This window comes from Liolophura sinensis, chromosome 1 (assembly GCF_032854445.1).
Source record: "Liolophura sinensis isolate JHLJ2023 chromosome 1, CUHK_Ljap_v2, whole genome shotgun sequence".
NCBI classification, from domain to species: domain Eukaryota; kingdom Metazoa; phylum Mollusca; class Polyplacophora; order Chitonida; family Chitonidae; genus Liolophura; species Liolophura sinensis.
In genome coordinates, this window is record NC_088295.1 from 62,876,211 (window position 1) to 63,020,389 (window position 144,179).

Here is a 144,179-nt window from a genome sequence, read left to right on the forward strand (position 1 = left end):
CTCGGGTTGAAATTGTTAACACGCGGCGTTTTCAATTTCAGTTTGCGTGATTTTGCTTGATATGAGCTGCAATATATCGGTTATAAGAGATCACAAATGTATATAATGGTATGTTTTTTTTAGACTTTATGCAGGATACTTTATCGATGCACATACATTTCATAATGTTTTTCTATTAATAAATAAAACTATATAATGATGGAAATAAACAATAAACGTGTAATTTTTAGTTACTAAATATATACTGATATATAACATTGCTTAATAATTACTTGTAAATTTATTTATTCATGCATTCATTTGTTTATGTTATTGCCAGTTTTAACGTCTTACTCATACAAGGCTATTTTTACCTAATCTCACATTTTATTGGTTTATGCATGGATGGAGAAAACAGGTGGAGACCACAGATAGCCTGCTGGCTGAGAAACTATAATAATATTGAAAACTCCCGATAGAAAGCTAACAGTTTTTCGAACTTGCGACCTTTTATTGTTAAACCAAATGGTCTCGAGCGCAGAGCCTTTCAGTCCAGGGCCATCAAGAAATGTGTTTATTTATATGATGTACAAAAAACCTGCTGATGTTTGGAGAAAAAGGGGGATCTACGGTAGGCGGTAGACACGACTACTGTTTGTTGCTACCGTACACCAGTTGAACAGAATTCATCTCATGGTATAGAAAAGCGATGCTGTATAGTGAGGAACCGGGCAAGGAGCAACAGCGCAAAGGGTAATTTCTAAATTTATCTCCGAACAAGTACAAATAGTTTCCAGATGTGGAGAGGCTGAAGTGAGATGAGAGCGTGAGTTAGGGCACTGTTTATCAGCACACATATGTACCAAAATGCGGCCTAGTTTTACTGCCAAGTCTGAACTTGTTCACGTAGGCCTCTGCATCAGGGAAAGAGTTGTTTAACCTGGATCTTAGTAAAAACAAAGCGCTGAAGTTCCAAAGCATACAGTTGTACCTACACCTTCAAAAACTATGTACTGCTTAACTCTCTTAAAGCCTAACGTCGTATACACAGTATACACGAGTATCATAATAGGGATTTTGTTTTTTCGGCACAGGAATCTGTAGAATAGGTGTACTTACATGTAATATCACACAGACATATTTCGCAAAAATATATTTTTGGATCAAAAAAATGCTTTCATCACTTCTGAAAGTCTGGCACATAAAATTTATCTTTCAATCTTAATATTTAACTACAATTACTTGTTGAAAGTAAAATTGGCGGATGTATTTGTATACTAAATTTTTCATGCACGTTTTGACCACTCTTACTTCATTCTTTTGTTTTCTTCTCCCTGAAACATAATCATATACATTACCCAAAGTTTTAGCTAAGACCAAGCAGCCTAATTCTATACGTCAACATCCATTGATGCCTTGAAGGCAAATCGTCTGAAAGTTTATAAACGCCCCGTACATGTGAAAATGTACAAGCATCTCACCGATTAGATATGAGATGCTTGTATATTTAAATGTCTATATAAAATCGTATAATTATCCATCTGCAGACCGTACGTAACGGATAAACCTATGCTCTATCCATTTCGAATCTTGGCAGAGCGGATGTGTCGCACAGCATGATGAATTGACCGATTGCGAACTGATATAAAACCAAATATACGTGTGGAAGGATGAAGGCTTACGTGGGAACTTTCTGTTCGGGCGGCGCCTGGTTCAGGGGAGGGCATGCCCAAGGGTGTAATCGCCACCCTATAAAGGCGATTTTCTTTGGGATAAAATCAGACTTCCGGTTTATAACAGCTTAAAGTTTCTAATTATATTTAGGCCATATATACGGGGAGGTGATGTATTTATGGAAATAAAAATTTTGAAGGCTGGATTTATATGTTTTACATCACATGCAGCTGGCTATAGAATGGAACTTTAAATGCTTCTAATATATCTTCATTAATGTTAAGATGTATATTATACATATCATGTTGCACTTCTCATTTCTGGGCGTGTGTCAAGCAGGAAGTATAAACTTGACCCTCTCCCCTCCCCGTTCAAAATTTTATTAGGAACTGTCAAATCGCAAAAATGAAAACTTTAAAATTTGATTAGTGCAGGTTTTTACATACAAAATTGTACATAGTTTATATATATTTTGACCAGATATCGACGTTTAAGTCCTGTTGCAAATTAGTTTTCTTTAATTCCATCTCAGTGCAGACAAAAGAAAATCTTCAAAAGATTATGGCCTATGTCCTTCAAAAAGGAAAAAAAAAAAAAAAAATGATAGCAAGGGAATTCAAAAATCTCTTGCCCAAGGCCTGGTTTGAACCTGCTCAGCCTGTGCCACTGCGCTATCAGACTGAACTGTACACAGCACACTTATGTCACATTCATGACAGAAAACGGTCAAGCTATACTATCAGTAGAATATTGCAAAATAAAGTTTGAACTATACCTTTGTACTGAACATTGTTCTTACAAAAATTAAGTAAGAAGGTTTATACATACGTAAAAGTTGCGTATCATGTGAGCTATCTTTGACATCTAAATTGATGAGATACGTTTCTGGTATTCTATCTTCACTTTGCAATAGTCTGTATTTATTGTATGATATGCAGCCCGTTTACCGACTTTCATAAGCCTTTAATCTGTATAAAAAAATACAGCCCCCCCCCCACCCACCCTCTCCAAAAAAAGAAAAATCCTTGCATTCGTAGTCCAGAAACTGCGAGGGCAAAAAATATATTGGCTCAGTATACCATATGGGCCTACCATAGTTTTGTATTCTATCTAGTACAGTATACATAATTTGATAAATTTTTCATGTTTATAGCATAAACAAAACGTTTGCACTGCAGTTCACTGTTGCACTGAGTAATACGTAAGACCTAAATTCATATACAATAGCCACTTCAGCTGAACGCCGTTTACATTTTGCCCGAATGCATGGTTTGAATAAATTCCACCATGCTTGACATTGTCTGACCTCGAAGACGGTATCGTTTTGCTGTTGCCTGACTGGCGAAATGTCGGGAGCCTTTGAATCTTGAGGATCTCAGCCCTACAGCCACTGACCCCTGTCTGTGAATTGGGGGACATTCGAGAAAGCAGTGACCTCAGACGTTACGCAAATATACAGCCTTGGTTTCACCGTGCGAGTGAATTGGCTGCGCGTGATTATAACGCTCGCGGATACCATTAACTAACATTATCTTAGGTATCCAGTTTATCTGATTTTAATGTCTATACATTCGAAAGGTCTGTAATTGGACTGTTTAACGCTTAATTTAGCTTTGTGACAGTCTTGTTCGCGTGAGACGCATCTAAACTGCGGCTTGTACGGGCCACCCAAGATTTATGTATGCGGGGGACGAGAGAAAAAGAGTATAGGCTATATAGAGGACTTAACATCAAATGTTTAAAGGTGCAGAAGATAAGCACGACTACAACAATATATGTGCCAAATCCATACAAATTTCCGGGCCTCCAACTTTACTGCTGTGTATAAATCGCACACAAGTCTTCTTCATCAACTTTTCCCTTCCTTGATTATATATAAGCGCATGTGTTTTTGATTCACTGCAATTTATACTGCAGCTTGCATAATTTGTTTTCCTGGATTATATCATCGTATACATGTATACTAGTTCTTTTTCATTGTTACAGCGTTGTCTCTTGTGATATCAAGAGAAGCCTCACAAGAATGCCATGGTTACGACACCATACAGACATAACAATCCACCAAACCAGTTACGTGTATTCTATTGAGGTAATTGACGACAAACGGTTTCCCAGTACTGGGCCTGTCTCCTTGAGCTGTATGTTTGAAAATGTCAAAATAAAGTCAGTTTTAAAGGCTTATGTATATGGTCAGACATTGCATATGGACCCTCAATTTCTCAACAGGAAAGGGCTGATATCATTCGGTAATCGCGGACGCGTTGTCAATATGTTCGTCATCACGTCACGGAAGGTGGTGATTAAATCGTGTTGTATATCGCGAGATATGAAATATATGTATAAAAGCTGCGGTATTTAATTAACTATTGATTGGCTTTATACAATTGCGGCCATTTCCACGAGTCGCAGTGTTCCTCCATGATAAATTTAGATCCCTTCACCTAGAGGTTTTCGTCCCACCATGCCAATATACATGCTCTGTGTAGACGTAATACTGTCTTCCCTTTCCCTGTTTTTTATGTCGTAAGATTGCGGTAATGATGTGCATAACCTTGAATCTGTTTTTCTTTTTGTTACTGACACAGTAAAGAAGAGGCTCATTTGCAAGATCTCATTGAGTCATTGCTAAAAGAATATGATCTCTTTTTTTGTCCACTAATCATCTAAGACCTTGCGTGTGTGTGGACTGTTTGTTGTAATGAAGACCTATATTTGCTGCGCGTGCAATATTCACCGATATTCAAATCATAAGTATACGTTAAAGGCATTAGAGATTTGTATCGCAAACATATTGAACATTTCCTTTTATTTGATTGGGCTTTAACGCTGTATCCAACATGTTTCAGTGTTTCACATCAATTTTTGAGGAAGCGGAGGAGTACCAAATGACAGAGATATATACCCTTGTGGTGGCTGGGGTTAAAAACAACACTTCTTGTGTGAAGCAAACCAGAGTGCTCGGGGCAAAGCTTCAGCATTTGGCAGTTTACTGATGAAACAGTTTTTCCACGTGTGACATGCAAATTTTTCATGCACATCACACTGGCGAAAGACAGGTAGTTTCCACGACTGCGCAAACGGCAATACTAACGTAGAGGACGGCTTATATTGTCGCAAATTAAGACTCCGCAAACAATAACAGCTGGAACGGAGGAATCAGTACACGAATTCCCTGCCCAAGGCCGGGTTTGAACCCGGACCTGGTGTGCCATATATCGATTGAAAGGCAAGCCATGTTAACCGTTTGTCAATACCCCCACACGTTAGTCTACTGTATCCCAGTATGCACTAACTTGAACACATGTATACACGTGGACACACGGGACAATATTATTTCACAAAATTGTCTGATGGAATCATAACGGGTTCTCTGCAGGGACATGCAAAAGAAACATTATTAGTTCCAGCCAAATCCTATGGAGAAAGATCAGTTTGTTGATCACATCTGAACATTTTAATCCTATGGAGAAGGATCTTTTTGTTGATCACATCTGAACATTATACATAAGATACATGCCTGAAAATGTTATGGTAGTCCAAATTATCGAAGGAAATTCTTTACGGAAGTTAAGGAAAAGACCGTTAAAATTCGAGACAGGCATCACTAAATAGACCACTTAAAACTATACATAAATATGTTTTCATTTATTTTTTTTTTACAATTTTGTGCATAAAATTAAAGGCGTTCAAACATTTGAATTCTAAGATGGGCTTTATTGACCAATTTGATTTATTACAATCACAGTTTAGGAACTCTGACGTCACAGGAAGTTTGATTCAACTCTAATCACGACACTGTATGTTGGAATAACTCTTTTACCCATGAGTAAAAGATTACTGAAATAATGTTTCCAAACATCCCTTCTTTCTGTTGATCATCAGGAAAAAAAGGTGATGTGACGTCAGAGTTCTTAGATACAGTCAGTATGGCTCTTAAACCCCACCATAGTATTCAAATATCTGAATGCCTTTCAACACCCTTCAAAAAAATCTGAACAAATAAATGAAAGTACTTTTACGCATAGTTTTCCGTTGTTTGAATGATGAACCTTACTTTATATTCTAGCTTTCTTCTACTTTAAGGTAACTCAATAAAAAAAGACTCGCTTTCATATACTAAATGCAGTATCTACATTTTTAACCGATCTATCCGTTACAGTTAATGGTCATGTATAGAAGAGGGTATAATGTGCTTATATCAGAACATTTCAAATGGAAAAATTTAATTCATAAAGTGCTGATATGCAATGAAGTTGATCGGCTAGGGTGCACTATATGATCCTCGCGACAAATTAACTCCGGTCACACTCGAAAAGGCTTCTGAATCTAAAGACAAAGTGAGATAACAAAGTACATCCATCCATATAGCTCTGTTCAGTGTGATTTTGGTCATTTTGTTTTGGTCATATTATGAAAAGGGTTTCCATTTGTACCAGGTTCCACCCAACCTCCCACCCAACCACCCATTCATCCACCCACAATTCACACGAGAGTGGCTCGAGTTCCACTTTTGCTCACAGAGTCTCGACACTCTCCAAGTATTTGTATAAGGTTCCGTTCATGTCTGTTTATTTGGAGGCTACTTTTGTTTGGTTAAAAAGCATTTAGAACTCGTCTCCGGAAGTCTAGAATCTGAGCGTTTGGATCCGGGGTCAAGGTGTCCCACGCACCATCCCCTGTAAATGGCTGCTGGGATAGTCGTTCCTTTTGCCTTTGTAAAACCAGAGAATCGTCAAAAGTTCTATACCATTCACATTCAGATTTATTATTGCCCATTCATACCATTCATACCATTCATGCGATGACGATTTGTAGCCAAACTGATAAAGTAAAACTTATTACAAGAGAACAATGGTTTTAATACAAGAGAACAATGGGTGACTACAAGAGAACGGTGGTTTATTATAAGAGAACAATGGGTTACTACAAGGGATCAATGGTTTATTACAAGAGAACAATGGGTTACTACAAGGGAACAATGGTTTATTACAAGAGAACAATGGGTTATTACAGAGAACAGTGGTTTATTACAAGAGAACAGTGGTTTATAAGAAAAGAATAACGGTTTATTACAAAAGAGCTACGGATTATAACAAAAGAACAACGGTTTATTACAAAGGGAACAATGGTTCATTACAAGAGAACAATGGTTTATTTCAAGAGAACAATGGTATATTACAAGAGAATAATGATTTATTGCAAGAGAACATTGGTTTATTATAAGGCAACAACGGTTTATAACAAGAGAACAAAGATATATTGTAAGGGAGCTGCTATTTATTTTAAGAAAACAGTGATTTATTATTAGAGAGCAGCGTTTTATTACAAGAAAACAATGGTTTATTACAAGAGAACAATGGTTCATTACAAGAGAACAACGACTATTACAAGGGTACAACGGTTTATTACAAGGGAATAGTGGAGAAAAGTATCCCATTAACTTACACATTTTTTGAACATCCTAGCTAGTTTTGTTGGTGTTCTTGAAACGGTTCTGCCATGTCCGATTCCATCAGGCGCCAGGTAACACGAGACAGACGGGCTTTGCGAGATTAATTCCTCTGTTATATTTTTTATCTCTTGTAAAGTGGAACAATGTATAATGTTGGAGGCCATTTGTCTTCGAATAATATGACACATTGTCAGTCCTAAACATAGAGCAAGCTCTGCTCGAGTAAATATGCGTGTGTCACGTGCACAAGTGGGAAAGTTTGTCAGTTACATGATAAAGGCAGGTGGTTTACTCCCATGCTGGGACTGCAGATTCCTGTGTTCATAAAACTTACAGCTGTCGTGTCAGTGAAATATTCTTGAGTAGAATTTTAATCCCTCACGCGATAAGCAGTATATATATATATATATATATATATATATATATATATATATATATATATATATATATATATATATATATATATATATATATATATAACCAACAGCACATAAAGTATTTCAGTCTCAGTTAAATGTTTTTGTTTTATGTAGGGTCTTTATGGTCTATGTATGGTCTTTATACAAGATAAAACAATAGGCTTGGTATGCCTAATGCGTACAGTGCTGTAGCTCTTATACATAGTTTTATTTTATACCGTAGGCCATACACTGAAAAGATGAAGATTAAGACTGCACATGTATACGTTAAATTATGTACAAGGTCATTTAGAGCACTGGAGTAAATACAGCCTGGAGATATAATCTAAGGCCAACTGGTACACATGATAAAACCCGATTTTCTTAACAACATCCCAAGGGGCAATTAAAGATGGCCAGAGATACAGCTGGTTTTTAAAAAAAAAACAGGTCTACTCCTATACATATTAAAAAGCAAAGAGACAGCAACTGTACAGTGTCGCATGTTATGTGTGTGTGGTGCAATTTCAGACGAATTCTGTCACAGCTTCAAAGAAAAACGTGACGTTTTTTGTTTTGGCACAGTTAATTAAGAGTTGTATGGACGTATAAATATGTAGATATAAAACATGTGAAGAGACGTATATAGACATGAGGTGTTAGTATTCCCCATTGCACTTTTGGAGAAATAAACATGGTTATATATCAGCTTTATGCTACTAGTATTTATTTATCTGACAGGTGTTTTACGTTCTACTGAAGAATATTTCACTTATACGAAGGCGCCAGCATTATGGTGGGAGGAAATCGGGCGAAGCCAAAGGGAATAATGTTACTAGTATTTATTTATCTATTTACTTACTTATTTATTCGATGGTTGTTCAATGTCATACACAAGAATTTTTTTTTTGGCGCCTAGTTTCAGGAGTGGAGGAAGCCAGAGTCCCCTCTGTAAACCACCAACATTTGGCAAGCTACTGATGAACTTTGCCACATATGACGTACAGATATGCACACCATACTGAACGCAAGGTTGCGCGAAAGGTCTGGGGAGCGTGATCGACAGCTTATTGGCACCAAGCACTCTCAGGCATTAAGAGTGGGGGGTGTCTACAAACTCCGTCTAGTGTGCTTGTACCCACGAGCCTTAATTACATTCCCCTGTAATGATTTTATTGATTTTTGAGCACATGTGCAACAAATGAATGCTACAATTACGTATCACCTGGCAGATAACCGACAGTGACCTTGACTACATCACACCGACGCTGAAGTATACATTTCGGTCAAGGTACGCGTCTGTCGCTCTCACGCTTAATCACGCATATGTTGTCTGAGATGACAAAAGGTGTGAACGCTCTCCTTTTTGAACCTTTACATATGACCCTAAATGATGGATCGCATTTTTCTTCCTTGATATTTACGGATAATAAACTTTGTAATATTACAAAACATAGCTTAAAAGTTCCCATTCCTGACAACCTGGGTGGCGTCATTTAGAAGCTGAATACCGTGCAGATAAATGTTTTATACTGTAGCGTTTGTTGTATCGGTTACCATGCATTTTGTTGGAAGCATTTTAAACATGATATTTCATTAATAATGGCATTAACACCCAAACCAAATTGTAAATTCTTCATCAGCTTTGTTTCCGCTTATCCACGTGAAAGACATACTGTATGTGGATGTACAAACATAGCTACGTTTTTGCGATTTACAAAAACTAAAAGGTTGTATATTCTCAACCGAACGCACATATTTTTATTCTCTTTGTGCATAAATATAGGTTAAATATACACTGAGATAAAAGCAACTGCATGTCTACGAGTGCAGCATCCTAGCCTTGTTGGAGAACTGCATCCGGTGGTTGATACACGTAACGGTATAGACGCCGTTTTCAGTTTCGCTCATGCACGTTTGGAGTTTTGGAAATATATATATTTTTTTAATGAGTCTTCACTTTATCGTAACTGACATGCTCATAATGACTAACTGTTAACATATACATGTTAGATGCGTTTGTATAGACACAGCTTCATTTATTTGGCGTTAAGCTGAGTAGTGCAATTGGCTCCACGGCGTCTCTCTCGAATCATTTTCGATGGTAAAATGAGGTTCTATTTCTGCCCTAGTGCGAACCATAATTAAATGATAAATAGGAATGACACCTGCCACTCTGCTGATGTACATGCAATTTCTAATTAGAGTTCGTATGTTGTATAAGTGTCACTTTTATAAGGATAAACCCTATACAGTCATGTCCTTACGCAGTAACCATGTGTGAGAAATAAAACATTGGGTCATCACGTTTCTTTTGAAGCTCAAGTATATCATGTGACCTTGACGAGATTGATATAGTTAAAAAAAGGTATGCAATCTATCCACATGAATTTGAGAATAAAAAAAGCTCTGAGTATATGTACGAAGCTTGCATATCCAAGGCGTCAAATTGTTCAACCATTTTATGCCAGTGGTAAATGATACAGGGTTTAAGGCCACATTGGCATTATTTCAGCTCTATCGTGGCAATCCGTTTTGATTAATATTTATTCGTTTCCTCTCGCGTCAGCCAGAAGCGGCTGTGGCGTGTATATTTTTTATTGGATTATATGAACACAATATCTTCTTAAACCTGTTGAGTTAATTACGCAAGTTGAAGCTAATCACGCTATTAAAACCTCCCGTGAAAACCAGTCATAATTCGTGGACGTTTATAACTGAGTGTGACCTGCTGTAATGAAGTTAAAACCGCCTTCTAATTCTTCAGGGATCATATACGGATTTGATATACCCCCTTGTGTGAAGCAGCCCCATGAACTCCCCCATGGGGGCATCCTTAGGTACCACTAATCTGTGCTTTCCTTCCGGCCTCGCAGGGGATCTGCTCTACATGCCACTTTTCTCCAGCAATTATAGTGCAGATGGGCTTCAAGCAGGTGCTTTTTACTTCAGACAATTTCACTTTGTATGTTTAGTAAATACTTTAAACTATCGATATCTATTCAACTTGATGAAAACATCTACCATGTCGATGGGCTAGCTATAAATAAAAAGCTGATATATAATATAATATATAAGCTGATATGCGGATATGTAATGATAAGACTATTTATATACCTTTACAGCCTGTAGAAAAGAAGACTAAGGAAAAGTATAATTACTTTCAGTCATTTTGTTAATGATTTAAATCACTGAAATGGAATTAAATCGACGTATATAGATATGATTGCGATAATTTAAAAAAGTCTACATGCAACAAATATAATGTAATTTTCTCATGCGTGCCGTCATTTATATAACTGTAAAGGTATGGAAAGTTATTCTCTGAACAAACCTATAAGTAAGTAAGTGCTTGGGGTTTAACGTCGTACTTAACAATTTTTCAGTCATATGACGAGAGCAAACCTATAACTACATGTACTTTAACACGGATAAGTTTATGATATTTATTACGGTTCATGTGCGTATGAGTAGGAAATGCATCCGCAAATACCTTCACTTTCTATTTCCAAACTTTCTTGAACATAATCAAACGTATGTAAATATATTTCATTGCAACCATATTATATTATTGATGTCATATCAATTTCTTTATGTTCAATATACCATCTATTTAGTAGTACACTCAAAAATTCAGAGTAGCTCTGAATTACATAATGTGCTTCACAAGAATCTTGTTGATATTGCATAAGAAAAGACAAAATTAAAAAAAGTCTCTAGCTGCCTAATACAGCGTTACAGATGTACAAAGTTGGTACATATGAAGACAATCATAAGATTTAAAATACCTAGCTTCTTCTTCTATTCAAACCAGTTTTGGGAAAAAAAACAGATAGCATGTGAATACCATATCCTATATATTACGTTAAATTTTAACATTTACTACAATGAAATGTTTCTATGAGAAGTTTTTATTCTGTATTTTATTCTCTTTATTTCATATTTCCTTTTTGGGTAGAGGACTGGTGAGGGGTATTTGTTTTTATGTTAAACATTTGTATATTCATACGTTTTGTTCTTTTTTTTTCGACCTAAATTACCTTGTGTCCAGAGATAGTAAATATGTTACATTATATGGTGTAGGAATATGTCTGAGTGAAGAGCGTACGTCAGTCATCATTCCTTTAGCATAATGATGAGTGAAAATAATAACTGCAGCACGCATTTAAGTTAAACTTATTATACCTACACCTAATTCCACTTCCAGAAAGTCCATTTACTGAAAAAGAAAACTGACAAAACATGATTCAAAGATTAGGATATTTTTCTGCACTCAGTGAAACAAGGTATTTATGGTATAATACAACGCCAAACGCCATAATGAAATTGAACATTTTACATGCCTGTACACTTTCTCTAAGACACACAAATCTATAACAGAAAACTGCTCAGGTGAAAACAGCGCATCATCATAAGTAAACTTCGTAGCACACATATAATTGTTTAATGCATCCGTAATGAAAAACATTTATTTACCCATCTATCCTAACTTTGTTCTGCTGATGCATTGTGGGCGAGTGAGTCATTGTTTGCATAACAAAGGAGAACGGCATTGTCAGTCATTGTTTTTCGCGGCGTATATACAGCAAACCTTTGAAGTGAGCGAACGTGGACCTGGTGGGGATAATGACATTTTAGTCATCGCCGATTGGTTGACGTGTGTTCTGCGGGAGAAATAACGGCGCGTGTATACTGCTAAATGTCAGACAGGGTTTTCTTTTCTCTTTTGTTTGGTTGTTTTTTTGGGAGGGGGGTGGGGGATTGGCAATTTTCCTGTTCCTCTTTTCCGCCCAATGATATAGGACTCCTAATAATATGAACTACTTGTTGAAAAGTAACTGAGGTTCATGTGCAGATGTATGTCGTTTTAAATACAGGATAGATTCATGGTAAGATATATTCTGAGTGAGTGAGAGAGTGCTTGGGGTTTAACGTCGTACTTTACATTTTTTCAGTCATATGACGACGAAGGAATCCTTAGAGTCCATGTGAAGTGCCACCTTGTTGCAAAATGAATTTCCATCGCTCTTTTATCTAGTGCCGCTTCACTGAGACGCCTTACCAAAGGCAAGTAATCCGCACCCCTCGAGCCATTATACTGATACGGGTCAACCAGTCGTTGCACTATCCCCTTCATGCTGAATGCCAATCGAGGAAGTTACAACTTCCTCTTTTAAGGTTTGACTCGACCCAGAATTGACCCTGGATCTACCACTCTCGAAGCGGACAAGATATATTCTGGGTCTTGTTGCATATAGCTGCAGTCCATATTGAAGACGTCATGCATAAATACAAACTTGCTCCTTGCTTTCTCTACATGTATATACCTTTGGTTAATGCTCTTTTAGTCTAGTCTCTGCTAAGTTCCTGTTATATACTTAGCCTACGTTATACGTTTGTATAAGCCTTCAGGTTTCATATACACAGTGTCGAAACACACTGCGTTCCAAATATTTTGACAACTTAGTTTTAAGATGTCAAGAAAGCTAGGTGAGTATCGTTTCTGAAAGACTCAAGAAATTTTTTCGTCGACAGCTCCTCCACCCCCTTGTCATGTCGAGTGTTCAGGAAGAACAAAAAAAGAAAGTGTCTTTTGTAATCTATAGTCTTCATGGTCTTCTGAAAAACAAAAGTCACAAGGAAGTAAAATTCCTTTCCGATTTGCAACGGTGTAACTCTCTACAATTCTACCTCTCTGTGACGTAGCCAACTAACCAAAGGAATTGTTAGTATGTATATGGCCTTTGTACCTTTTGACATATTGGATATATATTTGTGTTAAAATTCCTCTCCTTATATACGATGTCAGACTCATCCGTTAAAAACCATTTCTACAAAATGTCTTTTTTTGTATTGTTAATTACTCCCAGAATGTGTTTAGGGAAAAATTAAAATGAGAGATGGACATTGTTTATTTTTTACCCAAATACATATTCTCGTGAGCAAACCTCATTTTGAAAAGATTGATTCACGGGTTATAAATCATTTCAATCCGGTTTTTACAAGGATATATACATGTACGTTCCAATCCCCATCCAAAAGTGAATAAAATGATATCAGAACATAACATAAAAACAAACAAACAAAAATGATGGTAAAAACTAGAAAAATAGCGGTCCAATAATACACAGCATAATGTGTACTCATAAACTGCAACTTTAATAAGTTTCCCACTTCGTTATGCAAGAATAAGTATTACACAGTGAGATGCATATGAAATAAAACGACGTTTTCAAGTTTTTAAAATGAACAGCACGGCCACATGGAGTAGACCATCTACCCACTGCTGCATGAAGATAGGCCATATTTCTTCTATACAGCAACTACTTCATCAACCCATGTCATGTTTTTGCTGCAGTCGGGAAACTCAAATATCACAGTGTCTCGAAAATCCTCCAGCGCTCTTCTGTGTGTCAACCGGGCTGCAATGCCTGCCATTTTTTTGTGGTCGAAGAATTTTACAACGAAGCACTTGATAGTTTTTGTGGTCTGTGAAACGCCTCACTTCAGTGAGATTACTCGCGGACTAACAGTGTATATAGACTTGGACACTGCAGTCATAGTTCTAGTTATAGCTAAAAGCAAATTGTACCGTCATATCTTTCTAGAGGCCGGGGACTACCATGCAAGCTATGACACCAGCGTATAGTATTGGTCAGATACGGAACTTTTGGTTTTCGTTTTCAGACCTTCTTTATAAACGAAAGCGGTATTTATCGGAACTCCATTTGTACTCGGTTACTTGGCTCCTAAATCTGAGAACCAACGTTGTGTGTTGGGATTTCCTTAAGAAAGACTTTGTCACATGTTCTTGGCTCAAACAGTTCGGAGGCCGACGCGTTGAAGGTCAATATTTGAGCTCGGGGGTAGCGGACGGTTCGCTAGAGAGCGCAAAGCCGGTGGTATCCTGAAGCAAGCACGCGGTGTAAATAAGCTGAGCTTTTGAAGACTTCCTAAGACAAAAGTCTAGTTTACAACTCGGAACTTGTGTCCACTGAGCAGAGCACTGCCGCCAGGGATAAAACGACTTGGTTTGACGTGGGCTCGAGAAAATCGAAAAATAAAATGGTTTGTGTGTTCTTCTTATAACGTGAATTAAACCATGTGTGGATGAAGACGTAACGCGGTCTGACAATTAGTCTGACCTTGACTCGTTCTCCTGTCCGGATCATCTAGACACCTGAGACCAAATGGCCGTCATTATGTATACAAGGCCCTCGACATAGACCATGAAACGCTTATATATTTACAAGAATAAGTGGATCAAGGCGTTTGTACACCCAATTTAATTAATCCTGCATACATATTCCCTCCAAAAATAATCTGTTAAATTTAACAGAAAGTCTGCTGTCTGAGTGATGCTAAAATATGTTCTGTTATTACAGCAGATTATTCTGTTATAACACATATTCTGTTAATTCAACAAAAATATTTTAACAGGATATGAAGTTGAATATGATACGATATTGTGTTATAACAGAATACACCCTAACATCACTCGGACAACAGACTTTCTGTTAAAGATCTTTTTTTTTTTTTTGAGTGTACAATAACTAAACTCCTGTTAATGTGTACATAGGTTACTTCCAATGCTGCATTCATGACACGTAGCCTAATACGAATAGCCTGAATGATTATTTCGCTTATACATGTAAATACCGATACATTTGGATGCCCTGAAGCCCGTTTTACCAAACCTCATCATGTACAGCACAGTTAAAGTACATTAAGCGCATTTACCATGGTGGCGCATGTCTTCATTGTATGCTCTTGCCAAGAAATCTGATTTCACACAATAGTACACTCTATTTAGAAACGGTTGGATGTTGTCATTAAGTAGTCAAAGGTCATTGAGTTATATCATAAAATTTAGTATGTACAGTATATAATACTCTCTGTTTAAATATATTTTATGTGGTTTTTGAATTTTAACTGTTCTTTGTTTTCTGTGACAAGTGGTTTTAAAGGCACCGGTCTTTTTTCTTTTTAATTTTGATTGTTCTCATAATCAGCTCGAAAACCGTTTGCTGTTTCTTTGTTCAAACATGTTCTCAGCCCTATATGAGTGTAGTACTGCCAATGTGGCGTTAAGCCATCATCGTTCATTCATCCACCCAATAGGAAGACACGGAAGTACGACACGAGCTAACAATGTTTAAATACGTCTTTTGCGAAAGCGCTAAATACCTTATTTTAACTGTTTGACATGGGTGTTTGCTTGAAATTGGCAGAAGATTGTATTTCCTCAAATAACTAGAACGTGACATACAGCGTGCTTCGTGGCGAACTTGACAAGAGGAGCAATCATTTGGTCGGTAAACTAGGTCGTACAACCTTTGTTTTACGATTCGGCAATGTTCAATTAACAGCACCTTGCCAAGAAGAAGTATTTACCGCCACAGGCACCGTCATCGTCGTCCTCACCATAGGCTAGCGTCATTATTCTTTCTGTTTGAGAACTTGAGGCCATCGCCGTGAAATTTCTTGGAATATGTGAATTCTGGGAGTGTTTACGGAAGGAAATCTGCACAAAAATTAAGTTTTGAGAAATTGACGTCTGTACGGAATATAAAAATGCAGATCTGAATTGCGGCGGAGATAAGTAACGAACGCAAAAAAAAAAAAAAAAAAATAAATAAATAAAAAAAATAAACAACATTCCTATGTCATGCCGGTGTGTAACAACATCAACATGTTTAGTGCAGTCTTAATTCACGATACACATGAATAAATAAGAAAGACCTTCCCACCATAATGCAGGCCGCCAGCGTATAAGTGAAATATTCTTGAGTACGGCGTAAAACACCAAATAAATAAATAAATAAATTAAGAAAGCCGCACCCACGATTTGCATTGAAACTGATGAGTACCTGGACATGACAAACAGACACTGTCCCATAGATATTAAAGATATAATGTACTGCACTATTATCTTGTAACCAGGTTTAAATATATGAGAACAGCCTGCTTTTGAAATAACTAAAAGCTGTTTTTACCCAGGATTCACAACCCACACAAGATAGAATTAATCGATACTTGGTATGGTTTCCAGGCTTCTCTTCTGCGTTTTCGTATGGGATCAAGCTGAACGAGGAACTCAGCAAAGACATCTCTCTACACCATATACATCGTACATGTAGCTGCGACTGCTGCAAAAGAAAACCCGAGGTCGCCCACTAAGGCCCCATGCATGTTTGTAAGTGAATGGCTCATGTGATAAGGATGTAAAAAATATGACTCCTTGGCCAATCCAACGCATCAAACTTAGTCCTTGATACAAGTATTTGGAATCTAGTATTGAAATCCTGGTCTTACATGTTTAGGACATGTTAGCCACAGATAAGGTTGTGAGTATTAAAAACATAAAAAACTGGTACTCCAAGCCAAATAATATCCTTGTCCTGCCTCTTAATACAGCTTGTGCCTGTGCGGACACACCTTGCACCTGTAGTATAAAGGTCAATGACCAGGTCAAAGCTCAGCGGCATAAGTCTACGTTATATGTGTGCATCTATTTATTTATTTATTTGATTGGGGTTTTACGCCGTACTGAAGAATATTTCACTTATACGACGATGGCCAGCATTATTGTGGGATGAAACCGGGCAGATTCCGGGAGAAACCCACGACCATCCGCTGGTTGCTGACAGACCTTCCCACGTACGGCCGGAGAGGAATATATGTGTGTATGCTTGGGGTTTAAAGTCGTACTTAACAATTTTCTAATTATATGACAACAATCAGTCATTAGGTGTGTGTACATATGGTTATTCATTTCACTGCTGTTAAACGTCCGACGAAAGAAGTGTTCACTCTATAGCGTGGAGGAAACACCGAGTGTCGGCAGGTGAGAGGTGTAAACCACAAACGTTTGACAAGTGACAGATAAAATTTTCTTGCATATTCGAGGAAGAAAAGTAGTACTAAATAAATGCAAGGTTACACTAACTGGTGTATGGCAGTAATTGCGAGCTACAAATTATACCACTGAGCCATGTCCTGCTCCCAATACAGTACTTAAACTGACCATCAATCAAGAGCGCATGATCTAAAAAGGCCATTTCGTGCCGATTCCTAATATAGCGTTAAAGTGTTTACACTGAGGATCTATGGTGGACTTTCTGGACCATACTGAAAAATCTGAGGTCACAGTGACTGACGTCACTGAATTTTAGTCCTTAAACACGCTCAGATTGGATTGTTTCTACGTTCTGTACGAGTACACATGTAGTACTACATCTATATCAAATGTTGAAAAACAACGGAGCATGATTGAAAGAATAAAAAGAGTATGACCTCGCTGTCATTCATCCTATGCAATACGGCCGAAAATGTTCACCTTGGAACTTGTGTTCTTGCATTTTAGTCATTGTAAAAAAAAAATGCAAAAAGAAAATGATGAAGACTATATTTGCAATCTACATGAAATGACCTTTCATCTACACTTAAAGATGTATACTTTATTTGAAGGTGATCTGCTCCTTTAATGTCACATTAGAGGTTTTAGGAGCTTTGCTTCCAAGGCATGGGTTGTTACTGTCGTTCCCCCTTAGCTGAAAATACCATTCTGACATAAGGAGGTGATACCAGAGAGTTTTGGCAAACAACTGGTTAGCACAAATCCATTCAAATGTTGGCTATTACTATATAATAGCCCAAATGATTACCTTTCACAAAATATCTACCTCCTCTGTACATGTTACCTTTCAAAATCAGTAATAAAGTTCATAAAAATTCATCAAAGCAGGTAACACTATAACTTTTTCAAACTTTTAACACCATAATCAGTGCAGGTATGAGATTGATCTTTACTAAAGGGAAATAATTTGAGCTATTATTGGTAAATACTGAAAATTTAATTTGTTTGGCGAATTTTTGGTGTAAGCCTCTCTGAATTGACTGAGCCCAGTTTAAAACAAAATAACAAAACTTCTTCCTGGAAGTTTTAAATTTCATTGGTTGGAAAACACAAACCAGAAACTAATCATAGTAAATAAATAACAAGTTTAATTGTTATAAATAGTAATCTACAAAATGTTTTCTATTATGACAGTATTAAAATAGCTATCTACCATATACATGTACAAGTATATTATACTCTGCTGGCAAGATCAGTTTCCACAAGTTTCCAGAAAAATACAAAACTTACTTTCAGCCAAAGTATCAGACAGCTTTTAGATGAAATTTTATCAGATTACACAGGCCATTTGCCTTGAAAATATGGTTTTGCTATGCACTACAAATGGCATGAAATAAGTCAATCACTTACGCTGATGAAATATTTCACTTCAAAATTATCTTAATTCAAGGAGGGTAATAATAACTAATAACATTCAGTTGTATTCAGTCAGGAGTCAGGGTAATATCTTAGTTCCTGAAAAAAGTTTTGGGTCCCCTAACTGTTCAGCACCCAAACTAGTCAAGCTACATTAAATGTGACAAGTAATTCAATCAAATATAAAATGGTTACCAATCAAAGTTTTGTTTCCGCACACGCATTTCTTTCATTCAGAGGCTTAAAAGTCTGCAAGCGTCATTTTGGCTTGTTTTAAGGTTGTTCAAGTTTGGGATCAGAGCCAGGCACTAAGGCAGTCCTTCATACACGGGACAGCATCTTTCACTTGCCAGCAGTAAATGCAATATTAAGTCCTTTATCAAACGTAACATAGCACAAGTAAGAAACAGTTTGCTTTATAAGAAGAGCATCATCCAAATCTTGTCAAGCAGCAATAACAAATCACATGCATAAATATTTTGCATAATCAAAGTTGCCTACATATTATTATTATCATCACCACCACTATATCCTTATTTGGTTATCAGTTTCATAAATCATAAATATCAGTGTCCACATGGTCATCAATGTCCAAAGCTGTTCAAATACTGAATGTTTGCTTTTTACAGCAGATAACAGCTGTTCAATCCTTTATTAAAGATGTAAATTATGGAAGTCCAAATTAAGCAATAGATGTTAATGTTGTCGAACAAAATGACACCAATTGATGTTTTCATTAGGTCAAATAAAAATATGCCACAATGGTAAAAAATGACAAATTTTGGGGTAAGCAGCTTTTGATATGAATACAAAGTGACCAATTTATATTCTGACAAGTGGATCCCAGCTCAAATTTCTGAACAGAAAGCTACAATTCTACTTAACGAAAATAAAAATTGCAATTATTATAGAAGCAAACACTGAACACATTTGGGTAAGTTTCAGTTACAAATTAAAAGTCAGTGAAGGCCTAAAAAATAGGTGTCTGGTCAAACAAATGTGATTCTCAGAATTCATCTGACTTTTGTGGAAAAACAGATACAGACAAATGGAAGACGTCAAGGCTGGATCCATCACAACTTGTGAGACAGGTGAGCTGTGTAACTAAAACCCCAATACCTGGAGTTTCAGTTTGAAAGAGGAGATTCACACAGAGATGCTTATAGTGAGGAAACCATGGCAGTAAATTTTTAGCCGTCAAACACGATGACAAGCCATCATGACAAGGCCAGCACACAAGGTCACGAGGTCCAGATCTAGCTGATGCCCTTGTACTTGGTGAAGATATTGTAGAGCACACGTAGGGTTGATTTCAGATCCAAATTGACAACATCTAGAACATAAAGAACAAGGTTAATGCATGCAGCAATAGGCAAGGCCAATGACAAGGCCTAACACAGGACAAAGGTGAGCAACAAGTGTACATGTACTGTAAGAGACAGTACAAAAATGTACAATTTATTTCTTTACTTTCTTTATTGGTGTTTTACGTCATACACAAGAATATTTCATGACAGTGGCAAACATTATGAAACCAGGTCCAGCCCCAGGGAAACCAACGACCATCCGCAGACTGCTGGAGACCTGCCCATGTATGACCGAATAGGGAGCCAGCATGACCAGAGCATACCAAATGAGTACTGTGTACTTGTACTAATTATAAGAACTATTTTTACTATTACTACAACATATGTGCTGTTGATGTGTGCAATGTGAGGAAGCCAAGACATAGGTGTACAAGGTGAGAGATGTGTGCACCACGAGTAAGCCAAGGCATAGGTGTACAATGTGAGTGTAGAGTACAATTGAGGAAGCCAAGACATAGATGTACAAGGTAAGGGGTGTGTGCATCGCGAGAAAACATAGACACAGGTGTACAAGGTGAGAGATGTGTGAGGAAACATAAACATAGGTGTGCAATGTCAGTGTGAGTGATGTGTGGAATGTGAGGAAGCCCAGACATAGATATACAATTTCAGTGATGTGTGCAATGTCAGAGGGCGTACATACAGGGGTACAAGCTGAGTGATGTGTACACTGTGAGAAAGCCAAGACATAAGTGCATAATGTGAGTGATCTGTGCAATGTAAGGAAGCCTACACACAGGTGTACAAGGTGAGTGATGTGTGCACCATGAGAAAGCCACGAGACAGGTAGATAAGGCTTGATATGTGCAATGTCAGAAAGCCCAGACATAGGTGTACAAGATGAGTGATGTGTGCAATGTGAGGAAGACTGGACATACATTGTTGGAGTACAAGGTGAGTGATGTGTGCAATGTGAGGAAGCCTAGATACAGGTGTACAATGTCAGTGATGTGTACAATGTGAGGAAGCCTAGATATGGGTGTATGCGGTACATATAAGTGATGTGTACAATGTGAGGAACCCTAGAAATACATATAGATGTACAGGGTACAATGTGAGTGATGTGAGCAATGTGAGGAAGCCTAGACAAACTTGCACAATGTGAGTGATGTGTGCAATGTGAGGAAAAGAAAAGCCAATAAACATACAATCGATTGATATCTTGTTTCATAGCACTAGTTACTAGTTATTATAAATACACACGATATTTGCATTAATATTTAACGAACTAAATACTGTATCTGCTATACATGGCTTTGATAATCAAACCTGATTTAGTTACTTCATATTGCCTTACAAGAATTCAAATTTTGGTTTCAACCTTAAACGTGGTTGACATCTGTTGGAAATAAAAGAAATACATTATACATATATTAAGTTACCCTCGGGCCTTGCTTTAGGCTGTGGTAGGCCTGCATCCTGCATCAGCTCAAAGGAGAAAGCCACATTGTGAACCTGGAGAAAAAGATGATCAGGTGCAGGTTTTAGTGATTTATGAAGTTTTACTGTGAGGTAAGTGAGGTAAGCCTCACATTTAAAACATTCACATACATGTATTTAATGACTGCTGTTTTAAAACCATACTCCAGGGTGGTGGTAAGCATTATGGATAGTGGATAATGGCGTAATTAAACCACTTTCGTCTAAGTGGCAAATCAATAACAAATTGTCCCACATCTGACATACTTCACCAGGGCCCCACGAACGAGGGGGAAGGGGGGGATTTAAAAATGTTTGTCTGAGGCCAGCACTAAGTCTACACCAAGTGTGCAAGAAGTTTGGAGTCCCAATCTTACCACTGAGTATACATATACATATACATCTCGCATCCCTGTACTGTCTAGATACTTGCTAAAAAGTGCAATAATGCAATATGTTGTCCCATATGTTAAAAAGTTCAACTGGTATAATTTGACTTCATAAACTTATCACTGACAGCATTTATTTATTTAACTCTTGTATTCAAAATTTTTTTTACTTATATGATGGCTGATTAATAACAATATCATCAATCTCTAATTAACAACAAAAAAAAAATATTAACATAAAGTTTGGAGAATACTTGTGACAGGTTACAGCAAAAAATGTAAAGGCTTTTAAAGACAAATGATTTATTTATTTATTTATTTCATGTATGTTTTATGCCATTCTCAAGAATATTTCACTCATACGATGGCAGCCAGCATGATGGTGGGAGGAAACCTGACAGAGAATAAATCCAAGAGCTGTGCTTGTTAACAATGGATACAAATTTGCAAATGAATCATGAGCTTATATTTGTGCAAAGTTTATGTTCTCGCACGAAAACCTGCTGAAAGCACTGGATGTGTTAAAGTGAATGCACATGTAGACTTAGAGCCGAATCAGGACAATGATATGACATAATATACATAAACCTGGGACAGATTTGATCCATGTGTTCTGACAGAAGCTGTACAGCTCCAAACTTTTATCCCAGAGCAAACTCTAGTTTTCTAGGGCATATTTTCATGGCCTACTTCGACTGACAACAATATGTTTTCAACCTGTTTCCAATGAAGCCGCTTTGCTTTAGTAACAGAGAGTCAATCACTTAAACCATTACACAATGTTTTGGTAGGCGGCACTGATATGTTTTCACGACCCATAGAGCACAGGTCAACATGTGGAAACAAGGAAGAGAAGGGTGAAAGAACTAATCATGCTTCTCGACAGTGTACAGTTCCAACTTCTTGTCTTATGTGTCACCTTCTGCTACACGGCACTGATGGAGCGTCTGGCTGAGATTTTCCGGAATCACTGGCATTCATTTTTACATATTTGATCCTCCTGTTTCACATTTTTCTGCCGTGTCGGCAATATTTGGGCTGGCTGAGTAGGAAAGATTTCAGCCAACATGCAGCCACACCCCAGAAGCATTTCATGCTACAACCTGCGGAATCTTAACCCACAAATCTAGGCCAAACACTGCACATTCTGTCTGTGCTTTTTTTTCCATATCAGTGTCATACCTGTATAAGAGTGATCTAATACCAAGTATTATTATCTTAAGCAGATGTCCAGGAGTTGCTATACCCAAACGCTGTACGGCATTATTTTCTTGAAGACAAATCAGATAATTTAAGAAGCAACCAAATCTAGAATGGTGTAATAATTATTATTATACCGCTGCTCCTAAAGTACACCTGTTCTTTACAATCCCCCAATACACTAAACAGATGGTAAGTAAATTATCTGAATAACTTCAAAAGTCATGAAGCCAAAAACAATAAGTAAAACCTCTCCTACCAAGGTGCATGTGTATTGGTTTAAAATTTCAAAAAAGAGCCATGATATCCTCGTACACCAGATTTTGAGCTTATACTCCAGAAAATAAAAACCAAGAAAAAAAAACCTGGATATGAAAATTTTCCTTACAAATTGTCAAATTATACAACATTATGGAAAGTTGAGACATCATTACATGGTAAGATAGACAGCCGGCTTCCCACACGCAGAGAGTCCCGGGACAGTTGGGGACAGCTCAGCTGTTCCATAAGGTAATACACATCAGTTTGAAGGTCAAACACATCAATCAACAGGCTACTGGGAGGCTCTCCAGGTTAATGAACACAGCAGGATTGCTTGGTGGTGGCTTGATGCCCATGCATTAAGCTGTTGGTATTGTTCTTCACTATGGTCGGGTCATTACAAAAAATTTTAAATTGGTGCTTGTTGCTGCCTCACTTGGCGCTCAGCATTAAGAGGTTAGAGCAAGCAATCAGGACTGGTTGGCCCAGTGTCAGTGTAATGTGACTGGGTGGAGTGTCATGCCTTGTCTTCGGCATGATACTTCAGTGGCAGCAGCACTTTGGTGGCATGGACTTGGACAAGAACACACACTATATGCACACACGTAATGAGTCCTCATTGTAATATGACTGAAAAATTGTTAAATAAAATGTACACTAAACCTTAAACATGCATACATATACATGCATATATACATAGAGTATGGCTAACACTCGGGTACAGCAGTAGAACAATTTAATAAACACACTGTAATTCACTTGTCATCAGGATAAAGAGACCTGATTGGCTAGCTGATTGATAAACCAATATTACTGTGAACTAACACCTATTAAAATGTTAAGCATAATTTTTCAGTCAATTCCTCAGAAAACAAAGAACTGATAATAGCTGGCTAAAATGATTTGATTTCGAACACAAAATCATTTTACTATGTTTACGTAAGCGCAAAACACAAATAAACATACTCGTGTCACATGACACAGAATCTGTGTCCAAGGCTGGGAATGGTAGACTCGAGGACAGTCTATACAGAAGGTACAAACAACAGTAGAACGCATCATTTTCTGACGTTGCAGCAAGTGTGTACTTCATATAAGTTTTATGAGAACATGTACAACGATAATTGTAAAAAAAATAAAGGAAAGAACAAAAGAGTTCACAGCTTTGGAAGTTTTGAAATCCTCTCTTTTACAGGATACATGAAAACATACTATTGAATGTAGAGTATCGTTTTAAGGGCACGAAGGAAGCTATGCCTAACTTAGATTTCTGGACTGACCACTGGGGCCTTACGAAAACTGTAGTTTAATGCCATTTTTTATGCCCCAAGCAGATTATTTTCTCGTGGTATAATATGTTAGGCAACATCATATTATAGTATGAATTAAGAAATAAAACAAAGTGTCTCATGTAACCTCTAACATGGGTCAGCACCAGAGCACTGAGTGTAAGATCACAGCAACTTTTTAGCAAGATATTGTGACATTTGCATTTAACTTTACACAAAGCAGAAGATCATTAAAATCTAAAATGTATTCAGCTGGAATAAACAGAAAATGCTGTCAAAAAAAATGTATCAGGGTTACATGAAAAACAGGTTTAATAAGATGACAGTGTAAATGTATTACTACATGTATGCTGATTTATTGTATATGTACTCTTACTGGACAGTGGTCAGGGGACAGTTTGTCGGTCAGGGGACAGCATATGGTGTGGGTGGGATCTTTAACTTCACCTTTGTTCCAGTCATATTGGAATTCCTGAGCGATCTGGTCAGGCTTTACACCACAGGAGTGTGTACATGGGAAATTGCCACTGCTGAGCGCTCAGTAGCGATGGATACAACATCCTGATCGGATATGACCCTTCTGTCTCCCTTAGGCTTCTCCAACACAATGGAGAATTATCCAAGAGCAGCAGGGAGAATAAGGGACGCTGCTAGTAGTGATGTAACAGGCCAGCTACAAACACTCCAGGTATTTGATTAAACCCCTTCCCTGGTGAGCTTATGAAAAATGATGTCCACCAACCAGCTGGAAGTCACCCTAGGGTCTCCCAGACCTCCAGTCATCTCTAAGGGGTTAACTCACTGCTTAATTGCTAATGGAGGCTAGTGACTGAGAATTATTGACATTTTTCTCCCTAACAGCAGAGGTGCTCATTAGACACAAAGCAACTTACGAATACAGATAAAGGCTGGCCGATTGCAATTGCATGTGCTGCGAACTGGCTATAACATCATCCATTTCTATCAATGGTGACACAGGAGTCGTTTTGACATTACGACCAGGGCGGCTGCAGTATGTGCGGAATGCTGGCCCGAGTCTGGAAAACTAGGCACAAGGGTGGTCAGGAATTTTTCTCATTACCTGAAGTGTTTATCAACAGGAGACGAGTTAACAGGTACCTCTTTACCTTCAGCACAAAACAGGCCTTGACATTTGAAACAGTAGCTTACGGGTGAAAGTCTCTTTAGGCTTGAGACCACTGCTCACCAACTCTGGGGTTGGACACTGTTAATCAAAGCTACTCTCCTCAAGGCCACCTGAAAGAGGTGACAGCACATGTGTCCAAACGAACTACTACTTATTACATTCACATCACAGGATATTCACAGCTTATACAAGTTGTTTACCAGCACACACTGCTTACGATGAATGGCAAGGTCAGATTTTAGATCTTCCACATGTGCAAACATGCTCTCAGGCTACTACAAATCTTTCCACGCCAATGGTTGAATCAAAAACTGTGGTTTGCAGCATCACAAGGTTTCTGGCTTCCTACTAGTATAATTGGCATAAGGGATACGATACATTCAGAATATGTATGATACAGATTGTGGAGTACACCATAGCATAGAAATTTCATGTAATACCACATATAATTTGACGAGGAGAATATTTCATTTATACGAGCCCGGCAGAAACCCACGATCATCTGCAGGTTGTTGGCAGACCTTCCCACATACGAAGGGAGAGGAAGCCAGCATGAGCTGGACTTGAAGCGACTGCATCGGCGAGAGACTTCTGGGTCATTAAGCTGCGCTAGTGCACTAACCAACTGAGCAATGGAGGCCCCCTACCATACATAAATATTGATACCCAACACAAGATCATCTCTCTGCAATGTTACAGGCGCTAACACCTCAAGATACACCATATATCTTCATACACATGTCATTTCACAACAATATTGTCTAATTTAACCTCTAATACAAGGACAGACAAGTGATTTTTAGCTTCTTAATCACAGTAGATTAATGAGATTTGAAAGTTTTTGTTCAACAAGGTACAAGGCCAAATAGCTTACAACTACACTGATTAAAGGTGATTATGACCAAATTTATTGGCTTATTGACAAAATTGGTCACAACAGTGTCACTAAAATCAGCAACGGTTATATGCGCAGAGAAAATATCTCAAGAGCGCATATTTTCCCGCATATCAAAAGCCAGGAATGCTTCCTGGGTGAAATACAGGCATATGCTGCAAAAAAGCAGCTATTTTTCGGTTCTTGTATCACACTTAGAAAGTCAGTAATGACACACAATTGTTGCAACAAATGTACGTGCATGGCAATATTGATATTCCACAAAAACATTTCAAGGCCATTTCTAAGCACCATAATCACCAAAAAGGTGAATCGATAATTTTACAGAAACTTGTATGTTTATCAACCAACCAATTATGCGTTGCAAAGAAAATGTTAATATCTCTGAAGAAAACAAAAAAAAAAAAACAGAAAAAAAAACAAACAACAAAAACATTTAAACTCCAAAATGGTTCAAAGAAACCTTGGATAACTTGCTGAGGAGAGTTATCAAAACAGAATAGCATCTTCTAAACAAATGAAGACAATCTAGCCACCCTATGGGTTGATGAACACAAAAATGTGTATGCAAGAAAATATTATCAAGGACAATCACACTGTTATTTATATTATTATATATATTATCTATATTTACCATGCACTGTACCCACTCAACCCAGACTTAACAGTCCAGAAGTACAATGGCATGAATGCCGACACTTTCCAACATGGTTATAATTAATACCTAGCCATACCTTGTAACAGTGAGCTAAAAAATGGTGGAATTTTCTGTGAGTTCTCCAAATCAAAAGTTCAGCACTCCATCATTTAGGCCTCTTCCAAGATACAATTGTTAAAGTCAGGTCAGATTATGATACAAACGGGATAGTACCTACTCTGTGGGGCACTAGAATTTGAACTCTTATCTGTTGTTTTAAAGTTCAGCATTCTTAATATCTTAATATCTTAAAAACATCTTAACAAAAAAAATCTCACTACTTTATGTATTTAAGCATCTGATCCCTTTCCACAAAAACTTTGACTATAACTTATACCCTTAAATTTGCTTTCATAGAAATGTCGGAAATTTATTTATTTATTTGATAAGGGTTTTATGCTATGCTCAAGAATATTTCATTTATACGATGGACGCCAGCATTATGGTGGCCAGAAAGCAGATCGAGCCCGTAGGAAACTCACGACCAATCGCTGGTTGATGGCAGACCTCACTCACTTACGACCTGAGAGGTCTTATATTCCTGTAATATGATATGAGTAATCAATAATACCAGAGAATAAAACTAGTCTTAAAATCAGGATTATAAATAATCAGATTTATAGACTATTTCCCAAACACATTTGTGCATATGAAGTATGTAAGTATGTATGCTTAGGGTTTTATGTTGTACTTCACAATTTTCAGTCATATGATGAAGAGGAGTCATTTGGTGTGTGTACATATACTGTGTCTTCTTCTGGCGGGGCGAGTCCATGCCCTCAAAGTGCTGCTGCCACTGAAGTATAATCATGCCAAAGACACCAGACATGACACCCAGTCATATTATACTGACACTGGGGCCAAACAGTCCTTGCTCTAACTTCTCAGTACTAAGCATCAAGGGTGGGGGGGGGGGGGGGTGGGCACAAACAAGAACAATGCCATTTTTGAATTTTTGGGTATGACCCTACCCGGGTTTGAACCCCCGTGCCCCCGTCTTGGAGGCGGAAGCTCTAAACATTATGCCACCGAAGCACTGCTGCACATGCAATGTCATATAAACAGTAAGCTAATTAACCTTATTCTGAAGTCAGACTTGTATTTATTTTTTTATTTGATTGGTGATATACGCTGTACTCAAGAATATTTCACTTATATGATGGCGGCCAGCATTATGGTGGGAGGAAGCTGGGCAGAGCCCGGGGAAAACCCACAACCATCCACACATTGCTGGCAGACCTTCCCAAGTACAGCCGGAGAGGAAGCCAGCATGAGCTGGACTTGAACTCACAGCGACCGCATTGGTGAGAGGTTCCGGAGTCATTATGCTGCGCTAGTGCGTTAACTAACTGAGCCACAGAAGCCCATGTCAGATTTGTACATTGTATGTTAACCGTAATGCGTTCTTTATCATGGCTTAAAACAATTCATAAATCATAGCTACGATTCAAGTGTTCGACTCCATTTCATTCACTGTTGGAGCTACAGCTGAGAACAACCCAGCATGATCCGTAAATTAATCAAATCAACTCTTCTTACAGGGTATGTGATTTCCTGTCCATGTAATGGCATTGTCTTTCTGGGTTATGATGACAACTGATGATCAGGTATAACAGCCACTGAACAGATCAGTTTACGTTTTATGGGCCACACTATTGATCATCTCCAGGCCACACATACAAAGTAGAGGACAGATCACGTATACCTCATCCTTCAGCCTCGTGATCTTACAAAATAGTGCCAGGGTTTATAGGAGACAAGGTTTTATAGACAAGACAACAAATAACGTAACATGAGTTATTTATAAAGAGGGGTGGAAACACACCTTAACAGATGTCATGTAAGTCAACATCCCACGCATATATGGTTAAAAGGCGTCCTGGTGATGTAAGTGGAAGCAGCTGCATTCTCGGGTTTCAGTGATAACTTTCATCTGATTGGTTAAAGTTAATATAATGGTTCCTCTACTGTTCTAGTCTATCATAAACCTTACCACATTTCACGAGTCCTCTCTTGTCCTAGTCTGTCATAAACCTTACCACCTTTCACGCGTCCTTTAATGTTCTAGTCTGTCATAAACCTTACCACATTTCACGAGTCCTCTACTGTTCTAGTCTGTCATAAACCTTACCACATTTCACGAGTCCTCTCTTGTCCTAGTCTGTCATAAACCTTACCACATTTCACGAGTCCTTTAATGTTCTAGTCTGTCATAAACCTTACCACAATTCACGAGTCCTCTACTGTTCTAGTCTGTCATAAACCTTACCACATTTCACGAGTCCTCTCTTGTCCTAGTCTGTCATAAACCTTACCACATTTCACGAGTCCTTTAATGTTCTAGTCTGTCATAAACCTTACCACATTTCACCAGTCCTCTACTGTTGTGGTCTGTCATAAACCTTACCACATTTCACAAGTCCTCTCTTGTTCTAGTCTGTCATAAATCTTACCACATTTCACGAGTCCTCTACTGTTCTAGTCTGTCATAAATCTTACCACCTTTCATGAGTCCTCTAATGTTCTAGTCTGTCATAAACCTTACCACATTTCACAAGTCCTCTACTGTTGTGGTCTGTCATAAACCTTACCACATTTCACGAGTCCTCTCTTGTTCTAGTCTGTCATAAACCTTACCACATTTCACGAGTCCTCTACTGTTCTAGTCTGTCATAAACCTTACCACATTTCACAAGTCCTCTCTTGTTCTAGTCTGTCACAAAACTCACCACACTTCACTAGCCCTCTACTATTCTATTCTGTACCTTGCCAGGTCACTTTACAAATTACACAAAACAGTTTGAATTATCACACCGAGAGGAAGCTTTAGAGTATAATATGTACCTGGCAAACCCTGACCAGCCTGTTATCACCAAACTTCCTCAACAATCAATTCAGAGTGGTAGCTGCTTAGTAACTGTAATGAGCATTCAGTACATTTCTTAAATGCCACTAATATGTGATTAAATTACTAAATTGAAAAGTAAATATTCAAGTATGTGCATGTGCATGTATGTCTGCCACAGTCCAGAGCATTCTTCTCTGTAAACTACATCCTAAAAATGGCATAACTCTTCATATTTTCGAAAAAAGAAAATGCTGAAAAAACTAAAACTGAAGAATCAAAAAATTACATACCATACACGAGATTTTGCTCTCTGCCAATAAAATCTTGTATGTTTTATTTCAAATCAAACAGCCACTTTGTCACCAGTATAACACTAACTTCTCAAAAATATGACTTTACCGCTCTAGTGTAAAGTCAATTGCATGAAGGGTTGTGTACAAAATTGAAAGACAGACATATACATAACAAGACTTGTTCCTTAACAGTTATATGTTGATGTAGCTTTGCACAAAAAATTGGGTCAAAAATGTCAAAAATTTAGATGACATGCTGCCTCACTAAATGACACTAACACTGCCTCACACCACATACAGAAGGTTTGTGCAGTTAATTTGCAGATTCTCTAATCTCTCAAGGCTTTTACTGCCTTTGTGACAACATAAAGCAGTTGACAACATTTGCGATTTTTGGCAATTTTTTGCTCTGATGAAGATCACTACTAGTATGGTGTGCATATCTGCACACACCTTCAGTAACTTGACAAAGATAGGTGGTTTATGCTGGGCATTCTAATCTCATTAACCCATAAAGTGGAATGCCATCATATAAACAAAAAAATTCTTGAGACTGACAATAAACAATGATCAAATAGATAAACAAACAAATACACTATGTACAGAAGTTGCCAGGGTGAAATACACTTTTTTAAATTAGGCACCCTTTCGACACATTATGGAACTATATCTAATAGAGTAAATCTGCAGCTTAACACCAAGGATTTTGATGGGGTAAAAGAAGTAATTTTCAATCAAAATCAAATTAATCAAAAGAAACATTTTTTAAAATTTCTATTTCCTATAATTTGCATGGGCTCTTTTAGCTCCAATATGGGCACTCATTATTATGAAGGGTATGAAAACTCTCTGTGACCCTGGTTGCCCAGAATTTTTCTTAAAAAAAACTCATTTCTGAAGAAATGAAGTCACAGATTTTATATCTACTGACCTCCCTAACCCCAGGTCTCAAGAAATACATTAGAAGTTTATACCAACACTACAAGTACATTTCTCTGAATCCCCTGAGGTAACATTATCTAGTTGGCTTGTATCATATCAAGTCATGAGAAACTTGGATGCATTACAAATACTCTAAATTTAGGTTCACAGATGCTTTGGGATTTTTGAAATCAAGACAAGCTGGACTGGAAGTAATCCAACTACCAGGGAAGTCCATGATAACAATTCTTTTCCCACACAACTGTGGCTTATAATGTGGCTTCTCTCATCTGTCACATAAAAACTATTTAACTGCTTCTATTGTCTGGAAGATCCCTTGAGATGTTGTCTCTGATTTCTTATGTCAAGAGAATAAACCATTTTGCCTTTGACAGTCTATTCTACATAAATATTTTTTTCCCTTTCTTAAATAATTTCTGCATGTTCTTTTCCTACACTAGAAGTACATAAACTGAGAGAAGTAAGCAATGCTCAGTTTCCCTGATTCCCAATCTGCCTACTGCAATATGTAATGACTGGTGCATTCAAACATAAAAACAGTGTTGTTTAACATATTTCTATTTATAGACAAATGTGTGACAATGCCTTTGGATTTTTTTTTTTTTTTTGATTGGTGTTTTACGCCGTACTCAAGAATATTTCACTTATACGATGGCGGCCAGCATTATGGTGGGTGGAAACCGGGCAGAGCCCGGGGGAAACCCACGACCATCCGTAGGTTGCTGGCAGACCTTTCCACGTATGGCCGGAGATGAAGCCAGCATAAGCTTGTCTTGAACTCACAGCGACCGCATTGGTGAGAGGCTTCTGGGTCACTACGCTGCGCTAGCGCGCTAACTGACTGAGCCACGGAGGCCCCCAATGCCTTTTGATATCGCCACGTGATACATTGTTATGGGAAATAAGATGCAAATAAGCAGAATATGAAGACTACATGAAGTATTTTATTGGCTTTTAGGCCGCAGTATTTGTAGTGAGACCATTTATTGACATGATGGATTGAAAAATTGACAGGGTAAATCTGCATCTCTATAAACAGAGCAAAAAAAGAAAGAAAAACTCAACCTGAAAAATACTAGTAGATGTCAGAAAACTGAACTGCCACTCATGAAATCTCCTATATGTATATTTATTAAACCTGACTAAATCTTACCCTTTAGAACCACCTTTGTTTAAAATTATAAAGTACCATATTTCACCTAAAGTTTGGTATGTAAAAACACTTTCAGAAACACTTAAGTGATTCTCTTAAAGCCAAGTCAAGTTTCAATGATAATAGATTAATTAAATTTCACCAAAAACTCTTATGTGTCCCTATAATGCGGATGAATCAATCGGGATTATGCAAAATGTGTCACTTGAAAAATGATAAACTTTAGGTGAAATGGAGTAAGTGTCAAAGTCATCAATATGAAATTCTCACCTCAAATCTCCAACCTGTGCACATCACAGACATATAACACTGCTAAAACTTAGCTGATCATAAACCATCACAATTTCATGCCCTATCCAAAATACTTTGCTTAACTTTGTAATGGCAAGCTATTTTATTTCATGTAGAAAAATGTATCAATATCTCGTTAGACAGTGGAATATTTAGCATACAAGTGAATACATTTCATTTTCTCCCATATTATGAGCACATAAAATGGGCTGGAAAAATTTTGAGGCACATAAAAATGGCTCCCAAATTATGAGGCACATAAAATGGCTCCCAAATTATGAGGCACATAAAATGGCTCCAAATTATGAGGCACATAAAATGGCTCCCAAATTATGAAGCACATAAAATGGCTCCCAAATTATGAGGCTATATTTCTCTCTAATATACTCTAACAAAAAGGAACACAAACATGGCAAATGGTGGTGACACCAAATGTTGAGATGAACATAAAATTGTGATTTGGTGTTATCACTTCAGTTGCTTGCTTTATGATTGCTTTTATTCTTCAATCTTTTCAACCGCGTTTACGACCAATATTTTGAAACATTCTGAGAGCTGTGAAGTGTTGGGAAATAATCTGCACAGCCTTATGAAACTTGCCTCTTTAACAACACAAACAAATCATTTTAGCATCATTTTCAGAATAACCGTACGCAAAAGAAAGGGCTTCAGTGGTTTAAAAGGTTGAAAATTTACAGTGACATTTCAACTTTCTCACTGTGTAATTCGGCTGAAATAACAGTGTACTATATAAAGTATTCCACTTTGAGACTGATCATGTGATAATACACATATGCGTTATTTTTTAAAACCCTATATTCGATAACTTTTCAAGAAGAATTTTCACAGCTACAGGTCAGGATTCACCGAATAATGTGATGGTTAACTAACTCAATGACAGATTCAGTGTTACACATATGCCACATTACAATACAGGCCATTACTGCATGCTTAATATAGTATAATTAATAACATTAATAACGACATAATTGTAGCAGAAACTTCGGCAGGCCAGAATTAACAAGAACATAACCTGGGTATGCCTACATGTAGATTTGGGCGTAGCTTGTTACGAAGCTATTATCTGATGATCATGCATCCGTAATTACAGATTGACTTTCAGTAAAGTACCTAAACCCTTCAGTGTAACACTGACCCATGCAGTAACTTCAGTCTCTCATGTGAAGCAATTTACATGTACCCATGAACTAATAATACATCATCAAATAAGATTTATCTTATTACTGACTCACTTCTAATTAACCTTTTTTGACACAACTGGGATAACTACTACACATTCAGTATGCAAAAGTCATCTGGCGTTTTACCCTTATCGCCCCTCCCCCCCTCCTTGCTGCCGAAGAAAAAAACGAATTTATATTTTTCACACTACCGTATCTCAATCTAATACACTTTTATATGCATGTGTATGTATGTCTGCATGGGGTTTTACGTCGTACTGAACAGTTTTTTGTACATATACTGTGTCTTCTTGAGGCAGAGCCAATCCATGCCACGGTAGTGAAAAGGTTTTCATTTATATAAGTCACGATGGAAGTCAGTCTAATAGGTGGACGAAACCACAGGGCTGTGGCAAGTAAATGACCTACTTTCCACCCTGTGATATACAGCTATATGCCACACTGATCAAAGGCAAGTGATTTCTGCTAAATTTCATGTAAGATGACCTGAAGGGCTACCTATGCTTTGTCAACCACATGTTGCAACCAATGCCCTGAGAACAGTGGAAGCCAAGGAATATAATAATGTCCTGTCAAAGGTTGGGGTTGAGTCAACACATTGTTTGTCTTGCCTTAAGAGTCTTAACATTTTTTTGGCAAAACATCAATCATCACAAATCCAATTAATTTTTTGCTATTATTTTAGAACAGCTCAAATAATTACTTTTCACAGAATGTCTGCCTCATTGATGTATGCATTACTGTTTAAAATCAGTTAAAATAAAGTTAATAAATTCATAAAGCAGGCTGAATTACAACTTTTTAAAACTTTAGAATCATTTTAACATTATAAATAGGTCAGGTATGAGACTGATATTTACAGAAAGGCAATACTTTGAGTTATTCTTGGTACAAGAATTTTATTTCATCAGTGAATACGAATTTTTTGCCCCCAAATCTCTGATATTGTCTCTTAAACTACTCAACTGCAACCATCTATTCTGAAGTTCTTCTCCCATATTGCACAGCTCAATCAAAATTGGTGCAAGTAAGAGGTTAACTTTTTTAAAAAACACAAAACTATGTTGTATTTATTGATTTATTTGATTGGTGTTTTACGCCATACTCAAGAATATTTCGCTTATACGATGGTGGCCAGCATTACGGTGGGTGGAAACCGGGGGAAACCTACGACCATCCGCATGTTGATGGCAGACCTTCGCACGTACGGTCGGAGAGGAAGCCAGCATAAGCTGGACTTGAACTCACAGCGACCGCATTGTTGAGAGACTCCTGGGTCATTATGCTGCGCTAGCGCGCTAACCAACTGAGCCCCCTCAAAACTATGTTGACTGATTAGACACCAAATACACGTAAATGTAATTAATGTTTTCCAAGACAAGAAGGCATTCTAAAATACATATGATACAATATGAATTACATGTATAACAACAACAGGTATGAAAAAATTCTAAACTGTATGTATGCAAGTCTATATGAAGAAAATCCATGATAATGTCTGAAGAGCACTCGACATAATTGTTTGGGGTAAAGATAATATCTGATACCATTTAAAAAATTTGGACATTTTCAATGAAAAAGATTTGGTTCACTTGTACACTGAATTAATATGTCAAGCTGTACAATCTCCCCAGTGCATCTCCCATGCAACTTCTCTGCTCGTAAGTCATACTTTACAACTTTTCAGTTATATGACGAAGACGAGTGCTGCCAAAGTGCTGCTGCCACTGAAGTATCATGCAAAGACACCAGGCATGACACCTCCACCCAGCCACATTATACTGACACCAGCTTATGTTTCCCTTGCTCTAACCTCTCAGTGCTGAGAGCAAAACGAGGCAGCAACAAGTGCCATTTTTAAAAGTATGACCCGGGTTGATCCCAGGTCCCCTGACTTTGATGCAGACACTCAAACCATTAGGCCATCGAAGCGATCAATGGGCAGTTTGTAAAATAAATTCAAATACATGTAAAAGCCAATATTGATTTTAAAATCTTTTACCGTTCATTATTTTTATACAATTCTAAACTCAGCTTTTTTTCATGTATAATAAAAAAGAACATGGACAAGGGCAGGATTTCATTGGTGTTTTTAAATTCTGCATACTAACCTTCAAGCTCAACATTTATGAAAAATACGTGGTTACTCTTAATCAGGAAATTAAAAATTTCATGCATCAATTCAGCTGAACAGATGCAACAAAAGTGGATGTCAATTTGACAAAGAGGCCATAACCTATAAAAATCAATTTGAACATCCCAATCATGCCAAGCTCTTATGTTACAAAAAGCTATGTAAAACAAGGGAGAAAACTCTTGCCAAAATAACTGTAACTTAACTACAACTTATTGTAATTATGCCCCTTTATTTGGGTTAACAACATTCATACTCATTGGCATCAAAGTACAGCATACCATCTGTAGAAGGGCTCTTCTAAAAAGCCAAATTGCCCAAAATTTATGATCAAGTTCAGTATTAGAACAAAAACATTGATGTTTTGCACTTTCAAGCGGATTAACTGTTTAAGAATCAACTAAAGTGTATACTCACAAATTTTAAGCTTCAGCTGTTTGAGCCCATGTGCTTTATATGACACCTAATTATAATACACCCTTCCTTCATCATAACACTGTTCTTTGGAGACAAATCTGCCCTGACATGTTTTAAGTGATCTGTGTTGCATGATGTTTGTTAACCACTGACATAAATATAATATGTGATTGTTCAAATCCAGTGGCTGTTAATTTTAAGCCAAATCAGCCTGATCACATCAAAGCTTTCACCGAATAATGACATACAAGTTGTAAACAAGCCTCAGAGTGCAATGAAGGTCCAAAATCTAAATTTCTTAACTAAAACTGTCCAAATATGTACAAGATGTTTGCAAGAACAGTGCAGTGTTATACTGAATCCTGTGTTAAATTCAGGAGAGACGCCTCATGGCGTCAATAGCATATCTTACCTTCTGCTCAAAAGTTGTTGGGGTGAGATGAAAGCTGTACAAAGGCACGAAGTATCCCTCTAAAAGGCCCATTAACAGACAGAGAAAAACACCATCATGAAACTGAAATATGCAAAAAAGGACTTACTGTAGACGGTCAAATTCATAATTTAACCATATCAAACAGTTCATCAACAACATTTAAAAATCAAAAACAAGCAATGGTGCAGTTTTTCTTCCCCTATCACCGATGAATCTACATGAACAAGGCTACAGTAAGCCAAGAACAGATCGGAATAGCTGCTGCATCTTGTTGTCTGTTGTTCATATCCTTCACTAAGTAAATAGGCCTTGTTACAAGACAGGATGGCGAAATTTCGAGTGACCGAACAGCACAGTAACTTACTAAGCTGCTGGTCACAGCTAAAGATACACCAAAAAGCACACATTCAAGGGTAAAAATGTTTTTCATCATTCACTTATTTAAAAGTGCTCAAAACAAAAATCATGAACCTAGGTCATCTTTGTATCCTGGACATTTTCACAACACCAGGCACGTAAGTTAAATGGGTGTCTGTTGTACTTTTTCATTTCTGTACCAATTTACAATGTCTATCACTAGAATCTGAATACATTTCATGCCTTAAGCTCAAATTGAATGACCTCCATTTTTTCTGAGGTTATTGCTCTGAAGAGCTCAAATACGAAACATTACGACTCATGATCATGCAGAAACACTTTCTGGTTTTATTGAAAACTTGAAAAAGTTTCATATAAGCTATTAAATTGAATCTAGAAATAAAAAAAAATCAAAATGAACAGAAATACATGAAAAAATGCATACACATACACAGAACTAATATACATGTAAATGCATTATCATTACATACAGGTTATGCATGATATTAATTAAACCTACCTGACGTTCCAACTGAGTGACTTCCAAGTTGATTTTGTTTAGATGTTTGTTTACAAATGTGATCAATGACTGAAATTTAAAAACAAAACATCTAGATACATGTATAATAAACCTTGGCATATTCTGACAAGTGACCCATGTGAGGGCATTTTTTCTTGGCACAGGTAAGAGCACAAGGTTAAGTCCATCAAAACTATTTCAGAGTCACAATCCAGATATACATGTAGCAGTAAAAGGCCTTCTCTGAATTAACTCCCTTGTTACACGACAGCGACTATGACATAACGTGATATTAGCTTTTGGTGGGTGATACAACGAGAAGAAATGTCAAGTGATCTTAAATGAAGTCAATGATTTCAGATAAAGAGTTTGTTGAAGTTGTCTATTGTGTTTAATTAAGGCCAGGATTGTGAAAATACCTCCGAACGGATAACAAAATACATAATATTTACCCTGGGCTTTCCATATAAGATTACAAAATCAAAAGCTGCCTTAAAGCTAGGTCATCAACTATCTTACATTAACTCTGACACTTGCCACTAACCATTTTCTGAGGTCTCACCTATTCACAGCTTACTCCTACAAATGCACCTTTTAACTGAGAGAGTGACCTCAAGGGAAGTAATTCAGTGCAGCCCTATTGTATTTAAATTATCAGAATGATCTTAACAAGCACAGAGATATTGCTATGATATAAAGCTAATCGCACATGTACACGTACGTTATATGGCATAAATCTCAGACTCACTTTTTTCACAACATTAAGTTTATCTGGGGCATGATCAAACAGTGTATCAAAGGCATCCCTCTCTGTAACACAAACACAACGCAAACAACTGAAAAAAGCCAGAATGTCTGATTTTGGTCTCAGTTCATCCATAATTGAAAGTATTAATATGTACTGATTAAATTACTGATTACATAATTGTTGATAGGTAAAACATTTACTTTAAGTTAAAGATTATCAAAAATTTCTTCACATTTTCACAGTAAGGGAAACTACATGTAGTAAACAAATCATCTCCCATTTGATAAAGAATATATATTGATATTTTATTGAGTTTATTCTTAAATTCTTTCAATGAATATCAGTATAAAACTCTAACTTTGGGCTAAAATAATAATAATTATTAATTTATTGGTGTTTTATGCCGTACTCAAGAATATTTCACTAATACGACGGCGGCCAGCATTATGGTGGGAGGAAACCGGGCAGAGCCCGGGGGAAACCCACAACCATCCGCAGGTTGCTGCCGGACCTCTAACTTTGGGCTAACTTATGTCAGAGAGATTTAGCAGCTTTCTCCCTTCAGAAATCTTACCAGCTACTGGTGTCAGTCAACTTCCATGAGTAGAACAACGAAATGAGTACAACACTGAACTCCAATGAGAGAGACAGATTTCTTTGCTTAAATATTTCACTGCTTAGAAATAAAAACAGGAAAGCCACTTACCAAACCGAGCACCGATGTCTCTGAAATGAAATGATGAAACATAAATATCATCAATATTACACTGAAACATGTATGATTTTGCGCATGGTTATAATAATGTCATGTATGTGAAACAAAAAATAGTGAAACAGTGACCAATACCACACATCATTACTGAAACACATGCAAGTGAACCAATGTGTACGTTTAGGAACAGAAACCAATGCATCTTGATGTCATGTGTCATTTATTTTTACAAACAGATATTCAGAACTTTTCAATATAACCTCTGACACATGAAAGTTTTGGTAACAGTCAATCAGACTCGATGTGTCTGGGTTTGGTAGTGAGAGAAAAGGTTGACAAACTTACTCGTTTGTAGTAGTGATTTCCTCCATGACTCGCCTGGGCAGAAGTAACCCATCCCGCTTCTGATAACACAATAATACAGTGCACATCATATATGTAGGTCTCCACTACGTTTTCTAGCATGCATCATTTCAGCAGGGTTACAAAAATAGCATGAAACTGAAGAAACCTACATGGATACTCATTGATACAAAGTAAATGAGGGATTCTACAGAAATTGCTACAGCCGAACTCCAACTAAGCTTAAAATTTGCATCCTTTCGGCTGAAGTTAACTCAATGCTCAAATTTCATAGCAGTGTTCAGAATTTAATATATAGTCCACAATAACAAATATCTATGTAAACATTCAAAAACTTCTACACTGTAGAATATTTTCTACGAAGGATAGAATTCAGAAATCCTAATGCAATGTCACAGAAATGGCCTAATATGCGTCAAAGGTTCAATTCATCAGCAGTAATTGACACATGTGTTAATTCTCCATACAGGTAACATGTACACGTGTAAGGAAATTCAGGTAGAAAGCGGACACCCACCAGAACAACCACCACTGACACACAAACGTTCTCAGGGAGCCTGATGGGAGCACGAAAGTGACGAGCCAGTGCCACCAGCAGGTGAAGGATTGCCACGAGGTTCTTAGAGTGAATACCTGAACAAAAGAGACGAAGATATCACATTTACCAGACTCAGAGATTGGACAATTGCTGGTCAGCGCAATTTCAGTGAGCTGTGACGATATGATTGGTTTCTGGCTCACACAGTGTGATTCAATCCCAGCCATGGGCCCGAAACCATACAGATTCTGCAACCTCCAATCTTCTCTGGCAGGGCTTAAACTAGCTGAAGAGCTTGGACACCCTTTTGATTTGCACAACATCGTACTTAACAATTTTTCAGTTGTATGACAACACGAAGTAATTAGGTGTGTGTACATTTATTGTGCGTTCTTGTGGCAGGGCGAGTCCATCCTGCCAAAGTACTGCCTCCACTGAATTATCATGTGGGAGACACCTGACATGACACCCCACGCAGTCACACTATACAGACACCGGGCCAATATCAGCAAGGGTTACTCATGATCACCTGAGTTGTTGTTGAAATAACTGGAATTGTTATTAGGTAGTGGGGAAAACTGTTACAGTTACCCATAATACTGACAGGCATCATATACAAAAGTGAAATATTCTTGCATGCATTAAATAAATCCCAGTCAAATAAGTAAGTGAGACTCTGGTGTCTGAGGCCTGCTATTCCAGTGAGCAGAGTAGGGAGGAAGTTTCTCCAAGTACTGATGGTTTATGACCATGTGGTTTTATGTGGCTTAATGTGGTTTATGACCACATGACCATGTTGACTTACTGTCCACACTCCATTTCTGGGCATTCCACCTGATTGGTAAATTCAGGATTCTATTCACCCAGTCTAGAACCACACGCAGCTTCTGTTTCTGTCCGATTTCAGACTGGGAGACTTCTGCCACTTCAACCTTAATATTGGCAAGTTTTTCTGCAACAACATTTGTAAGCATGTTTAGATATAATAACTGAGGATTACTCCATCTGTGTACAACAACGTTCTATGTATACTGTAAGTCCTAGAAGAACAAAACTAACCATCTAGTGTGAAAAATATAAAAACTGTAAAGCACAACTCACCCAAATTACAATCAAAGAATGTAAAAGCGAACAACTTACAAAAGAGTACATGTACTTTTCCCTTGCCCCAATAGATGGACGCGTAAAGTACATACATTGTTGTCTTGTATAATAGCTAAATATATCATTTCCACATTTACTTGATCATCTACTTGGGAAACCAAAATGCCTTTAAACTTGGTCTTTCATCCATCTGCACAAACTAAAAATGAGATGAATATTTGCAATGTGGAACAATATAGTTTGCTTACCAATGAGTTTTTGAAGAATCTGTCCATCAAACAGATCCTCTTCAATGTCCTTGACTATAATACGATGATCTGCTAGTTCATCATTAATCCAATCCAGTAAGATAGCGATCAGTTCCTTGACCTTGGGGAGCTCTCTTGAGGCGGGTTCAATCATGGACGCTCCTCATTCTCCTCTGAAATCGTAAGGAAGTTGACATGAAAATGACTAGATTTGTTTGCTGCTTTGTTTAAACTGAGGTTTAACATAGCCTTCAACATTATTTGGACTCTTGGCCAACACATTCATGCTGATAATTCACTGGAACCTTATGCCCAGGTTGGGTCGTACCAAAGACTTTAAGCATGGCACTTGCAGCTGCCTTGCTTGGCACTCAGCACTGAGAGGTGAGAGCAAGGAAACAGAACTGGTTGGCCTGGTGTCAGAATAATGTGATTGGTTGAGGTGTCAACTGTGGTGTCTTCAGCATGACACTTCAACCCATAAACTACACAGCATACTTGTACATATGTATTAATTACCCTCCCATTATTCTTCCAAAAGATCACTTTACATCCTAATACACTTTGTAAGAAAATTCAGTTTAACCACAGGATACATACATTCTGGCATAAGATCAAACACTTATACTTTTCAAAACATTTACTTGCAGAGTGCAGGGTGCATTAACTACACATACCAAGCAAATACCCCTCAGGTCCAACATCTGGTAAGGATGGGCTCGTTGGGGACTCAATGGCATTCTTCCCCTCTTCTTCTAGTTCATTTACTGGAAAAGACAAAGAATGAAATTTAATAAAGACTTCTTCTGTTTATATATATTACCTACAGTGCACTCATTTCTGGTTAATATTTTTATCACACATGTCAGAAATGAGTTACATCGGTTTTCTATGCATTACATAATTACACATACCATCTCACCAGATAGTGAGGGTTATGAAAAGGCAATTTTTTAGCTGATAGAATTTCTAATTATTTCTTGGTTTTTGCATTTAGTTAAACTTAGGCTTTAAAGTTTATCACCTTGGTACTTCCTTTGATGAAGAAACATGTAGCTAGATACCTGTATTTATAAAAAAAAAAAAGTTGTGTATGCTAGAAGCTTTTTTTTCACCTGAGTATGTAACTGGGTACAACATACAAAGCCATGCATCATAGATTTCAGTAGTGAAATGGCTAAGTTGATTCAAAATCTACTTCCTATCAGATATCTGTTTCTCAATGAATATATGTAATTGTATTTATGTGCCTTAATAACAGTTCAAGTGGTGTATGCTTGCATGAACATTTATAACAGACAGAGTGAGTGCATGTTGTCTTGGTGTATCAACCAGTGATGCTGTCTGTTTTTCAGCAGATATGTGCACCGAATGTTGCATTAACTGAAAACCACAATAATTCCATTTCAACAAAGGTATGCCAGACGCCGGCAGTGTAAAACTTTGACTAATGAGTTGTGCCTGGAGATAATTTCTCAGCTGATGTGTGACCAAGATTACTTAAAACTTTCAGTGAATGATATTCACATGGTAGTTTTTTTCAATACTACAGGGTTGACCCTAAAACTACTGGATTTAGAACACTGTCCTTGTCCTACAGAATATTTCTATACATGTTTGTTATGACACTGACTGACTGACAACTAAGACAGCTCTCAATGGTAACATTTTAACTTCAAGTGCACAGTAAACTTACGATCATTTTACAGTAAAGCAATCGTCATTACGTTACATGAGGTGATTGATCAAGAAATAAATTATCAGTCCAGATAATTTGGTAAAAGTAACAAGGTGTTGATTGTATTTCCATATATAGAATTGATGAAGATGCTGAAGCTGAGGTTAGTCAAAACAGACACACCCAATGCTGAGGGAAATAGAAACTTTACACAGAATCACAAGAGAAAACAAATGCAAGGCCGTTATTACCTTCTTTGATTTTCTTTTTTCTGGCTAAGGTTCCGATCTTATCAAGTAGAGATTCATCCTTTTTGTCTTTCTTAGGCGTGAGTGATGCAGACGAAGTTGGTTGAGGGGAAGCCATTTCGACGGTAACCTAAACCCGTATTTCCGGTATGAATTCTCCAGTTTAGCTGTGGAATTCTCGTACAACCGTAACATGGAGAGTTTTGGGCTCATACAGTCACCTCCCCTGAATCATTATTTTTCATCTCGTTTTTAATCAAACTTTGCCCTCGTATATGTATAGGCCTACTCACACTCGCTGTAACCATTTTATTTTTCCTTTCACTCGAGTATATTACTTCGTTTTTATTGGTATTAGCACCAAAAAAAAAAAATGCTTACGTAGTTACCTGAAGCTCGAACAACCTTGATCTACTCCAGTAACTTTGCCAGAACACTGCAATACTACATCAGACAAAGTTGAGGAAACTCGTAACGGGGCAGATTTCCTTTTTCAGTACTTTACATTGCTCTCAACATTAACATATGTGCTTTTTAAAATCTATTTACTGATCAAGCGAAAGTATAATATATAAAAGAATTTTGCATACCTAACTTGAAAAAAAATGTGTGTATTTGTTGCAATCCCATAAATAGCTTTGGCATGAGCATGCTATTTCTGGCACATTTTGATGGCCTAAGCTGACCTAATGATATAATGTACTGAATTATAATTTAAATGGAAACTTGTGGATATACCTATGGGACCTCCAAATCACAACCAAAGAAATGCCCATGTATTGCCAACAGCCTTGTTTAAGAATCAAGGTCTAGTCAGACATTCCCTCTTTAGATACGGGTTCGTAAAATAACTGGCTTTCCTTTCTGAAAATAATACATAAACATGTACCAGTGCATGTATTTCTTTCCCTTGACTGGTGTTTTATGCTGCACTCAAGAGTATTTCACTTATATGACAGCTGCCTGTGGGTGAAAACTGGGCACAGAAAATAACCATTCGCAAGTTGTGGCCGACCTTTTCACATATGACCAAAGAGGTAGCCAGCCGGGCTTGAGCTCTAAATGACTGCACTGGTGAGAGGTTCCTGGGCCGTCAGATTGTTCTAGCACACTATTTCCCACTTGGCCACAGAGGAGACCCATAACCACATACTAGTATAAGCTAAAAGGACAAAACCAGTGACAAACGTTTAAATTTAAAAATAAATTATTTAATATTCATCATTCGTGACATACGCAGTTGTCTCTAGCAACAGAAGTATAGCTCTTGGTAATAACAATCTTTGGCCCATCCACAAGCTACGTGTACACAGGACATGAATGCAGAACAAAAAGTGTGTACAACATATTTCTTCTCAGTACATCGTTGACCAGCAAATGAGCGTATGTAATTTATGTATGAAGGTCAATACACTGCATATTCAACACAAATATTACATTTTGCATAAAAGAATTGAATACTGAGACAGGTGGCTACAGCTTTTCATGTTAATACCACACTGTAGTAACCAATCCAGCAGAGAGGCAATTATATGTTTTCACTTTTCCCCTTAAAAATTTCAGTACCACTCTGACACTGCTGTTAATAGGCATGTACTGGGATAATAGCATTTTTAACATACCTCAGTGTTCACATCAAATCTATCAACATATTTGTATGTCAACTTCATTAACTCAAACAGGCCCCAGTAGCAAAAATGGTAGAGCTTTCGCTTCGAGAGGGGGTTATTCCATTGTCAATCCTGGTCACACCTAAGACCTTAAAAGAGGAAGTTGTAACTTCTTCACCTGGCATTCAGCATTAAGGGGATAATGCAACGACTGGCTGACCTGTATCAGTATAATGGCTCGGGCGGTGCTGCTTATTTGGCTTCAGTAAGTCGTCTCAGTGAAGCAGCACTAGATAAAAGAGTAGCAGATATCTGTCCTGCAACAAGGAGGCACATTCCATGCACTCTAAGGATTCCTTTGCCATCATATGACTGAAAAATGGTTAAGTACCATGTTAAACCCCAAGCACTCACTTACAACTTACTCAAAATTTGTATTTTCTTAAACTTGTAACTTCAAATCAAGATATCATATTTTATCATATTTTATCAAAACAAACAATATGGAATATCGAGAGTTTGATGTATGGGAAAAACCAGAGCAATTTTGGAAAAATATTTCTAAAGTTAGACGTTTCATTTTAATCGACTGGTTTGAAGAGGTGACATAAGAAAGACACGTAAGGAGATGTGTACAGCATAAGTAAGTCCCTATACATGTATCACAACGTCTTGACCCCTTTGAAAAAAAATCTTAATCCATTCACACAGTCAATCAATTATTGAAAAGTTCGAAACACTGAAATTGGCACTAAATGCTGGTGCTTTTGTTATGGTGATTGGTCGATAGGACTGTTTGTCATTGGTTGATTTCAGTCCACATGGGAATTCTTGTAATAGAGAGGTGAGTAAGTTCTTCTGGTCATTGAGGATGAGCCAAAACTCTGAGAAAAAAAAAAAGAAAAAAAAAAGCAGTTTAGAAACAATTCATACAATGTTAATTAAAAGCACTCTACTATATGTAATCTGAGACACATAGAAAAGCCAAGGGCAAAGGAAGTAGAAACACACTGTTAAAACCTATATATAAAGTTTTGTATTAGATCAGATCTAAGCAATTCTAAAATATTCCAGCACAATTTAAATGGGTGTCATTTAAATTTCCGAAGTATTGCAACATAATGACTCACTAGCCTACTGACGAAATGGTGAATCAAATTAACCAGAAATGTATATCCTACACTGCAATCTATTCCTTCACAGGGTATTTTAGAGAAGTAATTTTCTTGAGTAAGTTTTAAGTATGACCCATTTTAATAATGTACTAGCATTAAAAGTGCACATGTATAAACTCTAAATTCACATTTATATGCTTCTAGCCACATCCCTTAAGACCATCTCTATAACCATACATGTGTATTTCCATTCACCAGGGTGCGAAGTTGTGTACAGAAAGAAGTGCTGGTACAGGCAGAGGTATGTGTAAACTTGCAAAGATCTACTACTCTGAGATGTGAAACAGGGAACAGTCCATGCTAAAACTCAGAGAAACTTCAACCTAGTAGATCTCCGTGAAGTCAAGAGGGACTATTTTTCCACCACATACACCCATGCTACGTGAAAAATAGCCCATGAAGTGCGCCTTTATGTAGGTACATGTATACAATATGTATATGTATGTCACCATTAACTAATAAGACGTTCATGTTGTTAACTTCATTGTTGGAAATTTTTTTCAAATCTTTTTCAATAGCTATGAGTAACTAGTATTGTGTAAATCAACAACCAGCCAGCCAATCAAAACCCCAATATCAGTGGTCAGCTGATTTTCTACCCATACATATCGAGGAAAACTCCATAATAGAAGACAGAGAAATTGTAAAACGCTGAAGTATGTCATCATCAAATGCTGTTAAAGAGTTACAAAAGAATGGACAGTTGTGTATAATAAAAAAATTAATACATTCCTCTATTAAAGATATAGCACCATGTTGATGTCATTTATTGTGTGAGGAGATATTTTTCCAGACATTCCACGGATGTGTCAGGACACGAAAAGAACCTCTACTGACATGCATGAAAGGAGTGCTAACCCAAACACAGGAGACATCTACCAACAGACACATGGAAGCTTAAGTGGATGCTTATCCAGGTAGAGGATACATTTGTCAAATATAGGAGTGAAAACTTGACCCGTAAAAAAAGGGCAAAAGTAACTCTCACAAGGGAAAAACTGACCAACATACAAAGCAAACAGACCTAGTATACAAAGGTGAAAATTGACCCAAGCGAAGGGAAGATTTACTTTGAGATACCGTCTCCAAAGCGAAAAATGAGAAGCAGTGTCCAAACCAGGCCACAAAAAGCAATCCAAATCCAAACCATTCAGAAACTTGAAAAATTTGACATCTTACGATTTGGACCATCTTTTAGAAACAGGACAACTTCTGCAGAGCACTAAATGTTGACATTTGGGCTATAAGGTATACGGTTACCACCAACCTGATTTCCTGTGTAAAATCTCCTTTCTATCACCTGTCAAAGCAAAAGCAAAACTTGGGTTTTAGAGATTTCTTTATTTCCTTTTAGTTTGTAGAAAACAACACATATATCTCCCTCTGTAATGTATAAAGGACATAAATATAAGAATGTTTAACAATAAAAATTACTTGAAAATAACATGCATAAAACAAGAATTTGTCAATGACTTTTTCCCATGTCTTACTGAAACCCATTATTAAAGGTATACTGAAGAACTGACAACTTCTTTGGTTACACACAAGCAGTTCATTTAACTATTACACTGACCTATCTACTTCAAATAAATAGTTTGAGTTAATCTTACATATGAAATGAAATTGATTGATATTCTTAAATTGCATACACCACAAAAATAGTTCACTACAAATTGTAAATCCTACCTTATCAAAAAACCTGGAAAGTTTCACAGCATTGGTTGAGCCTGGAGCAACACATTTCTCCTGATTACAATCCTGCAAGACATATAAAAAAAAACAACAGTAACATATTCATCAACAATGAAGCCCGTTTGAGCCGGTGGTAGCGATTGAGTGCAGCTGGACCTACTGTTGGAATGATCTCTTGACGCTGATGCATAGATACTGTGGACAAGCTCCAACTGTACCCGTGCTGATATCATGACCTGTGAGGTTTATGCTGCTAACGCCTACGACCTCTGATGCACTATAAGCTGGTATGATTAACTTTGATTATCACCGCATGTGGTTTCTGAGTAGGGAGAGTAGGTCTACAAAGACTGGAGATTGACAGACATATCTGCTATGTCATATATGTCTCGTAGGTGCAAAACTCAAACAAATTGAATAAATTTCAGTGTGTCATTTGTTTGTTTCTTTTTTTTTTAAATAAGCAACACTTTAGACAATGTGACCCAAATATATAACAGATGGTACTGAACACACATTTATATAGCAAGAAAGTGTGACGCCGAATCAGCATATGGCATTACATCGATCAGTTGCTGCTCAAATTTCATTTTAAGGCCTGTCAATCTGGCATCCAGTTTTCTATATTTCCGTCTCTTAAGAGGAGGAGCCGCCCCACCTTTAAGCATCGGTATGGCTGGGAGGATGGTTGTGAGTAATGGTAGCATGAACTTATATGTCATTCTCAGTAGTCAAGCCAGACAAACACTTAGGTTTTGTGCATCACCACCATTCTTTAGCTAAAGTATGACAGATTACACAATATAAGCAGCCCGCATGGGAAAGCTTTTGCCCACCTCGTGCAGTTGGAATAAAGGATACCTCTGTCACTGCTGATGCCATGTTGAAACTGTTATGAATATAACTGTCAGAAGACCTAATTATAAACTGACGACTCTGCGAGTTAAATTTAACCAGACTTTTCAGCAAATCATTGTAAGAAAACACTGTACAAAGCATATTCCCATGTGCAACAAGCGTCATATATGCCCACATGAATTTGAGACAACGAAGAAAGTTGAAAAATCGTGTGACCCATGCATGGCCGCAATTGCACATGTAAAAAGTGTATAAAAACGTTACGCACAGTACGCTGGACTTGCACACTGACTAAAAACCTTCAAAGTAATGCCTCGAATGACTGCAGAACAACGAGAGGGCCCTGGGTGTGGTATCCATGGGAGCCATTCGTGCCCACGTTGCAAGGATCTTCGGCTACTCTCGTGTCACTGTGTCAAACTTGATGCAACGTCACAGACAGACAGGGAAGACATCGGACAGGCCAAAAACAGGCAGGCCTACGGTAACTACGCCCATTGAAGCAAGGGGTGACCACACGCAATACTGATTGGTTTTGATACTGACTGATTTTAAAAAATAATCAACTTTTTATATACTCTGCCCATTGTTAACCAAGATTGAATGGCTATTTTTCTACCCCTGCTCTGTTTGTTCACTTGTAAAACGATTTTTGAGGGCTGCTTTGTCCGTTCTTACTCACAACTTTCAATATCTAAAGTCATTGGTCTTTTCAATATATTATACTTCCGTCATCCTGTTTTTTGCTTTGGCAAAATAAATTGATTTGAACTCTTTGGCTGTCAGTTTATTTTCTGGTCAAGTGTCGAAATAGGAACAGTTTTCACTCCATTTCCTGGCATAGCTTCTTTGACTACTGACAGAATTTTGCTCACTGCCTACCTCAGTGCGGTTAAGCGGATTATCCCCATTTCCCTTGTTTTTGCTAAGCTGTTACTACTACCCGGATTAATGGAAGGTGTGAAATCGTAGGTGAAATACACCGTGGCCGTGTTCGAATAAAGCCAGCAGGCACCACTAGTGGGGAACCACCCCTATCAACAATTCAAGCCCTCTTCACCAAGCCTTTTAAGTAGTGAATAATGCAATCATACAAAAATGACAAGTGAACTTAAAATAGGTTGCAAGAACTACCTAACTTCGTCATTTTCAGATCAAATCTATATAATGAAGAAGAAAACATTCTGGAATTATGATAAATATAGTGGAAGAATTATTGTAACACCCTTTTTAGAATGGCAGACATTTTACCAGGTTAATTTCATCCGCCCCACACTCTTCAGCCACAGAAGAAACACGTGAGAGAACGTTCTCTCGTAGCCGCTCTGCCTGGTCAGCCTTTGTACCCACCACTAAGACAGGGGTCTGGTTTCCAGCAAACTGCTCAGGATCATAGTCATACCTGTAAACAGATAGTCATGCAAAGGCTGCAAGGAAAACATTCACATCTTACATTCATAGTGTTTAACACTTCCTACGTTTATACAGATGATGAGGAGATCTGAGTCTAGATTGTAAGCATTGCAGAGATATATCTTAGTCATTCAAGTACAGGGCTCCTTGTGGCCTAGAGGTTAGGACGCTAGGGCAACAAAATCACTCAGGAGTCTCTCCGCTACTTATGTGACTGTGAGAAAGTCTGGCAGTAACCGGCGGATGGTCGTGGGTTTCCCCTGAGAAGTGGCATTTCTTAAAGTAGGGTCTGGATAAAAATATATGACCTTAGAATTGTACTCTAGAATTGTATACACAATATAGGAGTCCACACCCAACCATAATCATAAAACATCTGTCAACTACAGCAATCTGACTGGAGCTTTGGACTACTGAACTGGCTAGGGACTGATAGGGCTTTGGACTACTGAACTGGCTAGGGAATGATAGGGCTTTGGACTACTGAACTGGCTAGGGACTGATAGTGCTTTAGACGACTAAACTGGCCAGTGAGGGATAGAACATTAGACAACTGAACTGGCCAGTAAGGGATACCTAATATATATTTTAGAAAAAGAAAACTCTACCCATTTGAGTCCTTATGACTCTCTCTGTTTAACACTTCAGCCAGCCACTTTCGCAAGTTCTGATGAGATTTTCTGTTCGTGAGATCATGGACGAGTATTACCCCTAGTGAAAGTAAACAATTAATCAAATGAACATTACTGCATGATGCTACAGATACAGATAAAAGGACAATCAATAAATCAATTTAAATTGTATAAGTATCGTATTTCATCTAGCATTTTTCAAGTGATACATTTTGCTTGATTCTGGTTGGATGATTCTGGTTGAACTTACTAGGCCACTTGAGGGTTTTTTCTAAAGTTTGATTAATTTCTAATCAGAAAAATCAAGTATTGGCATCAAAAGTATCACTTGGTGGCCTATATGTGCTTCTAAAAGTGCCTTTTCATGCACCTAACATGAAGCACATGTTGAAAAGAATGATTTACACACACATTGCATTGTATACTTTCTAAATCTAATACAGCACTTGGTTTTATAAAAGTGACAGTACAACTAATTAGGTTCAACTCTTTTCTGATACATGGCTCAAGCAAACATTCAAATTCATACTGGAAAACATTTAAACTGTACTGGAAAATGGTGAAGCATGTAGATGTATGTCAGGTGGCACAACAGAGGCTGAACTTTATTACCATGCACAGGGTTATAGAAGATGGATCTGCTGTTTGCGTGACTTGTTGATCCTCCAATATCCCACAGCTCTAAAAAGTAGGTTTTTTCTGATGGTGTGCCAACTTTATATTCATGTAGCTGCAGTTGAAAACATAGGAAAATTATTGTTTTACATGTAAGTCTATAAAGTGGTAAAGAGTTACTTGTCATGTCATTTTATAAACAAATACTTGTCTTTTAGTTCATATAACGAACTGAGTATATAGAAACTTTACCCAAATAATTATAAAACAAGGTTTTGCCTGTAAAATATCTCTAAAAATACAAATAAAATGTATAAATGACTAGACCAATTAAACACCAAACCTTATCCAAACCTACATGTAATTAAAAGTAATGGTTGGAATAGCCAGCTTGCCTAACCCCACTTCGAGTTCTGACTCACATATTCTCTATACTTATCGTATCCAATACATTCTGTCATACATGTGTTCTGTTAACTTGTTTTTTTTTTTCCAAATTAAATAGACATATTTTGGATTAACAAGGGTACTTATTTAATTTTTTGATTGGTATTTTACACCATAACAAATTAATACTTTACTTACAAAATGATAGCCAACATTATGGTGGGAGGAAACCATGCAGAGCCCAGGGGAAACCCATGACCATCTGCAGCTTGCTGCAAGACCTTCTCACCTACAGCCAGAGAGGCAGCCAGCATGAGCTAGACTTTAATTCACAACGGCCACATTGCTGAAAGGCCCCTCTGTCACAATGCCATGCTGACACGCCAACCACCTTTGCCACGGAGCTCCCCTAACATGGGTACTAGATGTGTGACATGTAGCAGAAGGCGTCAGATGGCGTGAACAGAGGAAATGTGTGTCAAAGCTGGCGACAGAATGCTTTATTTCGAGTTCGCCAGCATAGTTTAGGTGGGGTTAGGCGGGCCGGTGTTTCCAACATCTTCTGTTTGTAAGGCCAAGGGAATAGGGTACCGGTATACTATAGCATAAGCACATCAAGTACAAATTTGCTACAAGGTATGTAACTTACACTCACAACTTGTTAAAACTATATATGACCAATTAATTAACACTGGCTACCTTTACTTCCACTGAACAGCCTATTGTCCAGCCCGGGTTTCCTACTGGTTGATTATGACATATAAGGTGAACTAAGGAGGTTTTGCCCACTCCTGGAAGACAAATAAATGAGATGGATTTTTTACTTATTAACAGTGAACTGGTCACAAAACAAGAACTGCATAAGGCTCGATATTCATTATGCCACAATAAACAATAAACGGTAAATCCATGTGACACGCTAGAGATAATTATTTGGTTGTCAAAATTATTCGAAGACTGCACGAAGTGCGTGGAATTAGTATTAACTCTAGAAATGACGGAAACTGGACACTTCATAAAACATTTACCTGTTAAACCAATGACACGTCAAACATAAATACTTCCTTACTTGTGAAAGATATTTAATCGTTTAGTGAGTTTTCTTCAAGGCTATTGAGGGAAATGCATCAAGGGAACAAAATCTGAGAAAAGCGGGCCGCAATATCAGACGAGAGAGGGAAAACTTACCCGAATCACCGACAACAAGAATTCTTACTTTGTCGATTGCCGCCATTTCGCTTTCGGTTAGCTGACGACAAACTTTTAACCCAGCAAAAATACGAAAGACAGATTTAACGGAAGAATTTAACCGGCTTTTGATGATACCACGGGTAATTATTGTGCTTTTCAATGTGGCCAAAGAACTACACATTTTAGATATGTCTGAAGTTGGGCATAAGGAAGTAAATGTTATAAATAAATGTTAACGATACCTTAAAACAGAGCATCTAATCATGGAGGTCTGTCAGTCCAAAACCTAATTTATTAGCCTTAGACTACACGTCTATTCATTAAAGGATGTTGACTTCGCAATTTTGAAACAAAATCGGAGCCAGTGCACGTGTAAACACGAAATCAAGGGAAGATTTAAAAAAAAAAAACAGTCAGAGGAAATTAATAAACAAATGACAACAAGAGAGAAAGATATAAGCTACGGTAACAGAAAAGTCGGTAGGACCAATAGAAACAGGACAGTAGATATTGAGTGCGTGGGGGGAAAAAAAATAAAAGTTTCCCGATAGATGGTCAAAATCAGCTGCTCTTAAATCTTAGAAAACCATTTAGGACGGTAGCCTATAAGTATAACAGAACAGAGGGAACAGGTGCAAGGGGCATGTAAACTGATACTACATGTAGGGCCTATAGTTAGGCATTTACATGAACAGTTTGAATAAGACCCAATCTGAGGTCAACGGAAAAGAGGCCCATTTTCATTGGTTACGTAGATGTGACGATCTAATTGCCAGCTACATGTAGGTTGCATTGTAGTGCTACTGTCGTCGCGGCTCTATTCTGTTTACTCATGATGTCGGGAGACCCGGGATCAAATCCGGGTCGGGTCATACCAAAGACTTTATTTATTTTTTTATCTATTTATTAGATTGGTGTTTTAAGCCCTACGCACGAATGTTTCATTTATATGGTTTTTGCTGAAAGCGAGACGCAAGGAGTTTTCACTTATGCACTGACGGCCAGTTTTATGGATTGGATTACATGACCGGGTACATTCCAGAGTACCCGGGGTAAACCACCAAGCGTTGACAAGTAGCTGACCCACTTCGTCACGTGGAACGTATGACTTACGTGCCCTACTGGTGGAGTTCAAGTTGGCTTCAACGAAGGTGTAAAGCCATCGGCCATCCAACGACCCTCTGTGCATTAAAACTGGGAGAATCTAGAGCCCCACTGATCAAGCCCGGGATTGAAACCACGCCTGTAGCTGGCTTTGATCAATAACACCGCGCAATTTTCATTCTGTCAATCACATTTAAAACGAGTGAACCTAACGGTTGTGATTATCTCCAGGGATTAATGAGTCATAAGAGCATAAGATCAAAACTCATGAATTCAAACCCAAAACATTTTGGAATATAAAAAGTAGTCATTTTATTTGAAATTTTATAAAATTAAATGTTCACAAAATGCCTTCTTATCAGGTCTATATACTGTTCTGACATGGATATCTACAATATGCACAATGTGTCCAGCATTTGACAAAACACGCTATAATATCAGATGATACAGTTTTTCTGATTAACTTTCTGAAATTTACTAGTATCTATATTATATTTCTTTAATAAATTGTATATTTCCATTTTCCTGTACTCGGAAATTCCAGAACGATCTCGACTGAGAATCCAAGTAACTTCTGAAATCGAAAGAAAAACGATTTTAAAAATTAACGGTGTAGTGAAAATTGCCATGGGGGAGATTTACACGCACCGTTTTAGTATAGTCATATACAGAAACAAGCTTTAAAGACAAAGAGAGCATTAACAAAGGATAAAACATGCACTAACGATAGAAACTCCAGTGACCAAAGGAACCTCTCACCAATGCGGTCGCTGTGAGTTCAAGTCCAGACCTCTCCCGCCATATGTGGAAAGGTCTTTCAGCAAACTGCGGATGGTCGTGGGTTTTCCCTGGTCTCTGCCCGGTTTCCTCACACCATAATGCTGGCCGCGGTCGCATAAGTGAAATATTCTTGAGTATGGCGGATAAAACACCAATCAAATTAATAAATAAATATGATACTTTGTGTGTTCATGAGCTCTGCGGCCGATCTATCGATCTATTGGTGTTTAAAGCAGTCCTAAAGACTTTTTCACTTATTAATGACGGCGGAAACCCTACAAACCTCTTGACTTACAGCCGAAACAGCGAGAGCTGGATTCCAACATTCGGCCTCAGTGATCAAGGGTAGCACAGCAGCGTTTTAACCATCAGCGAGGCCATAGGATATTCAGAAACTTAAGCCATTAGTATAATTATTCATTTAATTAACTGTTTAACGCTTTACTGAAGGATTTTTCAGACACGATGACGGATCTGAAAAAAAAAAACCTTGAGTGCCCGGTGAAAACCACCGACCTTTGGTTGGTTGCTGACAAACTTCCTCACGTGTGAAGGTACATGTGTACATATAGGTACATGTACTGGTATGTCAGTATAGTCAATTGTTCAAGAAAGGATTCATGTCAGTTGTCAGGTGATCAGAGTTAGCCTGCGGTTTAATGTCACTCAGGTTATTTATGACTGATCTTGTAAGCCACTCTCAGTGTAACGAAGGCCAAACATGATATTCCTTCCATTCACATGCACGATTAATTAAGCTGTACACTACGGAGGGAATGCGTTCAAAGTAGCAAGTCTGTCCAATTTTCGAGATTAAACACACTATTAAGGACTGGCGATATAACCATACAACCATGCATTCCGCCGTTGCTGTGTGATCAGATAATGTTGTCTTCTAGTGACAATACTGACCAGTGTGGGCTTGCCTCGTTTTCGTGTCCCGACAACTCCACACTACTGTGTACGTCTTGTAGTCTGTGTCCAGCACCCAATAGTTTGACGGCGGACCTGTTTACAGAGTGGAACCTGGTGGTTAAAGGAAGTGTCTCGAACTGCGCTTCAGTTCATTTAATTTCGATAAAAACTACATCATTACGAAGGATTTTTTTTGTGGCTAGAATTTGTTTTTGTGTGTAAATGGGGAGTGAATCAGTTTGACAGGTAGGCTCTGTATCTTGTATTAAACACAAACTTGTTGACAGGAATACATTTCCCCGCGAAATGACGTCTTGGAGCCCAACTTAACTGAACTTGCTCTCATTACGTCAACCGAGATTATATTTTATTCTAATATTTTTGGAATTGCGGTCTGTGTGAGTCAAGGATTGTGTGTTAAAATGTGTATCTTATCATTGCTAAGGTTAAACAAAGCTCTTTTTCAAGTTGATAAGTAACCTGTAGACCATTCTCAGATTTGACGCATAGGTAGCCTATCCATAATGTGATTGCTTAAAGAGGTCTCTGAAGCAAATCTGGTGATTCTGTTACCATTACATGTACTTCCTAATGCTTACCTCCGAAGATAACCAACAATTTGGCAGGGAAATTAGGATCCGGGGCATAGGCTTCTCCTACAGCTTCATCCACCTGGCTGGTGCTGGAGCAAGATAAATACCGTGTGACGTCACAACAAACCAGAGCAGTGATTTTTATCGTGACAGGCATATAATTAAATTAAAGTGAAAGTGATTTATGTATTTGCGTGTTAAGATCCGTTTCAAAGAAAATCACTTTTTTGTTGTGGTGTCAAACTGTCAAGAAGAGTAGTGGTGATATTCAGAAACCCAAATGCCACATGCCTTCATAAATTGAAGACACATGCATGCACCGCGGATAGGCCATATACACATGTATATATAAGCCACATCATGCGAGACGTTATAACCAAAAATTTGAACTTATCTCCGTAACCAGCTTTACTTACAGTGTATTTTTGGCATATCTTTCATGAACGCATTAACTGGTAGGTTTACTCTAATAATCTAACCAATTTGTGGGTATTTGGTGCGTTTGAGTAAACAACAGTCATTGAAATACAAGCACAAACTGCAAATATCTGACGCAGAGATGTGCTGCCATATAAGATCTTCCAATCACGAAGCTGAACTTCTCTCTTCTTAGCCATGTGTTAATGCTACAACTCACCCAATAATTACGCCTTGGTTCACGACCTTGACCTTGCCATCGGCCTTGAGGCTGTAGTTGGCGGACACACAATCCTCGTCATACTCCGCGATGGAGAAGAATCGTTCATGCTCGTACCACTTACCTAAGTACTTAAGACGTGAAAAAAAAAACAAACAAAAAACAGAATAGTTTAAAATCCAAAAACAACACATTTTGAACTCCTTTCATAATTTTACAATATAACTAAATAATAAAATCACAGAAAAAAATAAATGAATTTAAATAAAATAAAAATGAATTTAAAATTCTTGATATTGAAAAAAAAGTAGTTTTAATTAAATAATTAATTAAATCCATTAAATAATTAAAAACATTTTGTTTCAACGATGCATTCATCAGGCATTTTGGATTCATTATTATTTTGTGCTGTATAGAAATAATGGGCTGAACTGAATGGGACGGTTGAAATTTGGCCTTTGGTGTAACATTTATTTCTCAACCATGTAAAATATCAACTATTTAGGATTTATTTTCATTTTATTGAGATGTAAAACCTCCAAGCATACATACATACGTTTTAATTATGGTATCCTGTTCAAAAGGTATTTAAGTCAAGTTTATGAATAAGACAATAACATTTGCTGTAGTTAGACTTCGACAAAATAATAAAATAACACGTGCTCAACAACAGTATAATATAACCGAGGCTAAAAGAAACCTTTGGACAGTATGTTTGCTGTATGGCAGAATTACCAACACAGAGGTCACTATCCATAGCGGACAAAATCTTGAGGACAATGACCTGTCCTGACCAGTTCGTTTTTCTACAGCTTTACATTTCAAATTCACGAAATTTACTAGGTATATAATATCCAGCTCACGTGTTCTGTCAAGTACGAGCACATTTTTGACCCACATTTTTCTGCATGTTTAAACACAGCACAATTTAAACCTTAACACAGAATTACGCTGCGAACTGTATGTATGCAAAGAACTAAAAGAGGACATAAACATCGTTTTAAGCTATTTTAACAGTAACTATTCTTTGCATTGTATACTATAGCAGTCAAGCTATAACAGCTCATTTAATATTTCACAAAAGAGTAGATTTGTCGGCAATTTTTTGTTTTCGCTGTTCTGGTTTAACTCTCTATGCTGTTGTCTTCATATTTTATCATTTCACTGTTTTAAAGCCAAACTTTTTCTTTCATATATAATATACCCCATACTTATTGGTGGAAACAATTCCTTGATAAAAACAACTCGTTCGAAATTGCAGTCTGAATACAAAGATGTAAAAAGTTGAGAAAGGCTCATTTGTTTTCTTTCTCCACATCTAGTTTACTTTTATGCTATACCTACATCTTTACTGTACAGTACAGTACAGTACAGTACAACACAGTACAGTACAGTGCAGTGCTGTGCAGTGATGTGCTGTGCTGCGCTGTGGTGTATATACTATACTATACTGTACTGTACTGTATTGTACTGTACTGTACTGTACTGTACTGAAATGTACTGTACTGTACTGTACCATACGGTACCGTACGGTAATGTACTATACCATAATATACTATACTATACTATACTATACTATATTATACTTTATAGTTATTTAGTAGAGTCTAGTAAATTCGTCGTCAACAAAATATATGTTTTTCGAGCCTCTGCTAAATACCTGAAACCTGTTAACCTGAGAGGCCGAGGCTTGGAGTTTAACTTACGGGTTATACAACTCTAAACGTTCAACTCTACCTTTGACATTATACAGCTGAATAACATGAACCTCTTCCCCATCCCCGTTTATTGTCATTTGCTTTGTATATGGTGTTGTCTCAAGTGCTAACAATGACTTATGTTAACGGAATCTACGTGAAATATACATCTAAAATTCCTAAAGAAAGCAGACTCTTACCTGACTGGCATCAAAATTAGGCATTGTTGGTACATCGCGGCATGGGCCAGGGAAAACAACTTGTGCCTCCCCTATTTGGAAAGCGATCAGGGCAATAAAGGATAAAACAAACTTCATGATTTCAATAAGGCTACCCCTATCTACATCAGGCTACCTATAAAGTAAAAACCATTTTAACAAGGTAAAAAGTAAGTCTTATAAATATATATATATATAGTCGATATGCAAGGTGTGATCAGAAGAAACACCAGCGATAACCAATTGTTGATTTTAAGCCGATCTCGTGACTTCTATCGTGCCACCCACACGTGTCGAATATGCTGTCCGAGTACACCACTGATAAGCTGATCTAAACTTATTCTTGAAGTCTAAAGGGCGCGTTCTAGGTCAACAGAACTGGTCTCATACACAAGGTGGACATGATTAAAGGTCACCGATATACACAATTCGTCATAAAAATCAGATCGTTTTAACGTAAAGTCAATGAGTATACATATATATATCCAAAAACCTTGAGTTGTTATGATGACTTATAGGCATGAACTATAAATGCGAAGAAAATATAAGAATGATTATGAACGAAATTTATATAAAAAACTTTAAACACTTGTTTGCGGTCGCTGTGAGTTCAAGTCCAGCTCATGCTGGCTTCCTTCCTGCCCGCACGTGGGAAGGTCCGTCAGTAAACTGCGGATAGTCGTGGGTTTCCTCCCATCATAATGCTTGCCGCCGTCGTATAAGTGAAATATTCTTGAATACGGCGTAAAACACCAAATCAAATAAATAAATAAATAAATAAATAAATAAATAAATAGTTGTTTGTAAACATGCTGTTTAAAAGTTGTTTCTATTTTCTTTAAGGAGACAAGGTAACTAGAAAAAAAATGTTTTTGTATGGTGCGCATTTTAGCCCACCTCTTTGCATAATGGTAGTCCAACACATATATATTTATATGTATAACATAAATATGTTTATTTATATAATAACATAAATATGCTCTACATGAGGAATGTGGCGTTAACCTAAAATCATTCCTTTATTCTAAATGAGGATGTGGTGCATGTTTAATTATTAAACGTTTTAATTATCAAAAAAAAGTTTTAATCATATTCATATTTTTAATGTATTCATTTCCCATTGTATGTGGATACAAACGTCAAAACTAAATTCAGATATATTTATTAGACATTTTTTTTAAGTTTTCTTATTTTTTAGTGTCATATATTTGCATGCTTTGAATCTACTTATGTCCAAAACAAAAATAATACGTGACAATGATCATGTAAGACTTAATTGTACCATGCACTACTCACCACATTCAGTCTATAAGGAATGGTTTAGTATCAATGAAATAACTGATCATTTCAATTGGAAAGAAAATTTCACAAAATATTAATTAAGTCAGACAAACAGTAACTGTGTCAATCACGAAATCAGTCCATCACATGATATGCGTCGTCCATAGCCTATATAAGTGTCTCAATCCTCCAACAGTAATCTCAATCTGAAGTGTTAAGAAAATAATTTGCTGAAGTCTAATTGTATTTTAGAGGACAATTTATTCACACTGAGTTCATATGATGAAATATAACATTGCGCAATGATATTTTATACTGGACAGTTTGTCTGGTCAATCCTACTGAATTTACTGGGATCTATGTTGAACTTCTTCAAAAGGGCATAGATCTTGTTTCGTCTGTCGTCGGAGATACCCGATCGATTCCGAGACAAAATCCAAGTGATTTCTGTAATTAGAGAAAGACAAATAAACAGATGCTAAAATACTCCAGATGTATCTCACATTGATTTTCTTTATTACTGCACACTTTACCTTAACGTTAATTATGTATGTATGTATGCTTGGGGTTTAACGTTGTACTTTGCAATTTTTCACTCACATCCCGGGGTCTCCCGACTTCTCGAGGATTTTTCACTTAAATACAACGGCCTCAAGTTACATGGGTGCAGGAAACGGGAGTGCCATGGTCTGCGGCAGACGGGAGTACCCTCAGTAAACCACCGACCATGGTCTGCGGCGCATGGGAGTGCCCTCAGTAAACCATCGAAAATGGTCTGCGGCACACGGAAGTGTCCTCAGTAAACCACCAACCATGGTCTGCGGAAGACGGGATTGCCCTCAGTAAACCACCGACCATGGTTTGCGGCACACGGGAGCACCCTCAGTAAACCACCGACCATAGTCTGCGGCAAACTCCATGTAAGGCCACACGGGAGAGTGTCATCAACCAATTATTGCTACGCTGATCTCCAAAACACGAGGAGCAGAGGAATCTAGAAAGTTCCTTGTCCGAGAATGGGATTGGACTTAGCAATTGAAAGGCACAGCTCCACGCTGAAGAATGAAAGTAGGCCAAATCGTTGAAATTTAAGGCTATAACAAGGAAACAGAAGGCGCCGGTACACATTGTTTCCCTTTACCTTTCCATGATCAATACTATATTCATGCTGGTTTCCTCTCCGACCGTAGGTGAGAAGGTCTCTCAGCAACCTGCTGATGGTTGTGGGCTTCCACAGGGCTTTGCCCGGTTTCCTCCCGCCATAATGCTGGCCGCTGTCGTATAAGTGAAATATTCTTGAGTACGGCGTAAAACGCCAATCAAATAAATAAATAAATCAATACTGTATTAAAATGTTAAAGCATATCACAAAAATGGGATATAAATCGCGTTGACAAGATAAAGATGGCGTCTCACCAGCATGAGCCAGGTGGATTGGTGGCTCCACACAGCTCCACACCACCGTATAGGTCTTATAATCCGTATCCAAAACCCAGTAGTTACCTAGGGGACCACCTACAAAAACAAAATAAGAAAGCGCATATCAGAATTATCCCTATTTGGGCTATAACATCGTAGCTTTGATTTTGTGAAGTATACTTTTGACCAGTTTAAGAGCTTAATCATTTGTACATACTGTATTGTCATGCTATATTTTTTATGAAAACTTTCGAAACTGGGATTTACCTGCAAATTGAACTTTCAGTTTGGCTGCCTCGCTGGCGTTTGGAGCGAAAGCATCACCAATGGAGGTAGAAATGGCCCCTGTACTACAACAACGACAAAAACGGACAATGATTGTAAGTGTGTACTGTTGATCAAGGTATGATATGGCATTGATCTCCCAGCTTATTTAGTTAGTTATTAGATTAGTAATTCTCCAGGTGTGGCGTTAGACTGCAATCAAATAAATAAATAAATAAATAAATACTAGAAAATACACAAATTAATTCATTTTGGGTGCTTAATACCCGTTTTCAGTAACTATTCACTTTATATAAAATTATATACATGTAAAGAGTTTGACATAAATCACTAATGTCTCAATTTCCAGGACGTATGATAGGATTTGCTCATTTATTGAAATGCTATGAAAACTAAATATGAACATTGGCAAAATTATTCGTGATTGATCGTAAACTTGAACTGATGATATTTCATGGTATTTGTACCCGCTGGACTCTATGATCACATAGAAACAATGACGAATGACCGGGTATAACGGATCATCAAAGCCAAATACTTGAAATTTTCCATGTCGCTAATCTGAACACAATATTCAAATGGCAAAACTTACACTTAAACAATATTCTAACATGCAGAAGAACTCCATAAAATAACGTTTGAAGAGTAGCAGTGTCAATACTTACTCTTTATTGACACCCTGGTTAAAGACCTTGACATGGCCGTTGTCTTTCAGGGTATAGTTAGCGGAAACACATCTGTCGTTATACTCCGTGACGAAGAAAAATCGTTCGTACTCGTACCACTTGCCGATATACTGTAAAGGATTGCACTGATACATTATATTACCTACAATTTGTCTTCATTGGTTCTGTATTAATTAAAGCCTTTACAGGCCTGTTCGGTATCTGGGGCCGATTCCACAGTACCATTTCTGACTTAAGCCAAAATTTAAAACTTCTTCACAAAGCTTACTTTTTACTACAGGAAGTTGAAATTTGAACACATTTGTCCTAAGATAACATAAGTGAGGTGGATAAAATTTTGCTTTCTAAAGCCGAAAAATAAGCTTTAAGATCCCTTTTCAAATTTTGACCTAAGTCAGAAATGGCTTTGTGGAATAGGGCCTTAATGATTGCTTCCGGCGTAACAGAATATCTGATTTGGGTTATACGTCGTCTGTCTCCTTATGGGAGAAATGCCCATTGCCGACTTATGTATAGTGCAGCCTACATGCAACTGGAACGCCATGCCGAGGGCATCCGACACAACGCCCCGTTCAGTTACATTACACTCACAATTGGTCCACCTGTATACCATACTTGGCCTATATAATTGTGCTAAGTGCTGAGCGCTAAGAGACGTAGGGCCAAGATTATCGATGTTAGAATGTTTGATATGACTCGAATCGGGATTGAACTGTGTATCCGCTGTTTGTGAGGCAGACGTTCCTTCCACTACCCCCACCGCATTTGATCTGCACAAAACTGCGCCTCAAGGGCCGAAGGGGTTAGCACACCAGCACGGTGAATTGACCCAGGAGCCTCCCACCCATGCAGTCGCTGTGAGTTTAAGTCCAGCTCATACTTGCTTCCTCTTCGACCGTACGAGGGAAGGTCTTCCGACAACCTGCAAATGTTCATGGGTTTTCCCTGGGCTCTGCCCGGTTTCCTCTCACCATGATGTTGGCCGCCGTCGTGCAAGTGAAATATTCTTGAGTACGGTGTAAAACATCAATGAAATAAAAAAATAAACCAAAACTGCGTCCCCTTTCAAACTACACCCTCACATTTTTAACCTGTTTCAGGAAAATACTTGGGACTTGTAACAGTTGTTGTGACAGCTTTGTAAAACATTTTCTACCTACCTGAGTTGCGTCGAAATTCTGAAACACGTCCACTTTTGGACAGCCGCCACCAAAAATAACCTGTGCTGAAGTTAGGTAAATCTCAACGAGAAGAATACAGCACAGAGTTAATGTGAACATCTCGAGAATCGTGCAGAGTTTTGCAGTGTGTCCTCGGCTCTTATGGATTTATAGGTTAGCAGTGTGTCTTGGACACGTGTCACAGATAAGATACCTGTATACACATTTATGGGTTCGGTTTCTTGAATTTTATAACGAGCTAAAAATGGCTATGTAGAATATATAATAAAGACTCAGAGCATAGAGAATAAAACAAGAGCTGCGACGAGTGTGATATTTGGCAGCCTATGGTCACACCTAGCCGGTGAAATACAGCCTCTTCTCGTTAGAGTTACTTTAGTTAGAGTTATATTCTAATCTCATGTAAATTATCTAATAGTAGCAGATTACACGCCTCCTAGCACCATGGCTTAAGCAGGCAGTAATGTTGACTGCAGATTATCAGACGTTATTGATCTAGAATTACTCAAAATAGAAGTATATATGTAGTGCCAACTGACTATTAAATATAAGGTAATGACATTACTAACCGACCTAACTGTATCGCTAAGCATGAAAATAAATAATAATATTAAATAAAACCAATGAATCAATCAAATCAACTGCCAAGGACGATTTGTATGAATGTCAGCAGGTATGAACTACGATGGATGCCATAACTGAATGTTTTTTCATGTGTTAGTGGTCTTGATGACTCAGTTATCTAGGCCCTGCATATTCGGCTGTGGATTCGTCTTCAGCAGGTTTGTCACGATTTGTGGTTTCCACGGAGCTCTGCCCTGTTTACTCCACGCATAAATCTGACCGTGTAAGTGAACTGTGTCTTGGCACGATGTAAAACCTCAATCAAATAAACTAGAACTGCATGCAGTTATACGGCTTCCAAGCGGTCTGTACACACAGCTTTTAGTGTCAACTTTTTAAAACGTTCCACTTTTTCCACCACAGACCGTTCAAATCTATTAGTTCTATGATCTTCTGAAAAAAAACCCTAGGTTTTTTAATACGAGCGAAAAAATAGACGTAATCTATATTAGGCAATAAAACTCTCCGAACGAGAGAACTGCATGTACCTTGTGGAAACCACATCTCGCATATTCCACAAAAACAAAACTATTTCAGCAATACCCGGCATCATGATTTCCTACAAATAAACCATAGTGTCCATACTTAAATCAGAAATGAATTTGAAACGAATGGTAAGGAGTAGACTGGATTTGATACCCCAGCCTGGTAGTCTGGTGCCTAATACTTTCGTGGTTATTGAAGAAAAAAAGAGAAGAAAGATTGGCAGAAATCAACTGGATTTGAACCGGTGACTGCAAGGGGCAATGTTCATTGGGGCTATGGTGAAAGACAGTGAAAGGAAGAAAAAAACCTTGCTCCCAAATAGCAGTGCTGGGCCACATGTATACATATCTCATACTTTTGACGGTTTTTTGGTCATAACCTGAAAACTATACCAAGTACAAAAATAATTCTTACAGATTTGTAATTTGGCCGTCAAACAGTATTAGACAGAGTGTTTATTTACTCATTTAAGCAATTTTTAGACTTGACCTACTTTTAAGCTAATTTCATTGTTCAGTTACAGCACAACTTTCACACCAAAGAAAAAGATTTTGTACAATATAGGTACGGCGATTCACGTTAAACTTGAAAGTGAAATTTCATCCAAAGATCATCAGCCGATTTACGGAAAAAGATGGTTTAAGCTTATCAATAAAATTCAAAATGGCTGCTAAATCACGTAATTGGCCAAACAGCAGAAAACGTCAAAAAGGCCTTCATATGTTGGCTATTAAAAATGCCTAGTTTGTTTCTTCTACGTTTACCGGTTTTGGAGATATGGCAATTTTACGAGCTGACCATGAATAAAAACAAGTTTTTAGACGCATTTTATTTCAGTCGTAGCTCCACGGTCCTTCAGTCGAAAATGAAGATCTGTACTTGATCTATCTACTGACCAATTTTCAGCTTCATAGCTATTACGGTGTCCGGTCAAGTGACATTTGAAAAATGACACTGAAATGAGCTATAATTGTAAATTTCAATATAATTAGCAGACCAAACTACATCTAATTGCTATTTTGTTTTTTCAAAATTCATCCACAGGTCATCATGTGACTAAAATAACCAATAGCGAGCTTCCACATTTCTCGACCAATTTTCACAAAATTTTCAATCCTGATACCTCTAGTGGTTTAATACATGCCTATCAATTTTCAATGCAATCGGATCAGCGGTTCTGGAAAACAAGTTTTTTTTTACATTTCCATACTGTTCCAATATGGCCGAAAAGTGGGTCACAGGTGGGTAAAGTTTTACACTCCAGCAGGTAGCCCAAGCGATTTGGTAATGAACATGTGTAGAAAGTTAACAACTTCTTGCAAAACAAAAAAAAAAAAAAAAAAAAAAGAGCGAAGCTCGGAAGCCTGATAAATGAAAAAAAGAGCAATAAGAGACAACGGTTTTATGCGACCCTATTATCCCATGGTTATTTGGATTTATTTGATTTGATTTTATTGATTTTGATTGTTTTATCTCGTACTTAAGAATACATGTATTTCACTTATACATTGGCAGACAGCATTTGTCCGGGAAAACGCAAGACCATTCGCAGGTTAATGGCTGATCTTTCCACGTACGACCGGAGAGGAAGCCAACAGGAGCTCCTTGGTCATTCTCCTGCGATAACGCATTAACCACTAGGCAATGGAGAGGTCTGGTTATTTGAATTGAATGATAAAAGTTGCTGTGGAGATGTGTTTCCTGGTTATTCATCTGTAACGTGTTCTTATACACGGTAAAGATGACTTTATAACTTTTCACATCTCTCAACCTTTCCAAATGTAAAAAAATCTGTCAGTACACAATTTATTTATTATTTGGTTGGTGTTTTACAGCCTACTCAAGAATATCTTCTCTTACATTTTCGACAACGGCATTATATACGGTGGGCGGCATTTCTGAGTCCAGGGGACTTACGACTTCCAGTTGAACTCACGGCGATCGTATTGGTGAGAAGCTCCTGGTCCATTCTACTGCGCAAACACGTTAACCAGTAGGCCACAGAGGCCCCATCAATACGTTAGTAACACTAAGTGGCGGAGTGAGGTAGAGAGACTAAATTTTCATATTCAGCACAACAACAAAGTGAACAAACATCTTAAGTCTAGATGGGGGCACTGCTCTAAAGTGTGTTGGATGTAATGTCCAATAGGGCATCAAACATATCCTTGTTGACTGTGTAGACTTTGTTCATGCCAGACACAGTCAATACAAGATTCTACACAGTCAACACTATATTCGATTTATCTGTCATTAAGTATTTAAAGACCACTGGCCTACTTCATAAAATATAGCTCTTTATTAGATATACAGGTAAGTCATATAAACATAACATTTTCTACACATTATAGAAATTTTGTGCTTTTCGAGTTTTAAGTAAGGTTTCCTTCTTTTTGGCTCGTTTTAAACATGTTCTTCTATTTGTTTTTGGGGCCTCCGTGGCTCAGTCAGACCCAGAAGCCTCTCACCAATGCGGTCGCTGTGAGTTCAAGACCAGCTCATTCTGGCTTCCTCTCCGGCCGTACGTGGGAAGGTCTGTCAGCAACCTGCGGATGGTCGTGGGTTTCCGCCGGGCTCTGCCCGGTTTCCACCCACCATAATGCTGGCCGCCATCGTATAAGTGAAATATTCTTGAGTACGGCGTAAAACACCAATCAAAAAAAAAAAAAAAAAATCTATTTGTTTTTCATTTTTCGTGTTCTCAGTCAATCGAAAATCATTTACTGTCTCCTGTTTTGAACTTGTTCTCGCCACAACATGGCTGGAAAATTTGCAGTGTGGATTTAACCTATAATAATTAATTCATTCTTAAATATAACTATATGAATTTAATATAATTACATACAACATGGCCATATTTTGGTAAATTTCGGTTAAAGGGTACACAACTACCATAATCATCAGTTTCTGGCAAAAATTTACCCTGTTTAATGTAGTTCTTTTATAACCCCTGCAGATAGTAGGCTACATAGTGAACCTACCTACAGTACTTAGTCACCCCTATGACTTTGGTTCATTCGCACCGATGATTATATAAAATTGTTTTTCATCGTTTTATAAGCACTGGCAAGCGCTTATATAACCAGTATGAATGGCGGTCGGTCAGACTACACACCTGTTTCGTCTTACTTCACGATTGGTAAACTACGGGAATCCTGCTCAACTATTCCACATTCGGGTCGCGCGTGACGATACTGCTACGGAGATAAACGCTGGTGCGCAAGGTAGCCATTTTATTCAGAATTTTTCAAGGGTATGTTTCGTCGCTTACTCTACTGTAAGAGTTGTCTGCCTTTATTCACGATGGATTTCATTGATACTGGAGACAATTTTGCTCTTCCAGTGGGCGGTGGAATCTCTCTGTACAGAATGAGCAATCTTAATAACCCCGGAGTGACCCATATTACTATCATACACACACCAGTGAGTGATAGGCGAGAGAGTATATAATAAGAACTTCCCTTGTCTTCGGCTCGGCCTGCTAATAATAACCCTCTGTTATACAGATCAGTGTGAACACTACGCAGCCTGCACACTTTCCCATCTGCGTGGTGAGTCCATGCGTACCACTAAACACCAAGCGCGCTGTTATCGTTGAAAACTGAAAATCAATGCTTTTAATCAAGACTTTCTACGAATATTGGGAGCAGTTCACGACCTCCCAATCGCTTAGTAAGTGGCCAGTAAGATCGCGTGTTCGTATCCAGCTCGTGTTGTTCCTCTTGGGACCTAATTAGGTTGTTGGGTGTGTTTTTCTTTAATACATAAAACGTACTGTAGCCGTATAAGTGAAATAATCTAGAGTGCTGCGTTAAAACACAGTCTAAGACCAAGCTGCAGTTATAGTATGTGAAGTCCAACCTTGAAATTGTTTGGTGTTTTTCATCTCGTTTCACATCAATCGAACAATGGCAGTTATACTTGATACATAGCACAAACATACTTTGCATGAAGGGTTAAAGACTCACCAATCCACCGTTATTCTGCTGGTGCAGTTTGTAACGTGTATGTACAAGTACATGTATAAGCTAATTGGTTTATGGCAGCATTGGTTTAATGCTGTTTTCTGGTTTTCAATATGTGTTGTAAGATTTGATTTTTACTTAGCTGTTTGATTTAGGAGTTGTATCTGTTGGTCTTTATGTCCGATAAAAAGTGAACTTCAGTACATTATGCTGTCTGTACAGCTGATATAGAAGAAAGCTAGTGTAATGCAATACCTATTGTGGGACCTACAAAAATACATTAACTTTTTTATGAATTGCCCTTAATGTACATTCGGTATAGACGGGAATAAAATTATTCGTTTTACAGGGCTAGAAGAAAACAGAGACAAATAAATAAAGCTTACAAACTTAGTGAACAATGAAATAAAGATGAAAGAACTTACAAGTAAATGAATATCAGAAGAGTAATATCTTTGCATCATTATAAAATCGATCATTCAGTATTTAATGGAACATGCAAACATCGATATACATTTACCTGTAGATGTAAAAGAATGACAATCAAAATCACTTTTTGTTTTAAATGCTGATTATAAGCATGTTGTTCATTCTCGCATGCCATTGCGCTGACGATTTGTTGCACAAACTGAAAGCTTAGTGCTCATGATGATATATTACAACAGAACAATGGGCTTGGGCCAGAGTCACTCTTCACTGATTCCACTGTTTAAATGGTTAATTCGCCCATTTTTTTCATCAGCTGTCGACTCCTAGTGTACCCGCTATCCCGCGTCGTCGACGGTTGTAGGCTTTCGGTGTGGTTGACGTTGGAGACGTGGAATCTTGCGACTCCAGATCCGAACTGGACGGAAGGCGAGGAATCTGAGACCCATTGCCTGATGTCTTATATTTTTTTGGTCTTTTGCAATACAGAAACAAGTCTTCAAAAATCTCAGCACAAACTTCAACCGACTCCCTAACAGAAATTTCGTAGAAGGACAAGCAGTTCAGTTCACAGCACCGTTGGCGGCCATTTTCTTCCGATACCATTCGATCGTGAGCAATGTCTGTCTTGTTGCCCACCAAAATCACGGGCAGATAGCTCGTATTCCAAGAATCGGCGGTCGATGTCAGACTGATCCGTCGATTCTTTTTGGCATAGCTAGTGATGAGCAATTTTAATCGGACACATTCATCGAAACTCAATCTGTCCGTCACTGAATATATCAACAGGAAGGCGTCAGCCCATCTGATTTTTTCCTCGAGTTTAGGACTCTCTTCCTGTAAAGGTGAAAAGAGTTGTTGCAATTTTTAAACTAAAATAAACCAGCAGAAGAGAAACACTGAAACTCTTCTTGGAAGACAAACCTCGAGCCTGTCTAAAACCAATATCAATGTTGCGCAAGTGGCTTGATAGGATTACACTACAGTTTTACAGGCTTTATCTTGACGGGGGCAGTAAATAAAGACTATCTCCAACATACCAATCTACATCCACCACTTGTGCTTGTCTTTACAAACATATACTATTTTAAGCATAGTCTGATATTTAGACATTATGTCATAAGTGTAGACCTAAGGGTGGGTGAATGCTACACCCAGCGGTTGCGTCAAAGGGATGTTAATTTCAAAGCCACAGAATTCGTTTTTCTTATAAGCATTGGTAAACATACATTGAGAGGCAATATGGTCAAGAGGACTATATACTTCAGAAACTGCTTACAATAGGAATAGAAGAACCAATTTTATTATGATAGCTTCGCCTATATGTTTTATTAATGTGACAGAAATGTATAGTGTTGCATGGAAGATGTAGGCTACAATTTCGGTTAATACAAATTTTTCACATCTGGTGAAATGCAGTAAAAGCAATGAAACAAATGAAACAGTGACAGTACCTGTTGGAACTGAACGTGTATCGAAAGTTGTTCGTGCATAAATGACAACGATTAGACACTTAACCAAATGTCACAAGCTAGAGAATTTTATGTTAACAGTTGTTGGAGCAGCAATTTCATAAGTGAGTTGTCGCTTGAGAAGCTTAGCAAACACAATATAATGAAACAGGAAATAGCTGACTTGAGATGTGGTTCGGAGAAGTGAAAACTGTAGAGTATGACTGGCCTAAAATGTGACATCGGAAGACATATGAAGCCGTCTCACCGTTAGATTTATCTGTGACTCCTGGTCCCAGTTGTTCGAAAGTGTATTAGCTAATACTGGTATTACGTCATATTTTATATTTAAATTTTTAGCCAAACTCTGCAGCCAATGCTGTAGTCTAAAGACAAAGTATAACAGCAACAGGTTTAATTCATATTTAACATAATGTAACACAATTTTAATTTGGCTCTTTTTAAATTTAAATCTTGACTTAAAGTTAAAACTGGTATTAAGTCTTAAACCAGTTTTGAACATTAGGTGTCCTGTGCTATGTGAGTAATATCGATGTGCCGCTGGTGTTTAAATAAGGAGATCTCCTACCCTTTTTTGGTGGTAGGAACGTTCAAGCCATTAAATTTACACAGATCGATTTCTTTATTTTACTAAATTTATACGCTGTAAGGACGTGAGAAACGTACGATGATAGAGAAAAACAATTCATTTGATAAAATGTCACTGTGCTTCGGATCTAACCAAGCAAAACTCAGAAAGAGTCTTGAAATTTAAGTGTCAGTGAATCATCAGATGGGGAATTAAGATGGCTATGTAAAGAGTTACTGTCACCTTTTCATCATTTCACTTGTGTGAAAAGCCTGTATATTTGAGATACATGAATCAAACACCAAAAGATTAGAAATACGTCTTCTTTCTATATGAGCGAAATTCAGTTGTATTCCTATGTAAGTTTCAGATTCTTCTAATTTAAATTAGAAAATATCTCAGTTGAAATATGAGAAAAGTGTCTGGCCGAAATCTTTCTTACAATAGCATGACATTTGCATACTAATTTTAGGTCGATGTAATAAAGAACATGCATATATACATTTTTGAAGCCGTTTTCGATCGTCAATTGAATAGTCTTTTTATGCGATTATAGAAATATCTCTGACACAGTGGTACACGCGGGTATACAAGCACATGGTGGTCTGTGATAATCGAGAACTACCGATAAACAAGCTGTTAAGTGGCATGGGTTAATTCCGTTCGTTCTGGAGTCCTGGGGATCAAAGAGCAGCCGTCCTGTATAGCAACTGGATTTCATCACGTCGTCTTATCGTTGTGAAAACACATTAGATGTCTCTTGTTACAGCGAAAGCACACTATAATATGAGTATAATTAGAGACTTCTAAGCTGTCTGTGGTTATATATAGTCGGCGTTTGCACTCTTGAGTAACCTAACAAGAGCCTGACTAGATATAAAAATTATGTATTTGAGACATGTTTATTTAATGTCTTTTTAATCGATTTAATGTATTTCATCTTTCCAAACAATTTACAAAAATAAATATATATGGATTAAGATAAGACAGGTCATTTTATTGACATCTCTCTGGCTTCATGGAATTATCTTGAATTCTTGCTAAAAATATATGCCATGTTTAATGAAGTCACATAAGTTTATCCTTACCACTCCTACAGTATCCAGAATTTCAAACGTTATCGTCTCACCATCCACACATCGGGTGCACGTGTACACTTTTTCTGGAAGAAAAAGTAAAAAGGAAACGCACTGCCCTCTGTAAAATTAGCATTTGATAAAAGGAGAGTTTAATCAATACCCTATTGGCAAAATGTAAAGAAAAGTTAATAAACCACTACTTTTGCATAGAATATAACAAACCTACGTTAAATTAAAAGAAATGATGTTAGAAATAATGGTAAAGAAGCATACATATATATACGAGGTAGAAAAGAAATTTTCTTGCGGAAATTAAAGCTACTGCACATGTATTTTAATTAATGCTAACACTTGACAATAATTCGAGTTCAAGGATGACATACACATAAATCTGCACAAACATCGATGTGACATTATCTCACTTATTATATTTCAACTTTATCTTGAGTCTGATGTCATTTAAGAAATCCGTTAGTATGAAAGTTACCAAATTACCCCCCAAAAATGACAAGACAAAAAAAATGCAAGAAAACATGTTGGAACAAGATACTGAATTGATTGTTTCTTATCTAGGATATAAATAATAGCAATAACAGAAACGATTTGTGACGAAGTATTTAATAGACGTACCCAGAGTGGATCATAATCTCCAATGAAACGTCGAGTAAGGAAGCGTACTGTCAGAGCTGAGAAATAACGATAAATCATAAATAATAATTTTATTTACAGGTTAATTTATGTAATTTTTTTGATTGCTGTTAACACCACTCTCAAGAATTTTTCACCTATACGATTTCAGTGTGTTTCATAGGTTGGGGAAACCGGAGTGCTCGGAGTAAACCATCGACCTTTGACAAGGGACTGACGAACTTTCCAACACGTGACGTACACATATATGCACAAGAATATTAGTGACGAACAAATGGAACTCAACGAACGTTAGGCACTGGCAATGGCCACACGAGCCAGCTTCTTTGACTAAGGCTGGGTTTGAACCGCACATCGATTCTCCTAGTGAGTGAAAGACAAGCGCTTTTAGTTTACACATGTGCAATTCGGGAAATCGGGCCCAAGATTTGACTCCGAACTGAAGTGTGAAAAAAGCACTGATTGGATAATACTGACACAGACATTAAGTTGTTGATTGACTATAAATTTCTACACAAGCTATTTTGAATCCAGTTAAAATACATCAGATTTTGTTTTGATTTGAATAGAACTGAAAAGTTTTTTCCTGGTTTTATTACCCAGCCCAGTGGAGGTTACCGAGGTTAAAAATGCATGACTTCACTTCCAGCATCCGCAGCTCAAAAAATGGTGGTCATGGCTATAGGTTGATTTTTTGCTGCCTTGAAGAGAAAAGTGCAAGCTTCAAGTGATGGTATGGCGTGGCACCACGCGAAAGATAGGGGATGTATATTTTTGAAGTTGAAGTTGACAAATTTACTACATAAATAGTAAGGAAAACCAATGCGCTCGTGTAGCCTTTAACCACCAGACGTGCATCCGCTCTCTTACTGGGTTACTGTAATTAATCTGTCTTGAACCAAGTGGCATATACAACACAATACACAATTAAAAGCGTATGGTGAAGTTTAAATGACGATTTTTGTGTTATCATTCATATCTGTTCACATATATAATCGGCTTTTTAACTTTTTTATTAAGTTACAATTCTACCTCTGATATATCACGAAATCAAGGAAGAGAAATGAATGTCACACGTTTGTTAATGTCTAGGCCCTTGCCGGTCTACACCGCATTTCGAGCATAAAAGACAGAAAGATTCTCACAGCAGTGAAATCTAACCAACTTTATATAGCCAAATCCCACAACTTTTTATGCATATTTTAGAAAAAAAATGACAACAACCGGAGCTATACTAACTATATAATTTTACCTAAAATATATTATCAGAAACTTAGTCATAGTATTTGTAGCTATTTGCAGTAAATTGTTGACATGATTTACGTGAAAACTATATTTGCTAAATTGTCAATTGTTATAGTAGAATATATGGAGAACGCGACACGAAAACTGTTTGTTTTAATATCACTTAATCTAATGATAAGTTTTTCTCTAAGAACATCCACATTATGACATAGTTGCTATTATGAAAAAAAAAGGTGATATGATATGTTTTTGTTGGCACCGCTCTTGTCAGCTAAATGAAGTAAAAGGACTGATTTATTACAACGAACAGACACCGTGCTATCTATCCATCATTTTACCAACCCTGCCCAGCCAACATCCAGAGACCATAAATTCTGCTTTTGGAGAAGCTACCCAAAGTAAGATTTATGTGTTTGCAATCTGGCTACAGTATAACAGATATTTTACTGTGAGTTAGAAAACATTTCTAATCCAGGATGAATGGTGTTGGATGGTTGAGTGCCAACACACGCGAAGTAGTTTTTCTGGCAATCCTACTGTTTGTCGCAGCCAAGAAATACCGTTAGATTAATCTTAACATCCACATCGAATGTGGCAAAATTCTTTCTATCGCGAAGCAAACGGTCTTGTAAATCGAGATATTCGTACTGGTAGCTGCGAGAGACTTAGGGGGCCTTGTAATAAAGTTTGTATCCTTTCAGATAAGCCGATAATGGTGGACCGATGGCAAGGCAATTTACTATAATATTTATCCCCGATGGTATCTTATTCTAGCTAAATATACAAGGTGATATGTAAGGGTATGCTGGCGTCCACAGTGAGTACACCATTAGCCTAGCTGCCAACTAACTATAGCTGCTGGTAACAGGGTCATTTCCCATTCGTCAAATGGCAAAGCAAATCTGCGAGGCTGTTTGCTTATAAATTAACAGTTAAACGTAAACGTGTTGAGTGCAACGTAAGGTTAGATGCAAAACTGTGGTGCTGTTTATTTGAACAGGGACAAAAATATATCCACACAGAAATAGAAAGATCAGTCAGTGAGTTCGTCAGCACTAAGATATTTATTAAAAAAATTAATTAATCAACCACGGAAAGGGTATGTGTCATAATAAATTTGCCTGAATAAATTTCTCTGTTTTAGAGCACTGCATATATCAAAGCAATTTCGGACATTTTTTTAAAAAGATATTCATCCAATGCAGAACGTTTACTTGGATAATGTTGGAGGCTAAAAACATGTTGTTATGCACATTGACTTAATGATTACTGTCATAATGTCTGATTTAAATGATTGTTTATTTTACCCAATAGTAGGCCTATATAAGCATATTATGTCACATGATATACAAAATTTTCATATTGTAGACAAAGTTGCAGAGATTGAAGTGTGAAAACTTTTCTAATTTTCGTACTTGTTCACAGCTTGTACCTGAATATGTACAAATTTGCACTCCATCGCAGAACACGCACTCTTAAAACTAAAGAGTTGCATTTAACACGCTGTAAAGATCAGGAGGACTAATTGCACTTTTATCAAGTGTTAATGTTTTAGTACTCGCCAAAGTGTTCACATTCCAACTTCATTAAATGTTCGTTAATCAATCTTAATCAAACACTTGAAACATTGTTAACACACCCTTTAATGGACCTGAAGAGTGCTGAAAGATTAAAACGTCACAAAAGCTGATTAGATACATGTAATTCTTATAAGTACAATCACTATTTGACTCTCTCACGCCAGACCATCCTAACCTACCGGAGGTTGTACGCGCTGTCGAAATTCCCATCATACCCTGATACAAGTAGACAGTGATGTAATCAGTGTTAGCCAATGAATGATCCATACGTGTAAAAAGCCTTCGCAAAAGACTACCAATTTTCATTGGTTGAAGTGGGGATGTGCCTTCATTAATATTTATCATCAAACCAGAAATGACAGAAGCAAGATGTCGTATAAAGAAAACGAATTTGAGGAAATTAGCAGGGAAGTCATTGTTCGTCACAAATTCGGGATAAAAGAGCTGCCCACATGTTTGAGGCAGCGGGGGAGTTGTATGGACTAGGGTTATATTTACGTGGTGATTTCATTGTGCACTCTGACGTCTTTTTTCTACGGTCACGTGCTTTTACTGATTTTTTATTGGTTAAACTGAATGGGGAGATGCCCAATTTGCATAAATGCAAAATCAGAGTAAAAAGGCCGTTTATCATTCTAATTTCTGTCACGTGTCTCTGTTGTTTATGACATTGCCTCACGATTTAGACTTATTTTGTAAGAATTTACTTATCTCGTTTAGAAATGCGCTGTATTCCATCAGACAACATGACGTGTCCGTAGCCGATTGCTTAATCCGCTACACCACTCCAGTTGTTGTGCTAGATCGTCGCTTTTAGACGTCTTTAAGACAGAAAACTCGATGTCCCCATTGTTATCGTTATGTCACCACTGGTGAACCTTGATTACAAAGTCTCAGGTGAAAGCCTTAAACAAGAGAGGCATACCCGTAGGGTGTCTTAGGGATGACTACGAATTCCAGGATATTGTGGATGTTAAATTCAATTATGGGAATGCAAATTTGCATTTGTAGGAGAGGCAAGATGGAGAAAACTTTTGACTTAAACCATCTAACAAACATTTACCTGCATCATCTCCTCAGAAAGAATTTAAAGATCTTCGAGAAATGATTTACAACACTTATTCATCAGATTCTGGGTCGCCGAGCCAATAGGTCAATGACTTTGATGAATTATGTGACTAAATCTTGCTCCTTGTTCTCAAGTAGTTATTTTATTATCAGCTCAGTGATAATTTTAAATTAAATGTCTTTCATTTTGTAATATTTTTTAAGTAATAATCAGTATAAAACATCTTGGTATACATGTGTTTAAAAGCTTACTACATGTACACTAGAAGAAAATTACTTATCAATCAGTCTTAGGCTTTTCAATATATTAAGACAATGTATGGTTGTAAACAATGTTGTGATGGTGATAAGGTCTGTTTTTCAGACTGAGTAACTCTCTGGATACAGTATGTCCATTTACATGTATCCGAATTAGTTATTATCAAAATAAGGCAACTTGTAGGCTACACAAATACTTAGTGACCCTATGAACTGAGCAATAGGTATTATTCTTTTTCTTAACTGATTTTTTAACATGATACTCAGAAATTTTCACTTGCACAATGGTTGGTGGTCAGTTTTATTATGGTTAGAGAAAACCAGAGATAAACCACTGACAAGCTGCTAGCTTACTTTCAGACTGGCATTCCAAATTGGTGGAAGAGAAGTGGTCCTCCTTGAATGTGAAATGGATAAACAACCCTTGGTGTATCACTTATTGTCACAATGAGAGCAAGGGAATCTAAATTCCCTACAGCCTGAACTGAACCTGCATATCATGTGCCAGCAATTAGTTCACCATCTGAACACAGAGCCATGCGCTGTACCCTGCTATTAAAAATAAGATACATGTAGAAGCCATTGGTAATAGGATGGGGTAAGGGTGTGTTTATCTTTCCTCCATGAAAAAATGTTTACTGCAGAGAGAATTTCACTCGTCATCTATTTCTCATCATAATTGTGGTGGTTACTGTTTTAAGTGCTCTACCTGAAAACTGTAACTGAAATAACCTAAACAGTCCAGGAAAACGTGAAAGAGAAATGGCTTTCCCAAGCGGTACTATACACCTGTACAATTACACCGAGTGTAACAAATTTATTTATTTATTTGATTGTTGTTGAACACCACGCTCCAGAATTTTTTTATGGGTGGAGGAAACCGGAGTGGCTGATGTAAACCACTGACCTTTGGCAAGTTGCTGATGAACTTTCCCACCTTTGACACACTGACGCGCACAGGGTATAGATTATATATTATGACAAAGTGGTCTATGCAACCGGTCATGTGAGCACTGTTATAAATTGTCACCTAGGCCCCACATACGGTGGAAGAGTGAGTGAGTGAGTGCTTGGGGTTTAACGTCGTACTCAACAATTTTTCAGTCATATGACGACGAAGGAATCCTTAGGGTGTATGCAATGTGCCTCCTTGACGCAGGACAGCTCTTTTATCTAGTGCTGCTTCACTGAGACGACTCACCGGAGGTAAGTAAGCCGCCCCGCCCGAGCCATTATACTGATACGGGTCAAACAGTCGTTGCACTATCCCCTTCATGCTGAACGCCAAACGAGGAAGTTACAACTTCCTCTTTTAAAGTCTTAGGTGTGATTCGACCTAGGATTGACCCTGAATCTACCGCTCCCGAAGACGACGCTCTACCAACTTATGGTGGAAGAAGGGGAATGTACACAACGTTTTATGTCCACCCATATGTGCAAGGTATAAGGGCTCTAATGAAAGCTGCAAACAAAAAAATCTCTTAATGACGCATCGTTGTTGTCAGCTATGGATGTCTGTACATGTCAACTGTCATTTACTGTTTACGACTTCCCGCCAAGAAATAGTACGGTCGTTTCCATCGGTCAGCCAGGATTATTTAAATAGTTATGTTTACGTCACTATATGTCAAATGTGCAGGCTTTTTAGCAGAGGATAAGCAGACCTAAGGCTATGGTCCTCTGCCCATGGAGATTCGTGATCATTAGAGTGTTAAAGGTAACAAGGTGTTTTAACAGAACAAAATACCTCTCAGCAAACAAATGTAAATTCACTCTCACTAAACTTTAAACATAAGCACATACAAGTTTTTCACATATAACTCATATGAAAAACGATTTCTATAGCCGCCAAAGACTCTTAATTTCACCCGTCGCCAGCGGTGAAACTATTTGCATGAAGATAAATATTTCAAAATGCAGAATATGCAAGCTGAGGACATATTTATCTATTCACTTGATTGTCGTTTAATGGTGTTTACTGACGAATTGTTTGATTATCCCACGAAGCGATATGGTTTATTGATGGAAGAAACTGTATTGCCTGATGCAAAATGCCATCCTTCATCAGGCACAAGCTAACAAACCAGCGCGAGTTGGATTCGATTCTATGACCTCACTGATATACGGGGGAGATCAACGTTATATAGCCAAGTTATCCATCGGGCTGGTGAGTATGTTGGGGGATAGGAGGTGGGGTAATTTAATGACGGATTACATCCTTAGAACAGTAAGTTGGCCGATTTCGGCGCTTTTTAGCGACGTAAATGGGACCATTTTTGTTTCTTAAAGGGTGGGTTACAAAGGTTTAGGCATTTTCAAGAATTATGTCGCGGTTCATTCTTATGATTTAATTTAATTTCGGCAAATATTTGCGACGCCTTTCAGCCCGATACTAAATTCTTATATGGGCGGAAATCAAATACTGGTGGGTTTTAGAAAAATATTTGTCCGCCTTTCACATTGAGGCAATATCCAGCATATGATAATAATTGGGAATATCAACGATGAAATGTTTGTTTAGTATTTATTTATTTTTTTGATAAGTGTTTTTCGCCGTACTCAACACTATTTCACTTATACGACGGCGGCCAGCATTTTGATGGGAGAAAACCGGACAGAGCCTGGGGGTGTTTGTTTAGTATGGTTCTCAAATATCAGTACATATAATTATGATAAGACCAAAATAATGACATGTTTACAGATTTAGTTCATTTTTTTTAAGAAGTAGTTCTAAAAACATAATAGTTGCGGTACTGTGTACAGGAAATTTGGAAAGAAATAATCAAACGTCCCATGGTGAAACGACTAAAAATGGAAACATAATTGTATTTGCAAAATAAAAGAATAATATTTACCTGAAAAAAGTCACCATTTTTCTTTGTTGGAACAGACTTCAGGGATTAGTTTCACCAAAGTTCGATGATATACTATTTCGTAATTCGTTTTTAACCTATAGTGTACACCATTTTCTTTAAAAGTAACAGAGATGGAAATAATGCTTTTAAGAACTGTCGTTAAATGTTGTACTTAAGAGTTAAGGTTACGCAAGAACCTACCTGACTTGCCAACTCCTTTCTGTCCCAGAAGAACCACCCTGAAGGGTCGCGGGCGATTCACCATAGATATCTTTCGCAACAGTTTGGAGTTGCTGTTAGAGGAAGACATGTTTGAAGCCACGATATAGCATAATAGATAAATCAGTTCTTCTGTGTACCCTTGGGCATGGAATCAACTATACGATGTATTAACATACACAAATCAGTTCCGTTGTGTACTGCCGACCATGGAAACAATTACAACTCACTTCCCCAAAAGCTGAACTTCGATTAGAAGATCACAGTAAAATCAATTTCTGATTAACCAAAAGAAGGTCAAAAACTGCCAACGCATATGTGATTTCAAATGACCCCACACTAGAGACAAAAATATTGGCAGAGTGTTTTTAGCGTTTTGGGTCATCTCTCCGGGCACGTGAGGTCAGATTAATGCCTGCCATTAACCGGCAGCCAGTGGCTGTCAGTATGCCATGGTTGTTTCGCCTGCCCTCTTCATCAGCCGTGTGTTCCGTTAACCAGATAGCTTCATCATTCCTCTCCGAGCTGTCTCTCTACGCTGGGTGGTGGGTGGCACGGCGTGCTTTCTGCTCATACCGTTATTCACTTTGGCGTAGTGTTGCTCTGCAGCTTTTCGTAAACCCTCTTCCTTGTTCCTGCTTTTACGTATACAATGTACCGATGTGTAAGAGCGTGGAAAATCCAGTCAGACCACTGACAACGCTATCGCTAGGCTCCTCCAGATAGGGCCTTCAAGCAACAACTCACAGCAACCGTTTCTTGAACGGACGAGATCGCGTTTCTGGCTCCCCCAGCGTTCCCTTTATCTTGATGCCAACTGCAAATGTCAGGGAGAGTTTATCCTCAGTTACGTTCAGCCTTATGCTTACCTTGAACCCCGCACTCCTTTGAACAGGCCTGTTGGGAGTAAACACTGAATACCTCAAGCATATGATCGGGATGCTCTGCAAATCAAATCAACAAAATTCAATATTAATGATAGAAAAGGTGTGCTATGAAGGACTATCTAAAACCAGTTACGATCTTACATCTACGTTCATCCACTGACACTTGCTTTGTTTTTGGAATTTATTTTAGGTGAACTATACACGTACACAGGCCCTTATCTTTTCCACAGGAACAGTAAGACAGACGTCATGAAGAGATCATCTCATACAGGACTGTATTTAAAGTTGATTTGTCGAGAAACTGCAGTGATAACTTCAGGAGTGCGAAATGTTGTTTGACTGGAGTTGTACGCCTTACTGAAGAATATTCCATTTATGCGACGGCGGCCAGCATTATTGTGGACAAACTCCGAGAGACCTTCCCACTAACGACCGAAGAGGAAGCAAGCATGAGCTAGACTTGAACTCACTGCGATCGCATTGGTGTGAAGTTATTTTTGGATTATAGTCTGAATTGGTAATCCCAAATGATATAATCATTCAAACGCTATGGGTGAGAAATAAATGTGTACATGAATACATCTGTTAGTTCGATGGTAAGTTTATGTAATTCACACTTTCTCATGTCAGAAAACATGCATACATTTGGTTGTAAGAAATCCGTGAAGCTCGTCATTCGAGATGTCGAATGTTTCTGCTTTGTTTGTTAAAATAATGTACGGGTATCTTAAAATATGTTTTCTCGCAAAGCATTTCTTCAGTCTGTTTATATTTATTTGGCCAAGGTTTAACAACGAACTTGTGATTTTTGAACTTATACGACGGTGATCAGTTATGTGTTGCGGAAACCGGCGTGTCAGGAACAAGTCACTGCCCTTTGTTAGTTACCTAAGCCATCTCTTATTGTAGCCGTTGTCCTGTTTAAGGTTGTCAATCGATCTTTTCTATTGAACTAACTAGTGTTCTAATTAACACTATATGCATACCCCGCTCTCCACAAGGCCTTGGTGACACAATATAGGGTTAGTAATAGCGGCCATCCAGACCCTGACATCGGCCATGACCATGACAAAAACAGAAGATTTATCATACTACATTATTATATATGTATACTGATTAAGTTTATGAAAATTGCGTCCTGGGCGACTTTGGTGCAACCGTGGAACACGCGGAGCCGCACCTTCATGTTCCCGCGAAGGCCGCAGATGGCGCGGTAGGCGAGGATCCGACACCCTCGCGTTTTCCATGGGTTCCGCGGGGCCACGAAGGTCGCAGATGACGCAATCTTGATAAATTTTACTAATAGGCTTTTAATAAATTGCGTATCCACGCCTTCAGGCGACGCCATAATAATTCAGAAGCAAGTGGCAGGCTAGACAATGGGCGTGGAGAGTGATTTGTTTTACAATAGTTACACTAGCAAGCGGTTAGAACATACTCCACGCGCCTACACCACTCTCTCCCGCGAACAGATTACATCGTTTTCTATAATAGAAGTTCAAAACCATACTGCTCTGAGATCATATACTACAAGAGATTCAAAAAATTCATTTATTAATGTTATATTATACTAAAACGTGTAAACAATTTCAAATACGGCAATGTCAGAAAAGGGTCCACACTAAAATTGGTAGCAGTTTAGGTAACTGGTCAAAACATGTTGAACTCCGCCCAGTATCAAAATGAAAAAAAAAACTTTTGACATCACCGAAGGCATTGGCGTCGAAACCGAGCTTATGCAATTTAACGTTATGAGTTCGTTATGAAAAAGTGTTCTAACTTCATTCTCTTTGCAAGAATATGAACTGATCCATATGTAGAGCTATTGTTGTTACGTGTCACTGGCTAAAGGCACATTTGATGAATTGCTACGTGTCACTGACTAAAGGCAATTTTGATAAAGCTAACATGACAGCAGCTGAATATAGGCGACAGGCTAAAAGAAACTATGATAAGTAAGATGGTGGCGTTGGTATAACAGATCACTCAGTGGTTGCCCTGCATTTTAACCATTTCTTTCCTGGGAAGATTCATGCCATTTAGCATATCAGTATGTCACACATATTGACGAAGACTGGGCATAAATTGTTCGCATACATAATGTAAACGTTGGTGCTATGAGCATGACAAGTTTATTTACCACAAGGTTGGTAATTTTAAGATATATTCCGCTACTTATTTATCATAAGCTTGAAGATATTACTTGTGATCTGACGAATGTACTCTCATTGCAACACAAAGTTATACAAGGCTGCAACGTATACATTGAGGGGAGGTAACTCTAGTGAACCAGTTCTGTGCACTTGGCTTGTCGCTCTGTTTCATACAACAATATAAATAAGTAAACGGCCATGTTTACCAGGTATTTCAGAGGTAGACTGTTCACATTTAAATTCTAAAATATAATGTGGGTATGTTCAGCCAAAATTAGATCAGCATTTCCCATATACTGTGAGAACAGCAATTAACATGTTCTCAGTCATACTAGAACAATAGTTTAAGGTCACTGACAGTTCATGACGTGAACGGAACTAACAAGACTGCTCCTGGTTCAAGTATCCTGGCAATTCAACACAAGTGAGAAAAAAACAACAACCAAAAAACAAAAACAAATACGTGTTTTATATTGGCGATGCTGTTTCATAAGGGAGACACAATCAAGTAACCTGGGGGGGGCTTCCGTGGCTCAGTTGGTTAGCGCACTAGCGCAACGTAATGACTCAGGAGCCTCTCACCAATGCGGTCGCTGTGAGTTCAAGTCCAGCTCATGCCACCATAATGCTGGCCGCCATCGTATAAGTGAAATATTCTTGAGTACTGCGTAAAAACACCAATCAAATAAATAAATAAATAAACCAAGTAACCTACACTAAGTGTCCATCCAATATACCATGATTAATCATTTGTACGTCTACAAATATGAAAGTATTCATACTATTGTGCTAATATGTAGTAAGGTTCGACTTAGTTTAAAGACGACTTAAAAGAAGTAAATCGAAGCAGACGCGTATTTTTCTGCTCCTAATCTTTAGCTGAATTATATTGCCGTGCTGCAAAATATAAATTTCAAGTATCTGAACTCAGCATGTTCTGCATGTATGCATGCATTTGTATATTAACATGAAATGATACTCAAAAATTCTGTATATATAGTAATCAGAAATGCTTTGGAATATTCGTTAGAATATAACTCGCACGTTTTGCAAAGTTTGGAATATGTTTTATTAATGAATACACACGCGTCTATATTTCACATTCTATTTTAGCCTCCCAACAGAAAAAATAAGCTGACGTCTGAAGAGAAACAATCGACGCGCACGGTAAATGTTGAGAACAATGGTAAAATTGAGCAGGCCGGTAATTTGTTGACAATTTGTGTCTAGACCTTAATCAAATACAGCGAGCATTGGTCAACCCTTAGACATGGCTGAGGTCAAAGGTAGGTCAATATGACCTTTGTTTGCACATACCTGACCAGTCCAATGTCCGAAGAAATTAAATTGTTTAAATGAGAAAAAGCGAATTGTTTTGATCGAATTGAAAGTATATTTTACCTGTAAAGGGTATATGAATTTATTTGAAACATTGAAGTTAGATAACAAATACTCACAAAGAATTTCTGGATGACAACTTCTGCTTATTACAGGAATTAACCGTGTTACATTTAAGTATGACGTTAAACGCCAAGCATACATACGTACGGCTGCGGTGAAAGGCAGCCTGGGGGAAACCGATGACCAACCGCAGCTTGCTGGAAGACCTTAACAGTTTTGCGATGCCTGGCGGCGAAATATTCTACGTGTATGTATAATTAAACTATACGAACCTGTTACTGTTTCTTAATTTAGAACTGTACGCTGTATAATGTTGTTTTTTTTATTTTATTGCCAGCACTGTAAAAAACAGTCCGAAACGTCTTTAAATGAGAATTGCGTTTTTATTTTTCATTTAATCAGTCTTAGAGAGGAAGACAAACGGGTTGCCAGAATAATCTGGTGCACCATTTTTTGCAGCCCATATATCCAATTCTAAATGCAAACTCCAATATTGGGTGTTTGCGACAGCTTAGCTAAAACACTGTTTCCTATATATTGACAAACACAATATTGACCCGTTACATGTTTATATTTCACGAAGCAGCTGTGTTGTTGTCTAACCTTTTCCCAGCGTATCTGTCTAGGTCGCCTTAACAAAGGCTATAATAGCGATTGTATAGAACCGTGTAATGTGCCATAGTATATTACAGACTTCTCATCCAATATTCTCTCATTTAGTTGGTCGGTAGTTTACGCCGGTAACTCGATCCGGTTTCTTAATTGTAAAACCGTCTGCCATCGTAAAAGTAATTTAGTATGGTAGTAAGAAAGAACCAAATAAAAAAATAAATATTTCAGTTTGCTGAACTGATCCAAATGATTTTCAAAAATAACGTAAACTCACCATCTCCAAAATAAAGGGCCTTATGAAACTATATACACCATCACTAGAACATGTTTTACGCATAGTTGTTGACTTAACATTAACTCATTTATTTATTTATTCATTTATTTTGAATGGTATGCCATACACAATATATTTCCCATATATATATATATATATATATATATATATATATATATATATATATATATATATATATATATACGGCCCAGGTCAGGCTTGTGGGTGATAGAACCGGACAGAGTCAAGAGAAAAGCACCATTACCCTCAAACCCCTTTGACGAGTATACCTGAGCTACTTCATGACTTAAGGCTGTGGTGAAATCAGAGGGAACTGGATTTAAGGAGTCGATCTCATTGGATTTTTCGTGGGGGAGACGCTTTAGCAAATGAGACATCTAGGATCGTCATTCGCCATATAAATGAAAGCTTTATCACAGACAATTAAAACTTTTCTTGTTAGTAAGTATTTAAGTTAATGGTGTGGTGGAAGGGTATTTCTACTTGAATATTCCGGTTGAATAGTCTGCTTTACGTATCAGGCAGAATTCAAGTGATTCCCAACGCCTGTAATTTCTTTTCTGTTTCGGGCAATATTGTCTTGTTACTTTCATTTATGATCTGCTTGAAATGTGATTTTCCACCTGTTATCAAATTTAGTATTGAACTATCCTTTGCATGAACGTTAAACCCCAAGCACTCACTCACTCCTTTGAATGATGAAATGCATAGTAGAACTACAATGAGCTGACCTTATATCAGCCCTAATAGGTCACATGATCTTTTCGCAAAACGGACTTCACATGAGATTTTCGCACAGAAGAAGTCACATGATCTTTTCGCAAGAAGGATAACTCATGAGCTCATAGCAAAAAAGACGTCACATGATTTTTTCGCAGAAATAGAAGTCACATGATCTTTTCGCCAAAAAAGGCGTCACATGATCCTTTCGCAAAAAGACGCCACGAAATTTTTCGCAAAGGAATCACATAATCTTTTCGCAAAAAAGACTCCACCTCATCATTTCGAAAAAAATAGTTCAGCGGAAGTTATCTATGATCAAACAAGTTGGTTGAATTTAAATTTAATGGTTTTATACGTGTTAAAAGCCAGTGAACATCATGTGGCGTGCTACGTCTTAAAGGCCAAGATTATAAAATTTATGAATTAATTATTGCTTACACAAATTGTTAAACCGTCTGTCAAATTATGGATTTTTTCCCTCTCTCGGTAATATGTCCACGGTGTTCTCTGCTGATCTAGGTGCACGTGATTTTCATCCGGGATTTCAAAACGGGATTGCAAAATAATGCAGGGGATTATGAAAAAAATAACCTGCCGAATGGGGTGGACTCGGACTATTGTCGCACCGATCACCTGTCTGACGATAGTGCGCTTCGTCTCCGTGTAGTTGTCGCAGTCGTGCCGGGAATCCGGCTGCCAAATTTAAACAGACCCCCGGTGGGCCATGTTTGACTGGCTGTCACGTGATGTTTGCTGGTTTCATGGGCATAATTTGCCTCCTCGGCTGAGGCACGCACACGTATAAACGTCTCCGTGTCCTTACCCGCCTTGTCAGATAATCCCCGACTTATGTCAGACGCAGACCCAACACACGGACATTCAGTCAAAACAACTAGGCGAGTATAACACACGAACGAACACCTGTTGAGTACACTTTAGATACTAAACTACGAAAGAGTAGTCGAGTTCGTGGGTAGTCGGTTAGCCATCAAAGTTGAAAGTCAGACAAGGGTTTTCGAGCAGACGATCCACTAATCGGCTATCCTTGTACAGCATCCTCATGAGGCATGGTAGCTCGACCACGCTGAGGGTATTGGTGTTGGGGGGACAGGCGGTTGGCAAATCAGGTAAGAAAATCTCATCTTTCACACTCCATTTGTTTGCTTTTTTTAACCAACGATATATATTCAAGCAGGCGATTATCTACCAATACGTCTGTGAGTGAGGGAAATTAAACGCATGTGACATGTGGGAAAGCCCTCCAGAATCCAACGACGTTTGGTGGTACTTCGGGCACTCTGGTTTCTTCCACCGATAGAAAAAAACAACTATGAGCGTGGGTTCCTAATTGGCGAATATATTTTAAAATTTCTGAATTTTGCTGTAATATTAAAAAAAGTTACCTAGTATTATCTGTTGGATTTGTGGATTAAACATTGGAAAAGCACTTTAACAACTTGTTCTCAGATTAATCAGGATTGTGGTGGCATTATTAAGGAAGTTGAAATAGCCTTGGACGAGAGGGTCAGTTTAAGTGAACCATCTTCCGCCTGAGTTTAACTGTAGTGGAGCCGATTTCATTGATCGATTTACCTGAATGTGTAAGTTTGCGGCTTAACGAAAGCTTCAGCAGTATCCCCGTATAAGAGGAGAGACAGATAGTCCAGACACAATATAGTGTCAGAAGATATCCATGACAGCTGGTAGAAAACCGCGTGATATGTGGAGAATGTCAGCATCGTTAAACAACATTAAAACTCTTGACCGTTTCTCCCACATTGATGACACAATTCGCCTTGAAAGTTCCCTGGGTAGGTGTGCTTCTCTCCAAAGTGGATTCAGTGTTTACAATGTCTCATATCTCTGTTATACCTTTCAGTTCCTTTGAATTGCTAAAATATGTAAATCTGTATCCGATGTTTATGTCAATGAAAAGTCAAGGTCATTCCATTAAACACCTTGAAGTTGTTTCTATTGTTTTCATAAAAGGGTGGTTTTGGATTAAAGCATCTATCTGTAATATCTTCATTGTATATCTCAAATGTCTGTGGCATTTCGCCTGACCGGGAATTTTACTATTTTACCCTGCTTCATGCTAATTTACCTTGCTAGTTTATCTGTCTCGGTTTCAAAATTATTTCGATTAGACCACATTTGTTGCGCTGTCTCACTGGGACACCTAACTGAGACACCAGACATGACACCCCAACCAAAGCATACCGACACCGCTGTCAGATCGTTAACTGTCCAAACCTCTCATCCCAAGTGCTAATCCAGCAAAATGAAAAGCTTGCCAATTTTCAACTCTTGAAGTATGACCTAAATCCATGCCTCCAGCAATTCGGTGATAGCACTGCTGTTATTCTGACAGTGAGTTTAAATATATAGTTACACCCTGAAAGAGGCTGGGACTTTATTCGATATGGAGGCAGATATAGTCATGGAGTTTGAAAATAATTACTGAGTTATCAACTTAGGACATAAATAATGTGCGGTTGCGTGTATCTTTTTTGATCATCTTGGAAATCTGCCGATGTATATCATCTCTGGTATGACGCAAGTCCACTTGAGCATCAAAGCAATATCCCGTTATTTTGATATTATAAATTCTTCAGGACAACATGACCCCATTAGATTATAAGGCGGAGATTCCTGTTGCATGAGTGCATGTGACGTGAAGGTGTAGCATTTCTGCGCAAGGCGTCATCTCCAGGATGTCTCGAGAAACTGGAGGAAGAGACACGATTCTTTGTTAGTATGTAGCTCGTGCCATTTTTTGTGACAGTTAGCGAACAAACGGGGCCTGTTGTTGTTGTGTCATTCTCCGTCAGGCTACTGTCTCTGATGAACCTCAAGACAAATCTACACAGGGATTTCCCACACGTACTTTCACTTGTTTGTTACTGTGAATGATGTTACCCTAAGGAGGTCACCTAGGTTCTTTCGTCATGCAGGATGTGTACAGAGCAGACAAATCCAATATCTGACCGAACTAAGCATCATGGGAACATTTCCAATGACAATGATCAGTTGTGCATTTACAAAACCGTGTTCAGTGCGGAACAATATATCATGTATACAGGCATGACAATATAGATATACTATGGTTGAAGATGTAAACCCGCAGAAGTCGTGGTTACTGTGCCCCCTTTTCTTGACAGGGTCGTGAATATACGCAGTGGCAAAGATTTTGATATATAGTTTGCGCAGTGAAGCAGGTTGCTAGTTTCTGAGGATTTATGCACGTTATGTTCTAAGTGCATCTGCGATCTAGAGGCTTACAGCTAATCTGTGACCATAGCGACTTACTGCTTAGCGGAAGACCAGGTTAAATTCAGAACTCATAGCTTGTGAGTACGAATCTAGAACTGGTTGCTTGACACTCAACAGAAAAGGATATGCCAAATACTGGTAGACATGGTGTCATTATATTCTGACTGGGTGTTCTCTCAATTCTCTTGTCGCCAGCATGGTGTTTTTGTCAGGCAGCATTACGAATATGTTGGCACTGGAAGCGGTTCTATGCCTGAAATAAGTTTTAGATTGGTAGGCCTACTGGTAGGTATGTGTAAAGGCTTTTAACCAGAGTGTCTGGGATAGCCAACATCCACCAAACTACGTTGTGCTCCAGGGAAAATGTTGTCAAACACTCCCTACCAAAAAAAAAACATAATCGTGAATGCCATCATTGCATGGGACTGTTGAGGTAGTTAACTTCGTGTAGCTACACAATGACTACCACCGTTCTACGTGCTGGGTGATAAATGGGCCTTGTGGTTTTAAGAAGCAGTTGCAACAGGCAAGCGCATTTCTTTAATGACGTAAATCTTCTGTAATGTGCCACGGACGTTACGCAGGTTACGACTTTAACAAGCAAATTCAGTTGTACACCTGAATTCATCAGTGATCAATTGTCTTTGTTTTGACGGCGAGGAATCATGGAAAAAGGCCGAAAAGAGTTATAATACCAAGCTGAACAAATAGTTTTAGATTCCTGATAGGTCAGTCTTCAGACTAAAATCTCAGGTAGCTGGATCTACAGGCCATGTGCTTGGACGACCGTGTGTGGACGTGCGCACAGCTCAGAGGCCGTTATTACGAAAATATTTGATGTGGAGCAGGGCCTTGGGACTTGGCCGTTGGATGATGTAACAGGCTTTATCTCATTTAAACAGGGGATTACCTATGAGGCATTGCTGTCTATGGAAAACAAAGCGATGCCTCCCAGAATCTGTATAAGTATACGATTTCTGTCATTCTCATTGGAGTGAAAATGTACAGTGGATTACGGCCTTGCCTTGAAAGCAATCCTTCGCTTCTTGTTTGACAAGCTCCCTGTCTTACCTGGTAATCAATTCTTCGTATTAGCTCTTGGCTGATATAAAGAATGTATTGATTGGGCTCTGAGATCTAGGCGGTATATACGGAGAGGTGTGCCTAAAAGGTCATGTTTAAAATACGTCTTATAGCGTAGAAACAATGGATGTCATGAAACGTAATGATTACAGTAGGCGTTTGTCAACCATAACTTTACACCTGAAACTCAAATATGTCAACGGGGTTTGCATATGACGAGACATTGCCTGCAAACGGAACACAATTATTAAAAAATCGCGGTTTCAAAATAGCCTACGTTTACCCTAAGAATCAGATTGTTGCGTCGACGTAATTCTTAACGTACAGGAAATGGTACGTACGATGCAGAGCGATACTGGAGGAATGCTCTAATCCCTTCATAAAACGGCACTTCCTTCTTTTAGCCGAAATAAATGTTTCTTCAGAAATCCAAAGACAACAAACGGTTCACTTTCTATACCAGTTACGATGCAATTCAAGTACAGCATCTGCACGACTGAGGTTGCAACTGCACATATTGGTCTAATGGTGAAGAGGGGTAGAATAGGGGAGGGGAGTGACATCTGTCTTAGACCAGTCTGTAATGTTTACGGAAGACTTCTCGTCAGGCTGACCCCGAAAAAAAATCAAGGTACAGGCTTATGCGGAAAATGGCATCGTGCCTCAAAGTGAGTGAGTTTATGCGCGGCTTGAGCTCGACAAACATTTCACATCTGACCCGGCTTTATAGCCCATATATCCAGGTATTATTGAAACCACGTTGAAATATTTAGGGGCGAAAACGAGCGACGAGTAACCTGGCCTTGTTTTCTTTGGCATGCAATTGTAAAGTTTGCTTTTAATTATAGCCTTCTTGGGCTTGTTCTCGAGGCCGTCGTTTTGTTACAAATACGGTTAGCAGTTGTTTGGTTGTTTATCGTCGAGTTTTGTTTTATGCTTAGCATGGAATATGTTGTGTCGTTTGTGACTTGTGATAGTCACAGAAACGTATGATGTTGTCGCATCACTAAACCGCTAATACACCATTCGCACAAATTTAAATTTAATGTTATTTATTTATTTATTTGATTGCTATTTTATGCCATACTCAAGAATGTTTCATACGAAGTCGACCAGCACTAGGGTGGGAGCATAAAGTTCAATTAAGTAATTTATTTATTTGAATTTTGCTTAAGCCGTACTTAATTTTTCACTTATACTTTGGCTGTTACTGATATTATTTAGGAACTTCCGTACATGTGATCAACAGATAATCCACATCATATTTTTGGAAGACAAGTGGTCTTCAACAAACGTTAGGCCGCGCAAACGACCACGTGGTCGATAGCTTACTACTACCCAAGCCCTAAACACAGTGAGATCGGGGCTCACAGAGATTTCGCCAGCTTAGTTAGCTTGGTTGTCGTATTTTACGTTTGTTTAAGTACAGGACACCTTAAACTGAGCATAGCATATTATAGCGTTTAACCTTTGTATACAGAAACAATTATGAGAATAAATGAATGAATATATATGTATATATGGATGAATGAATGTATATGGAAGAACGATTATGGCGTATCTCCTCTTGAGACAAACACTGACGATCAGTTTGATTTTTAATGTGGTTATAATATTTATAGTAATTATATACTGATTGGGAAAAACGGATAATGCATCAGTCAGTTAAAGGTTGGAGGTTACTACAATTTCGGCTAATAGCATCGAAATAAAAATAAGACTTAATTAATGAGAACAAAATTTAATCAAGTTGATCAATAATTATAAAAGTCAATTTCATTAACATTTCCTCCCTTCTTTCGCTTTTTTTTTCAGCTGTGACAGTTCGTTTTCTCACAAGACGGTTTATTGGAGAGTATAACTCTACCATAGGTAAGTTCTACTTTTACGTTTATCTTTACACGGCGTATATGTGGGTTAGTCGTCCATCAGGCCTCTGTTGATTTTTCCTCTGTCTGTGTCGTTATAACCCATATGATTATGGCTCCGTCTGCGCCTGGTAAATGCTAACGTCTGGAAACAGACTAACATTCAAACCGACGCACATATCGGACGAGAGAGGAGCTGTTTTATGAGGTTATGTCCTATACTTCTGCCAGAGAATGCAGTGTTTACTGTGTTCTGCAGTGACATAGATTCACAATCATTGACTACAACTCATCACTCCGTCATGGCGGAAGAAAGATTGGCGTCTGCTGTAAGTTCCTTTTATCATGTCATTTGGTACGGCTTGACAACCAGCTATCCCTGGGTGATATTTTTGTCTGAGACTTCTTTTCTTTCCCTTTGGCCTTACGCCAACTCTGTGTAAATCTCTCTTACAATTCAATCTCTGTCTGTTTGCCAGTGGGAAGTGTAGAGGCAATGTAAGTACAAGTATCGATGTTGCATAAAACCCCACTATTTAACAAGTGTGACCAAGGGCTTTTATGTAAATTATACACACACAACGTGTGTTTGTGATGACACGACGTAACATTTGGCTGTCCAAGCCGATGTCATATGCCGATCCTGTGGTTTATTCCGCGTTTAAAATCAACTTCTCATCAATCAAACTGATTGCTGAACCAAGTTGAACCGTTGGCAAGAGTTGGCAGAATTTATTTTGTCCTTCCCGGCTGCTCAAATGTATTTCACATGATCATCCACCGGTTTGTTCGCCATGGTAGTTTGGGGAACACACGCAGAGTACACAGACTGCGCATAAATTTATCCATTCTTACTCTCATCAAAGGGCTACCCCGGACCTAGGGTATGGAAGGGCAGTTTATACCATTCATGCTTTGGTTCTGTTAACCAAAATACACGGTACAGGCACTCAAACGAATCGAATCATGTTGGCAAATCTGGCCTATTAAGTGAAGACCTGTCACTGTCAGTGTGGTCAAAAGGTTTATCATGTTATTATTTTCCCCTGTCTTTGCCACTCTCCTGGGTCCAAGACAAATCAGAAAAAAACCCATAAAAGTGTCTTTGTTGCTGTTTGTAGTCATTTTGGCTGAACACCTTCCTTACTTTTGATAAACATTTAAAAGCATCATTGTTGCAGAAAATCCGTCTTTAATAAAACACCACAAGGTTATGAAAAGGCTTCCAAGGCTAGCTGTATACTGAAAAGATATATTTTGTAATTAATCGTAAACATATTAGTTTAAAGCATTTTTATTTCTCAAGGCATATCTACCTCCACAGAATCAATAGGGACACAGCTAGTTGTCGACAAAATAACAAGATGTGCGTGCAGACCGTATTGTGTGCCTAATTTTCAAAAATGTACAATATGGGAATGAATGGAGAAAGTCAAGCAAAGTGAGTCCTAATATGATAATAAAAGTGGGAGCTGATGTCCACTCTGGTACATATACCATTCCATGTTAACAGTTAAACACTTACACAGGGTACCCCCCAAGAGTCGTAGAGTGTGTATAATCGAATTGTTCGATGTTTATTACTTGTTTTCACACTGTATCTTACTCTAGGCTGGTGTAAGTAAGCCAATCAGAAAATGCCAGGAATTTTATTACGATTTTGCCTCCGGATACCCCCCGTTGTAGACAGTATTCCCCCAGTGTGGTAATCCCCTGTGGATATTTATATGAAATGTCACAGCGGGAGGTAAATGGGCCTGTTCGTGTATAAAAGCCGAGCTGTCTGAAATTACCTTATAAAAGGTAACTCAAACCTATGTCTGTGCTAATCGGACGACGGTTATGCGTTACGCTACTTCTCCTTTTTTAGTGCAATGTAGGACAGCCTGTTAACCTACAAACATTGCGCGCGGAATTTAAATTGCTGATCAAGGCATAAGGACTTCCTAGTGTTCAGGAGTGTTTTCCTTGTAATGAGCTGAATAGCATTTATCGTCGATATACACCGATATGACTAAGTATGGAAAAGACATGTAACGCTCCAGAAAGACTTATCATAATCACAACAGGGCTCTCGCTGACAGGGCGCCTTTTGCGCCCGTCCAGTAACCCTTGACCAGTGAGGATCTGTCAAATTCTCTGAACTTGACCGCCGTCATACAGGCGAAATGTATTTCAGTGCTGTGTTAAACACAAAACAAGAAAAACAAAGCAACTATATCAAGTCATTTACTGGTTCATTTGCTTGACGACTTATACCAATGAGCTTTTTATGGGCGGAGGGACCCGGAGTGCCCGAAATAAACCATAGACACTGATGAACTTTCCACGGGTAACGGTCAGATATACACACCGTATTGGTGGAAGGCAAGCGGTCTCCGAACTAATCTTGAAAACCACTGAGTGTGACACGATGTATTCAACACAACAATAACGAAAGTCTCATATATCATTGAGGACAAACCTCTGTGTCTGCCGAATGCAGCGGGTTTTCTGTCCTCGTGGCTAAAATGTTTATAAGAGCTTTCCAAACCATACCTGGAAAGTGGAATGCCTTGGACACAAGAGTGGTGTTGAGAAATGTACGATGTTGTTTAACGACGTTTGCGACATAGCTTGTTTGTCACATGTTTGGATCACGTAAAAGAGAGGCTTGACGAAGGCTTTTGGGAAACACCCCTGGAAGAGAGAGGACTTTGGTCGGGACAGATTTGTTTGCGAGCGTGACTAAAGAGAGAAACCTAAACCCTTTCCCGCACGAGACGCTCTCAAAACAGTGTCAAGTGCACCTGTAGGCCTTCTTTGCCACCTGCTTGAAATTGACACCTGTCGTCTGCTTTTTCCAATTTTACAGATCTGGTGTATCGCTCGGCTATCAGGCACGATGACATCGAGACAGATGTGGAAATCCTGGATTGGTCCTCGCACAAGGTACGTTTCTTCTGCGCGGTCTATCCGCAAAGTTCCTCTTTTCTTGTCACATTGCCCCTGCAGAAAGAAGTTAAGCCTCAGAAGATCAACCGCCTTTTCTCACAAGATTAGTATCTTCATAACACATGCTTTGCTCAAGCCTCACTAAAGACAAGAGTCCACTGGATGCCTGACGCTTACGCGAACAGTAGAGCCAATAGAATCAACAAATCCTTACGCACACAAAATGGGTGCTCTTGTACAGATCGAATGCAAAAAGTTTGATTTTTCTCAATTGGTTAGACTTTCCTCAGGACAAATAACCTTTTGTTGAGGTGAAAGCAGTGCGTTAAGACTAGACTATTCGATGTGGTAAACAATTGTTGTGATTTTGCGTAGATCCGTTCCCACATGAATGGATCTGCAGTCTGTGTGAATATGTTTTCCGCATTACACAACGTGTTTGCAGTCTGAAAAGAGAAAGAGACCTCCGCAGATTTGCAATAGCGAGCGTGTTTTTCAACTAACTACTCGGGAAATGGGTATGCAAGGGAATGTTTTCACGTTTAAACACAGAAGTGTTTTGTTTTGCGCAATCAATCGATAATGTAAATGGAAGCAGTTTTTTTATTATCTAGGAGCCTTGTTTGGCCTGATATTAAATAATATTTGTTGCAGTCTTAATTTATTCTTTTTATTTATCTATTTACGTTTGCAACAGAAGTAAACCAGAAGTAGACATGTGAAATCATTATAGTGGACATTTTTTATATGGATCGCCAGTTCTGCTCTGAAGATCTGAAACCTTATTCACGAGTTTACCTATGTTAGTAAAACCTGACTCGTTAGACATGAAGCATAATGTATAATGGTATTTAATCATTGGCAAACAGTCTCAGTGGATTCGAAATGTGCATTGTTATCAGACAGGTTGTGCTAAAAATGTTAATCTTAATGACAGTCTACATCTCGGACAGCATTTTGTTCACGTGAAATACCGGAGGTGCCAAAAGGGCAATTCCCCATACCGTCTTGTCTGTGATTTGAGGACAGGGTCCCGCTGGAACACTGGTGAATCCTCGCGTTCTCAGCTATGTTTGTGTCGACAAATGACCGGCATTGTTTAAGCCACGTTTTTATTCCTGTTGGGAGAAAGTAAACTTCTTATCTGCTGGATTCAACAACGTCAAGTGTCTGCGAAAGCCTAGGCTACACACGAACCGGAGACTTAGGCAAATATGGTTTCTGTCCCAGCACAGCGTGTATCATAGGCACAAACACCAGAACTTTCTCCGTGATAACGTCCTGATATTTTGGAAAATTCCACCTCTGTCTGCATGGCGGATTGCATAAGCTGGAGAGGACAAAAGCAGCACAACTCCATAATACACATCACATGTCACAAAACACTAGTTTCAGGAGCTCTGTACATTTGTTGGCCCAGACAAATCTTTACCCTTAGACCCGGGTACTTGTTCTTACGAAAAGAGCTTTTGAAGACACGCAACTCCCTAAAATGCAGGCAAAAGGCTATTTCTCATTGCCTTAAGTATGTTAAGAATGTCAAGTAATAACACAAACACACGTCTTGCCATGGTGTATACTTGTGTATGTATAAAACGTGTGGACTAATATCTAAACTTAATAAGTTGCACCAATAGACAGTGATCTCCAAGTCACGTTTATTGAGTTTTTTTTTTGAATTGAGGCTTTAGTATACGTTTCAATACACGAACACAAAAAAGAAGCAGACAAACTCGATCTTTTCGGTTTTGTTTCCTACAAACAGGGAATCCGTGGGGCAATGTCATTTGAAGGCAGTCGGCTTATCTAACATTGTACTCTGATATTGACGATATTAACACCTTTTTATAGGTACTATGCACACATAAACTTAACTGAATGTTGTGAAGAAATACATTGCCATACATTGGTTCCATAAAAGACGGATCAGCTTAACTGTAAGCAGGAAATACAGTCACGTAATGATGTGCATATATATGCGTGGCCTTACCTATGACATTTTTATCTTATTGTTTTTCCAGGGCGATAACTACATTCCGGCTGACCGACAAATGAATTGGGCCGACGCCTTCGTCATAGTGTACAGCATATGTGACCGAAGCTCCTTCTACTGGGCAAAAATGTTGATCGATCTTATTAGGAGGATGCCCTCTTATTTGCCCGTTCTCGTCATTGCTAACAAGAGGGACTTGGAGTGTCACCGGACCGTAGATATAGCCGAGGGTCACCATTTGGCGCTTCAGCATGGCTGTCAGTATTATGAAGTCTCTGCCGCGGACAGCCACGTCAGCATAAACATCGCATTCCACTCTCTACTGCGGGAGGCGAAATTGGTCCAGCAACACAGGACACCGTCTTTAAAACGCCGAAAGAGTTCGTTGATATCAGTCTCAAAGAAACTTGGAGCTATGTTTGGTAAAATCACGAAAGACAACAACGAAGTTGAAAAGAAGCGCGGAACTATCTGAAATGACACACGTACTTAATACATATATGCATACAGATTGTGATTCTTGTACATAATTCCAATTTTTGATGTTGTAAACGTTAATAAAATATACACGATGACGTATGGACAAATTTATTTAAAATGAGATATATGGTAAACTTTACATCAGGCATATTTGGCACAATCAGAGGCTAAATCACAGGTTTTTGTCAGACAGCCAGTTTTTCGTCTTTATTATGTAGTTTTGCTTTTGATACAAATGCATGCATAAGTGGAACAGTAAGAGGTGAGTACCACGAAACATTCCGGTATATGGCTTAAAAGTTGTAAATATTGTACAGAGTATTGTAAAATAGATAGGTCCATCTTTCATTAGGCCTAGGCCTACACTGATATCAGCTTTTATGTCGTCACTTAGGCTCTGACGTTATCCATTTTAAAAAAGGAAAACTTAACTATTCGTTTTAAGTGCACTTGCATGATGCTTACCGGTACTCAGTAAACAGTATACATCTTGAATTATTTTGCCTACAATATAAACCGTGTGAGCAAAAACTTGACGTCAAACGCGAAGGTAACTTTAAGAACTATGAATGACTGAATAAGATTATAAATGTCCTGATGCAACCAAAGCAGATATATATATATATATATATATATATATATATATATATATATATATATATATGTCATACTGTACGATTAATTGGCTAAATGTTTCAGGTAATAAAGCCTGTTGCATCAAAACACTGAGGATTTAATTAAGTCAAATGTTCAAATTCTTCACTTATCAAAAATCTGTTGTCAACATATGACATTCAAACACGTCTTCAAACCCGCGGCCTTTGGCTATTGGACCACAGAAGTACAATATATCAATGTTTGTGTCTTGGACGAATTTAATTTGATGCATAGACAGCCCTGCGTCACCCCTGTGTTGTTGGACAGATTAGGGAGAAAATATGTCACTCAGCAAACGAACAAAAGAGTGTCATTTTCGGAACTCTCTCCAGGATAGGCAATTCGAACTTCACGGTTCTAGAAGAAGACCAAAGGCTACGAGTCTCTAGGGCTACGGTGAGCGCATATGAATTCAACCGAATCTCGACAATACCACTATCTGGATATCGATTTATGGACAAAAACATCAAAGCGTCAAATGACGAATTCTGATGACAATCTCGTTTAGAGTTCAAAATTCAATATTATCTTAAAGCGTGTAGCACCAGTCTTTAAGAGTGTGGTACAGAAAAAAACAAGTGTAGTTTTCACAGTCCAAGACTTTCATTTATTTTATTAATGGGTGCAAACCTTTAAATAGACATTTGGAAAAACAAAGATCATAAAAGAAGGTAATATATTGAAATCCCATGTGTTTATCTCGCTTGAAAGTTTTTAGCATCGGGAGACGTGAGGTTGAACTCAGTCGCCATAGTGGTGCACAGAGAGACAGAATCGCATTAAGGGCAATGTGCAATCGAGAACAGGTATAGGACAGGGTGAATATTTGTCCCCGTCTCCATGTGTCGATGCCCACCCGTACAAGTATACTCAACGGGTGCATCGCTTTTTCGATAACAAATGTTTGGACGAGAAAAGAGGGCTATCGTGCATTTTCATCACGTTCGGTATTACTAGGCAATTAACGGCTTACCTTTATGGGGTCGACAGAAAAATCCTGTCAGACTTAGTCTTAGCCTGCTTTTCAGGACTAAAGCTTAGACGTGCGGGACACGCCGGTGGGTTTTGTCTCCTGTAACTGACCACACGTGTGTTTGACCAGTAGGACGTCGACACCCTTTGATGCACTGTCCGGACATGTTTGAGACAGGCTTATCCGTGTTTGGTCAGCGACTGATTGTACGGTAGCGCTTGGAACGGACCTAAACTACCTGGTACCTTAACAGCAGACTGCTGAGGTTTGTCTTTGAACAAAATACCAGTTGATCTCCCCAGCCTCTACTTCTTACTTGTGGGAAATTCTGCACTGGAAAACCTAATACACACTCAAATAATCTGTTAATATTAACAGAAAGTCTGTTGTCGGAATGATGCTAGAACGTATGATAATTATTTATTATTATAACATAATATTGTTTCATATTAAACATAAAACCCTGTTAATCCGATACAATATCTGCGTTGAATTACAAGAAAATGTGGGCAATATTTAACTGAATATTCTGCTTTGACAACAGACTTTCGGTTAAAACTAACAGATTAGTTTTATTATTTGCGACCTGGGTCAAGCTGTTCAAAGTGTGTTAAAAGCTCACCCGGGCTTAAATCTTAATACCAGTCTCTTCCTAATACGTTGCAAATGGCACTTTAGTCTGGACTAAAGTTAATACTGGGCTTCAGTCCTAATACATTTTGAGCAACCGGACCGTGTAGTACATGTTCGAAAGAGAAATGCTACTCGTGTGTAAATCTGTCCAAATCAGCAGGACACTACGATGATGATTAAGGCCTTTTTGCCGTTGTCCGTATGAAATAACTTATCTTTGAAAACATAAGTGTACTTAAATATTTTTACTTTAAGGTGCTCTTTGTGGACCGCATTGATAAGTGTTGGGTGCAGGTGATATCTCAAGCTTTCCTCTTTCACTCTATGCCAAGTATTTATGTCCTGAGTAGCGTTATACGTTGTAAAAGCAAATTGCACACAGCATGCACTCGACAAGAATCAGCCCTTTTACTCCTTGGCTATAAATACTATAAATTTATACAGATTTATCAGTGCTGAGATTATCCATGTGACACTTTTTAGTGAGACTGTATTCGATATTCATTCAGGGAAAAGCTTTCATTGGCATTTATTACTGTTGCCATACACCAAAATACATTCGTATTTTTACTGAAATGATTTTTCTTTAGTGAAATATATCGTCATGTAAAAAGAATACGCAATGCGCCCTGGTCGATTCATACGATTAGTTTGTTTGTTTCTCGGAAGAGGGAGCTTTCAAGTCAGTGAACACAACCATTCTTTTCAAATGTAGATGCACAAAATGTACGCGACTGCTGCAGTGCTTTGTGGGATCATCTAACGCTGCTTATGTCTAAAATCACTAATGTGTATTTGCTGTCAAACAAGGACGCAATTTAACAAGGATTTCACTGTTTTTATTAGCCCCCCCCCCCCTGAGATACCAAAGAATACTACATATTTCCTGGTGATATATGAGACTGAACCGCCGTTGCCTAAGTGAAATATTCTTGAGTACGGCGTATAAAACAAATCAAATCAAATAAATAAAGAAATCAAAAAGTACTCTTATCGCACCAAAGTGCTAAAAATAGCAATGCAGAAACAGTGACTTATGACTCAAAATTTACCCAGTTTTGACTTTGTATTTTCGGTTCAGTTTTGAAACAGTCGGATGACATAAATTACTGCATAGAAAATTGTTGTTATTCCTCTGGCAAGAGAGGAGAAATTGTAAACACTTGGCCTTCCCTAATAGTTCACAAAATGTCAGTTATGGCAACTGAATGGACGGTGTTATAGTTAGGGTAGATCAATGGGGGTAAACGCTGCTGGAACCTGGTATGTTCTAGGAACACGAAAAGTATCAGATGGTATTGTGCTGGACTAACTATTGACTTGTCACGTGATACATAGTAGACTGGTCACTTGGCAAATATTAACTGGAGTATGGAGTGGAAAAACACTCAAGAAGATGGCTACTTGTTGCTTCGTTGACCCATCCACTAATAATCTTTGTGGCCATTCGCATAAGTGAGACGATACGAGAAGCAGTTACATATGGGTACGTCATTCTCTCTGTCTCTGCTGTGGTCGTTGATATCATGGTATCACGACCAGGTATGGTGATTTCCGGTGACTGAAACTCTATCCTTCACTGCGACTTATTAACAAAGACGTCATTTCTAAAGAGGTCTACAATTGAATAACTGCTCATAAACAAACGAGAAAAATTCGGAAATTTACCAGCTTAAACAAGGTACCCGGTCAGAAAACTGTGTCGTTGACCTAGTTTAGGGGCAGCCAAATATTGGACAATTAGACTATTCTTCGGAGAGTGATTGCTTTAGCCTTCCGTAAAATTACTTTAGGATAAACACCTTTTTCCTAAAGTCCAGAGTACACTATATAAGAATCTGCATACAGAGGGTAGAGTAAACTCGAAAGGATTAACTGAGTTGACAACGCAGTCACGTTAAATAGGCCAAGAAAGGAAAATGTGTGTAAGGAAGCCAGCTACAAGATTTCGTGGTGACCGAGTTTGTAGGAACAACTGTAAAAGGATGGCAACCTGGTAGATTCACCGTGATTGTTAATGGTGTCAGCAAATATATAGTATATATGAAGATAAAAGTGAATTCTCCCGTTTCAATGAGGACTGCATCCACGTACAACAGAGGAGAGTAACGTAAAGGGCTGGAGGCTGACTTCTGGGACTGACTAATTGTAAGGGCTGAAAACCAGCAGTAAATTATAACACATACTTTATGTTATTCTCTCGCAGGAGAAATGATGGTTGAGCCGAGGTGAACTGCAAACGAAATCCGGGGAAAACATTGCTTCCACGGAGTTGGGTAACATTTTGAATAACTTTATTAAACAGTGTTTTATTCATTAATTTCATTGCTGTTGGTCTTAGATGTCGTGCTAAATAATGTTTTAGTTACATAACGGTGGGTGTGTTTATGGGTGTGTCCTATATAGTTTGTCCGGTGTATACAACTGACCTTCGTTAGCAATCAGACAAACTTACAGCATTAGAGCCGCATGAACCTGAAAGTCGCCAGCGCGTCAGTCATGTCCAGGCTCTTTATTGCGAGTACAAAACCCCACTTAGAAGACTACATCATTACCCTACCACACAGAATCTCCGCTCTCTGCGTTCAAAAAACTAACCTGTTGTATCATGAGATATCGGACAGGTCAGCCCACCACACTACAGCAATCGGTGTGGTATGCATTGTTATTTGCCTTCAAAATTTTTGGGGAAAACACCACTTGGAAAGAAGAAAGGAGTCCTACTCGAATAGCCCATGGGAGGCATGGCGCTACATGTATACGAATACTATTAAAATAGTATTGGCTGCGTTTGATGTTCAGTGGGTAGGGAAGTTTCTCGTTGCTTCCATTAAACCACACACAGAAATTTTGATTCAAGGTAGCCTCACATCAACAGACATGTTAGAGTTTTTAAAGCGAACGAACACGACCCGGACACTAAAATGATGTCTCATTCAAGAAACTGGAATTGAGTATGCATCAACATTAGGCAGTGTATAAATCCCTGGTAAATATCCCATTATGAAGTAAGGAATACGGCTAGCATACCTGGACATGACGTGACTACAAGTCTAGTTATCCTTCTCTCACAGATAACTTAAAAGCCCCTTTTACAGAGTAGGTTATTGCGAACGAAATGTAATCATTGGTATATTAAATCTGAGATAAGGGGTATAATTGAAGGTGTGTACATTAATATTCTATTAGTAGACTAATCCACCTGTTAATACCATAAAGCGGCGGAGAATCAGAAGTTAACCTTGTCCAATACATGGTAACATTTATGCATGACTGAGATGCATTTATTTGATTTATTTATTTATTTGATTTGTGTTTTACGCCGTACCCAAGAATATTTAACTTACAAGACGGCGACCAGCATTATGGTGGGAGGAAACCGGGCAGAGCCCATGGGAAACCTAAGACCATCCGCACATTGCTGACAGACCTTCCCACTTACGGCCGGAGAGGAAAGAGATGCATTTATCTTTAACATTAAAATGAACATAATTTAATATGACATATAGAGCACTTAAGCCGATTCATCGAAGTCAAGAATTTTTCTATATAGGGTATATCAACGGCTGTTTTTAAAGCAGTCATAACGTTACGCCGGTCGAAATCACCAAGACGGCCTATGCGGTGAGTACATGCGACGCCATGATAATAAATCACCAAGACGGCCTATGCGGTGAGTACATGCGACGCCATGATAATAACGCCGGCGCAGAGTGACGATCCTCTTAAAAAAACACTCTCAGGTGCGAGAAATCTGAGTGCCCATTTACCTGACAAACCTTCACATTTGAGCCTATAGCCAAAACAGCGAGAGCATAATACTGTTGTATCTGAAACCTATCGATTGTTCTACTGGACGCCAGGTACCTCGAGATAATGGAAGATTATGTGGAGCTAATTCCATGCCGGCTAGTAACACGGAGATAAAGGCAAAACACACTAGCATGAAGGGCATGACAGATGAAAGATCATTAAATACTGTTCGGGAAGACAGTTTAAATCATATTTTTTAGAATATTTTTCAACTTATAAAACGCATTTAAAATTTTGGATTCTACTGTGACCTATTCAGGCCATATTGAGAAAAGTTATGTCACTTCAACTTTTTGCCACTTGACACGCATTGATGGGTATATTTCATCATTCAACATGCATCTTCATTTAGATCTATGAATGCATTCAACAAATGGACATTGAAATGTACTATTTCAAGCTAAAAATATTGTTGTGACGTCACTGATACCCTGTGGGTCCCAACAGAACACCATAGAGTCCTATGTTTTAAATGCATGCTAGTCGGTTAGAAAACTTCTAAAAAAACAAATCAAACTATTTTCCTGGACAGTGTTTAATGGTCTTTCATCTGATAAATACTTCATTTTAGTGTTTTCTTTGCCTTTAAAGCCTGGTTTAGGTGTGTGAGAGGTATACACAGATCTGCGCATCGCATTTAGCACGATACTTTTCAAACACAGGTACACAATTAAAACAAAATAATTTACAATAGAAAAAAGAACATGGTGTAAGTGTAATTAATTAATAAAGAGATGACCTATTTTCATCTGGCAATTGTCACAAACAGTATATTATCGTACCTATACTAACCATAATTGACTTTTGGCTTTGCTGTCACTTCCAGAAACAATGATTTCTTTCATAATCACCTAAGCACTTGTGCTGAACATTAACTGTTAAAAGTTTTTACTGGATGAGTTGGTTTTTGTATCTGCATTTGTCCCTGGAGAAATTCAATCTTCTTGATATTTTTAATCATACTCATCTCGCGGAATGCTTCCGGTTGCTTCCTTGTAATACACAGTGTGGCCTGGATCTGGAGATATGAGATGAATACCTGTCCCTAGTTGTTCTAAGAATTGGGGCGTCTATATTTACGGCACCTTGTATCTAATATCCTTGGCTCTTGATCAAAGCGTCGGTGACATAGATACCACGAACAGAGACGATTATAAAAACAACAATTTGTATTGATGCATTTTACTCCATAGGAAGAAACATTGAAATTTTATTTATTTGGATGATACTCAACGCCACAAAATTGGACTTAATCGGGATGATATCTAACATGTACTGGTTAAGAGGGAGTCTTGAAAAGGATCATTTTACTCTAGTAAAGGTTTAAGAAGAATATGCACACACAATATACCACACAAGCATCAACTATATTCATCAAGTGTGAATAACCTTTGCAAGCTGCATAATGTGTGACACGCCGCCCCTATAGTTTAATCAGTCCTTCACCAGACAGTCCCGTTTCCATGACACCGAATGCTTTCTTACAAATCACAGAGGATGCCAGGAACAATGAAGCGTTTCTTTTAGTACTTTTAGGGCCACCGGTGGAATCACATCAGCACAAATGGAACTGAAAATTGAAGCGCTCGAAAATCCTCTAGACGAGTTTCCAAATCACAGCAGATAAATGGGCATGCGCCTGGTGTTGTGATCTGCATTCAGGAAGCCTCATACGAAGGATTTACTGCCGCATATTTTATAATGTGTTCGAACGTAGCCAAGGGCATTATTTGTTTTTCAGCTTTACTGTGTGGATGTCATTCAAGATATTTCCTTGTGCCATTTTCGACGAAGATAAATCATCACATTTAAAACATTTAACTTTGGCAGAAGGAACTACTTCCGAAAATTAAACTCGAGGATTTGTGTCAACATGGCTGACTAAGAGGCTTCAGTCCTTCCTGCATACGATCGAACAATTCAAGGATTTAAACTTCCCCGTGCTCATTTGACCGGCAGGTAAAGATAAACGAAACACCAAATGTGCAACGGAAATTCCACTCATTGTCCTGAAAGGACTACAATGGAAATGGGTTCAGGGCACAGTGGACTGTATGTTCTAGCTTTTATTATGGTCATGGGCCCTGGAATTGTACTAAACATTGTTGCGCTGGGTGTCTTTGGGAAGAATTTGTCGCGCTCCGCTCATTTGGCTACTCACTTACTTTTCTCTTTGGTTTGCGCTGATATCTTGGCTTCCGTGCAGACGACAGTGTTTCATATACTCATGGTTCAAGGAATTAAAACAAAAATTGTCTGTGGATGGTCGGGCTATCTCAGCACGCTATGTCCACTTCTTTGCGCGATCGTTGCATCTTTGATGGCTTTCGACCGTTATCTCGCTTTGTGCAAACCGTATTTCTATCAGGCTGAAGTTCGCACGTTCCACTGGAGGGTTATCTTTCTTTTTCTGTCAGGATTTTCTGTCATTTTGTGCACATTTCCATTCCTTGGCTTAGGGGAGTATTACCACGAAACAACCCCCTCAAATATCACCAATTCTACCTCTAACAACCAAATACAGTGTGGCGTTTTCAAGAGAATGTCGAAAAATAACATCAACGTCTTTGGTGTTCTTTACGGCTTCACTGGACTATTACTGGTGGCCATCGTTCTTATTTGCAATTGCTTCGTGGTGAAATCTGCGCTAAAGATGAAGAAAGCAGTAACTTCTATGCCGCCTCCAGATTCGCAGAGTTTCATTCCCAGTGAAATCATCTTCGCTAAAGTGATGGGGGTTCTTGCCGTTGTTTTCCTCATTTGTTGGACGCCATATATGGTAAGAATTTTTCACGGTTTCAATAAAAGTCAATTATCATTTCAAAACTTTCCTCCCACCATAATGCTGGCCGTCGTCGTAGAAATGAAATATTCTTGAGTACAGTGTAAAAAAAAAACAATAAAAAATTACATTTTGATTAGATTACATTATAATTATTTGATTATCACAAGTACTGCATTGTGGTAAATACGGAATATTTATGTACAAAGGAAATTGTATTTTTCAGTATTTTTTTCAGAGTCTAATTGTTATGTCCTTATTATTAAAACTGATTTTTTGTATATTTTCAGGTTTCTATTATTCTAACCAGCACAGGGGTACAATTGATACATACCAATCAAGGAATTATCCATGTAATGGCTGGCCTAAACTACGTTCTGGATCCATTTGTTTACATATTCATGCGGCGAAAATATCGTAGCAGTGTTTACAAACTTCTCAGAAGCATTGTGCCCATGCGACGTCAACAAACACAGCGATCCAATGAACAGGAACCGGTTGTGCAATCTCCAATTCCGTATTTTTGACGAGTAAAATAATTTTTGTACTACGACTGAAATCCTTCTCCCTACTTGGAAACTGTTTGGGGTTTTTGAACTCCTCCCTAGACTGACCTGACATCGAGCTCACTAATCTCTATATAGAATTAACATCTGATTATGATATATTGTGTCGAATGTAGAACTAGTATTTGACTTACCAAGTTACCAAGTAAGACAACAACCTAGATAACTTATTCTAAATTTTATCTGTAGTGTCAGAGACTGTTGCTCTCATTTCTGAATTGTCGCCACGATATGGTTCAAATACGGCTGAGGTAGCTCATTGCAGTCATACTTCCTTTATTTTAGTCATTTCAGATCAACTAACATCGGTCTGGTCCAATTGAATTTCATGAACTTGTTTGCTCAAACCCAGAACCTATAGATCCATCAAATTTCCGTTAACGTTGACCTCAAAATTAAGAAACCTTTACCTATACGGTGGTGGTTAAATAGTTGGAGAAAACCGGAGAGAACTATCGACTTTGGTAAGTCGGTGAAGAGCTTTCAAAAGTGCAATGCTCTGATTTTCTCCCACAAGGTGTCGATCATATTGGTGTAAGGCTCAGACGTGATCTCAAATGAGCTTCATGTACAATGACCTGAGAGCCTAGTATACAAACGCTGCAAACTATTTATTGGTACCTAGGCCCGAGTACGGTAGAATCGGATTTATTTATTTATTTGATTGGTGTTTTACGCCGTAACTCAAGAATATTTCACTTATACGACGGCGGCCAGCATTATGTTGGGAGGAAACCGGGCAGAGTCCGGGGGAAACCCACGACCATCCGCAAGATGCAGTAGAGTTGGAGGAATCACCGGTGTTCTGAGGCTTAGAATAAACCAAACTCACGTGTATTCTATAATTTCGAAGATAATAATTAAATAAAATATCGCTTTTTCATAAACTCACACATAATGATGTTATTATTATGAAATTGTATTTGAAAATGAATTGAGGGGAAGGGATATTTTTTAAACATGTTTCGATCTTATTTTTTTTTCTTATTTACTTGATTGGTGTTTTACGTCGTACTCAAGAATATTTCACTTATACGATGGCGGCCAGCATTATGATGGGAAGAAACCCGGCAGAGCCCGGCGGAAACCCACGACCATCCGAAGAAGATTTTGCATGCTACTTGTATTTGTTATAGTTTTTATTAATTGAATGTTATGTCACACTTTTTGCACATAACCAATACAATAACCAAATACAGGGAATTAGTCTTTGGGAGTTGTGCAAAATTAATGTGTTTTCTTAGAGTACAAAAATTGCGTTGGGGGTGAAAGAAACCGATTTGTAATAACCTGCCTTTGGCAAGTAACTAACGAAGCACATCCCGGCATTGTTTTGCCAGCATACTCAAGAATTTTTCACTTACCCTATGGCGGTCAGTATTATAGGTTGTGGAAAAGGGAGTGCCTGGGGCAAACCAGCGACCTTTGGGAAGCGACCCAGGAACTTTTTTACCTGTGACTCAGAGACCTGTTCGCCATATTGGTAAAGAAAACTTGCGGTCTTAAACAAAAGTAAGAATACGCAAACGATCACACGAGCGTCGTCGAACGATTATCACCACCAAGGCCCCACAAACATTGAGGTCATGAAGTTGGGTGGGCTTAACACCTTAGTGATTTATGTACCTTAATTCACTCGATCAGGACCACTTCATGTTTACAGTGAGATAGAGGGAGGTGAAGTTATGGTCAGTGTAATTCCTCGGGCGACATTCCTTTTATCTATCTTGGACAGCGTGAATTGACATTGTGTTTATTGCTCTGATAGGAACTTCAATATATATATATATATATTGCTCTGCTCGGTTTCCTCCCACCATAATGCTGGCCACCGTCGTATAAGTGAAATATTCTTGAGTACGGCGTAAAATGGGCATGAGTCTGGCTTATTTATCAAATAAGTAAATAAATAAATTTGTAAAAACTTTTTGTGTATTGATCTAAGGCTGCCATCTTGTAAATGAAAAATTCTTGAGTATGACATTAAACAACAATAAAGTAAAAATATCTTCAATATGCCAATCACGGTGTTAGTTAATAAGTTCATGTATTAACCGACGATAAGACGCCAAATAGATAATATGGTGCATCTGTTTAGTCTCCATGACAACAAACATTGCCTTAATGTTTAAGACGATTGTCTGATGCCTGGTCAAATGGCACTGTTCAAAGATGTATGCTGATGGAGAAGGAACAAAGACAAGCACACAAAACAGAAATGTTAATGCATAGTAGCTCGAGGCGTTAATCTTCATGATTCTCCAGCATATACGAATAAATGTTTATATGACTTAACGTCACATCGGCAATTACCAGCCATATCGTGGCGGCAGCTTATCTGTATGTTGATTAATTTGCGAGAAAGGGCAGGGGAAGGGGTGGAGATTTGGAAGCGTACACAATGAGCAGAGAGTTTTCTGTAATGCACGCGTCCATGAGCCCGTGATTTTGTGTTGTACACATCAATGTTCAGTATCCATTGTCCATGCCTTAAACACTGGTTAATCCACTCATTCTTTGATACAGGTCAAGGCCTACACACACATATATCTGATTATGATTAACTCTAACTAACATTATTAACTCCATGGTTTAAGTAGGGTTCATTGTGCTAGGAAATAAAAGACCGATGACATTCAGTTCACTTATGTTTCATACCATGTATCGCCTTCAATATTTTGACCATTACTATATTAGGGGAAAAGATGTCTTACTTTCCATTAGAACAACTTTCTTACATTAGGCGACGATTAGTCGCCGCCCGTGTTTACGTTTCCCACATGTAATCGGCCTTTATTGGTTCTGGAAAAAAGCAGATGTCTTATGACCATCGCATTTCTTTACGAAATGCTCAGTTAGACATTCTGTTGATACATATTCACAACAGGCGCGGGCATCCAAAACATGGCCAAATACCAGCTCACATACCTCGATACACCAGTTTTTTCAGTAATATACTTGTGAAGTTGGTTCGAATGGTCACAATACTCTGAGGGTCTAACAAATCCTTCAAGGCAAGATATGCACAATTCTATATCTGAACTGAATATAACCCTTTGGTTGTAGAGTCGGCGTGACATGAAACCTTCGTGACTTTGTACAAATACAAGTCCAGATAAGGTGTACTATTTCGAGAAGCTCCATCTTCCTTTGAATCCAGCGAAGGTGGACATATAACTTTGACAGCCATTAATATATATGGGTTGTTAAAAGAGAGCAGATAGTCAATCTATCGTTTAATGAATGAGAAAGAATGAGCCTGAAAAAGATTACTGTTTGATAACTTCTGTATACAGCAACATTCACACGAGGATTACGTAGGTGAGCCAAACTGGGGGCGTAATTTGTGTCCACAGGAATACCTATATATTGTTGATATATGGTGTCGCAGAATTTCACACAGATGTTACTTATGGGAAATTCAATGAACTTGATGAAAAATCCCATGAATACTAACCGTTGTATGAAGTGGAAACCGAAGACGGTTTTGTTGCTTTATATACGCTCATGCAACTAGGCGGAGCATATTATGTTATAGCGATTTTGTCCGTCTGTCCGTCCCTATATGTGTTCGGGCTATATCTCCAATTGTTTTTTTCCAATTGCAATTTTCCTATGGATATTATATATATTATATATAGGAGTATATATATATATATATATATATATATATATATATATATATATATATATATATATATATATATATATATATATATATATATATATATATATATATATATATATATATATATATATATATATATATATATATATATATATATATATATATATATATATATATATATATATATATATATATATTCATTTTCATTTGGTGGACACATTTGTCCTTTTGCCCTGTTTTCATGATAGCCATATACCCATTATCGACATCCATGAAGATTCCCCTCAAAGGTTATACTCACCACAAAGGGATATGTCCTTATCCTATGAACGTCTAGTTCTTCAGTTTCACGTATTGAGTTTTCAAGAATCCATATGAAGTTGACGTCTGTATCTTTCACAATTACACAGTAGTACTTTTGCCAAATGACTGTATCTTTGGCATTGCCTTCGTTAAGAACGTTGTACAGCGTACTTACCCTCCAATAAAGCCAGCTTTGTACGGGAGTTTGTGCATTTTTGGAAACCACTACAACCGGGAAGGTATGTGTACACATAAACTAATTTTTTTAAAGAAAAGCAGTGTTTTAAATAGTAATCCAGAGTGTAGGTCCTTGCAGAGAATTTGATAGTAATAACTCTTGCGGACAAAAGTGATTTTGTTTAAAGTTGTGTTGGCAGTATCAATAACGTATTTTTTCTGAAGATCATCAAGTACGTTTAGCACGGTAGGTGTCCTATAGAATGTATTACTTGGACATTAAGTATTTGTATGGTGGACTGCATGTACACCTTTTTTCACTACCAGCTCAAGTCAAGTGTCAACGAGGTTCTATTTTCTCCTGTCGTGACCAATTTTTAGTAAAACCTTTTATGTGCTTAGGGAATAATTATTAGCTCTGATATTTATATTTCTCAGCTCTCTATACTTAAGATCGTCATGTTTTACAATGTTACAGTTACCAGTCATGGCATGTTTACATGGAGCGTAAGTAAAGTCTGACGAGTATGGAATCATCTCCTTACGCGTGTCACACTGGCTTTACAACTACAACTATTTGTTACCGCGCTTATCTCCAATCGGCGGCACGACCCATTCCATTCGCCAGTCCAAGTTCTCAGGATTTGCCTCCTTTGCCTCCGAAGTGGTTAAGTAGATTCATGAGACACTGTCTAAGGAGAGGTATAATTACCTTTAGTATATGCTACATCACTGGAAACCGTTGAATGTTTTTTTTTTTACTTCCAAATAATTAATTTGTATATATTTATGAGCGAGTTGATGATGCCAATTCTACTAATCAAAGTATGAACTTTGTATGATTTTGTAAGTGAAGTTTTCTGCTTTATGGCCTGAAAAAATTTATTTGGATCATTTGCCTGGCAATTTTCTGTTCGCTCTGGAATTGGTGTACAACAAAGTATACGTATATAGTACGATGGGTTTAGATACAATGTCTGGAATAGTAGACTGGTCCAGGCATGACTGGCTTACAGAAGACTAGATAAACTTATGAAAGGAATCTTTCTGTGGCATGAATTATTACAAAACTTGAATAGTATTTTAATTACTACTTCAATATATAACTTCAGACGTAGTTTTCCCCTCCTCTTTGCCATTGTATACAACTTCAAACGTGCTCGAGGCGTTTAATTTGATATGAACAAAGTTCTTTTCCCGACTGCTTGAAATGAAACAGAGAACAAGGAATGGGTTTTCTTTGAGTTATTAATTCACAATGCTCGCTCATCGTTAAGGGTTCAGACATTAATCAGGATAGAAAAGGTCTTTTTTGCTTTCTCCATAGAGCTTTTAGGAAATTACATTTGTTAGTGCACAGGAAATGAAGATGTCGTGCTGAAATGCGGACAAAAGCGTATTGTCAGCGGTCTCGCTGACCACCGCAAATGCCATAACTGGCATAGGGATTTATTTGATTCTTGTTAACGCCATACTATAGAGAAAACGACGTGCCCTGGATAAACCATCAACCCTTAGCAAGTTGCTTGGGGACTTTTCCACGTGTGATGTTCAGATTTGCACGTTCCATTTTGGGAAAACAAAGTGGTTAGAACGTTAGATTCCAGAAATCGTCGATAGGGTTACTATCACAGACTGATGAACATAGACTTATCCAGCAGTTTTTTGTTAAATCCTTGGAATTATACGATGTATGTTGAAAATTTCGACCTGCTTGTAAAAGTACATAAACGTGTTTTCAAAGGCAAGTTTCGAGATATGACGTTATAACAACAGAGTGACGCCCTTTTATGACATGACGTCGTTGCCTTATACCTAGGTAGTGTCTGTCTGCAAATTTTTATATGGGTTGATATATAGAATATAGAAAACTAATTAAGAAGGATTAGATTTATCTGAATTTTATTCTTGGGCGAATATGGGTTCCCAATATTATAATAATGCAGAAATAATGATGTTTTGCTGGAAGTCTGATCCAAACACTCATGCTGTAATGTTAAAAGATAGTCAAGTGGCCCTGCCATGTTGTAAAGAAGGGACGTCATATTGCACTGATGTTGGGTCTTCTTGTGTTGTCGGAATGACTAAAAGCATACTTGGTTTTTAGAAAGGAAAGCGCCTTTAACGACTTGACGACATACGCAGCTACAAGCAAACTTAACTAAGTGACTGAAACCTGTTTTGTCAACCAGTCCGCGTTCTCCCACGTTTAGCCTCAATCAAAGCGCACTTCTTCATCAACACAATCTCAAAACAAATAAGCTATTAATAATAAAACTGGTGATACACAGAGGGTTTTATCAGACTGGAAAGCACACCTTAAATTTGAAAAAGTTTTTTTCAAAGGCCATTTTCTATTTGCGTTGATGATGTTAAATTATTCATCTGATATAAACAGTAAAGGATGAAAAGTAGGAGATGAAATTACGGACAAATTTTCAGTAGTAAGTGCTTAGGTTAACAGAGAATGGTACAGAGAGCGCTCCCAACAGTAAAAAATATCTCTGAAATTCAGATTAATAAGTTCTGCTGGTGAGATTTAATTTCTACTTTTGCCCTTCATATCATGGTACAGTAACGGGACTTGCGCATCCCGCAGAAGAGTCCGAGATTCCCTCCAAAGCATCATAACGTTCTCTGGAATGCAAGGGAAGAAGGTTTTCCCCATTGATAACAGCAATTTTGTGTCTAGATTATTTACAATGGCAAGTGTAGTGCACACTCCAGTCCATGGCAGCTGTATTCAGACTGTGCGAACCAAATTTCAACACAACTCAATTTTCTCGTCAATTTCGAAATATCCCTCACTTTGGGAAAAAATCCTTCAAACTCGATTTTTGCACATAGAGATTTTGATAACAAAAAGTGTAAATACTTTAACTTTTAATTACGAATTACAGCAAAAAAAAAGTTCGCGGCAAGATTGATCGACTTCTGTACGCATAGATTTTAGAATCTCAGAATTTGACATTTGGAAAGTGGTGTTCTGAATAAAAATATTGGAAAATATAGGATGAAATAAGGTGAAATTGGAGAACATCATATTCTGTGCATTTCTCTCCCTGTATACCCTTTTTTAATCATTTCATTTTGAACCTCAGTGCCACTGCGGCCCACTGCATTATGAGGAAGACTTAGTTTCCGCAGCAGAACCGTATTGAATCTATTTGATTGATTGATTTTTTTTATTGGTGTTTTACGCTGCATTCAGGAATAATTCACGTGGTGGGAAGAAAACGGTGAGTGCTCTGGGGAAATCTACGACCATCCAGAGGTTTCTGCCAGTCCATCCCACATACGAGAGGAAGCCAGCGCGAGCTGGAACTCGCAGCAACCACACTTGCATGCTAACCACATCAGATACGGTGGCCCTCAGCACTCTGTTATGATGTTGGCTAATGTATATTTTAATTTTTATTTAATTTCTAAGAGGGGATTATCAGAGTTGAGTTGCATAAATATAGAACAATAATGTTTTCTATCAAGGATATCTCCAGCTTTGTCAGATTACACGTACTTAGGTCATGGCTATTAATGGCGCCAGCTGTGGCTGTAAATGGAAATTTTAAATAGACATAAAAGACACTATTATTTTAACATTGTTCTGTATTTGCTTATACCATTGGAGTTTGTTTATATCATCGCCGCGCTGAACAGTTTACCTGAGTGTGGACAATTTTTATACGTCCATAGAGGAAACTACAGCTACCCCGCACATACTCACGGTCCAGTTATTAGTAACCTCTTGTCATCAGGAGGTTACCATGTACGCTTAGGTTTTACCTAGGTCTTAACAATTTTAGTCATTATGACGACAAAGTCGTTCGGTGTGTGTATATTTATATATTGTATCTTCTTGTGGCAGGGCGAGTCCATGCCACCAAAATGCTACCGCCACTGAAGTATTATTTTGAAGACATTAGACATGACACTCCACAGTCACATTATACTGACACTGGGTCAAACAGTCGTGTTTGCTTTGCTTTAACCTCTCAGTGATGAGCGCCAATTGAAGCAGCAACAAGTGCCATTTTTACAGTCTTTGGTATTATCGGACCAAGAGAGCCTGGCTTCGAGGCGGACCCTTTAACCACTAGACTACTGAAGCTGTCCTGTTATATTTGTGAAAAGCGCTCCTGAGCGCTCTATGTACGTCAGGTAGAAGGGAGAGAACTCTTTAACTTCTCCATGAATATCCAAGGTCGACTGACGTACAGAGATTCTTCTTAGCCGTCGGTGATTTCTGTTTTTATTGTACTGATTATTGTCATGATGAGTACATAATGACCGACTAAATATGGAGGCCTTTAACTTTAAACTTCAAGTGAAAAAAGCCTTCCCTAAATTCATTATGTAATATGATTATTTAATAATTTAACACGTGAGATTTATTTATTTATTTGATTGGTGTTTTAAGCTATACTGAAGAATATTTCACTTATACGACGGCGGCCAGCATTATGGTGGGAAGGAACAGGGCAGAGCCCAGGGGATTAACACGTGTGATGCAGACAATTCTTATTTTAATTTTAACTGATATATTGTATACATTCAGTATACGTGCAGGTAACGGCGTAAAAGCTAAATAACTGATAGAGACGTCGAAATGTTCACTGAAGCCACAATCATTTCCTCGCCTACAGGATGTAAATTTATGAAATATATGAATAAAGAAAACGCGACAAGAAACGTTATATTCCATTAGGGTCCCATCCTGCATGAGTCTTCTTCATGGGAGACTCAGAAAGTGTGGTACTATCTCTTCTGGTAGTCAGCATGAGAGGATAGGACATTTACTGGGGATTCAGTATCAGAATATTGTCAGGATGCCCCAGTCAGACGTATAACAACACATATATTCACATTAGAAAGCCATTTACGAGGAATCAGAGTTATGTTACAATCAATTTGGAGACGCAGAAAGTACAACATTAAATGGAAGATACAACTTTATCAACAAACTCCACAGAATGTCTTTATTGCTAACTGGATAACCGGCCATGCTGAAGGTTTAGGTCTTCTGACGATGCTTAAAGCACACAAGTAATTATGGTTATGAGGGAGGGTTATGCTTATAGTTACCATACATGTGTCGAAGGGAGATGGTTTATTCTGGGAACTCCACTATTCATAAACCTGTATAACCGCCGTTGTATAAGTGAACATGTCTTGAGTATCTTAAACACCAGTCAAGTAAAATAATGAATAAGGGAACACACCTTAATAACTCACATGTATAGTATTTTAAGTACAGTTGAGCGTTCGAACTCTTTTGTCGCTAAAGGTATAAAAAGTCCTACTGTATCATGTCACTTGTCGAATATGTTTGGCAATTATTTCTGAATATATTTACTATAACCATTTAGCGGTAAAAAAGGTCGAAACGAAATCCACTTATAAATGACTTTTCGGCAGAAGTAATTGTGATGTTCAGCCAAAGATTCGTTGTTTGTTGTTTATGCGCAGGTCACTCTAATGGGTGGAGGAAATTGGATGAGATTTCCTGCGTGTGCATGACGTAACGGCCTACGTGATGGAGGACAAGCGGTCTTCAACAAACTATAAGCTGCGCAAACGGCTCTGAGAAAGGAGTAATGTAAGATCAGAGGAACTGACAAACTTCCCTCCCAAGGGCCGGGATTGAACTCATACCTCATGCATCTCGTGGTTTGAAGATACGTAGCTAAATACCGCACATTCCTGGTGTTTCAAAACGTCAGAGAGACGGACTAGGGTGAACTCGAACAGTATATTCATTAGCGTTTAACCTCGTTCAAATAACATGTCATGCATCTCACCTTCATTTGTCTTCTTTGGGGCAAAACTCGTGTTAAACCTTTGCGTGCACTGTCCGTTTATTTTTTCTCCGCACAATATAGTTTTGTCACGCCGTGTCGCAAGGGGCAAGGGTTGGCGTTAACCCTATTTGGCGTGCAAAATAGGAAAAATAAAATATGGCATGGAAACGGACGCCACCTTGATCAGGGCCCTCGATCTGGCGTCTGCCCCTCACAATACCCATCCTCCATCCCACGATTATGCTTTTAAATTCCGTAAAGGAGATTCCGACGCGACAACAGGATTTCAGACTTTCATCTGGCAGGCAAATTACATGTGACAAGAGCGACGGAAGAATGTAGCTTTTTGCGCCGAGAACGGCTTTCAGCACGGAACTCTTCGCAACCAGGTTTGACATATCCCATTATACAGCTCATTTCCAGGGATTAGCTAAGAGTCTGGAGGCCATGGACAGAGGTTCTGCAAACTTGATGAGAATACTAATATTGGCGATAATTTGAATTTACTGTGTATTGCGTAAATTACATTACTTTTATCTGGAAAACTTCGATGTATTTTAGAGAATGTAACACAAAACCAGTCGTCTGAGAGTCTAGATTTAGCGCTGAAAGATTAGAGATTTTATCTCGGCATCGCAGACGTAGGCGATGAAGTTCCTTAATGGCAATTGGGAGGTATTTAATGACAATATATACAATATATATACAATATACAGAGCAATTCATTTCAATTTATTTCCATACGACTCTGTTTAGCATTTTTTAAACGAGGAAAGGTTGTACTTTTGGAGTCAGTGTAAGGCATCTAGCTTGTCTATAGGATAACTCTGATAAAAGAGATTTACCCAAACTAGATGTAAATTGTTAGACTACCCTTGCTTCAAGTTTTAAAAAACAGGTTTTTGTATTCAACCGATAACTCATCTTCTGGTGAATAATCTCTAATCCAGCTATCGGAAGTTAATCGGGATCCCAACGAAGGATGGTAGTTTACTCGAGAAACATGTTCGGCCTAGTGTAAGTATGGAAGCCGATAATGGACATCTCGCCATCTCGACTTTTCTAATACGAGGCGAGGCAGCGAGGCAGCGAGGTAACGAGATAGCGAAGCGCGGTAACGAGGTAGCGAAGCGAGGTAACGAGTTAACGAAGTTGCGATGCAAGGCAGCGAGATAGTGATGCGAGACAGCGAGGTAGCGAGACACATAATTTCGCTGCCTCGCTGCCTCGCTGCCTCGCCTTTTGCAAAGCTCGATTACAATTAAGAGAAGAAACTCTCATTGCATCGTGCCATTTATACAGTATTATATTTTTCTTTCGGAAAAATATCGATCATGGTAATATTTGCTGAACTTCAATGGAATGGAAATTTAAAAGCATATTGTATGACGCTTAGAGAACCGTAGAAACAGTGTCAGTCATGGATATTGGAGTAGCTGAAAGGAAACCGCCCAGTAATTCCATTACATTATGATGCTGAATATAACAAGAGCTATGGAGTTCGCGTCACTCTTGATGAATGCAACATTACAAGCCACACAGATAAACCACGAACGAGAGAAAACACACGCCATTTGAAAATTATACAAAGAAATAAAAGAAAAACGAGGAAATCTTTGAGCGTAGCTAAAAAGTTACACTTGTCGAAATGCCTATAAATAATGTCCTTGTCCCTATTTTTATTCCCATTGAATTTAACCAAATGGTAAAATCAGAGAATTTACCGGATGGAGAACATAATTATTTCTGGCAAGTCATCAATCCTAGCTCGAAGGCAAGTGAGCAGGCGGGAGCAGGAACTACCAATTCACGCGTTCTTTTCACTACCTCCCATTACCGACTCAGTCCGGGATCACCATATTTCACACTGTCTCCTCAGTTTCTTACAGCCTTGTTGCATAACCGTCAGGAAGGTGATGTTGTAAATATCACATCGAAGAAGCAGGTTCTCAGGGTGACATGGGATTTGCGAATTCAAAGCTAGTAATATAATAAATCATGATGCAGATAGAGGTGTCAAAGATTGATCTTAAATGATTACTGCATCTTGCATTATTCAGTTTGCAACATGCAGCCAGTGGCGCAAATAAGGCTAATTAAAGCGATCACAGTGCCTTATCATCAACTACAGCGGCTTTTCCAGTCACCTTGGTTTGACCTCTGCTCGCTGAGAAATCTTTCAAGTCCGGGTTTGTTTGGAGCAATGTGGCTAAATCCTTAGCGACCGTTGTTAGGCCCGGTAATCCCCAGCTACCTTTTGCTTTGTTATGTGTACATGTTTTCCATCATTTCATTTCAACCTATATGAATGACGGGAGGCAACATGGCTGCAGAAAGTGCAGTTCCAATAAAATGACACGTGCATCTTATAACGGTTTTTTAAATGTAGGATGCGAAGGAGCCTCTTAATTACCATATTACGATGCATGGAAGTTGAAAAAAACCTACTTTTTAATCCGTCGTTCTTAATTACTTCCGACTGCTTCCCTCAAAAGTATTTCATCCATATCCTGTGTACCCATGGATTTGTTTGTTCATTTCTTCTTATTATCAATCAACCAGTCATTCATTCAATCATATATTTTTTCATACACAACGCACTGAACAAATTTCAGCCCACGAGAAGAACTCATTTTGCGAGAAATTCTAACAACCAACGGCATAGACACACAAATCATGCTGAAAGAACGATCGTTTTATTTTCTAACAGTTAACCGCAGTTTGGTTTGAAACACAGTCATATTGCTATATACAATCACAAAATGTTCCATACGTTATCGTATTTCATTTGTGGGCACAGTGAAGACTCAGCCAGAGCTTGATCATTCGCGAGTCACACGCACCACCAAGAAAGCCTCACACATAATGTCAGTGGAGGCAATGTATGTTTGGCTACTCAGTGATATATTAACAAGAATATATGTGTATATACTGTGTCCACATTGCATATTATAATGGGTAACAACTCCTGGCTATATAATAATACTATAGGTGCACACTGACCACATTCTCCATTCGACTATAAAATGATCTCAGGCTAACAGCGACTATGGGGGTTAGACAAGAGACGTGAGGTATTTCCTTCATGTTGGCTGGATTGAAGCTTTCTTCATCTAGTTAAAACCATGTACCAACCAAAACTCTTCTGGGATTGGAAGATCATTGGGATGAGAGTAGATACGTGTATGGAGTTTTGTAACACCAGTTTCATAACAATCACATGTGCGTGTAGCGAATATTTTGTAGGGAAAGCTGCTGGGGAGCACTGTTTTTTGTGCGTGCTTTTTTTTGTTGTTTTGTTGACCTTGCACAGTCCGCGATTCCGTCCCGGAAATTCTAGAGGAACTGGAGCTACACTGTAAGGGAAATGCACTGACCCAGATTTGGGAACTATGACGTCACAGGTGGACGACCGCCCTCAATGTCAGTGTAAAGAGCCATTTGTCATTTTGGGAATGCCAAACGAACTTCTCTCTACATCAACATTCCTGTCAAATATTGATGTACATGACACAAGTGTCCTACGTGAGAGCCTCGGTAATCATCTCTAGCGTTCAGCTGCACCGGGCGCGGTCGCAGGCTGTTCCCCTTCAGGGAAATGGTCATTAATTTTGATGAACTCAGTTTGATCTTATCACGGAACATTTGACAACAACTGTGCATTGTGAACCGTTGACCATATTTAAACATTTCTGTGTCAGTGTACATGTACTCAGATTTCAGTGTGATTTGTATACGCCTATTTTTCTCCCGCTTTCTGTTTCGCTAGCATATCACAAATATAGTCCAACCTGTTGTCAATAGATATCAGACTTTTTTCTAACCCGGCGACTTTCTTGTCCATATTAGTTTTGTCTTTCTCTAATAAGTATCACATCCCTTGAAAGGCGAGCTTGACCCTTGTTCATTTCAATTATTGTCACTGCCCCGTCTATAAGACGTCGCTGGGCAGCTTTTATCTCGCGGATTGTATGAATGGATTTGAGTAATTTTCGCTGATACTTTCTGACGTGGTAAGCATGGCTGCCGATTCTTTTGAATTTGTACACCAACCAACCGGCTTTGAGGATGTTGGCGGCAGCATGCTTGCGTTTCTTTTCTAAATCGACGTCTATTACAAAGTCATGCACATATCTTTCGGAGCGCGAGAGCTCTAGTTTCCTGGCGAAGACGGCTACGACGAGCGCGGTGCAGGCAGCGCCCATGATACCGGTCACTACGCAGATGGTACGGCCGCAGTAGGAATGAGGGAAGATGTCCCCGTAGCCGACCGACAAGAACGTAATGGCCACAAGCCACATGGCATCCAACAGATTTCCGTGAAGCTGTGTCTCACTCACATAAATCTCACAGGCTCGGAACAGCCAGCTGGCTACGAGAAACATAAGCACCATGACGGCCGTCAGTACGTAATCGGCGTGCATGGCCATGATGGATTTAAACACGAAGCCGAAATTGAAAGGGATTTGATTGAGCGCCCCGAGACTTTGGGAGGAGGCATCAGTGAAGAGCTTGCTGTGTAGCATGACCACTCTCCAGACGAGGTAAAGTCGCAGGAACATGGGCAAAGTTAAAACGATGTCCAGAGGGACCTGGTTGCTGGCATGAGTTTTAGACCAGTCATCGGAAGTGGGTCACCCAGGTAAGTTCGAACTGCTGAGGGAACGGGTGAATCACACAAACAACAAACTCAAAGATCATTTTAAAGACTCTTTGCCTGGTGAGACACAAAGTCCAATCATCAATACTGTTATCCATAGTGAAGATTTTTATATCGAACCAATGGTAGAAACCCAAGACAAGCAGGAGGCATAGCGTGGTGAATGACACCGTACCGCGCATGACCAGAGATGGTACATCAGAGCGGTTGTACACGTGACCAAGGCGCATCTCCGTCTCCAGCACTGTGATGAAAATGCCGAAGAGCGCCAGGCACAGAGATACGTCGGCAAGTCGGCGTCCTCTTGTAGAACAGTTTCTTGCGCTTGGCCAACCGTACGCCCACATTACTGAGCGTGGAACGGTTGATCTTGGAGCTGATGTCGCTGGTGCTGGCGTAGAGCGGGAAACCGCCGTTCATCCCGACGAGTGGGATTTCCGGATCCTCAATCAGTGTACTCATGGCCCGGTCCTACACTGTGGCAACACTCTGAAACATAGAACAAAACATGAAACAATAACTAACGATAGTTTTAAAATCATTACTCTTCTTGGAGTAACATTTAGAAGTGACGAGGAAGTAGGCTGGACAGGATATTTCTTATGCCATAGTTTAAGGCCAATAGGCCAATATTTCCCCCGTATCGTGGCGACATACTTTTAAATATGAAAACACAATATCTTTACTTATTAACACTGTATTAATTTGTTGCAGACCAAAATCATAATTTTTCATGATTCCTTTGACTGGAGATTCAGCGATTTTTCTGTTCCACAACGAATGTGTGATATGCGACTGATCATTACAAACTGGGGACTACTTTAGCTTCTCTTTGACATGGTACTGGCTATATCTACCAGTGTTTTAGGATGTTTTGGAAATTATCCATTTGCAAAGTCAGTTATCGTATGGTGGTACACGAATTCCACACTTGAGGCTTAAGTTCTGTCGTATAGGTGGAAAAATCGACCGAGTTAACAGATGCCCGGATAAACCACCAAACGGAAGATCCTTAACACGATTTCCATCTCCTGCATACTTTAATGACAACTAGTAAAATCTTCCTCTTAAGAACGTCTTCGATTACTGTAAAGAACAAAATAGTCTTCATAATATTCCTGAGACCCTTGTGGTTTGGTCGTGTATCGAATGTTTCTCATGATTAGAGCGGATAATACCAAATGTTCTCACGTGGTAGTCGAAGTACTAGATCTGAGATGCTCGCCATATTATTGAACTGAAACATTTCACATTAGCAATTGATCGAATCTACCGTAGACTTCCGTTTGTTACTGATGTCATTCTTTTCATTCAAAGACGGTACTGGGTGTGGCGACTGTCATACCAAAAAATTGGGACTACATAGATTCCAAAGATAACAACTGATGTGTTTTGAAACACGCCTACACCCAGACGATACAAACGTTGTCATAGCTCACACAAGAGGCTAAACTCGTCACTGACGTAGAAGAATAGAGCTTCATTGATGCTAGACAATGAATGAAGTTCCAACTATTTTAATGCAAAAGAAGTCTGTGTTCACTACATGCCGTCATGGTGGAACAGATCAAGCAGGATCAATGTCTCAGTAAACCATTTTATTTTGAATTATGTTTTGATTTAAAGACATTTCAGATCCTGACACGTGTTTCTGACCTGAAGCACCATTCAACCCAGAACATTTCATAGTGATATTTGACCCGTTCTAATTTTCTACTCATTTAAATGGTTATTTATATTTGAATATTTCTCTAGCAGTTAAGGTGTGGCCTCTAGCCGCTGAGGCGTTCAAGGACGGAATTGGGTAAAGTAAGCCAAGGGCTTCGATAAAGTATAGTAATCATAAAAATTGCTCATCGCACAGGAAAGAACTGAAAGAACAACATACAAATATATAACAAAAATCCTGTCGAAATGTAAAGGTAGTGCTGTACAAAAATAAAGTTGCAGCGATTAGCTTTTGGATCTTGTGCCATCCAGTAGTTCTCGATATACATATATATTTTATTTTAAAAGAGGTAAATCAGTATCGTGCTGTACAACATGTCATGGGATGGCGCATATGTTGCATCATTCCATTAAAAATCATTTCCTCTACCCGTAAAACTGACTCTCATTAAACCTCACAGCAAACGAACAAAAATCAACAGCTTAACAGGAGAAATCCAGGTCTGTTTAGACAAGGTTTTTCGATAAAAAGAGTTTGACATAGAGTTCGAGCTCCTTTCCATCGCAATGCAAGTCTGAAGAATTAGGAAATTCTCTCATTTACCTATGTTGTATATACATATTACATATAAGCGTTTGTAATTTCATTATCGATCGTTGTGTCTGAAAACAAAGCAAATATAGTCCAAGAGCGATTAAAAACGAACTGGATTTAGATTCGAAGGTGTCTCCAGAATCATATCCACTCTGATCAGCGAATATTTTTGCACTAAGTCTTCATTCTCTGATGATCTTTAGCACAATCATTAACTGCATTCATTTGAATACAAATTACAGCTGCTGTGGAAATTGCCTTTTTGCAACTTTGCTGACAGCCCAAAGATCATTTAGGTTAATGTCCTGTCAGAAAAAAGTAAATTTCAGGCTATCAAATACAAACCTACAGTGATGGGCTAAATTGTGGAGCCTATCATTAATGTCATTTCCGCAAGATACATGTAAATACCCATCTAACGTTCACATTAAACTCAACAATAGGCTATACAAAACTAAACAAACAAGTAAACAAAAGTTATGAAAAACCCGGATTAATTTGCCACTAGGAGGTTTATGAGAGAAATCCAGGGTAGCTCGATGGTTATAGTTCTAGAGTCTTCTACAAAAATGTATAACCAACCGACACCGAAACGAACACCGCGACTTTTTCAGTATTCCTCGCCTTTACTTAACGTAACAAGAAAATCAAGACCAAGAGACAAATTTTCTCTCTTTCTCTATCTCTTCCTTGCATGCAAACCTAAATTAGTTCTGTGCGATAAGACGGCACTACCTTGGGCCACACACTACATCGGTATACATCAATATACATTACTACGTAGGAAACCTCTGCGGATTTCCTTACATATTCAGCGCGAGAATGAATTGCAAACAAAAGACCATTTGCCAAAACATGAAATTATTATTCAGGATCCTCTGTTCATTACAGGTTATGTAATGGTGGTGACTAATGTATCCTTGTCGAGGACTATCCACACGTTAACGGAAAATATCCGAGTACTAAGTTTAGTTGAACATTAAGTCAGGAGGTTTGACATCTATATGTCGAAGTGCGGTGGTTTTATATGCTCAGTTTTCTCCACCCATAAAATATTTCATAAACATAAACATCAATGCAAAAGTATATCTGCATAGTGATGTTAAGGTAAGAGCAAGAAAAAAAAAGTGAAGGCACAATCTGCAACGCATTTCAGAAAAATGCATCCGAACAATCAAGAACAAGAAGAGCACCAATCCAACATCAAGAACTACAACAACACCATCCAACCATATAGAGCTGTTCGTGACAGTTAAAACTATACGCACGAAGATTTTTAAACCTCCCAGGCCATTTTCACGACAATTTGAAAGTAAACAGTCTGAAAACTGAAAATAGATAAGAAATGAATAAAAGATAAAGAAAGTCTCGTTGGTAGATGTTCTCGGAGCTCAGGGAATGGCAACACATGGTAGACATATGGAAGACGACTGAGCCATAACTATGTCATTTCCTGTCGATATCTAAATATTGGTGTAATGATAGATTCTTGTTATGCGATTATCGTGCATAAATTCATGCTCAGTTACCGGTGAATATGGTACTTATTTAGGATAAAGGACACAGAGATATTCATAAAGAAACAAACACCGTGTGAAAAGTAAATTGGAAATTTCTGCGAATAGAATGAATGAATATCTATTGCTTACACCATACTGGCAGTATTACAGTATTGGTGAGAATACCTTAAACACCAGGAAGCAGTGTCTCTCTAATTGACGCTTTACTAATATATACAGATGAATTCATTATTTTATCAGTGTAAACATGGCGATATCACACGCATGATCAAAAATCGATGGTGGGGCTTTTATCGTCAGATACGCGTAATTAAATGGAAATTAAAAAGTTGATTTTTGAAAACGATATAAATATGGCACAGATAGAATGACGGAACAGCACTGAACGTGCCCAAAAACCGTTGGCAGTGTCATTAGGTCATCAGATCATTTTGCTGTTATCCTAAATATTAAACACCACGTGGCCACAGCCAGAGAGTAGAACACAGACTGAATTTTCAACCATGCAAATGCATGTGTCAAACAATATTTAGTGTAATGACATATTTACAATATACATGGAAGGCTATGCCTGAAGTTATAAAGACAGACTTAAAGCTGTGATACCGAGTGGTCCAGTAGTTTTACTTACCATAAACAGTGACAATAGGAATTGTATTTCACGGATCTGATTTATTTCTCTGAAGTAATACTGATGGCTATACTAATCTAAACTATATCAAACTAAATAGCACAACGCAGACAAGAACACGGAAAGTTTAAACCCCTCTTGGACATGTAGTCATAGTCAATATCGAGCAACACACGAATATGCTCTAGGTGCTAGAGAGCTTCTCACTTTTTTTTTCATTCAATCCTTTATCTCACTTCTGTCACCAAAGATGGAACCATAGGTAAACACGTAAAGTTTAAAAACCTTAATAAATTAAATTTTAGATAGCTTGCCTCACACTCGAACATACCAACTAGTGGACACACTGGCACTCCAACCTAAGGACAGGTGTGTATCAAGATGCCCTCACTGCATTCTCAATTGAGCAGAAAAGCTGATAGTAATCCACAGATGTGGCTTCACAGTCAAAGGTTTGTCAGGTACAGTGGTTTACTTCAGGTCGTCATCCTAATCAATAAATCTGAATACAGTTATAAAAATCAAACCGCGAAAATCACCAATCACACAATCAAGTAACATGTAAGTAAACAAACCAGGCTGTACAAGCTTGGCTTATATAACAAGATTTATTTAAAGCAAACGAGCTTACAGCGACGTTTGCTGGAAAAATCTTGAGTTCACTGCTCGTCTTACCTAGCACTCTCCACCCACGGGCAAGATGTTCTGGATGGATCATGTGTGGTCTCGGCCTGTAGTCCTGCTGTCAGTCTTGGGTAATAAGAACTAACCTGTTACTCCATCTACCTAGTTGGGCTTGTGTGTTAAATCAATGAGGTAAACCTATTCGGCCTGTTGACAAATCCATTATAATTTCCCATACACTGAGTGACTTACTAATTGAGCCATCGATTGACACCCACCCATCAATTTTACACGACGTCCCACAACAAAGGACGTTTGAGTAAACCCCTCGAGTCCACGACAGCTTTACGACCCTGGAATAGATTCCCAGCAGCTGATAAACCAACAACGCTGCTGAAGAACAGCTCATTAGCTATTCTACGGCTACTTTTGTTGAAGAAAAATTTTCACCGGACTTCGGACAAGAGGGTACAATAGGTCGAAGAAATCCGATACGGACCACAACAAAGATCATATTCATATATAAAACCATATCAAGTATCACAAGTTTTTGAACATACATCCACAATACAGATCGAAAGTGCATTATTTATGGTGGCTGAGCCCTTAATTACGATGATTCATATGTCTTTCATGGTTCAAATTTCGCATATGCTCTAACATGTTTGACATATTTAGGGTGAGCGTACATATCTATCCTGGGTTCCAACCTGCCACTACAGGCTATAGAGAGCTTAGAGCATAGAACAAAGGGTTTCTCTAAATTCCTTGGAGTATGTAAAAAACAAGGCGCATTTCACGTTTATGGCGATTATTGTTTAACAACCAGTGCAGGTATCTGCTTTAATTCAGTCTCGAAAGAAGTCTCTAAAACACAAAACCAACAACCATCACCAAAGCCAGTTTTAGCACAGCAGAGCGTTTGTGTTGTTAGCAGGGCTGTTATATAAGATAATACCTTATCTCACACTCGTGCTAGCTGCACAAAACCATATTTGTGATCATTTATCGGGACGTAGAAAATGGATTTCTGTAAAACTAGAAGGTTAGGACCCAAGAGCATTGGCTAGCACTCGCGCGTCTTTCGTATCAGAGAGCGCGTTGAAATGTCGAGTTATCCCTATGGTGACTGCCGTTTCCTGTGCGCAGTCCAGTTGTGTCGTTTCGGTATTCATTATTCACTACATTTCTATTGATCACATGACCTGGGGCCGTCTTGTCTTTACGTCAGAAATTGTACAATATGGAAACATCTTAAGAGATACTGGGCTTGATTGGAACAGTCGACACCCTTGCATTACAATGAAGTGAGCTGCTACTCTATGTGTTGCGTAACAAAACCGATTTTACATTCATCGGCATTAATATTGCATCCATGTCGCCACCAAGACCCGTGTTTTACCGTAAGTAGGGCCGGAGGCAAGGTGTCTCCCACACAGGCCAGTGAAGCGAACCCAGAGTAACTGCACAAGGCGAGGAATTCATGACCCTCTGGTTCCAGGCAAAAAACAATAAGTAAGAAAGCTGTGAACTCATGCATGTTATAACAGACCTACAATACTGCAGCTGTTCAAATCTGTACTGTGTGACATGGCTGCACTCTAGTGTTGGACAGCCGTTACTACACTTTTAAGTAACCACACGGTACCGCTAACTTTATTGGTGCACTTTTAACCGTTCCACTCCAGACCCAATCATTCGCGTTATATGAACACCAAACGGGCTAACAAATGTTATACAGATGACGGGAGAGACAGGCCTGCAAATATCATAACGGTGACCAAAGTCAAGAGTGTGTTTTGTGTGAACTATTGAACTAAAAACAATAAAGAGGGAAAATTTGGATTTGGACTATGGGGAACCAACACACAGACGATTCACGATAAAAATTTTCTGCTTTTTCACATTTGGTCTTTTTTCATTTCCTTTTCTACTTAAATTTTGGAAACACGTGTTATTGATCCAATTATCTATTTGTTGTGTTCTTGAAATAATCCCTGTGTAATAATAGTAGTTGTGTTCGTTCTACAGGGTTTAGGGAATCCGCACAAAGTACATTCTCAGCATACAGTTGACATTTCGTCGTACGAATGCAAGTCAGCATTTTGCTGAACAATGAATAACCCTGACCTCCATTAGCCTCGCGCCAACTAGGATTCTAGCTGATCGGAGCTGAGGCAAGATTCCCTGACACTTCTGTCCTCTCGTAAATAGATGCGGGTATCGTGAAAAGTAGCAACGTGAAGAGAAAAGAAAATGCACTCCTATGAACTTGACTTGTTCTAATACGCTTACAACGTCACTCTTGTGCACGGTGGCCTTTGCCTAATTGGCAGATGGCTGACCGATGAAACTGGTGACCTGGAGAGCTGAGACCTTAAGATTTTTGTACGCCAAGAGCTAATCAAACATGCTCTACTGAAGCCAATCATTTACATTCTTTCCGCTTAATTTCATTGACCTAAAATGATGTTCCCATGTAATTGTATCTTACCCATGGTCTATTTCTAGATTTATTTTTTTCTATGACAAGGAAAGTGTATCTGATTTGTTTTCTTTAATCAGAGAACACATCAATGCTATTGAAATGATGCCTCTGTGCTGAAAGAGCACTTGTGTACCCAGAGCCCATGCCGGCATGAATGATTGGTGATCGACAAGCTGGATACATATTTGATTTTGAATACAGTTCAAGAACTCATAACCAAGTTCAAGTTTACATAAACGTATTCAGCTGTTCAAACCTTTCACTTAGAAAGAAAATATAATGAAACAGTACGTTGTTATTTCGATTTAGATGTACACAAGCTAAGGCCGTGTGCTAGGTTGACTGCCGTTTATCGCGTTTAGGTGAATGGTTTTCTTCGGGTTCTGTTGAGTTTTTTGCTACCGGTCAACCTGGCAACTCTGGTATACTAAAGTGAAAATGTGTAAATAAATAAATATGTAAATAAATATAAATATTTGTGTTATTACGCTAATGCCAAGGTTACAATATCTTTGCAATGACCTCGTTTTAGTTATGCTATAAGATAGACGTTAGTGTACTTTTAGCGATATAATCTTCAATGACAAAAACAAATTGATAATGGACATGGGATTAAATGCTTTATAGATTACACATGCAGTGCTGATGAGGAGCATCGTTACCAGCCAGATGTTACGGGAACCCAACACCAGCATCGATCGAACGCGAGTCATTTCAAATTGAAAGACAAATTGTTCAATTTGCTCCGTCAAAGTTGTTTCGACGAAGACATTCTAAGGCAATATTTGACCATATATTTGGATGACGGTTTGAGATCGCTAAAAACATCACAAGGTCGATATCTGTGAAAGACTACAAAATCAATCATGGGCGATGAAAGCCATTTCTCAACGAACAAACGGACAAAGAACCTTCACTCTTAAAAAAGTTCTTTCCACAGCCAGGAGATAACCTGGTTTTGTCTTTCAACAGCCCGAGACTTCCACCGTTCTTTATTTTACATTTTTGCCAGCCCATGGAGTTCTGAGTGATTTCATTTTCTTAACCATTAAATAAGGATATTTCAAAATGATGTTAAACGATAACAAAAAATACAAAGCAATTGCTGTGAAGAGACAGGTAAAGGTTTCCTCGTATGTAAAATAACAAGAATGTTCAAACAGTCATATCATACCAGCATGTTAAATGCCTGTAACTTAACCAAATGCTAGCAAAGTGGTTTATCTGAAAATACATGTGTATTTACCACAGAAGCACTCGTTTAGTTTGTATTTTTATTGTTGTTTAACACTACGCTAAAATGACCATGGTGGTCAGTTTTACGGGTGGAGGAATGTGAAGTGCCCGCGGAAAATCCACTTACATTTGGCAAGTTTACTAACAAACTTTCTCACATGTGACGTACATATGTACACATCATATTTCTGGAGGCCAACTGGTGTTCAAAGAACGTTGTGACACGCAAACGAAAATGCACTCGGGTATCAAACAAGGTCTTGTCTGTTTTCTAATGGTTCATGTGGCTTTAGGCCAAAACCTTACACTATCCGGCTGGCATAATTTATTCCATTGGTTAATGATATATTACATCGATTTTTTTTCATTACAGCTTCATAGGAAGTTTTAAAAGTTAAATAAAGGCAGACGACAGCACTTCGTCACTACGAAGTTCAGACGAGAGAAGAATTTTTCAAATAATGTAGAAAAAATCCCACTTTTCCCCAATATGTTTCATCTGTGAAGTAGAAACCTTCACTGCCTGAATCCAAATTTTAAACAATTAAATACCACATTGCTTGCATCACAATACAAGCAGCCATGCACGCGTTTCTAATGTATGTAATTTCACAAATAAAAAAAAAAACAAAAAAAAAAACAACAGTGTTTAAGCGGATGTGAGTCTTCGCTACTCTCTTTAATGTAGTAGGAGTTACTCGAGCAATGTCAGCTAAACCTACAGTCCCCCAAATGGTACACCTTTTTAACCATTATCTAAATCATATATATGGGCTCAAGGTTTTACAAATTTTAGCTCAAAGAAATACATATATCTCCAAGTCCGAAACTGGTGTTATGCAACACACACCCATCACCCTACTCCATGTTAAATAGGTCACAACCAGGTAATGCATTCTGTTAGTCTGTCTTTAACTATGTCTAATGAGTGTTATTACAGATGCCACATATGTCAGTATAAGGGCTTCATACATACTGTGTCATATTTTACTTTATAATTTATTTCCATTTATTATTATTACTTTAGTTTCAATCGAGACGAACAAACTTGATTCTACAGCTCTTACTCTGTTTTCTCCGCTATTCTACGTCCAGATGGAACCAAGATCCCATACAATTCTGCCAAACACACACTCAACCACAAACCAATCATTTTTGTCCCATGAAACTAGTACGACTTTACATATATTCTAAAGCTGAACCACGGATTATAACATTCACAGTGATGGACAGAATTTCTACAGGATTGATTGCTTTTATAACTAAGATTTAAATTGTAAATTTAGCAGGGTGATTCCGCAAAGGTTCTGTCTTGTCTGAATTATATATGTTGGAGATATCTTAATGAAGATAAAAGATATCGTTTTAGTTGTTTTTTACCTTGAAGTGGCTGATAACATCCATATGTAAATTTAGCAGGGTGAGTCCGCAAAGATTATGTTTGTCTCAATTAAAATATGCTGGAGACATCTTAATGAAGATAAAGATGTCGTTTAGTTGTTTTTTACCTTGAAGTGGCTGATAACATCCTTATCCATGTGACTGTTGCGCCATTTGGCGTGTAGGTACACAGTCAAAGCTGTATGTCAGCAGGTTTGTCATGTTCAGGGCAAGTGAAATGTAGCATGGAACAGGTGAACAATGTATAAAAAAAATTCGCCTATTCCATCCAACTAGGTAATCTAGGTAATTTCAACATTATTAGGCCAAAAAGGCCTTTTCTTCCTCCATGTCATAAGAGGTGAATCTGTTCGTCTCGGCCATCATAGAAACCAGCATTATGCATCCACATAAGCACAGGCCGTCAATTGTGGTTACCTTCACCTATATGATATACATAATCTACCGGTTGTGTCATTTCCTACCTTGTAACAGTTCGCAGGCACAGTGTCCGCTTTTAGCAGTAGACAAGGCATATTATGACCTTTATGGTTAGCTAATCACAAGTGTCAAGATCACAATGGTAGATGTAAACATGCCATGACCGTATATATGTAAACAAAGTATCATACCATTGAGTAAGGTAAACATACAGATTCATGTATGCCTTTAGCTACTATATTATGCAGACTGGTAAATATACACGTATGCATATACCTTTCTAAGAATGATGTCTGTCTATTTTGTACGAATTATTGAGGTAAACACGTACGTATAGATCTATGTAAATGTTATACCAAAGACGGAGATAAGCTGAGGAGTGTGCATGTTTAGATATTACAAGAAAGTGGAAATAAACACGGAAGTACACGTATGCGCGTGGCTGCTGTACCAATGGCACAGGTAAACATACACGTATTCATGTATGTGTTATGGAATCATGGAGCTCTTAGACCAGTGAGTAGGGTAAACACAACATATATACGTGTAGCTGTTAGACCATTGGCGGAGGTAAACACAACACGTATGTGTGTAGCTGTTAGATCAATGGCGGAGGTAAACACAACCCGCATGCGTGTAGCTTATGTACGTATGATATTGGTAAACACAACGCTGACGTATGTGTGTAATAATGTAAAGACACCAAACATGACACTTCACCCAGTCATGTTATACTGGCACCGGGCCAACCAGCCCTGTTCCTTGTTCTACCCTCTCAGTGTTGAGCGCCAATCGAGGCAGTATTTTTAAAGTCTTTGGTATGACGACGCCTGATCCTGGATCTCCCGACTTCGAGGCGGACACTCTAACGATTTGGCCACCGAAGAGGTCAACTTATGTTTGACTGATTTATTTATTTGATTGTATTTAGCGCCATACTCAAGAATATTTCACTTATACGACGGCGGCAAGTATTGTGGTGAGAGGAAACCGGGCAAAGCCTGAGGGAAAACCCACGACAATCCGCAGGCTGCTGCAGACCTTCCAACGTGCGGCCGGAGAGGAAGCCAGCATGAGATGGACTTGAACTGACATCGACCGCTTTGGTGGGAGGCTCCTTAGCGTGCGAACCTCCTCGGCCACGGAACACCCGCACCAAAGCCAGTGAGCGTACTTAGTGCACACGGAACACACCTACCAATGTACACCTGCGTATACCGGACGTAGATTGGAAAAAACAATCAGAGAATTCCACAACAGATCTGAAGTTATGCAATGGCCTGACGTTTCATCGTGCCTAATGCATTTGAGGCAAGATTCTTCCGCCCACAAAACAAATCGCAACTAACACACTCACACCGTCCTTGTTTACGTTTAGGGTATACGTAGCGATATGAAAACAACTTGGCGAATAGAAATACATTGCAATAGGATCTGGTGCTACAGGAAAAAAAAACAAATAAACAAATAAATAACACAACAAAAAGCCGTCACAAAGGCAATAATGGATAACTGCATTGCCACGAGGGAACGATAAAGATTATATGGTTACACTGAGATTAAGCACACAATAACCATGATGATGACAGCGGGTATATTTTTGTATGCTATCGGTATTCACTATAGCACGCAGCGGACTTCATCTATTTGCCCTGCATTGATAAAGCTTGTCAATGGGTCACTGGAATGTCACAGAGAAGAGACTATCTAGATGGCTATTACATCTGCTCTGAATAGCCCAGAAGTGCACAACGGTTGGAAAAAGGCCTAGTATGTAATTTAATGTACTAGATATACACACTCACCGCAATTTGCCGTGTTCATTTTACGCTGCGAGTCTTTTCTGGCTGTGGACAATCGGACGAAGCCGTCGTTTGGGATATCTGGCTACGGTGATCGTACTGTATATGGCTTTTTGACTGCGGGAATCCAGGCGGTATCTAATTGGTGCTGGGAATTCTCGGAGTATTTGTACGGTACAGCAGGCTTCAGCCCTCGGGAGCAGAGTCGGCCGGATAAAGCGAGTGGGAGGCCTACCTCATCGGATCACTAATCTCCCGCTATAATGGTCGTCTCCAATCTAGTCGCAGTAATTTAACCACCAATTTCGTGCAAACACGTTGACGGTGCTTCACATAGTCTACTATATAACAGGCGCTTGTTTAGGCTAACAGGCAAAGTGCCGAGCACAAACAAGCACGATGAATCCGCTTTAGTCAAGAGCGACACGCATAGAATACCATCAATGACTCTGTATACGGTACAGTGCAAAGCATCCACTGTAACCAGTTATCAATGCAATCGCATTTAGCGGTAAGCAATGGCAACACACTCAACAGTAGCTGTGAATAGAGATGTTATCCCTGGTCGAAAGCTGCCCGAAAACGTTGTCGTAAACTCACAGGTTCTCTGAGACATATAAAGGCATTTGTTATTCCAGATGTCCAACAAATCATATCACCGATGGCAAATATCTCGGCTTCAGGTACAATGATGTCGCCTGGAACTTTTCCAGTTCTCTTCCTCTATCCAGCAAAAAATATGATATACTCTTTATCTTAATAAGGCACGGTTTCCACTGTTCCCTGAAACCCCGTTGTATCTATCGTTGACGTGTATTGTTAACACTGGGTGCAACATAGATTTATATGATAAGCAAACATTGAAAACTCTTTTACAAAAAGCGAAACTTGCAGCAAGTGAATTTTTCCGCAATCTGCGTGACAATACATGCACATGAGCCAGTTTTTGTCATTTAAGAACAATTATACAAGGGGACCGTCTTATGTAATCGTTTAGTACCACAAGTATATTACATTATGGATGGTAATAATGTCCAAAAGTACCCTTACTGCAATAATAACAAACGTGACATTTGAGTTGCAATAAATATTCAGATCTCATCGCACGCAAACTTTGGAATACTGAAAAGAAATTGTTACAAATTACAAACTGTTGTGCATTGGCAATCATTCCTGGAGCATTTATCTGAATTGTTGAAATAATAGAATCATCTTATTCATGAAATATGAACGCTACAAAAAGCGGTATATAGTTCTGGATATTCCACATGCGTGTGCCGATGCATATGCTAATGGCATAACAAACAATTGGTAACGGAATTTTGACGTCAAGAACAATTTCGCTAGATGGTCTTCGGACTTGTCAGGAAAGCAAACGGCCATTGTGCGGTGTTTGCCAATAGTCAACAAGATAATATGCTGTTAGAGTGGTTAGTCAGATTTATACAAATGCACACAGTATGGGGAATCGATACAAGAGAGCCTCTATATACTATTAATCTAAACTTCAATATGAAGAGTACAAGGTTACCCTGTATCAACTGATAATAAAATAAAATAATATGAATACGTGACTGTGTAATTACGTGATTTTTACATAAAAAATGACAACGGTAAAATTCAATCGCTGAACTCATCAGTGGCTCTATGAACTGAAGCGCTTTGGACATAGGAACCTCCCAGTATTAAAGCAACCTCTCAGTATTGAAGCAGCCCCCCCCCCCCCCCAGTATTGAAACGGCCTCCAAGTATTGAAGCAGCCTCCCAGTAATGAAGGAGCCTCCCAGTACTGAAGGAGCCTCCCAGTACTGAAGCAGCCTCACAGTACTGAAGCAACTACCCAATGCTGAAACAACCTTTCAGCTACCAGTATCGAAGCAGACTCTTAGCTCACAATATTTAAAGCAATATCGCAGCATTGTACTTCATAGGCAAGAGTAGATTATATAACGTAGTTGGGAAATATGTTACGGTACCTACATAATATATAAAATATAATATATGCAATGATGAACAATACCTTATTAACATGTCTCCATAATACAACGATAGACATAGGGACAATTTTAAGGCCATTACTGGACATTTTTTAGTTTACTTTATCCACGGATCCAGATCACTTGGGTGGACAAACAAAGAATGTGATGTACTGATGTTAAAATTCTTGCAATCTGGTCTCCAATGAGCGATTTGGCAAAATTTTGCCATTAAAAGTTTTTCGGTTATAGAAGTCAGTAAACAATATGCAAAAATAGCACTAATACCACTAATTCTGAGACGCTCACTACCAGTATTTACGGGATCTTCGCTAGTTCACTTCACTTCACTAGTTACGCTTGATTTTCTTTATCTAGAATGGCAGGAAAGGTCAAGCTATTTCGCTTAGCCAGCTCTTCTTACCTTCATATATGGCAATACGAGTTTATGAAAACTCACGGCACAAGAAAGTAAGTGGTAACATTCGCCTTCCATACTGGGTTTAAGCTGGGTTGAATTAACTCAGCAGAGCCCTTAGCAAAGGGCTGCATCTCTGCCTGTAAATGATAAACCTCCAAGCGTAAAGCTGCAAGGAAGCTAATGGACACGTGATTTCAACTCACGTCTTCTTTGATGCACTACAAGTATTGTGTGATAATGGAATTCTGTGGGCCATTATACAGCTGCATGTGAATAGTACGATATAGGCCTTCGTGTTTTAAGGGTTGACCACAATAATCAGCTAAATGAACAAGTCCATTATGAAATATAGGAAAGAGACAGGACATGTATGACCTACAGCGATCTTTTTGTCACGTTACTTTCCACACCAGATATTGAAATGTTTTGAAAAATTTGCAACATTTCGTAACAAAATGCCGTAAAATTTTAACCATCCGAAAGACGAAACATATGACCTGTACTAGATGTATATATTTAGATTAAAATAAATCGCATAGAACAGTTTGGCCATATTTTCCTTTAATATTACTGAAGGACTAACTAATACTGACGAGGACCAGCACACCTCAAATGACTCTGGTCATACTGGCGAGCGACAATTGCCATTGTGTATCTCAACTGACCTTCATATCACTCCTATTCCAAATTCAGTGCAAATACGCCACAGGTGTTTTGATTACAGTTGAGGTTTTTTGTCTCGTTGGACACTTGAGTTTTTACTTTTATTAATCTATGCAATTATTTAGTATTCACTGTACTGTTCATTGTGATGATAGCATTAATCATGTCATGTAGCATTATATTTTGTTATCCTTTACTGCTATCTACTGAACTGTTATCATTTCGGAACATTCTAAAAACTAATATGTTAAGTTGACAGAATACTATATTTTCTGACTGATGCCAGAATAGATAGTGTTATTATTAAATGCTATTGTATTATATAAGACAACTTTGCTCTGTTACCCCAACAGAATACTTAATTTGGTGTAACGAGTATAGTATTGTCAGTGGCATAATATTAATCTATTCCATCCACGATTCATAAAACACAGATACAGGGTGTATAATAGTGTGTATGAAAATGAGTAAATAAACTAAACTAAACTAAGATGTAAATTAATGGTTTAGTATCGATACCTGGGCTAATACAAAAGACCATGACGTATACAAATGCGATATGATGACCAGTCATCACAATGTGTATTGGAAACTACGCGTTATGTATCACACAAGAAAACATACGATATCTCTACCTTTAGGTCAGTTGCCGATCCTGAAGGGATCAAGCCTATCGACGATATTGCGCCACACGCACCTCCTTCAAGATCTGATGATGCCGGCAATGTCTGCATGCTGCACCCAGGTATGTTGTTAATATATGGAGCATAAGATACGGACAGCCCTCTATCGACAGCAGAGAATCAGCTGGTCACTCCCTTATACAATGGAGCATTGTCTGTGATAGACAGCAGTAACTCCAGTAGTGTAAGGCAAGACGATAACTATGCCCCACCTCAAAACAACGGTACGCGTACGCGTGGACAGCAAGCAGGGCGATCACGACAGACAGGTTTGCCGAGATGCAGATAGTGTGCAGCGCTGTCATAATCAAAGTCAGTATTTCAGACTGTCCCTAAAGATGTGTTACCATGGATACGTTAAAGCCTTCTGGGTATAGTGTCCGGTAAAATATTCCAGCAAAGCAAGGCGTCATTCCAGTGCTTTGGTACTCGCTTTCAAACACACTCTACCGGAGGCGCACAAGAGATTTAATGCACTCAAAGCCGATTATAAGCAACGGCGGGTTTATAAGACAACCTGGATAAAATGATGAGTATGCGCAACTTGCTCATTATTTGACTGTGGACAACTTCACCAAACATGACGGAAAACCTTTACTAAAGCCATCAAACGATTCTAACTCGTGTACGATCCGTGTGCTCTTTTCAGAATTAAGGTTTGCTTCTTTCTCCCTTTCGTACAAATTTTAAAAGCGCTTTTAACGGTTTAAATAATTAGAAACGATTTATTAGTGTCCTGATGGCTTAATAATGCACTTAACGATGCTGTTTCAGAATTATTCGATCCATACGACTACCATGAGCGATAGCGCGATGCTAGAGGCACAGGCGAACACTGCGGATACAGATGTTGTGATTAAAATCTGGACTCACAATTATCCCAACTGTTTTAACAACTCCCGAATGTTTACCGCGGCATTTTTCTATTTTTTTTTTTTCAATCAACTTGGCTTATCTTAGGTGATAAACTCTCAGACAACCATTACTGTATTCAAATGATTCAGCCAGCAGCATGGTGCATACGATTTACTACAGGAAGGTTTAGCGCCTTTACTGCTTTTACCGCTTACTTCATTATTCGCTCTGAATCATTCAACAACGTCGTTTAACCATTCATTTATTCCACAGAGTAGACAAACACGCGTGCAAAAAAGGCTTCATTTGGAAACAGTGATACACTGTTCCAAAAAAGTTGGTTTTTAGAGAATTTTGGTCGCTTTATACCGGATCCCAGGAAGGGACCCGAGAGTGGTGAGTGGTGCCATGTCCCTTAGCACCTACAAGAACCCAATCTTCGGGTCGCAATATGTCATTTCACACCGGCCGACTGGGGATAATGTATCTGAGTTGCTGTAGTCAGGCGGTCGGGATAAAGGCATTAAATAATTTAGCGCTATTATTTTGTTATTGACTTGCACGGCATGCTCGTTTAAAACACCTCTATTGTTTACTTATTGGACGTAGCGTCCCAGTGTATCAAGCCCGCGAGTTAAACTACATGTCCATTATCCAAGCCCTGAAACCTGTATGCACAGTCACTGCTTGATGTCAGCAAGGCGAATAACAAACTGACAGATACAGTTCATGTAATGCGAATCCCAACTTCCCAACGGGGCTTTTTTTTTTTAATTTTAAATTTTGAAGTGATGGGACTGACTGATAAACCCCTGACTATTTGAGAACCTGCAATTCTCGTTCTGGGGCGACTAATGTATATGTATTGCTATGTGTATGAGACTAATCACACAGACCTAACACAGGCTTCCAACATCCACTCTCACCCACCTTTACCCAACTCCACCCGCACCCACCCAAACCCCACAGTGGCTTTTACCCGATAAGCCAAAGCCCAATACACCTGCACAGCATCCTCCTTCAGTTGACCCTAATTGAGTTCAATGTCTTCCAGTTTAATCAGTACATACTCGGAGGACATTAGACAATGAGGCTGGATTCAGGAGTGGAGGGAGGAATTTAATCTGCCAGTGACGAAAGCAGATAGTCTCTACCATATATGCTTGAATGCTGGCTTCCTGTCCAGCCGTACGTGGAAAGGTCTGCCACCAGTTTGCGGATGGTGGTGAGTTTTTTCCGGGCTCTGCCTGGGTTCCTCCCATTGCAATGCTGGCCGCCGTCGCATAGGAAATATTCTTGAGTACGGTGTAAAACACCACTCAAATATAATAAACCGGTAAATGCGTCACTCAGCAAATATGGGCCTATGCTAGGTCTAGGTTACTGTGCATGCTATCCGACTACGGCTTTACGTCACAAGGAATGAATGATTATGACGTCACTTCGGCAATATTGCAGCTATATCGCTTGGGAACACCCTTCGTTGTCTTCTTCTACCTAAACCGTTGCTGCTGCCGATTAACGAGGTCGAAGGTTCGAATCCAACTGTCTGTGGTTCTGCGTGACGTTTGTTTAAGTCAGGAGTTTTATTAGGTACCTAGTGAGGTGCGATGATTTCCTCCACACAGTAACTTGACTGCCACGATATGAGTGAAAGAACCGTAGCAATAAACACCAATCAAGATAATAAATAACTGTTTCATACCCATACAGAGTTTTGTAGATACCAATTTTAGACTTCGGTTCATGTATACGCCTTGATTTACATCATGCACATGCGGTGTATGTCTTTACCTCTAACATCGCTGCTTGCTACACTTAACACTGCTTAAGCCATGGTGCAAGTGGGCGTGTATGTTGTTACTCTATAAGCATGTACATGAACAGTTAGAATAAAACCCTGAGGTAAATTGTTAGATCAAATTTCACCGAGTTGCGAGGTGTGACCATTTGCCAGCTATCACAGTGTCGTTACTGTTCTGGTTTTACTCCCTATGTAAAACCAGAGTCTTTTATATTAAGGATGCTTATCTTATAGTTTGGTTCATATGTGTGTTTAAATGCCCTACAGAATATATGTGTTTTTAAATACCCTACAGAATATATGTGTGTTTAAATGCCCTACAGGATATGTGTGTGTTTAAATGCCCTACAGAATATATGTGTGTTTAAATGCCCTACAGAATATATGTGTTTAAATGCTCTACGGAATATATGTGTGTTTAAATGCCCTACAGAATATATGTGTGTTTAAATGCCTTACAGGATATGTGTGTTTAAATGCCCTACAGAATATATGTGTTTTTAAATGCCCTGCAGAATATATGTGTGTTTAAATGCCCTACCGAATATATGTGTGCTTAAATGCCCTACAGAATATATGTGTGTTTAAATACCCAACAGAATATATGTGTGTTTCAATACCCTACAGAATATATGTGTGTTTAAATGCCCTACCGAATATATGTGTGTTTAAATGCTCTACAGAATATATGTGTGTTTAAATTCCCTACCGAATATATGTGTGTTTAAATGCCCTACAGAATATATATGTGTTTTTATGCCGTACAGAATATATGTGTATTTAAATGCCGTACAGAATACGTGCGTGTTTAAATGCCGCACAGAATATAAGCTTCACATGTTTCAAGGGTATTCAGTATTATTTCGTTTTTTCAATGTGTTTCCAGATTGGCCGGAATGTGTTTTATGAATACCAATTACAGCCGTACATTTACATCTAGCGGAAAAATATGCTGCAAACGTTTTATGGGTACCAAGTATACCCTTCAGTCGTATACGTCAGAATTTATACTCCACGTATTTCTTTGGAAATCGCTTGTATTATCCCACCATTATGATATAGACACTGTGAGAGAAAGTGCTTTGCGAGAGAAATACGTCGGCCATATGTGGAAAAGTTCGGTTGTGACTTGCCAAACGGCGGTGGTTTAAACCGATAAATCTGAAATCCTTATGAAAACGGCTGATACAAATAAATATAACCGGCACAATCACTTTACATCCCTCCGAAAATAAGCTTCAGGTATATCTAGATTAAAAGAACGGGAATCTTGTGGTTTTAAGTAGTACAAACGAAGCAATTTAATGCCTGTGCTTTGTTCAAGGGCATGATTGTAGCGACAATGTAGGCTATATGCTGTATCTGACCGAATCAGTTGCATTGGACAGCAGCTGCACGTGAGCTTCCGTCACAGACATGCAACCTGTTACCAGGCTAGATACATATACAGACGTCTACCGACCTGGCACTGATCGTGTGGCTATAGCTACCTAACCGTCTGCTGATGGCCATAACTGAACAAGCTCTTGGAAGCCATTCAGATTTAGTTAAATTGATGTGTCTTACACAATTTTGGCACTTCCACAAAATCAGTCTTTTGCTTTATAGGCGTAATATCATTAATTTAACTTACCGTGCATTCAGTCAGTTAATGTCAGGCTTGAAAAAGGCGCACTTTCATGATATCATTCATTGGAGTTTTACCTCATCTTCTGTCCGTTTTCAAACTCTGCCCTACGCTTTAAATCCCAGAGAACCCCACCGTGAAATCTGCCCAGCGATGCGTGAAATTCAACATATGACTGTGTTTTTATACAACTCAAGATTTTCTTCGATTTTCAGGATGTTATCTTCGACCACAACAGATGGAACTTCGTGTACACTTCATAGTTCTCCCCTTAAACAAGTCATCATCTGGCACTCTGTCAATACGGTGTGCTCACAGCTCAATACATTTTCTCCGTACAAGTGCCCATATAATCGAAGCCGAATTCCTATAGAGATACATATATGATCAAATGCTCACAACCCTAATTCATTAACACCCACCATAAACAAACCAAGCGACCAGTGAAAGGCTTTGCACAAGCGCAGATGGCAGATGTAGTGGAGTCGCGGAGCTGGGTCAACTGAATAAATTTTTAAGAGCATTTATTAAATAATGTGTGCGATTAGGGCTGCATTCAGGCGGAATTCAGTAATTACACACACGTATACAGATGATGACAACAATGGGTCGGTTTCGATCGATAATCTGGTCGGATTGGGCTTCCGTAGACCTTATATACTCCCTCGCACTGTAGCCGATGACGTTAAGGCTAAGACAGGCTAGCCCCTGCTTTATGTATTAGCTTTACGCTCATTGTCTATTCGCGTCACAGCTGGAAATGCTGAGAATCCACATAGCGTGGTATCATTTCCTCTGGAAATGCATATACTGGCTGCCGTGGAATTGTGTACGGCGAAACCCGTAAAGATTGATTCCATTAATAACTGGCTTCGTTTTACCTTCTAATCTAATGGACCCATATCTTGTCGCTAGAATAATTCAATAATCTATAATTTCACAGAAAATATAAATAGACAAATTATCCCTTTGTGCTAAATTATCACTGTAGATGACAAAGTTTTATTGAGGGAGTTTCTCTATATGCGTCATTGAAACCGTATTTGTTCCCACGTTGATACAATCATATATAAAAACATTTTTCATAAGTGTGCATCTATAGAGATTTAATATTAACTATATCTCACTAACTCATCCGCGTTAAGAGTTTTCAGGCTTTTCAGGTACCTGATCATGGCAGGTGGTTTACTGCATGTGGGCACATTGACCTCTTTGACACATAAACTGACCACCGCCGTATAAGTAAAAAATTCTTAAAAACAACATTAAACACCAGCAAAATCAATAAGTAAATAAATATCGGTCATTTCGCGAGAGATTCTCTTTGTAACGGACCTACCCTAATGCGGGTATATTTATAGTGCTGCCTCACTGCAACATCATGTGGATGACATCAGACGTGATTTTAGGCGTTAAAATAGACATTCGCATACCAGCGTCAACAAAAATGGACGGTCCCTGTCAATAATCGGAAGGCAAATTCCCAAAACAACGTTCAACATTAACCACCAACGAATTAAGACAGTACATAAAGTACGAA

The 144,179-nt window shown here is 38.4% G+C and overlaps 7 protein-coding genes across 8 annotated transcripts; 1 reads left to right on the forward strand and 6 right to left on the reverse strand.

Moving 5' to 3' along the window:
• Positions 1-18,492: 18,492 nt before the first annotated feature.
• On the reverse strand, positions 18,493-43,795 carry LOC135471669 (beta-parvin-like). The gene is given in 13 exon segments (XM_064750984.1): positions 18,493-20,111; positions 21,528-21,600; positions 37,135-37,236; positions 38,033-38,101; positions 38,781-38,842; positions 39,487-39,506; positions 39,838-39,896; positions 40,373-40,488; positions 41,199-41,345; positions 41,746-41,901; positions 41,904-41,918; positions 42,423-42,512; positions 43,675-43,795. Coding segments are annotated over 13 exon segments (1,101 nt in total). The 5' UTR covers positions 43,790-43,795; the 3' UTR covers positions 18,493-20,034.
• Positions 43,796-44,860: 1,065 nt separating this feature from the next.
• Positions 44,861-53,287, reverse strand: LOC135476472 (rab-like protein 3). Of its 2 annotated transcripts, none has more exons than XM_064756505.1 (8): positions 53,242-53,287; positions 52,753-52,844; positions 51,664-51,781; positions 51,028-51,130; positions 50,258-50,408; positions 48,143-48,214; positions 47,724-47,756; positions 44,861-46,165 (listed from the first exon to the last, which is right to left on the reverse strand). In XM_064756505.1, exons 1-8 carry the CDS (start codon positions 53,285-53,287, stop codon positions 46,094-46,096), a joined length of 687 nt encoding a protein of 228 aa, XP_064612575.1. In that variant the 3' UTR covers positions 44,861-46,093. The 2 variants fall into 2 exon arrangements, with proteins under 2 accessions (XP_064612575.1, XP_064612583.1); XM_064756513.1 differs by having other exon boundaries at positions 47,636-47,756.
• Positions 53,288-54,785: 1,498 nt separating this feature from the next.
• LOC135463180 (apolipoprotein D-like) lies at positions 54,786-64,154 on the reverse strand. Its single transcript, XM_064740500.1, has 5 exons — positions 64,020-64,154; positions 62,839-62,969; positions 62,156-62,238; positions 61,886-61,984; positions 54,786-54,922 (listed from the first exon to the last, which is right to left on the reverse strand). The coding sequence occupies exons 1-5, from the start codon at positions 64,137-64,139 to the stop codon at positions 54,786-54,788; spliced, it is 570 nt and encodes a 189-aa protein (XP_064596570.1). The 5' UTR covers positions 64,140-64,154.
• Positions 56,024-59,194, reverse strand: LOC135482311 (apolipoprotein D-like). Its single transcript, XM_064762228.1, has 4 exons — positions 59,171-59,194; positions 57,274-57,404; positions 56,643-56,725; positions 56,024-56,136 (listed from the first exon to the last, which is right to left on the reverse strand). Exons 1-4 carry the CDS (start codon positions 59,192-59,194, stop codon positions 56,024-56,026), a joined length of 351 nt encoding a protein of 116 aa, XP_064618298.1.
• A 5,439-nt stretch (positions 64,155-69,593) lies between the features above and the next one.
• Positions 69,594-81,163, reverse strand: LOC135461447 (ras-related and estrogen-regulated growth inhibitor-like). The gene is made up of 4 exons (XM_064738551.1): positions 80,516-81,163; positions 73,287-73,346; positions 72,670-72,743; positions 69,594-70,378 (listed from the first exon to the last, which is right to left on the reverse strand). The coding sequence occupies exons 1-4, from the start codon at positions 80,622-80,624 to the stop codon at positions 69,854-69,856; spliced, it is 768 nt and encodes a 255-aa protein (XP_064594621.1). The 5' UTR covers positions 80,625-81,163; the 3' UTR covers positions 69,594-69,853.
• Positions 81,164-87,413: 6,250 nt separating this feature from the next.
• LOC135461240 (ras-related and estrogen-regulated growth inhibitor-like protein) lies at positions 87,414-98,840 on the forward strand. Its single transcript, XM_064738243.1, has 4 exons — positions 87,414-87,731; positions 92,776-92,832; positions 95,683-95,759; positions 97,784-98,840. Exons 1-4 carry the CDS (start codon positions 87,665-87,667, stop codon positions 98,228-98,230), a joined length of 648 nt encoding a protein of 215 aa, XP_064594313.1. The 5' UTR covers positions 87,414-87,664; the 3' UTR covers positions 98,231-98,840.
• Positions 98,841-121,410: 22,570 nt separating this feature from the next.
• LOC135463191 (small conductance calcium-activated potassium channel protein 2-like) lies at positions 121,411-121,995 on the reverse strand. The gene has a single exon (XM_064740509.1). It carries the CDS (start codon positions 121,993-121,995, stop codon positions 121,411-121,413), a length of 585 nt encoding a protein of 194 aa, XP_064596579.1.
• Between the last annotated feature and the right edge of the window lie 22,184 nt (positions 121,996-144,179).

Bases quoted from the DNA above. Each gene is read 5' to 3' on its own strand.
- LOC135476472 (XM_064756505.1), bottom strand. From the start codon at position 53,287: ATGGCGGCAATCGACAAAGTAAGAATTCTTGTTGTCGGTGATTCGG. The intron at 48,215-50,257 runs GTAAAATGTCTG...TATGTCTTGCAG, and splicing joins GGGCGGATGAAATTAACCTG to GATTGTAATCAGGAGAAATG. The intron at 47,757-48,142 runs GTAGGATTTACA...TTGCTTTGACAG, and splicing joins TTTCCAGGTTTTTTGATAAG to GTGATAGAAAGGAGATTTTA.
- LOC135482311 (XM_064762228.1), bottom strand. From the start codon at position 59,194: ATGCCTAATTTTGATGCCAGTCAG. The intron at 56,726-57,273 runs GTGAGTTGTAGC...ATCTTGCTCCAG, and splicing joins AACCAAGGCGTAATTATTGG to CACCAGCCAGGTGGATGAAG. The intron at 56,137-56,642 runs GTAAGCATTAGG...CTCTGTAAACAG, and splicing joins ATTGTTGGTTATCTTCGGAG to GTCCGCCGTCAAACTATTGG.
- LOC135463180 (XM_064740500.1), bottom strand. From the start codon at position 64,139: ATGTTCACATTAACTCTGTGCTGTATTCTTCTCGTTGAGATTTACCTA. The intron at 61,985-62,155 runs GTAAATCCCAGT...TTGTTTTTGTAG, and splicing joins ACTGAAAGTTCAATTTGCAG to GTGGTCCCCTAGGTAACTAC. The intron at 54,923-61,885 runs GTGAGACGCCAT...TTTCGATTTCAG, and splicing joins AATCCACCTGGCTCATGCTG to AAGTTACTTGGATTCTCAGT.
- LOC135461447 (XM_064738551.1), bottom strand. From the start codon at position 80,624: ATGTCTTCCTCTAACAGCAACTCCAAACTGTTGCGAAAGATATCTATG. The intron at 73,347-80,515 runs GTAGGTTCTTGC...GTTATTTCTCAG, and splicing joins GAAAGGAGTTGGCAAGTCAG to CTCTGACAGTACGCTTCCTT. The intron at 70,379-72,669 runs GTAAGGATAAAC...TCACCTTTACAG, and splicing joins TTCTGGATACTGTAGGAGTG to GAAGAGAGTCCTAAACTCGA.
- LOC135461240 (XM_064738243.1), top strand. From the start codon at position 87,665: ATGAGGCATGGTAGCTCGACCACGCTGAGGGTATTGGTGTTGGGGGGA. The intron at 87,732-92,775 runs GTAAGAAAATCT...TTTTTTTTTCAG, and splicing joins ACAGGCGGTTGGCAAATCAG to CTGTGACAGTTCGTTTTCTC. The intron at 92,833-95,682 runs GTAAGTTCTACT...CCAATTTTACAG, and splicing joins AGAGTATAACTCTACCATAG to ATCTGGTGTATCGCTCGGCT.
- LOC135463191 (XM_064740509.1), bottom strand. From the start codon at position 121,995: ATGGCCATGCACGCCGATTACGTACTGACGGCCGTCATGGTGCTTATG.